The sequence below is a fragment of the Cibotium barometz genome, chromosome 55 (genome assembly GCF_041138505.1).
Source record: "Cibotium barometz isolate CiBa-2024 chromosome 55, ASM4113850v1, whole genome shotgun sequence".
Lineage (NCBI taxonomy): Eukaryota > Viridiplantae > Streptophyta > Polypodiopsida > Cyatheales > Cibotiaceae > Cibotium > Cibotium barometz.
The window spans coordinates 568,862-713,040 of record NC_141100.1 but is presented as its reverse complement, the minus strand read 5'-3'; the positions used below and the strand labels follow the sequence as shown (position 1 = coordinate 713,040).

General features: G+C 46.0%; 1 protein-coding gene and 1 pseudogene across 3 annotated transcripts; both read left to right on the top strand.

Moving 5' to 3' along the window:
* The first annotated feature begins 31,243 nt into the window (after positions 1-31,243).
* Positions 31,244-116,071, top strand: LOC147607230 (uncharacterized). 3 transcript variants are annotated; one of them, XM_086790887.1, is made up of 9 exons: positions 31,256-32,604; positions 32,832-32,910; positions 33,018-33,085; positions 49,868-50,018; positions 60,707-61,611; positions 61,750-62,427; positions 62,557-63,534; positions 113,010-114,980; positions 115,116-116,071. In XM_086790887.1, the coding sequence occupies exons 1-9, from the start codon at positions 31,320-31,322 to the stop codon at positions 115,649-115,651; spliced, it is 6,651 nt and encodes a 2,216-aa protein (XP_086647013.1). In that variant the 5' UTR covers positions 31,256-31,319; the 3' UTR covers positions 115,652-116,071. The 3 variants fall into 3 exon arrangements, with proteins under 3 accessions (XP_086647012.1, XP_086647014.1, XP_086647013.1); XM_086790886.1 differs by having other exon boundaries at positions 31,244-32,604; positions 61,750-63,534; XM_086790888.1 differs by having other exon boundaries at positions 31,253-32,604; positions 61,750-63,534; positions 113,010-115,023.
* On the top strand, positions 52,015-55,411 carry LOC147607231 (uncharacterized; annotated as a pseudogene).
* Positions 116,072-144,179: the final 28,108 nt, after the last annotated feature.

The window sequence follows — 144,179 nt, the reverse complement described above, 5'->3', positions numbered from 1 at the left end:
CACAAGACGGTCAAAATGCTTCCCCAACATTCTTGACATAAAACAGCCATTTACAAACAGTTTACAAATACAATTTTTGTATTAACTCTCATTTTTCCACATTAATCCTCATTAATCCACATTACTTATTCCACATTCCATTTATATGTATACTCATCCAATCACATCATTTTCCATCTATTCACTTCAGATTCCTTCACATCACATATCATAATTTCACATCCATATCCACATCCATACATCCACATCCACATCCACATTCACATCCATACATCCACATCTATATGCTTACCTCCATTTTCACATCCTCATTTATACATCCACATCCCAATCCACATTCATACATACACATCTATATGCTTACCTCCATTTTCACATCCTCATTTATACATCCACATCCCAATCCACATTCATACATACACATCCAGATCCACATCCATATCCACATCCATACATCCACATCCACATTCATACATCCACTATCACGTCCACATCCATACATCCACATCCACATTCATACATCCACTATCACGTCCTTATTCATACATCCACATCCACATACATACATACATCCGCATCCACATTCCCATTCACATCTATACATCCACATCTACATCCATATACATACATACATACATCCACATCCACATTCCACATTCACATCTATACATCCACATCTACATCCACATTCACATACATCCACATCCACATTCCCATTCACATCTATACATCCACATACATACATACATCCACATCACATCTATGCATATACATCCTCATGCATACATCCACATTCACATTCACATCTATACATCCACATTCTACATCCACATTCACATCTATGTATATACATCTTCATGCATACATCTACATCCACATTCACATCTATGCATATACATCTTCATGCATACATCCATTTTCACATTCATACATCCACACTCCCATCTCCACATCCACACATCCACATACATACATCCATTTCCACATTCATTTCCACACATCCACATATATACATACATCCATTTCCACATTTCCATTCATATAACCCCATATGCCTTCACATCTAATCTTTTACATCACATCCATTCTCGCCCTATCACAACCCATATACATCTTATCCTATCACATACACTTCTTACCTCATCCCATACACATCTTAATTCATCTTATCACCTCCTAACTTATTTCATAAGCATCTTATCACCTCTTATCACCTCTTATACACCTCTTATCACATCCTATCACATCTCATTTCTATTTATAGAATACAAGAGAATTCTTATATTTGATATAAGATTTCTTTACACATTTATTTATGCATAAATTCCATTTAAGGAGATTAATACTTTCGAAGTAAAAATCAATCTTTTATGCATCTTCCTATGCATAAATTCATTTTAATTGAAAATGACACTTTTGAATTAAAATTCAATCTTTTATGCATCTTCCTATGCATGAATTCAATTTAGATGAGAATGACACTTTTGAATCAACCTTTTATGCATCTCCCTATGCATAAATTCAATTTGGTAGGAATTACACTTTTAGAATAAAAGAATTCCTCTTATGCATCTAAGTTATGCATAAAATCCCTTTATGATGACAATCACACTTTTAGTATAAAAAGAATATCTTTTATGCATACTTCTATGCATGAAATCCAAATATGATAAAAGTAATACTTTTATAATAAAATAATCAACTCTTATGCATACTTCTATGCATGAAATTCAATTGTGATAAAAGTAACACTTTTGATATAAAAATTTATCCATTATGTATACTTCTATGCATGAAATAAAAATGATAAAAGTAACACTTTTGATATAAAAATTTATCCTTTATGCATACTTCTATGCATGAAAATAAAAATGATAAAAATAACACTTTTGATATAAAAATTTATCCTTTATGCATACTTCTATGCATGAAAATAAAAATTGATAAAAATAACATTTTTGATATGAAAATTTATCCTTTATGTATACTTCTATGCATGAAAATAAAAATTGATAAAAATAACACTTTTGATATAAAAATTTATCCATTATGCATACTTCTATGCATGAAAATAAAAATGGTAAAAGTAACACTTTTAATATAAAAATTTAACCATTATGCATACTTCTATGCATGAAATAAAAATGGTAAAAATAACACTTTTGATATAAAAACTTATCCTTTATGCATGATATTAAAATTCAATTTCTCCATGATTATAATGAAATTCTTTCAATTAATCTAGGATGATAATTCCTAGAATATGGTAGGAAGTCCTCTTTTTATGCTTTGAATGAAATTATTTTATGCATAATTTTTATAAAAATTTTGCCATAGCTCCACTGCTATGACTGATAAATCTCAAATTTTCTAAGGGATAAAGCTTATCATTAAGGAAATAATTAAAATGATCTCTAATTGGATCATTCATCCATAATGGATTGAATCATCAATATACATAAACTAAAAGCATAGAAAAAAGCCATTAATTTGGCCTCAAGCATAGCTTAATCTTGGGTTAAGGAAAAGCTTTATGAAAAGCTTGATTTGGATTGAGAATGGGTCATGAGTATGACCATTTCTTGATTGAGAGAGAGAAATTACATAAAAACTATTAGAATTTAAACATAAATGGAAATTAACTTCAATAGCATTTATTAAATTATGTAACTCTTCACTAACATTATCAATTCACTTCAATAGCATTCATAACAAACCATACCAATTAAGCTTCTCAAGCTTGAGAGGGGTTGAGAAGAGAGAAACATTGAGAAATTATAGAAAAGATCAATATTCACTAATTACCTTACAAATTGCTTGATTCTTTGTTCACGGTAGAGGCCCCCAACCAATCAATTGGTTAAGTATGTTGATGGAGCCACTAATTGGGATTGAAGAAAGAGGGAAGCTCCAAAAACTAATGAATTATTAAATGAATTCACAGTTCTTGGCTTAGGTGGAGTAGAGTAACGATGCATAAACACTATCTATTTTTCAACAAGGGGGAGGCTTCTATTTATAGGAAAAATTGAGCTCCTAACCAAACAAACTGATTCTAGAATTTTCGAAATCAGTTTGGTCAATATTTGACCATGTTTAGGTCGGTTAAGCTAACTTTTTGGAACTAGACTTGAATGAGGAGAGAGGAGAGTTGAAATATCTCAATTTTTATGAGTTTAAAACTCATTCAAGCATGTGAAATATGCACTTCCTTTAAAGAACTCCCCTTCCTTACATATGTGTCATAATGGAATCATTTTAATATTGCTCATAGTTTTTTACTAATAAACCTTGTACATTTTCAACTCTTCATCTTATGTGAAATATGCACCTCCTTTAAAGAACTCCCCTTCCTTACATATGTGTCATAATGGAATCATTTTAATATTGCTCATAGTTTTTTTACTAATAAACCTTGTACATTTTCAACTCTTCATCTTATGTGAAATATGCACCTCCTTTAAAGAACTCCCCTTCCTTACATATGTGTCATAATGGAATCATTTTAATATTGCTCATAGTTTTTTACTAATAAACCTGGTACATTTTCAACTCTTCATCTTATGTGAGCATTTACTCATTTTTGGATACCCAAAATATCTCATATTTTTAATATTGCTCATAGTTTTTTACTAATAAACCTTGTACATTTTCAACTCTTCATCTTATGTGAGCATTTACTCATTTTTGGGTATCTTCTTTTACAAATTGGATTTATCTCCTCCCCACACATGGATTGATGCTATTGGCTCATAGGAACCTTAATTGGACCATAATCCAAAAATTTCTGAAAATCTAGACCCTTAGACTAAGGTTCTTTATACCTATTTCCAATTAATTCCAATTGCACATTGGAAAATTCTTTTTGAATTTCTGTTTCAGGGGAACTCATCTGAATTATAAGAGATATTTTTCTATCCAAAAATATTCAAAATCTGAATATTCTCTCTCTAGAATAATTTTTCTCTCTCTAGGCTAAAATAGTTAGCAACAAGGTCTTTATATTTCTGAAGAGGGTTGATTACAGGGGAAGATACTAGACATCAAAAAGGGGGTTGGGGGAGGAATCTTACATTCTACCCCACTTAAAAAACGCGAGATGTCCTCATCTCGCAACTTGTGATAATTTCGCAAGATGCACGAATATGAGACTTAGAGAAAAATTTTAATCAAGATTAACCACCAAGATAAGTCTTAAAGAGAGCAAGATTCAAAATAAGAACAAGATTTAAACTTTATTCATTCTCGGAACTTATACTGTAAAGATAGAGGAACTCTTTACACTTCCATAAGCCCGTCCATCATATGGTCACAAAAGCAGTCCTCACAAGCTGCACAAGTATAAGGTAACTCATCTATGGGAATGATTCTATTGGTTATTGCTGCGCCTATCTCAGTGGTATGAGGTGTTCTAACAAAAGGACCTCTGAGAGGCAAGCCAAAAACGGGGTAAAGGCATATCTTCTCATGAGGAAGAAAACACGCCAGTAAGAAGACCCGCTCAGAAAACCCAAGATGTCTTGATCTCATGACGCAGTAGTATCGAGGACCCAAACCCAAGGCTTCGATAACCATGGCCAAGCGGACATTGTTACGAAAGTGTTGCTGACCCCAGGGTGTTACCCTAGTTATGTCTTGATAGGTCCGCCATTTGGTCTGCACTACAGAAGTTCCTAGGTGAGGAAAAAGTGAGCGCTGATACTGTTCTATAAAATCCTTCTTCACAGACTCACTTGCGTCTTGAAGGTGAGGAATCATTATGGATAAAACTAATTCTTGTTGCCAAGCCATGAAGGAGATTAAGAAAGAAAGGAGATCGATGGGAGTAAGATTACTGTGAACGACAAGTAAAAGTTACGACTTATATAAAGGAAGGAGCTAGCGTAACTTAGAAGCCAACGGTAACTTGCCACTGAAGTTTTACCGTCTTTCCATGATTTGGGTTTGGCATATTTTTCTATAGAAGGTATTTAGAACTTTGAGATGAGGAGATAAAAGAAGTTCGTAAGCTAAATCACCTACTTTCTTTGGTCCACAATATCTGGGAGATAACTTCTTATACTTCCCAAGAGATAAAGAACTTCTTTTGGGCCGTACTCGAATGAAGACCAAAACCTTGATATCCAAAACATCGATTCTCACTTCTGAACTCATTGTTCTGAATCTTAAAACAGGTGGGACTCTTGAGAAGTATTAAGGGAAAAGGTTCTTCCTTTTTTAAACAGAATCTTTCTTTTATTTTAGAGAGAATAATTATAAGATCAGAAAGGGGGATTCTTACTCCTGTATACCTCGAAGGCTGGGGAGGAATCTTACATTGAGAGGGGTTGAGAAGAGAGAAACATTGAGAAATTATAGAAAAGATCAATATTCACTAATTACCTTACAAATTGCTTGATTCTTTGTTCACGGTAGAGGCCCCCAACCAATCAATTGGTTAAGTATGTTGATGGAGCCACTAATTGGGATTGAAGAAAGAGGGAAGCTCCAAAAACTAATAAATTATTAAATGAATTCACAGTTCTTGGCTTAGGTGGAGTAGAGTAACGATGCATAAACACTATCTATTTTTCAACAAGGGGGAGGCTTCTATTTATAGAAAAAATTGAGCTCCTAACCAAACAAACTGATTCTAGAATTTTCTAAATTAGTTTGGTCAATATTTGACCATGTTTAGGTCGGTTAAGCTAACTTTTTGGAACTAGACTTGAATGAGGAGAGAGGAGAGTTGAAATATCTCAATTTTTATGAGTTTAAAACTCATTCAAGCATGTGAAATATGCACTTCCTTTAAAGAACTCCCCTTCCTTACATATGTGTCATAATGGAATCATTTTAATATTGCTCATAGTTTTTTACTAATAAACCTTGTACATTTTCAACTCTTCATCTTATGTGAAATATGCACCTCCTTTAAAGAACTCCCCTTCCTTACATATGTGTCATAATGGAATCATTTTAATATTGCTCATAGTTTTTTTACTAATAAACCTTGTACATTTTCAACTCTTCATCTTATGTGAAATATGCACCTCCTTTAAAGAACTCCCCTTCCTTACATATGTGTCATAATGGAATCATTTTAATATTGCTCATAGTTTTTTACTAATAAACCTTGTACATTTTCAACTCTTCATCTTATGTGAGCATTTACTCATTTTTGGATACCCAAAATATCTCATATTTTTAATATTGCTCATAGTTTTTTACTAATAAACCTTGTACATTTTCAACTCTTCATCTTATGTGAGCATTTACTCATTTTTGGGTATCTTCTTTTACAAATTGGATTTATCTCCTCCCCACACATGGATTGATGCTATTGGCTCATAGGAACCTTAATTGGACCATAATCCAAAAATTTCTGAAAATCTAGACCCTTAGACTAAGGTTCTTTATACCTATTTCCAATTAATTCCAATTGCACATTGGAAAATTCTTTTTGAATTTCTGTTTCAGGGGAACTCATCTGAATTATAAGAGATATTTTTCTATCCAAAAATATTCAAAATCTGAATATTCTCTCTCTAGAATAATTTTTCTCTCTCTAGGCTAAAATAGTTAGCAACAAGGTCTTTATATTTCTGAAGAGGGTTGATTACAGGGGAAGATACTAGACATCAAAAAGGGGGTTGGGGGAGGAATCTTACATTCTACCCCACTTAAAAAACGCGAGATGTCCTCATCTCGCAACTTGTGATAATTTCGCAAGATGCACGAATATGAGACTTAGAGAAAAATTTTAATCAAGATTAACCACCAAGATAAGTCTTAAAGAGAGCAAGATTCAAAATAAGAACAAGATTTAAACTTTATTCATTCTCGGAACTTATACTGTAAAGATAGAGGAACTCTTTACACTTCCATAAGCCCGTCCATCATATGGTCACAAAAGCAGTCCTCACAAGCTGCACAAGTATAAGGTAACTCATCTATGGGAATGATTCTATTGGTTATTGCTGCGCCTATCTCAGTGGTATGAGGTGTTCTAACAAAAGGACCTCTGAGAGGCAAGCCAAAAACGGGGTAAAGGCATATCTTCTCATGAGGAAGAAAACACGCCAGTAAGAAGACCCGCTCAGAAAACCCAAGATGTCTTGATCTCATGACGCAGTAGTATCGAGGACCCAAACCCAAGGCTTCGATAACCATGGCCAAGCGGACATTGTTACGAAAGTGTTGCTGACCCCAGGGTGTTACCCTAGTTATGTCTTGATAGGTCCGCCATTTGGTCTGCGCTACAGAAGTTCCTAGGTGAGGAAAAAGTGAGCGCTGATACTGTTCTATAAAATCCTTCTTCACAGACTCACTTGCGTCTTGAAGGTGAGGAATCATTATGGATAAAACTAATTCTTGTTGCCAAGCCATGAAGGAGATTAAGAAAGAAAGGAGATCGATGGGAGTAAGATTACTGTGAACGACAAGTAAAAGTTACGACTTATATAAAGGAAGGAGCTAGCGTAACTTAGAAGCCAACGGTAACTTGCCACTGAAGTTTTACCGTCTTTCCATGATTTGGGTTTGGCATATTTTTCTATAGAAGGCATTTAGAACTTTGAGATGAGGAGATAAAAGAAGTTCGTAAGCTAAATCACCTACTTTCTTTGGTCCACAATATCTGGGAGATAACTTCTTATACTTCCCAAGAGATAAAGAACTTCTTTTGGGCCGTACTCGAATGAAGACCAAAACCTTGATATCCAAAACATCGATTCTCACTTCTGAACTCATTGTTCTGAATCTTAAAACAGGTGGGACTCTTGAGAAGTATTAAGGGAAAAGGTTCTTCCTTTTTTAAACAGAATCTTTCTTTTATTTTAGAGAGAATAATTATAAGATCAGAAAGGGGGATTCTTACTCCTGTATACCTCGAAGGCTGGGGAGGAATCTTACATTGAGAGGGGTTGAGAAGAGAGAAACATTGAGAAATTATAGAAAAGATCAATATTCACTAATTACCTTACAAATTGCTTGATTCTTTGTTCACGGTAGAGGCCCCCAACCAATCAATTGGTTAAGTATGTTGATGGAGCCACTAATTGGGATTGAAGAAAGAGGGAAGCTCCAAAAACTAATGAATTATTAAATGAATTCACAGTTCTTGGCTTAGGTGGAGTAGAGTAACGATGCATAAACACTATCTATTTTTCAACAAGGGGGAGGCTTCTATTTATAGGAAAAATTGAGCTCCTAACCAAACAAACTGATTCTAGAATTTTCGAAATCAGTTTGGTCAATATTTGACCATGTTTAGGTCGGTTAAGCTAACTTTTTGGAACTAGACTTGAATGAGGAGAGAGGAGAGTTGAAATATCTCAATTTTTATGAGTTTAAAACTCATTCAAGCATGTGAAATATGCACTTCCTTTAAAGAACTCCCCTTCCTTACATATGTGTCATAATGGAATCATTTTAATATTGCTCATAGTTTTTTACTAATAAACCTTGTACATTTTCAACTCTTCATCTTATGTGAAATATGCACCTCCTTTAAAGAACTCCCCTTCCTTACATATGTGTCATAATGGAATCATTTTAATATTGCTCATAGTTTTTTTACTAATAAACCTTGTACATTTTCAACTCTTCATCTTATGTGAAATATGCACCTCCTTTAAAGAACTCCCCTTCCTTACATATGTGTCATAATGGAATCATTTTAATATTGCTCATAGTTTTTTACTAATAAACCTTGTACATTTTCAACTCTTCATCTTATGTGAGCATTTACTCATTTTTGGATACCCAAAATATCTCATATTTTTAATATTGCTCATAGTTTTTTACTAATAAACCTTGTACATTTTCAACTCTTCATCTTATGTGAGCATTTACTCATTTTTGGGTATCTTCTTTTACAAATTGGATTTATCTCCTCCCCACACATGGATTGATGCTATTGGCTCATAGGAACCTTAATTGGACCATAATCCAAAAATTTCTGAAAATCTAGACCCTTAGACTAAGGTTCTTTATACCTATTTCCAATTAATTCCAATTGCACATTGGAAAATTCTTTTTGAATTTCTGTTTCAGGGGAACTCATCTGAATTATAAGAGATATTTTTCTATCCAAAAATATTCAAAATCTGAATATTCTCTCTCTAGAATAATTTTTCTCTCTCTAGGCTAAAATAGTTAGCAACAAGGTCTTTATATTTCTGAAGAGGGTTGATTACAGGGGAAGATACTAGACATCAAAAAGGGGGTTGGGGGAGGAATCTTACATTCTACCCCACTTAAAAAATGCGAGATGTCCTCATCTCGCAACTTGTGATAATTTCGCAAGATGCACGAATATGAGACTTAGAGAAAAATTTTAATCAAGATTAACCACCAAGATAAGTCTTAAAGAGAGCAAGATTCAAAATAAGAACAAGATTTAAACTTTATTCATTCTCGGAACTTATACAGTAAAGATAGAGGAACTCTTTATACTTCCATAAGCCCGTCCATCATATGGTCACAAAAGCAGTCCTCACAAGCTGCACAAGTATAAGGTAACTCATCTATGGGAATGATTCTATTGGTTATTGCTGCGCCTATCTCAGTGGTATGAGGTGTTCTAACAAAAGGACCTCTGAGAGGCAAGCCAAAAACGGGGTAAAGGCATATCTTCTCATGAGGAAGAAAACACGCCAGTAAGAAGACCCGCTCAGAAAACCCAAGATGTCTTGATCTCATGACGCAGTAGTATCGAGGACCCAAACCCAAGGCTTCGATAACCATGGCCAAGCGGACATTGTTACGAAAGTGTTGCTGACCCCAGGGTGTTACCCTAGTTATGTCTTGATAGGTCCGCCATTTGGTCTGCGCTACAGAAGTTCCTAGGTGAGGAAAAAGTGAGCGCTGATACTGTTCTATAAAATCCTTCTTCACAGACTCACTTGCGTCTTGAAGGTGAGGAATCATTATGGATAAAACTAATTCTTGTTGCCAAGCCATGAAGGAGATTAAGAAAGAAAGGAGATCGATGGGAGTAAGATTACTGTGAACGACAAGTAAAAGTTACGACTTATATAAAGGAAGGAGCTAGCGTAACTTAGAAGCCAACGGTAACTTGCCACTGAAGTTTTACCGTCTTTCCATGATTTGGGTTTGGCATATTTTTCTATAGAAGGCATTTAGAACTTTGAGATGAGGAGATAAAAGAAGTTCGTAAGCTAAATCACCTACTTTCTTTGGTCCACAATATCTGGGAGATAACTTCTTATACTTCCCAAGAGATAAAGAACTTCTTTTGGGCCGTACTCGAATGAAGACCAAAACCTTGATATCCAAAACATCGATTCTCACTTCTGAACTCATTGTTCTGAATCTTAAAACAGGTGGGACTCTTGAGAAGTATTAAGGGAAAAGGTTCTTCCTTTTTTAAACAGAATCTTTCTTTTATTTTAGAGAGAATAATTATAAGATCAGAAAGGGGGATTCTTACTCCTGTATACCTCGAAGGCTGGGGAGGAATCTTACATTGGCTCATAGGAACCTTAATTGGACCATAATCCAAAAATTTCTGAAAATCTAGACCCTTAGACTAAGGTTCTTTATACCTATTTCCAATTAATTCCAATTGCACATTGGAAAATTCTTTTTGAATTTCTGTTTCAGGGGAACTCATCTGAATTATAAGAGATATTTTTCTATCCAAAAATATTCAAAATCTGAATATTCTCTCTCTAGAATAATTTTTCTCTCTCTAGGCTAAAATAGTTAGCAACAAGGTCTTTATATTTCTGAAGAGGGTTGATTACAGGGGAAGATACTAGACATCAAAGAGGGGGTTGGGGGAGGAATCTTACAGTATTAGGAGAAGCTTCACATATTTGTTGGATATGCCGCTCTTACTTTAGAAGATATGGCACGGGCTTAATGAAGCAAATTGTGGGAATTACACCCCAACGCCGTAATCTTCTTAATGTGAGAATACCAGAGAGAGGACCAAATCAACGTAGATTACCTGAGGAGGTTCAAGCACAACAATGGGGAGGGATACAAGTTTAAATGACTTGCAACCACCGATCTTGCAAGCCCTCCTTCCCCAAGCCTCAACATGTCAATATTGGATCAATATGAGTACCTATATTGCGTAGTTCCAAAATCGAAACTGTCTGCTTAACCTTCCCATAGAACCAATGCCATATTTTAGTGAGGAAGCACTCCTTCCTCTACCACCTTCTCCAGAGGCCGGTTTTTGTGAAGGGTTGTCCCTGCATCCTGAGGAAATTGATACCATCTTTCCAGCAGACGTGGACACGGATCCACCACCAGCGCAAGGGTAAGCACATCGATTCCACAATAAGATCGACAAGCCAGGGCACTTTTCTCCCACTGGGTTTTTCCCCTTGGCTATATTCGGTGATTGGCACCAATGGCAAATTTTATTCTTTTCTTTTCTTTTCTTGTTTGTTAATAAAAATTTTGCAGAGATCTCCACTAAAAAAGAGCATCAAACACGCCCCTATAGTCCACCTACCGTGCACACAAATTAGGAAGGGGGGAGACATGCTACGCCTACAAAGATCAAGGAGGAGCAATCTGCACAAAATCAGCAATTCATCAATGCAAACGAACAACATCAACAGGGCACTACAACAGGTGTATTCAAATCTTAATCTTTATTTCTTTATGTGCTTTTATCTTTTGGATATATGGTTTGCATGTTCACACAATGTTGGCTGGTTTAAGTTTTTGATTAGTTGTTAAAATATGGTGAGTAAATTCTAGATTCTTAGAGGACTTAGTAAAAGATATTTCTATTTAAAGATAGTGTAGGATATATACCAATGGAGTATGCTAAGTTCTTATGCTTTCAAAGTATATTAGTTATCCCTAGTGGTAGCTACCTCTTAGGTATGAGCTAGGTGCTAGGAGTAATAAAAAATTATAAAAATATACCCTAAAAAAATTAAAAAAATATACAGAGTGAATTGAGACATGACGTGTCTACAGCCATGAGGAATGCTTGGTAGGACCTGGGGTTGTCTTAGCACCTTGGGGCCGATGCCTTGGTTTCTATGGGGTGAACACTGACGTCTAAAAGCTTCAGAAAAAGACCTTCAAGGAATCTATCGCCTTGATAGATGTTGGTAGGACTCTGGGGTACATTATGGGCCCTCGAGACCGATGCCCTCATCTTCATGGGGTACTCCTTATGTCATAAAAGAAAGAAAAAGGGTCTGTCGCCCTTGAGATACTTAGCGGCTTTTAGATTCTCTTGGCGGAGGTCTCTTGGCCATTGCTTGGGTCTCATTGGGATGGAACCTTAATCTTTATCACCTTTTACACACACATTTAAAAAAAAAAAGAAAAAAAGAAAAAAAGAAAAAAAAAAGAGTTCCAATCACCTTTGCTCATATTTAGGAGTAGGTTTGCCACTTAGGAATAACTTACATACTTGTAGGACATTGAGACTGCGGTCATAACCGGCGGTGTACAAGCACACTTGCCTTTGCATAGCACTATCTACCACTTAAGTCTCACTTTGACTAGTCTTTACTCACCTATTTTAGTACTCTTTAAAACTTTAATCAGCCTTGCACTTGTATGCTCACGTGTGAAATTATCATTGCTGGTTTTTTTTTCTTTTCTTTTCTTTTTCTTTTTCTCAATAAAAGGCTTTACTTGTATCCATTGTTTTTTGCAGCTCGTGCTACTACCGCGCTCGAGGACGTGCGCAAAATAGGAAGGGGGGAGTGTTGCATGACGAATGAAGATTAATACAAGGATGCAACCAAAAAGACACTTAGGGTTCTTGTAAAGAATTCCAAGTTGTAGATGAAAGTGGGAGAGGGCTTGATAATAATCCCACATGGGAACTTTTGGGAGTTCTAGAGTTTTTGTATAAAAGGTGGCCCATTTGAGAGCTAAAGGACTCTTTGGTCATTTGGTTGAGAGGCTCATAGAGAGAGCTTGCTCCATAGCTCCATCTCATGTGCTCTCCCAAGGCTCTCCATCTCCATTCTTGCTTCAATCTTGTACTCTCTATTCTCTACATTTTCAATGATATGAGGTTATGGTCTACACACTTGCTAATCTAGAGGAGACACCCAAAATGTATGATCACACACTCATAAAGGATTTGAGCCATGGACATCATGTCGGCTTTCCTTGTGGCTTGAGCCTTCAACCCATTTTCTGCAATAGTTTGTGGCTGCAATGATATATCGGGCTTGGGTGTGTTGGCAGCCGAGTAATGGGACCCACAAAATTGATTCCCCATTTCTCAAATGGTTGTAAGGACATGACAGGGTAGAGGGGCATCCTATCCTTATCTTTCGGAATCACCATCCATTGACATTCATCACATCGTTTGACATATTTGGCTGCATCTCCAAACAAGGTTGGCCACCATAAGCTTGCCAATAGGATATTTTGAGTAGTGGTGTCTGCTGCTGTGAAGTATCCATCTGTGACCCCGGAGTGGGCTTGTTCCAAAATAGAGACGTATTCATCTTCACGGATGTCATGTCTCATTATTCTGTCTTTTTCTTGTTTGTAAAGTTGCCTTCTTGCAATCAATTGATAGGGGAAAGCTTTCTTGATGAGGTGTCTTACTCGATCTTTGTTGATTCAACACTTTGGTGGATAGGCCATTAGTTAGGAAATGTGGAGCTTCCTCTCCCTATTCATCAACAAGAATCAAGTAAAGTTGGAATAGGGGGGCATCTGGCAAGTCATCATTTAACTCCCACCGGTGGTTCTCTGTTAGGAATATGTGACATATGGTTAGCTAGTACATGATGGGAATCTCTGCCTACCATGATAATAAAATCAAATTCTAGCAAAATTAGGAGCCATCCTGGTGATTCTTCCTATGGTGCAAGTTTTATTCACTAGATAAAGAAGAGCTTGATGGTCTACAAAGAAAACAAATTTGGTCACCAAAAGGTAATGATGAAACATGAAAGATCCCTGTCCCCTCCGCGCAATGAATTCAGGGGTACTAACGGTGGAACTAGCACTTCTTGTACGGGGCAGGGTCCCTCACTCGGGGCCTCGTCCCCACGGATATCCGGACGAGAGACTAATCCATCGGTTCTTCCAAAACCCGAAAAAACTTCACTTGCCCAGAAAGCACGGGCAATTCCTCCAAGATAATTTTTCTCTAATGTAGTCAAAAGCCTTAACTAACTGAACTGATCTGACCGAGCTTGTAAATCTCATAGTCAGATCAGGGAAAAGATTGCACTTGGATCATCGAGACCAACGCTTTTTTCCTCATTGAGAGGCACAGCCGTTGATTCTTTTCCATAGAACAATTTTTGCTTCATCTATCGTCCCATAACAGAATTGAGTCTCAATTTAGGGATCCATCAGTCCAACCTAACCCCATCTAGTCCCATGGGTTAGCCAACCACCCAACCATTGTAGTGATGGGATCCAATTAGGAATTTGGTTAGGTTTTGTCTCGGGTACTAGGGAAAAGAGTTTCCAGGCCCCCTAGTGGGATATTCATGCAAACTTAAAACTAGTCACACCACTTACACACCCAATATGAAATTGCCTTTTTCACAGATTCAGCTATCTTTAAAACAATCATTTAATGAAATCATAGTGTTACTGATCATAATCCTCCAAAATCTCTGGTTGAATCCTTATTTCCAATCATTCCTTCTCATCGGTGTACCTATGGCATCATTGGTAACCAGAACGCTCACCACCTGTCCACTCAGGGACCTTTTTGATGGTTCCTAGCTCATAGTACTCGGCAATATATTCACATATCAAAATGGAATCTCCATTGAAGATCAGCAAGATCAACCAACAGATCCATATAAACGAACCATGGACTCATCCGTTTGAGGACCAGCAAGGTCAATCAACCAGATCCATGCCCAAATTTAGAAAACAACTCTTACTCCTTGTTCCAATATCTTCCACGACGCATGTGTGGGTATCTTTGGCAACCCAGAGCCCGAGCACCGTATGGTTAGCACCCTCTAGGATCCTTCACAAGTCACCTAGCGCTTCACTCATAGGCAGGCCGCTTCCTTGGTCCCTCATCCACCATACCGGAAGCTCACCATTTTAATCGAGGCTGATCAAGCCAAATTTAGAAAATAACTCTTACTCCTTGTTCCAATATCTTCCACGACGCACGTGTGGGTATCTTCGGCAACCCAGAGCCCGAGCACCGTATGGTCAGCACCCTCTAGGATCCTTCACAGGTCACCTAGCGCTTCACTCATAGGCCGCTTCCTTGGTCCCTCATCCACCATACCGGAAGCTCACCATTTTAATCGAGGCTGGTTAAGACCTCGGCTGATCTTGCTACGCGAGACGTCCTCCATTGACTCTCCGTCAGCTGTTGCAACTTAATAGATTAGGTCTCCAAGACCTCATTCACAAGACGGTCAAAATGCTTCCCCATCATTCTTGACATAAAATAGTCATTTTAAAAACAGGTCATAAATATAGTTTCTATAACGAACTCTCGTCTTTTTATATTGTTCCATCAATTCTCATTTATTTCATATGTATTCCATTTCTCATCATATCATTTTCCATTTCATCACATCTTTTCTCATTTAACCGCATCAGATCTCATCCACTCGCATCTACCCATATCCACATCTCATCACATCATATTCGTTCACATCACACATCACATCTATCTCCATTTACATCATATCACATTCATTCATAACACCATCACATTCATTCGTTCATATCTACCACATACATTCTCATAACCATCCCATCACATACATTCTCTCCACATTATATCACATCACTTCTATCCACATCATATCTCATTCATACACATCTCATCTCATTCATCCACATCCATCCAATCGTTCACAAGTACGACTTCTCACATGTATCCATACATTCATATCTATCACTTCACATCCACATATATTCATGACACATCACCTCTCTTTGCATCACATCACATTCTTTCACATACACATCTATATCCATTCTTTCATATACATCCACATCCATTCTTTCACATATTCATTCACATCCATTCTTCACATCACATTCTTTCACATACACATCCACATCCATTCTTTCACATACATATCCACATCCATTCTTTCACATACATCCACATCCATTCTTCACTTATACATTCACATCCATTCTTCACTTATACATGCACATCCATTTTCATCACATATCATCCACTCATATCCCATATCATTCATTTACATCATGATTCACATGACATCACATCCCATCCATTCATTCACATCTATCTGATTCACATCACATCTATTCACCTCACATCTCATCACCTCTATTCAAATCACATCCACCCATCCATTCATTCACACCTATCTCATTCTCATCACATCTATTCAGCTCACATCTCATTACCTCTATTCACATCACATCCATCCATCCATTCATCATCACATCTATTCAGCTCACATCCATTACCTCTATTCACATCACATCCATCCATCCATTCATCACATCTATTCAGCTCACATCTTATTACCTCTATTCACATCACATCCATCCATCCATTCATTCACATCATCTATCTGATTCTCATCACATCTCATCACATCTATTCACCTCACATCTCATTACCTCTATTCACATCACATCCATCCATCCATTCATTCACATCATCTATCTGATTCTCATCACAACTATTCACCTCACATCTCATTACCTCTACTCACATCACATCCATCCATCCATTCATTCACATCATCTATCTGATTCTCATCACATCTCATCACATCTTTTCACCTCACATCTCATTACCTCTATTCACATCACATCCATCCATCCATTCATTCACATTTATCTGATTCTCATTACATCTCACCACATATATTCACCTCACATCCATCCATCCATTCATTCACATCTATTTGATTCTCATCATATCTCACCACATATATTCACCTCACATCTCATCCATCCATCCATCCATCCATTCACATCTATCTAATTCTCATCACATCTCACCACATCCATCCATCCATCCATTCACATCTATTTGATTCTCATCACATCTCACCACATATATTCACCTTACATCTCATCACCTCTATTCACATCACATCCATCCATCCATTCATTCACATTTATCTGATTCTCATCACATCTCGTCACATCACATCCATCCATCCATTCATTCACATTTATCTGATTCTCATCACATCTCGTCACATCTACTCACCTCACATCTCATCACCTCTATTCACATCACATCCATCCATCCATTCATTCACATCTATCTGATTCACATCACATCTCATTCACATCACCATCTCATTCACATCTCATTCACATCACCATCTCATCAAATCACCACACGATGGACACATAGATTTAGTAGATGCAATCTATCAACATTGGTTAGAGTTCACTAAGGAACACCCGCCAATTGGGCTAAATATCTGCATAAGGAGCTACATGCAGTTTGTTCAAACCCCCAAGGCAAGCTCGCGGCTGCCACCCTCTCACAAAGGTCATCTACCACGCCGTTGGATGGGAGAAGCTTCCCAAGGTAATGTAGATCAACAGACCAGACGCAGTACCCATTTCTCTGCCTCCCCCCAAATCCTCTCCCCATTCATCCCCGCCAAAGCACCATCACCCAGACCCCAAAGGGAAAGAACCCGTCCCCCCCCAATTCAGCTAGGGCAAGAAGCTGAAGACGCCAAATGCAAAGCCGCTGAGGAGGAGGCACAAAGGCAAGCCTTTTTGGAACCATTTTTGAAACCCCACCCCCACATCTTCTCCTTACCCCCGTCATCATTTAGAAGCGGGCCCTTCTCTCCTCAATCCTCCCACTTCAAGATCATGGAAACTCTCCGTTGGGCACACACACTAGCAACTTCAAATCTAGCAAAGCTTATGCAGAGAGCGTCTGTACATCACATGGGGAAGTACAAAACTTTGCCCAAGGCTTCTCACACATGGCCCACGAGCTTATCATGCAGATGGCAGACTACATCTACCACCAACAAGAGATTGCTTCATTGGCGCATCAACAAATGTTGCGTTGCGACGGCTCAAGAGCAGCAAAATGCAAAGACCGTGTACACATCTACCCCCAACAACATCCATGTATAGCATGTCCTCGACGAAAAGGAGCAACATTTGGTCAATGCTCTTTCCTCTATTTCAAAACTCCAAGTAGTACAGGAGGCAACACATAGCGGGCTAACCACCACGACTATCTCTTGCCCAAGCTACAGTCAAAGACTTCCAGTAAAGAGCTACAATTGTGGAAGAGGCCCTCAACAAAACAAATCTCGACTTCCAGGGTGCTACCATAAAATAATAGAGGAGACGCTCCACCAAAAAGAGGCGGAGCTGGAAGCCGCAGAAGCAAGAACCGCACATCCACCATAAACACCCTCTAGCCCCTCCTCCAATGCCAATGAGAAGAAGGTTGATGCCTTGATGGACACTGTGAACGGAGCTCCCTATCCTCACCATCCCTCCCAGAAGCCCATACCAGCTCCTTGACCTCTACTACAGGACTGTCCACCTCAACTTGCTTCAACATGGCATATTCATCGACAAACCCATCCCCCATAACACATACGCATATATCCTCACCATCCCTCCCAAAATCCCATACCAGCTCCTTGACCTCTACTACAGGACTGTCCACCTCAACTTGCTTCAACATGGCATATTCATCGACAAACCCATCCCCCGTAACACATACGCATATATCCTCACCAAGCTCCCACTCCGCAACATCGCTCTCCTCACTCAATTCTTCTTCGAGGGCCTCATTTCCTTCACCCACCAACAAAACTTCTTTGACCTTCCTACCCACCCTCTCCAGACAAAAACCTCATGAGCTGGTCACACCTCCTCCACTTCGGGATGCCCCTGGACCCGAATGATGTAATCTACCTCTTTGTCCCAGACAGGCTATGTCCTTACCCATACCCATACATGCAGCTTACCGCTCCCTCCGTTGAGATGGGCTCTCCCCCTATTGCGCAATTGGCCTCTTGATTAGATGTCATATCCAAATGGAGGTCATGCAAGCCATGAGCATCATGTAATTCGATGACTCACATGTGGCATTCCCAATGGAGTTTACCCCCAAGGAAACTGCAGAGGCCAAGGTCTTCTTCCACGCACATGGCCTTGAATATTCAGACGAAGAAAATGATAACGACTACGACGACAATGACAACGACGAAGACGATGGAGCCTTAGGAGCCCAACCCCCTAAACCACCCCCACCCTCATCTCCACCTCCCCCCCATCAACCTCCACCCCCCAGCCCCTCTCCCCCAAGCATAAGCATACAACCACCCCACCCCCTCCTGGCACCACAACCCTCCCACTCTTCCCTCATAATTCTCTACCGCTCAGAGTTTCATCACACCGATTGGAGATTGAGACTGGCAGAGCAGCACGGATCCCCCGAGAGGAGAGGGTATGCAGATTGTGCAGAGAGGAGGTGGAGAGTGAGGAGCATTATGTATGCAGATGCAGAGCATATACAGCCATCAGAGAGAGATATCCCATTTTATTCAGAGAGCCACATTCCCTACGCCAGATCTTTGAGGCAGCAGACCAGCGCATACTGGGGAGATACATTCTAGACATACAGCGCCACAGAGAGACATTATTACAGGCTCAGACAGCTCCAGAGGGGGGGCGACAGTCGACAGGATTTATGGCAGCGATACTGTTAGATCACCGTAACACCACTACGGGCGCTACCACAGGAGGGGACGACCTCTGGCTCACCACCCAGCCACCCACCCACAGAGGAAGAATGAGGATTGCCCCTCATCCCCCAGGCTATATAGTGTGTGGCCTGTCGTCCACACTAGCCTGGCCGCCCATGACTCCGCATGGGCGTCCTCTCCCACTGAACCCCGGATGGCCACGTGCTTGGCGCTCCGGCCGAGGCGTTGGCGTTATAGCCTACGTGACATTACCCCCCCTTAAGAAGAGTTTTCGTCGTCCTCGAAAACAAACTGGGGAAACCTCTTGGAAATTGCATTACGGCGTTCCCAGGTAGCTGACTCCTCATCCCTATCTGTCCATTAAACAAGTACTTCCTGGTACACTTTATGTTGGGTTTGTTTGTCACGATACCCTAGAATCTTTTCAGGTTCATGTGGTATCTTTGGTGGCTCTATCAAGTCCACCAAAATCTCTGGAGAAACTGTGTTCTCTAACCCGTGATTTCTTCAGTTTACTGACATAGAAGACAGGATGGACTTGAGAACTCTCCGGTAACTCAATTTTATATGCTACATCCCCAATCTTCTTAAGGATTTTAAAAGGACCACAATATCTCAGAGAAAGTTTATCACACTTTCCCGTTTTCATGGTTTTTGACTGCGCAGGAACCTTGAGGAATACAAAGTCACCTTCTGCAAAGGTCACCTTTCTACGTCCTTTATCCGCATAAGTTTTAGCGCGATCCTGAGCGCTACGAATGCTCTCACGTGCGACTCTGAGCATATCATTCATATCTTCAAGGAAATCCTTGACAAATTGAATCTTCTCCTTTTCTAGGGCCTACAGCCATCGGAGATCTCGGCTGGAATCCATACATTAACATGAATGGTGTAAATCCAGTCGTCACTCTCGCTGAGTGTTTGGAGCTGTTATAGGCAAACTCCAATAAGGGCAAGTACTCTTCCTAATTAGATTGCTTCTTACTAACATAAGAACGCAACGTATCCTCTAGAATTTGGTTAACTCTTTCAATTTGACCATCAGACTCCGGATGATCTGCCGTACTCATACTGAGAGTAGTATCCAACTTTTTGAAGACTTCCCTCCACCAAAAATGACTGTTGAACTTTCTATCTCTATCCGACACTATATCTGCGGGCAGGCCATATAGCTTGTAGAGATGTTCAATAAAGAGTTTTGCCAACTCTGGCATTTTAACAGTTTGCCATTTTAGTTAACCTGTCCACTACCACCCACACCGAGTCATTCCCTTGACTCGTCTTGGATAAACCGGTAATGAAATCCATGGAAATGCTTTCCCATTTCCCCTGAGGAATCTCCAGCAGATGGAGTAGTCCTCCAACCTTAAGACGTTCGTGTTTATTGACCTGGCACTTATTGCATTTCAGCACATAAGTCTGGACATCCTTAAACAAACTAGGCCAATAAAACTGTCTTTTTACTAGTGCATAGGTCTTCTGAATCTCGGGATGACCCGCACTTGGACTATCATGACTTTCTTTAAGAATTTGGGCCCGAAAGTCACCAATAGTTGGTACACATACTCTACCCTTGTAGAGTAAGTACCCGTCGTCAATGGAGTAATTAGCATATTTCTCCCCCCGACGAAATTTATCACCCCCCCTTTGAAGCCATGGTAGTCAAAGGTGATGAAGGGCCTACGTCAGAGCTCTCTGGCTCCAAACTATACCCGAAAGACACGGCTAGTCTTTCCGGATTAACTCTCGCATCCCTTCCTGTTGCACCTTCGGCCAGTCTCTCCGGACTAGCAATCCGTGCCAACGAGGGAGGTGGTCGCGTCTGTGAAGAAGTGCGTACGCGTACAGCGCGCGAGACCTCTGTAAAAGATGGATCGTGCTCACATCAAACGTCATGACTCCAAGAAATCATTGTTGAAGATTGTGAAACTAAGTTCATTAATCTGTGGCATGCGACTAAGTGCATCTGCCACCACGTTATACTTACCTTTCTGGTAACGTATCTGAAGGTCAAACTCCTGTAGAATCTCCGCCCACCGAGCTTTTCTACCCTTCAGTTCACTTTGACTTGAAAGCCATTTTAGACTTTCATGGTCCGTCCGGACCTCAAAAGGAGCACCATATAAATAATGTCTCCACTTTTTCAGTGCATGAACTATCTCTAGTAACTCTCGCTCGTAAGCCGAGTAGTTATGCTGTGCACAATCTAACTTTTTGCTCTCAAATGCAATTGGGCGTCCCCTTTGCATAAGTACGGCCCTAATGGCCTCATCACTAGCGTCTGTTTCCAAGACAAATGGCTCATTTGGATCGACAATAGTCAAAACAGGTGCAGCTGCCAACGGTCACCTTGAGCTTATCAAAGCTCTTCTGTTGGGCTTCCCCCCAATTAATGTTTTTAGTTTTTGACCGTAACTGGTCAGTCACAACGGGATTGCGATCTTCGCGTAGTCCTTCACATAATGTCGGTAGAACCCCGACATGCCAAGAAAAATCTACAGTTCCTCGAGATTCTTCGGCGCGCTGGCCATTTAAGAATAGCCTCTACTTTTTCTGGCTCCATCCGCGTACCATCGGCGGATATAATATGGTCAAGGTAGTGAATTTCTGTTTCAAAAAATTCACATTTGCTCTTCTTTGCAAATAGTTTGTTCTCTCGCAACACTAGACGCAAATGCTCTATGTGTTCTTTTTGTGTCTTATTGTACACAAGAATATCATCTAGGAAAACTACTACGAATTTTTTGAGATATGGACGTAAAATGATGTCCATCAGCGTCATAAACGTCGCTGGAGCATTGGTTAGTCCAAATGGCATAACCAAAAACTCAAAATACCCGAACGGGTCCTAAATGATGTGTTCGCGACATCTTTTGCTTTAATTCTAACATGATGATACTTTGATCTCAGGTCTACTTTTGTAAAGTATCTCGATCCATAGAGTTGATCAAACAACTCATCCATGCGTGGCATCGGATACTTGTTCTTAATCGTTATCTGATTAAGAGCCCTATAGTCTATGCACATCCGCATAGATCCGTAGAGTCCTATAGTCTATGCACATCCGCATAGATCCGTAGAGTCCTATAGTCTATGCACATCCGCATAGATCCATAGAGTTGATCAAACAACTCATCCATGCGTGGCATCGGATACTTGTTCTTAATCGTTATCTGATTAAGAGCCCTATAGTCTATGCACATCCGCATAGATCCGTCTTTCTTCTTTACTAGAAGAATAGGCGATGCCCATGAACTTGAACTAGGCCGAATGAAGCCTTTGTTCAAATATTCTGTCAATTGTTTTTCCACCTCTTGTGTCTCTCGGAGAGGCTTAATCTATAAGCAGGTTTGCTTATAGGTTTTGAACCTGGCATAACTTCGATGCCATGGTCTACTTCTCTAGATGGTGGTAAGCCATCTGGCAAATCATTAAGAAAAACATTCTGAAATTCCTCTAATAAATTCATTAAAGTATCTATGTACTTTTTCTTTAATATCTCTTTCACCTTGGATTTTTTCTTGTTTGAATCGCATGCATGCCAAACAAGGTTTTCAAACAGTGGGTCTCATCCAAGGCTATTTTGTTTTCCTTGTTTGTCTACGCAAACATCATCTACAGTTTCATCTACGGAAACAGAATTTAAAAGAGGGTAACAAGCATATAACTCTGCTATCTGGCCTCTGCGGACCTCTGTGCGCAGCTCCATGGAGGAAATAAGTGGTGTGGCGGGGACTGCACGGTCGCCTTGCAGGGTAATGACTACCACAAGAGGTCGTCCCCTCCTGTGGTAGCACCCGTAGTGGTGTTACGGTGATCTAACATTGGTATCAGAGCGTCAGTTCCATTTGGTCAAGGTCCGTGCGTGACCGCCGGGGATCGGAGCCCACTCAATGGTTTTCAAGCATTCAATAAAAATCTTATCCTTATCTCCACAATTGAGTGTGTGGACGGAGGCGGCCATAGCTGGAAGGAAGGGTTCTCTCTCTCTCTCTCTCTTCGTTGCACACACCCAAGCTCTCCATTACAGGTAAGAAATTTTGTTTTTTTTTGCTTTGGATCTTGTCTGCGAAAGAAGAGTTTTTCATCTGGTGTAGAGAGAGAGAGGTCGGCTATGAAGAGAGAGAGGCAGCTGTGAAGAGAGAGAGGTGGCTGGAGCTTTTCGTTTGGTGTAGAGAGAGAGGTCGGCTGTGAAGAGAGAGAGGCGACTATCTGGTGCTGTCTGGTGTGTGGAGGGAACCGGCGCCTGCCCAGTGGGAGGCCTGCCTGCTAGTGCTGCCGAGACGACCAGGCCCACAGGCGGCCAGCCAGGCCAGCGCCGCCTGGTGCTGCCGGACGACCAGCCCACAGGCGGCGAGCCAAGCCAGCGCAGCCGGCGGCCAGCCCACAAGCGGCCAGCCAGCAGGCCAGTGCCGGTGGCGGCGGCCAGTCCACAGGCGGCCAGCCAGGCCAGCCAAGCCAGCGCAGCCGGCCAGCCCACAGGCGGCCAGCGTGGGCAGCTGGCCCACAAGCGGCCAGCCAGGCCAGCGCAGTCGACGGCCAGCACACAGGCGGCCAACCCACAGGCGGCGACGACGGCCAGTAGCCCATAGGCGGCCAGCCAGGCTAGCGCAACCGATGGCCAGCCCACAGGCGGCCATCCCATAGGCGGCCAGCCAGGCTAGTGCTGGCGGCAAGCCCACAAGCGGCCAGCGCAGCCGCCGCCGCCGCTGGCCCACAGGCGGTGGTCATCCAATTTTTATTTTTATTTTTTATTTTTTATTATTTAAAAAAATTCAAACAAACACCTCTCTCTCGACAGTGGAGGGATAATCTAGGGTGGTTTAGGCACAAGTTCCCGTGGGGAATAATTTTTTTTTGAGTTGCAGGCACCTTTCTCTCGGATTGGAGCATCCCGGAGTAGCGACGCTTGTAGAGGCTCACAGCGCAACACAAGTCGGCAGTCGTCGACGATAGTCTCGCAAGCAACCGTAAGGGGGTGACTATTCTCTTACCACCACTGCTCATTTTAGTAGCGTTTTTTTTGTAATTTCCGAGTTCTCGCATTTTTATTTGTGCAAGAATTAAAATATGTCTGCTAGGCGTAGTGTGTCCCCACTGCCTTCTACTTCTCTAGGGTTTTCAAGTCTCTTGTCCTCGGTCGCGGGTTTTGACCTCGACTCAATTGTCAAGCCATATACGCCCGACTGTTGTCCGGTCCGGAGTGCGCTCGTCGATCACGCGTGATCCGCCAGTGCCCTCCTCGTCTGTTGACCCCGCCTTAGGACCCAGCGAGCCCGCAGTGGCCGCAGTAGGCAGATGACCCCTTTAGCCGATGAGCCATATGACATGAACACCGACGTCACTGATGAGGGGACTGAGGAGGACCTCTTGGAATATGACGATGACGATTATGACCTATTGGACCCTACCGATGTCTTGACAGAGACGGAGCTCTCTAGTGGACTTTTTAAATATCTTAATGCAAAACTGAACAATATGGGTAAAGTCCAGGCTGACTTAGTCAATCACGATGCTACAGAGCATCTCCACACGGTTAGATGCACTGACAGCCGCCTCGGCTAGTACTCCGACTCCTCGTGGGTAGCCGAGCTCCTGCGGCACGGGTGAGCGTAGCCTTGCCAGTGGTTCAGGAGTAGGCCGATGCGCCTGCGAGGCTGTTCGTAGAGACAGCTTCATCATTATTGAAAGACTTAAAGCCGCCTAGTTTTGGTGGCGAGGAGAAGGAGAGAAACAAGGACTCGGTCAACATGTTTCTAGCGAAGTGGTCAGACTTGCACGCGCTGCGACAGTAGCCTAGTCGGATACAGCTCGTAGAGGCTAGCCTCTCATTAACCGGCAAAGCATACAAGTGGTGGATGAGTTTGACAACTCGTCCTGCCACTTGGACGGAGTTTGAAACGATGTTTCGAAAAGAGTTTTTGCCTGTTGGTGGAGAGAAGCTGGGAGTTATGGGACAAGTGCTCGATGGAGAACAAATCCCTGACTCATTACATCTCAGACTACTATAGGGAGATAGTACTCAAGATAAAGGGGATCGATGCATTCCAGACATTGCGAGGCTTTAAAAGAGGCCTCAAAGATGATTACCTTGAGTACGTAGAGCCCTTACAGCCTAAAGACTTAGCAAAGGCAATTAAGTATGCACAGATATTTGATGACATCAAGCGCTGTAGTGCACGTGGTGGTTCGAGCAGGGCCGAGGGTAGTGAAAAGAGGAGGTCAGGCCTTAAAAGAAAAGGGTTCCGCAGTGATAAGCAGGGGGATAGGATGGACCAGGGAGGACAGGGTGGTCATTGGTCTAAAAAACCGCGACCATCCAGGAAGAAAAGAGACAGCGAAGTCCAAAAAAAAGAGGAGTATATTCAAGCGCGAAAGGAAAATCGCTGCTTTAATTGCAACGATGTAGGGCACACGAAGGCTGAGTGTCCAAAGCTTAAAGCCAGCACGAGCGGCAACGAGCCCAAAAGAGATGGTAAATCCTCTAGGTAGTTGCATACAGTGCAGAGACTCCCTCTCAGTTCCGCAGAGTTTAGAGAGGTGACAGTGTGTCATTGTGATGAGCATCACGCTTGTTCGGTGACACCAGCGATGTGGCAGCCTACTGTAGGTCCGCATGACATGGTGCACATGTATGGCACCATAGGTGGGCGTAGAGTCACAGTTTTTATTGATGATGGAGCAAGCCACAACTTCTTGAACTACTCGTTAGTCAAGAAGTTGGGGTTGACTGAGACCCAAAGCGATCATGAGTATACTGTTGGCCTACTTGGCCTAGCCAATGGGTATGACAAAACGGTATGGAGAATACCGTAGTATTGGGGGTCCCATTATCTATGCAGGACTACGAGGCTCCGCTTGACTTTTAGGTCATGCACTTAGCTAGAGCATACGTATATCTAGGCAGGGAGTGGCTGTATGGCTTGGCTAGCTCGGAGTTAAGTGCATGACCTGAAAGTCAAGCGGAGCCTTGTAGTCCTACATAGATAATGGGACCCCCAATACTACGGTATTCCATACCGTTTTGTCATACCCGTTGGCTAGGCCAATAGTATACTCATGATCGTTTTGGGTCTCAGTCAACCCCAACTTCTTGACTAATGAGTAGTTCAAGAAGTTGTGGCTTGCTCCATCATCAATAAAAACTGTGACTCTACGGCCACCTATGGTGCCATACATGCGCACCATGTCATGCGCGGACCTACAATAGGCTGCCACATCGCTGGTGTCACCGAACAAGCGTGATGCTCATCACAATGACACACTGTCACCTCTCTGAACTTTGCGGAACTGAGGGAGTCTCTGCACTGTATGCAACTGCCTAGAGGATTTACCATCTCTTTTGGGCTTGTTGCCGCTTGTGCTGGCTTTAAGCTTTGGACACTCAGCCTTCGTGTGCTCTACATCGTTTGCAATTAAAGCTCTGATACCAAATGTTAGATCACCGTAACACCACTACGGGCGCTACCACAGGAGGGGACGGTGCCTCTGGCTCACCACCCAGCCACCACAGAGGAAGAATGAGGATTGCCCCTCATCCCCTAGGCTATAGTGTGTGGCCTGCCGTCCACACTAGCCTGGCCGCCCATGACTCCACATGGGCGTCCTCTCCCACTGAACCCCGGATGGCCACGTCCTTGGTGCTCCAGTCGAGGCGTTGACGCTAAAGCCCCGGTCTGCCGTCGATTTACAGGCGTTACAGCCTACGTGACAGATACACTCAAGAGACTTGGATTATACCTAGTCAGCCTCTACCGCCAAAGATGCTATACTACAGAGATCAGTTTATGCGTATCTCATCGGATTGATTCATACAGAGACCTGGATACATGGATGTGTACATGCCTCACAGTGCTCGAGTGGCGATTGGCCAGCTCAGAGTGTCATCACACCAGCTTGAGATTGAGGCAAGTAGGGCAACACGGATCCCCAGAGCAGAGAGGATATGCAGACTATGCCAGGAGGAGGTTGAGAGTGAGGAACATTATGTATGCAGATGCAGAGCATATAGTGTCATTAGAGAGAGATACACCACCATATTTAGTGGACATCCCTCACTCCGCCAGATCATGGAGTCCGCAGACCACTGCAGATTTGGCTAGTTCTTGTTAGAGACACAGTGCCATAGAGAGACACTGATACAGACTCATACCACAGGGAGAGGTGGGCGATAGCTCCAGCTCAATGATTTCTTCCAGAGATCTATCCCAGTGCCTCCCCTGACACAGGAGAGGGTTACACTTCAGTGCGCTGCGGACCTCCGAGCCAGACGGAGACCGAGAGCACTAGGCTTCTAGACTCCCAGACTACTACAGAGGGAGATCACAGAGATACAGGCTCGACATCAGCACCATATCCAGGAGCGGCTAGCTCACTTACACTCACACCCGGAGATCATGCTCCGAGGTATTTTTGCCTGGCCATCGCCTATGTATCACATATTACATCCCCATTATGGTACTGGTTGGAGCTAGACAGATCTGCATTGCATTCTTGTATACCCTACACATATAGGTTGCATACCGAGCCTCTAGAGCAGTAGTGCTCCATCCATCACACCCCCCACTAGCTCAGTACTTTCATACTTTATTTCATGTTCATTTTGTCCTTTTTTTTTCAGGACATCCAGAAGACATTGACAGTTGTACATTGATTTGTCTCATAGGTCGAGTTCGGCCTCTAGTAGACGTTAATACAGCTTCTTTCTTTCTCTCTCTCTCTCTCTCTCTCTCTCTCTCTCTCTCTCTCTCTCTCTCTCTCTCTCTCTCTCTCTCTCTCTCTCTCTCTCTCTCTCTCTCTCTCTCTCTCTCTCTCTCTCTCCCACACGGCTCCCGAGTAGATATTGGTCAGCTAGAGTCTCATCACATCGATTGGAGATCGAGACTGGCAGAGCAGCATGGATCCCCCGAGAAGAGAGGGTATGCAGATTGTGCTGAGGTGGAGAGTGGGGAGCATTATGTATGCAGATGCAGAGCATATACAACCATCAGAGAGAGATATCCCATTTTATTCAGAGAGCCACATTCCCTACGCCAGCTCTTTGAGGCAGCAGACCAGCGCATACTGGGGAGATTCATTCCAGATTGTGCTGAGGTGGAGAGTGGGGAGCATTATGTATGCAGATGCAGAGCATATACAACCATCAGAGAGAGATATCCCATTTTATTCAGAGAGCCACATTCCCTACGCCAGCTCTTTGAGGCAGCAGACCAGCGCATACTGGGGAGATTCATTCTAGACATACAACGTCACAGAGAGACATCATTACAGGCTCAGACAGCTCCAGAGGGGGGACGACAAGCATAGATTACTACATTTTTTCAGAGATCTACCCCACTCCCAGTCCCTACACAGCAGGGAATTACTCTCCAAAGAACAGAGACACTCAGAGCCCGTAGGAGACAGAGGACACCTGGCTTTCGGACACCACGCCTCTACCAGAGAGAGATGACAGAGATCAGAGCTTCGTTTCACAGAGGGTGCAGAGCGACTGGCTCGCTTCAGAGCAGATTCAGGCATGTTCTTCAGGGAGCTGTGGACACCCCCTTCATTGATGTATACCATTTTATACCCCCAGTATGGTACAGGATGGACTAGGTTGCATATCATGATTGTATACTCCACGCATATAGCTTTGCATTCTCCTAGTAGTAGAGCTCCATCCCCTCCCCCACTCATTGTACTTATTGCACACGCAGATTCAGCTTTTTAGTTCAGTACTTTTTCATTTTGTTGGGATGATAGAGGATACCCCACATAGGTACATTGATTTGTCTCATAGGCCGAGTTCGGTCTTTTGGAAGACGTTAATAAAATCTTTCTTTCTTTCTCTCTCTCTCTCTCTCTCTCTCTCTCTCTCTCTCTCTCTCTCTCTCTCTCGTGATTAGGCTAACCAACGCGATTCTTTTCCGCGGAGATCCCACACGATCTTCGTGAGAGAGCTTGCATCACCCATTGGATTAGAGCAATCGCCTCGGTGTGATGAGTGCGGGAGGACGGCGATGGACGAGCGGCTACAATGGAGCTCTTGAGCCACGCTTGAGCTCGGTAGATAGGCGGCTTCCCACACGACACGGTTAGGGTAAGTCTCAATTGAGTCTTGCTCTCTCTCTCTCTCTCTCTCTCTCTCTCTCTCTTGCTTGTGGATGTTTGCTTGTGTTGTAGATGCTTGCATGCTTGATTGTTGTTGTGTGTGCATGTTAGGGATGTTTGCTTGTATTGTAGATGCTTGCATGCTTGATTGTTGTTGTGTGTGCATGTTAGGGATGGTGATGATCTAGCTTCTCCTCTCCTCTCCCCTCTCTTGTCTCTCTACCTAGATCCCTCTTTCATGCATGTTGCATGGAGTGAAGGTTGAGCTTTCCATAGCTCTCTCCTTCTTTGCTCTTCACCTAGCTTGTGAATCTCCACTTGGGTGACACAAGTGGTGGTGGAGTGAACCCCTAGCAACCTCACAAAGAGGAGTTAACCCTCATTAGGGTTGGCTAAGTGCACATCTCCGACTTGACCCTTGCATGGTTGTTTCTCTTCTTCTTTCCCTCTCTTGTGTGCAAGGTTGTATTTTTAGCTTAACAAACTCCCTACCACCAATAGCCTGATTCAATTTGCTGCTATGGAGGTTACTCAACCATAAACTTCTTGGGATCGCCCAAGGAGTTGGACAATCTTTGCCTTCTTTTTGCAGAATTGCTCTTGAGAATGTTTTTCACTCATTATGGGTATGTTGGTGGGCTAGTTCAGTTTGGTATGGGATAAAAAATTGTCTTAACACAAGAAACATTAAAATGGAAGCAATCGCTATTAGGGAACACTAGGAAACTAAACCTCGGAGTTTTGATTGTTTGACAATTAATTAGAGCCATCATAATCAATATTATATGGGAACACTAGGAAACTAAACCTTGGGCTTTTGGTTGTTTGACAATTAATTAGAGTCATCATAATCAATATTATATGGGATAACCATAATAATTTGGTTTTTGCTAAAAAGTCTAGTGCTTCTTGTGAAAAAGCCATGTAAGCTACAACTATTCTAAGGGAGTTTGAGGAGAACTCCATCGAGAGGGCAAGATGTTATAGCTTTGACATTTAGAAACCTAATAGTTAGTGTCTTCCATGGTAGATAGGACATGGGCTAAATAGTCCCTAGTGTCTTCCATGGTGTGGCTGATAGGACATGGGCTAAATGCCTGATGTGATGAAAATACACTTTAATAAATCTCATAGTTCTCTCTTGTAGAAAAAAGTTTGAACTTTGCCATTTAATTGCTGTGTAATTAGGGAGGGATAATGATTATGAAGATTTATATTTGTCCTATTATTCAATAATCTTCCTTGTTTTTTTAATCTTATTTAAAGCTATGTTAGTTGTTGATTCAATATTCTCCCACACATGGTCTAGTCACCATAGTTTGTTTGATGATGATGGTGGCTGCACATAGGGTCTCCATATAGAGCACATTGTTTGATGTGATGTTGGATGCCCATTGGGTCTCCATATACAGAGCAGTGATTATGGTGTTTATTATTATGCTCAATTAGCGGTGCTGTAGAGCTATGATTTTGGTGTGCTTATTTGGAGAGAGTAGCGTGTGCGTAAGCTAAGCTCTTTTTTATTTTTATTTTTATTTTTTTGGGCGGAGGTGGAGTGATGCCTGCTAGCAACGCCGGTGCCTCGTGGACATGGCGGAAGCGGCCTGGCTCAAGTCGCTGCCCTTAGCACCCGAGTTCCGCCCCACGGAGGCCGAGTTCGCCGACCCCATCGCCTACATTTCTAAGATTGAGGCCGAAGCCCGCAGCTATGGCATCTGCAAAATTATCCCGCCCTTCCCCAGGGTATCCAAGAAGACCGTCATGGCCAACCTCAATCGCTCTCTCCTCCTGCAATCACCTTACGCCGCCTCTAACTCCGTCCCCGCAGCCGCCCACGGCACCGCGCCCACCATCGCCCTCACTCCGTCTGGAGCTTTGGAGCTCAATTCCGAATTGGGCCGCTCCATGGCCGCCCCTCTTGGACGCAGCGTGAGCGGCTGCCTTTCTCCTCAGACCAAGACCAGAAGCGCGCTTCCTTCCTCTTCCGACGATCCCGTAGCAGTTGCAGGTCAGCTCAAGGCCAAGTTCAACACAAGGCGCCAGCAGCTCGGTTGCAGCAGCAGCACGCGATCTAAAGGGCCGGTGCAGACCCTTGCGCAGAAGCTTGTATGGCAGAGCGGAGAGAGCTACACCGTGGAGCAATTCGAAGCCAAGGCGAGGCAATTCGCTCGAACTCGCCTGAAGACCTCCAAAGATCTCCCCCCTTTGGTAATTGAGACGCTGTTTTGGAAAGCCGCAGCAGATAGACCGATTACTGTGGAGTACGGAAACGACATCCCTGGTTCGGCTTTCGGAGAGCCATGCCAGCAAGCCAGGCGGAGGAAGAGAGAGAGAAGTTTTAAGGCGGATGGTGTGCCGCTTCCTTCCAAAGGACCCAAGCTCGAGCTGACTGAGGAGGATCCCGGGCCGCTGCACCAAGAGACAGATGACTCTTCTTCACAGCATCGATATACAAGGAACATGGAGATGGCTGCAAGCTCTGGAACTTCTTTGAGAGGATCGCATCATGCCAAACTGTCTTCTTCTACGAAGGAAGGGTTAAGGTCCAGGAACAAAACCTTGCCCAGATACACCGAGGGTGGACCAGGTTGGAAATTGGCTAACAGTTGTTGGAACATGCGCGTCATGGCTCGCTCACCTGGATCTCTCTTGAGATACATGCCTGATGAAGTACCTGGTGTGACTTCCCCCATGGTGTACATTGGCATGCTCTTCAGCTGGTTTGCCTGGCATGTTGAAGACCACGAATTGCACAGTCTCAATTATCTGCACACAGGAGCTCCAAAGACCTGGTACGCTGTTCCAGGAGATGCAGCTCCAGCATTGGAAGAGGTGGTCCGGGTGTATGGGTATGGAAACATCTCTGATCCTCGAGGTATTTTGGGCCTTTGTTTCTGAAGCTTTATGTGACTCATTGGTTTCACAAACTTCTCTTGTTTGCATGTTACATTTCTGGCTTTCATCTGGGTTTGAGCAGCTTATCTATTATTGCTCATCTTAATTATTTTCTGCCATGTCTGCCTCTACACGTTGATATATTTAGCAGGGTTTGGAATTTTCCCTTTTACTTAGCCCATCTGTCTTTTAATTACTGGGCTGCAGCTGCATTTGCTGTGCTAGGTGAGAAGACAACTGTGTTGTCTCCAGAAGTGCTAGTTGCAGCAGGTGTACCTTGTTGCAGGTAGATGCAAGTACATGTTATAACAATCGGGCTGATTGACAATGCTGACCTTCCTTATTCTTCAAAATGATTTTAATCTTGTTTCCTTGATTGTCTTGATCAACCAGGCTTGTGCAAAATGCAGGAGATTTCGTTGTTACATTTCCAAGGGCTTACCACCTCGGCTTTAGTCATGGTATCATCACTGGTCTTTTAAAACTTGGCAGCATGTCTTTTTAAACTTGTTGAACATGTTGCAAAGTAGGTTACTAAGACAAATACATCATTACTTTCAGTAACTCCTCAAAGTGTGCTGGCAAATAATCATGATGCGACACTGTTGTATATATGGTGTATGTGGAGAGCCCATGTACACAATGGTTATTAGAGTGACGCTTCCATATTTTGCCTGAATCCCACTGTTAAGCATATTTTCTTAGATCTATATAGACTCTCTCTTTCTCTCTCTCTCTCTCTCTCTCACACACACACACACACACACACATTCAACACACGGGCTCAACATCTTGCAATTTTTCAGCAGTCTAAAAAACTAAAGGGAATCAGCCTCTGGATCTTAGAGGAACTTACAAGACACAGCTTAGGCAAAAAGAAGCAGGGTTGGTGAGGGCAGTGCTTTGTGAGGGGTGAGCCCTCATAAGGGAATAAAAAAAGCTGAAGCCTTTGGGCCTGAATCTCAAGATGAATCACATGTATCAGGCTCCATGAGCCCACAGATACACATCATTCTCCTCGACAGATGGGTTTGCATAGTATGGGTTCCTTCAGCTTAGGTCCTTTTTTAATTTTGGGATTATTCATGGGACATACCTTTTGGTATCATAGATTGTCAAGCCTCCTTTTAGGTCTAATCCTTGTTGATCCTCTCAAGCACACATACATGAAGAAGATGAAGCGCTTACTAAAAAAAGCGAGAAACCCTAGCATGGCATGGATTTGTTTGACCACCCAACCATATATACACCAGTGACCTTGTGTTTAGCATGGCATGGATTTGTTTGACCACCCAACCATATATACACCAGTGACCTTGTGTTTAGCATGAACTTCACCAGACACACCATACTCACACGCCCCTTTGTGTCCCTCCGTACACATCATTGAGTCCTATGCATAGCGCTTGTCACTCAAGGAACCCCTTAGAATGAACGAGCTTTTAAGCGGTGATGTGTCCCATGTTGCCATGGATTTCACGCTTTCTAGTGGTTCGGCTGTTGGGGTCCTAACATTCTCACCACCTTTTACGAATCATTGTCCTCGATTGCAAACTCAAGATGATGCTTTTGAAACTGACACTCCGTTTTCCAAGTTGTATCTGACAAGGGATGTCCTTAACTTGTGAAAAGTACGTTTTCTTTGTTTCAGGATTTGCTTTGTCCATATCATCTTATAAGGTGAATTTGGGCATGCTCTTGGATTCATCTAGGTATATCATCTTGATCATGCTCTTTCAAAGAAAAGAATCCATCCACTAAGTTATCATTGTCATGAAGATACCGCTTCAAATGGTTACCATGAAACATTGTGTGGACACGATAGTCTTGTGATAAGACCAACTTATAAGCTATGTCTCCGACACTATAAAAAATTGCAATATCTAGGTGACAACTTGACAGAGTTCCGAGTGCGGAGAGTCTTTAATTTTGAAGGGATGAGTAGAAACACTTTCTTCTCCTCTATAAAAGAAGGTTTGGTTCTTTTAGCATTAGCAAAGTGAACAAGTTGATGCGATCTCTATCAATTTTGATTGCATCCAAGACAAAATTTGGTTGCGGTTGGCGTTTTCTAGAGTGATTGTATTATGTGTCGTATGCATATTGGAAAAGTTTGTAGAATTATACGCAGACAAATTCAAACATTAGTCACCTTCATCTCCGACATAAGCTTTCAACATATCTCCAAGACTTGGTTGACTCTCTCGTTCTAACGATAAGTATGCGGACATTGCAAGTTCACTAAAAACATGCTGTTAGAAATTACCTGTAAATCGTAGGTCTTTATGCGACACAATAGATTATAACAAGCCATGTATTCTTAAGACAATGTAAATAAATAATTCCGCCACTTGAGGTGCTTTCACTTTTTTCATAGTAGGAGCAAAGTGTGCCATTTTAGTTAGATGATTGACTATCACCAAGTTAGCATTTTGGCCTTTTTGGGTTCTCAACAATCCCATGATACAATCTATGGAAATGTTTTGCCATTTCCTTTTTGGAATAGGCAATGGATTCAATAATCCGGGCGATGTGACACACTCGAATTTTGAAATTTGACATTGAAAACAATGTGTCACGGAGTGATGTACATGTTTCTTTAAGTATGGCCACTAGTAGAAACGTTTAATAAGCTCAATGGTCTTCAAGTGTATATGTTTCTTTAAGTGTGGCCACTAGTAGAAATGTTTAATGAGCTCAATGGTCTTCAAGTGTATATGTTTCTTTAAGTGTGGCCACTAGTAGAAATGTTTAATGAGCTCAATGGTCTTTTGATCCCAGGGTGTTCATCACATGAACAGTCATGACAATCATGTATCATGGTTACTCTTAGATCATTTGAGTTGTGAATGCAAAGCTTGCCATTCCATTTGAGGCATTCATCCTCGATGGGGGTAAATTTACGACTATGGGTTGATGAATTAGACGGAGATTAATCACTCGCATATTCTATGTCGATTGGGTTTGGGATCCATCTTCTACTGATCCTCACTTATTTTGTGGAATGTATCATTATTGATTATATTGAAGTTCATTTGCTACATTGCTTGGGATAATGCATCTGTGATGCTTTACCCCAACTTTTGGGTCTTCCGAGGTCATGCCTTAAGGAAGTAGTGAAACCGTCCTCACGATCGAGACGACAAAGCTAATGACAAAAGCGTTTCTCTGCTCGAGTCTTAGAGATGAGCATGCTCATCTCTGACCCCGGCTTGAAAAACAAAAACTGTGATGCTTTACCACGTCTATACAAGATTTCCATGTGATATTCTTGCATTCATTCGATCAATTGTACCTGGTAGCCTCCCAAATTTGGTTGGTTACAAAAATACTTCAATGTATCATGGTTCATGTACACATGAAACTCAGCTTCATACAAGTAATGCCTCCAAACCTTGAGTGCATGGATTATTGGATACAACTTAATCTCATGGTCAGGCCATTTCTGTTGTGAATTACTTCAAAAGTCATGAGTAAGCCTTCGTGGCTCAACAAAGTGTCTATTGCAATGCTACTCGCATTGATTTCGACCACAAAAGGTATTTGTAGATCCACAATCTTCGACATTGGAGCAATTACCACCACATGCTTCATTTTTTCAAAGTTTTCCTTTTGCCTGTTGGTCCAATCATAGACACCTGTTGTTACATGCACTGAGGTTGACCGTGGTAACAGGCAAACAAAGCCTTCTTTAAACCTTTACTTTGGTGAGACCTTTAGCATCCATTCATTGAGTAGAGAGAGAGAGAGGAGAATGTAGATGACATAGTATTGGGTCCCAAATACCTACTGAAGGGCCCCCCTTGCAACAAGCAGGAGTATTTGCGTATATTACTTCTTTGGAGAACTTCTGTACAATGCTTCAGAACAAGAGCTACGATTGCCCAACGCAAGGATGAGGAAGACCGTGTGTTGGCTGCGAATCCACCAATCCAAGGTTATTGTAGAAGGCTCTTCTGGGCCACTGATGCAAGTCCAAGAGATGCTGGCTGAATGTTAAAGAGGGGCTTCAATGTTACCTGGAGGGGATGAAGACTGATTATTGAATTGAATTCTGGTTTGATTGATTGATGATTTTGCTTGAGGTTTTAGGCTGAGATGTCACATGGAGCATCTAGGCCTTCAGTAACAGGTCAGCCAGCACCTAATAGACGGCTAGGTCTCAGGGGCAATAAATGTAACTTCCGGGGTGCCCTAGGTTTCACAAAACGCTTGACCGTTAATGCAATTAAACACTGAAATTGGCCATAGCCTTAACACATATCCATCATCACTTTGCATAAAACATAAAAGCTGGACAAAACATCCACAAATGCTGAAAGTGGAGCTTGCACATGTGACACCGTATAGAGGCCGGAATGGGCCGACCCCCCCTTGGAGTATTTTATTACCCAAGGAGAATAATATCATGTACAAGCTTTGAGGGCCTTACTCTCTGCACGGGATGTTAGGACAAGGGTAGGACTAGGGGGAGTCAGGCGGTTCGGGGGAGTCAAGCGGTTCGGGGGAGTCCGGACTAGTGTGGACAGCCAGGGCTATAGTTAGCCGGCTAGGGTCCCTATATCTGGCGGTTGGGTGGAGAGTTGCCTTGTTCTCTTCTAGTAGGTTTCACGGAGGTCTCATGGTGGTCTCTCACGGGAGATGCCAGATTATCCATATACAAATGCCATAGCACAACAGCCCAACACGAGGCAACCATAATATTCAGTCGGCACATATCTGTAGAAATGCCGAGCCAACAATATAAACCATATATCTCCGTGTGGGTACTACACGGGCTAGTACAACAGGTACATGTTAGTAGTCATCTCCTGTCTGTACATTATCTCACAGAGGGCCTTTGTTGTGGGGGTGCCCGCCCTATACATTTTCTCATTTTTTCCCATCTCCCCGTATTTTTTCCCTATTTCTGGTCGTGGGGGTTTTGTTAGTTCTGGCCGCCTGGGTGTGTCTTGGCTGACTTGGTTTGCTAGCTGATTGGAAGATTTTGCCCAGTGGTGGACACGAGGCTGCTGCTGTCGGCTGGTTTATAGCTGGCCGACCAGCATAGGGGGGTGGTATAAATACCACCCCTGCCCCCACTCCATTGTGTATTGGGTATGTGTACCGGATCTTGTATATAGAGAAAAGTTCATACAATTTCTCTCTCTCTTTTGCGTTTGCTCTTCTCCACATAGTTCAACGTTTTCTAGGCTAGTGGTTCTCTCTTGCGTTTGCTTATCTTCATTGTTGGTGTCTTGCTATGTTGTGCTCTCAGCAGTTTGTCTCGTATCCGCTGCGTATTCCGACATGAGTCTTGAAGGTTGGAGACTTTGGAAAGCTTGCGGGATTGCTGGTTTTTTGGTGCTGATTGGAGATCTCTTGGGCTGTTCGGGACTTGGAGATTGGGAGAAGGCGGCCATCACCGTTGGACAGCCACCTTGCATATTAGTTGCAGTGGCATGAGCATGACATGCAGCCTCTTCTTCATTTTTTTTCCCACCCACTCTCCCTTCACAAGACCAAAGTAACCCCCATCACATGGGAGGAGCTTGTGCCTATGGTCTTCGACCAAGAAGAGCATTTTACGAACCCTCCACAGGGCGGAGGTTTTGAGGCCTTGACTAGCCAGCGGTCAAAAGGCCGTAACAACAACAACAATAAGGGCAAAGGGAAGTCTTCATTGGAGAAGTCTTTTGAGAAGAAGCCCGATTCAGACCGTGCAAAACTGAAGGGCGAGTGGACCTGTAACGATTGTGGCGAGAAGGGCCACTATTGGAGAACATGTTCGAAGCGGAATACCGGGAAGAGTGCTGATTCTTTAGCTTGAGCTGCAAAGACTCCCGCCTTTCTGCACTTGGAGATTATGGACACTGGCGTTTCATCTTCTTTGAGTAGGGAGGTGGTTGGACTCACCGCTAGGGACACTTGGAACTGGATTCTAGACAGTGGTGCTTCCAAGCACATGACTCCTTCCGAAGAGATATTACAGGATCTTCGGAGGCACGCAGGTCACAGCTTGATTGGTGATGAGTTCACTATCCCTATTCACACTGAGGGCAGGCTAGAGGTTGTTTCTGATGGCAGAGGGGGGAATGTTGGAAATAAGTGCTCACTAGGAGTACTTTTAGTCTTGGTCATCTCAGTATGCCACGTGGCACTCAAGGATTTATCCCATATGCACTCATTCTCTATCTTGTACTTCTCACCTATATATTGTAGGTGTCACATCAATGAATAAATCAATCTTGTGTCTTGTCTACACTCATCTCAAGGTATGTCTAAGCTTTGTGTTTCATTTCTAGTTTTGCTCTCATTTTCATATTTCCTACATGGTATCAGAGCCATGGTTTTAGGGTTTCCCTGTTTTTTCTCTCCAAGCCGTCCCACTCAATTCAGCGCAGCCCGTTGGTGTTTGCTTGGTTCAATTCTCTCTCCTGTTTTTGATCTGTTCGATGCAAAGCTTCCATCGCCATGGACCTCAGGACACGCTCTAACACATGGGCCTCTCTCTCTCTATCAAGCAATGGCGAATCAAGAAATCTCTACTACTGTCGGGACAGTGGTAGGAGGAGCTCCGACATCAGCGTTAGCATCCTCACGGGCAGCTGCTGGTCGCCATTATTCTGCCCGCCACAGAATTCTGACCGCCGCCCCTGCTGTTGGCCGCCGCTTAGCTGGCCCTGCTCTTTGTATTCGACCTGCTGCTGTTGCAGCCCGTCATATCAGTCAGCTGCGCCATCTCCTCATGTCTCTGCTCGGCCAGCGTGCAACTCCAGATCTGCCCGTCTTCTCCATCTTGCTGCTGCGGGGGTTCATCATCGTGCTGCCCCTACCCTCATCGCTGCCCTGTTTGCCTCTGCTCCGCCTATTGTTTCTGCTCCTACATCTGCGCCAACAACTGCCGTCTCTCTACTTGAGCTTCTACGCCTCTGCCTCTTCATCTCCAGCAAGACCTGCGCTGCATCTGCTCCGACATCTGCATCTGCTGGAACTGCCCGCTTGTCTCCTCAGCCTCTGGCCGCTCCTATCTGCCACGTCATTCTCTCGTTGCTGTGTGTTCGTGGAGCTGCTGTCTATACCAGGCCGGGTGCTGCTGTTCAGTCAGTTTGTGCCTCATCATCTTTTCCTCCGGCCTCCACTCCAACTTCCATGTCTCCATCTTCTACTCCAGCAACCTCTACAGCAGCAGCTCAAGGCGCTCTCCATCTAAGAAGTATTTTCAGTCTACTCTCTATTTCTTATAAAAAATAAATAAATTAAAAAAAAAAAAGGGGGTTCTGAATTTCATTTATATCTCTATCTTGTACGGGATTAGACACTGCCAAATATGGTAAGACCTTCCCATCTCTCTCATTTGTCTATGCTTTCATGCTATCTACCACCATTGATCACCAATGATGTAGATCATGGGGTAATGTCATGTTTATTTGTCTACATGGACTTATCTTTGTCCCTATCCAAGAGGCACCCCTGCATTACCCACTCTAGCAGGAGGATTGCCCTTGAGGAGGGATTATCAATCAAGGTCCATCTCTCTGTCTATCTACAATCAGTCAGTCTCTCTGTCTATGTGTCTATCTTGTGTGATCTTACAGTCATATGTCTCTGACACTCTGTCTATCAGTCTATATGCCTATCTTTTGTGGATTAGCTACCCACATTCTCTTTGGCATTTTGTCTATGTCCCAATTTATCTTCTATTTTGTCAGTCTCTCTCATGTCTATCTGAAAGTCTCTCTCTCTGTGGGACCACTCTACTGGCTGATTGTCTCTCTCTCTCTCTCTGTCTATGATCCACTCTTGTCCCTACCCTTGTGGACCCATATGAGGATATCACTTGAGGAGGGGTGTCTCAGGATCTTTTGTCTCTCAGTCTATCAGTCTTTATATCTGTCTTCTAGTATTGTCCATCTTGTCTTCTAGCTTGTCTCTCAATCCTTGTCTAGTCTCTCTGTCTTGGTCTTATCTTTTGTCATGTTATAGTCTTGTCTTTTGTCTTCCTCCTAGTGTCCACTTAAGGAGGGTGTTGGAAATAAGTGCTCACTAGGAGTACTTTTAGTCTTGGTCATCTCAGTATGCCACGTGGCACTCAGGGATTTATCCCATATGCACTCATTCTCTATCTTGTACTTCTCACCTATATATTGTAGGTGTCACATCAATGAATAAATCAATCTTGTGTCTTGTCTACACTCATCTCAAGGTATGTCTAAGCTTTGTGTTTCATTTCTAGTTTTGCTCTCATTTTCATATTTCCTACAGGGAAGAATTCCTCCGAGGTTCTTGTTGTCCCATCTCTTGGTTTTCATCTGTTGTGAGTGCATGAGGTTTGTAACACAGGTGTACGTGTGGAGTTTGAGGAGCATTTTGTTGCTCTCCGGGACAAAGCGACAGGTGAGGTTGTATGGGAAGGTGGAGTGGAGAATGGGATTTACAAACTCTCAGCACTCTGTCTTATAGGTTCTCAGTTAGGTGATGTGTGGCAGTTTCGTCATGACCACTTGAATGTGGATACGCTGCAGCAGGCTTTCCAGGACCAGATGGTGGATGGCTTGCCAGATGTTGGCATCAGTAGGCAAGAATATTCCAGTTCTTGCGTTCGACAGTCAGAGGAGCCTTTATAGGTAAACTATGCTTTGATGTCTCGTTTCATTTGGGACGAAGAGCCTCTTGTAGTTGAGGAAGCTCTTTCCTAGGGGACTTGTAGGAAAGCCAAGCAAGTGGCAAATGGTGACTTGCAGGTGGATGTGGATGTTGAGTAGCCTCCAGGCTTTGAGGTTCCGGGTTTAGAGGGGGTGGTTTAGAGGTTCTGGAAGGCCTTGAATGGTCCTCATTAGGTTCCCAGGACTTGGCATACCAAAGTTACAGTTGATGATCCTTGTGAGTAGGTTGATGTCTCTTTGTTTCGGAAGCGGTTTGGTTCATTGATTTGGTTGTTGAACACTAGATTGGACTTGAGCTTCCCGGTGGGGCTGTTGAGCTCATTTCTACATACGCCTTTGAAGACTCGTTGGGACACAGGATTGCGGATCTTGCGGTTTCTGCAACATACGAAGGATCTTGAACTCTTCTATGACACTAGAGGGGGAACATGGATGGAGTCGGACTCCACAGTTGGAGTGACTCAGATTGGGGAGGAGATCCAAACATGAGGAGATTTACATCAGGCTATTGTTTTACCCTCGGCTCAGGAGCTGTTTCATGGAGTAGCAAGAGGCAGCCAGCTATTGCCTTTTCATCTACAAAGGCAGAGTACCGGGCTGCTTGTGGTGTTGCTTGCGAGGTGGTGCGGTTGTTGCAGAGGTTACTTGGTGAGATTGGGTTTCCACTGGTGGAGCCCACGGTCATCCAGAGTCACTTTGTTCGTGAGAAGTTTTTTGCTGATGACATCTTGCTCGACGGAGGACAATGCGGCGGACCTCTTCACGAAGTCTCTACATCAGGCTATGCTTCAGCAGCACTCCAGCTCATTAGGGTTGGTTCCACTTGAGATATCGAGCTCAACTAGTGTTACGGTGGACATTGATGGCCCACCTGGGTGATAGCTTCCACATCTACACCACTGGCATGGTCGGTGAGGTGAGATTATGAGTGATATGCGGCCAGTGGGATGACAGGATGTGTGAGCCATTTTGGATTACTAGAGACTGGCATAATTATAGCGCCAGCTCATTTAGTCAGGTTCACATTATGGACCGACCCTTGTATGTTGTAGTAGTTGAGTACTAACCCATATAGTGTGTACTCTTATCTTTATGTTATGTTGGTTGAGTAGAGAAGAAGAAAAAAGAAGAAAATTCAGTCATCCATCTCTCTTGTGTCTTGCTCTCTCTCTTGTGTGTGTGTGTGTGTGTGTTTGCTTGCTAGGGTTTGAAGCTCTCCCTCTCCCCCACATTCTCTTTATGGTATCAGAGCCTAGTTCATGTGAGAGCTAAGGAGGCAAGCAAGAGACAAGAATAAGCAAGGAAGGAAGTGGTACTACACGGGTAAGAGCACCATCATCTCTTTCCCCTTCTTGGTTTAGGTACAACACCCTCTCAGTAGCTCTGGGAGCTACACATCTCCGATTGAGGAGCTGTCTTCGCGAGAGCAGAGTTACAGGGCAGGTATATTGTCCTATTGGATTGAGTTTTTTCGGCCAGATTTGCGTTTCGGGCGCTTTACGGGTCCTGTTTCGTCACTGCAAGGTATTTTTGGTAGTTTTCTTGAAGTTCTGGTAGAGAATTGTTTCTGCTCGAAATCTGGTTATTGCAGTGCAGCAGTGCATTTTGGAAGTGCAGACAGGGTTTGCACATATATTGTTGATACTAGGTATATGTACATGTACTTTGGTCACATTTGGTGACACATAGGTTGTGCTGAAGTACCGCTGCTGCAGCAGTCAGGAGATACTGCTGTATTACAGGTTGCATACAGAAGTTGTCTGTTTGCAGGTTATTTGATTGCTGCAGGAAAACATGTCTGACGGAATTAATCAGATTGTTAGTGAGAAGCTGGATAAGAATAATTTCCATGCTTGGAAGTTCAGAATGATGAACTTCCTAATGGGTAAAGGATTTTGGGATTATGTAGGAGGAGACAATGAGGAGCCTCCAGAGTTATCTGAGGGAGAATGCCACTCTTGCAGATATAAAGGCATTCAAGGATTGGAATCAGAGTGCAAGAAAAGTCATGTATTGGCTTTCAATTAGTGTCACAGACACTATGATAGGACACATTCAGGATGCAAACACTTCAGCAGTTGCATGGCAGAATTTGGTTCAGATGTTCCAGACTAACATAAAGGCAAGGAAGTTGGAGTTAAAGCAAGAGTTGCATACTGTGGAAAAGAAAAGCATGTCCATCAATGAATATGCCTTAAAGATCAAGGGCATTGTTGAATCCCTTAGGTCTATCAATGTATCAGTGGAGGATGATGATTTAGTGAGTGTCTGTTTGAATGGGCTTTGCAAAGAGTACAAGCCATTCAAGACCTTCATTGCAGTTAGGGAGAATATTCCCAACTTTCAGGACTTGATATCTATGCTGATCATAGAAGAAAAGGCTTTAGGTGAGGATTCTTCTTCACAAAGCAGGAACACATCGGAACATGCCTTCTACTCTAATTCAAGTAGAGGCAGAGGTAGAGGCTGTGGTCGAGGCCAAGGTGGTGGCCGACAAGGAAATCAGAATTCTGGACAACAGCAGTCCAATGATTCACAACAACAATCATACATAGGTGGAAGAGGCCAGTCTAGAGGCAGGGGGAGCCAAAGAGGCCGAGGTGGTTGGCAAAGAAATGAAAATGTAAATAGCATAGAGTGCTATTACTGAGGCAAACCAGGACACATGGCAAAGGACTGCTACAAAAAGCAAAATGACATTAAAAGTGGGAAGTTGCAGCAGGCAACTATGCATTATCTAGCAAACATGGAGGTGATGAGAGAAGTGAGCAGCTGTTTGTGATGCAGCACATGCTTAGTTTCGGCGCTGGGGTCTCCTCCTGGAGGGGAGCAAAGCTGTTCCTCACGGGAACCCAGTGATGCTGAGACTGTGGGCTGCTGTTGCATCGGTCTCTGGGCGTGCTGCTGTGGCTGTCTCCCTCGACGGCGCCCCTGTCCAGGTTGCCACTCTGAGGTCTCTGTGGGCTGAGCAGGTGTCCCGGAGGTTGCCTGCCGAGCCGCATCTGTGGGCCGGCCATCAGGGGCCTGCTACTGCCGGTGAAGCTCGGGGTCTCCTACGAGGGCATGCCTTGGCCAGGTGGCCAACCTGCCTGCAGATAAAGCACTGGTTTGGGAGCCCCGAGAACTCCACTCTCCCTATCCTAGGTAGCTGAATGACCTTCGAAAGGGAGGAGATGTCAGGAACCAAAACCCTGAAAGAAGGTAGGCCAGCTGCTCTAGCCACCACTGAAGCTGCTGTGGGGCCAGTCTCAAGCATCGAGCCCACCAATGCTCCTAGCCTCGAAAGGAGCGGAAGGTACTCGCGGCGGAGTCCAGGGAAGCAAACTGTAACATGGAAAAGGCGCTCTCCCTGCTCGGCTGCTGCTAGGTCAAAGCCATGCTGCCAGGGTCTGAAGAATGCCTGAGTGCCCCTGATGTCAAGGGGACTCATGGCTAGGACCTGGGCCATGCTCTGGGATGTCTCGAACTCGATATGGTAGTGACCACGGCCCAGTAGTTGAACGTCCAGGATCTTGCCCACATCTGCAAGAAGGCGGGCCTGGAGAAGATCCCGGATCTTCCCTCTGCTGGGGCGAGTGCCGACTATACGGCAGATGGTGGAATGTGCCTGGAGGCGTTCCACCTCTGCGGCGAGGCTCGCTTCCTCTTCGGGCGAAAGAGAAAGCCTGATGGGGGTGTCCTCAGGGGCGGGCGAGGGGGCTGCGGAAGAGTCCCTCTGAGGTGGGGCGGGAGGAGCCTCCATCAGAGTCTGAAGCTATGTCGAAGGTGGAGCGAATGCGGAGAGACCTGCAAGAACCGAGCTGCACACAAAGGGCGGAGGGGGAAGGCAGAAGGTTAAAAAAAAAAAAACCCCACGGGGGCGGAAAAAAAACCAGAAAGAAGGGGGGGGGGGGGTACGGCGGCGAAGAAAGAACCCTAGGGGGGGCGGAAGCAGCGCGAAAGGGGGGGTGGGGGGAAAGAGAGGGCTGGCAGAGGGGGGGCCGGGGCGCTGAAGAGGGGAGGGGGGCGCGAAGGCAATGAGCAGGGGGCGGCGGGCGCTTTAGCGCAAGAAAACCAGGCGGAGGGGGGGCGCAAACGCGAGGGCAGGCGGGGGGGGGGGGGGGGGGGGGAGGGCGCGTGGGCGGGAAGGGGGTGCAGGCAGTAGCGCGAGCAGGGGGGGAGAGCGGGAGCTTCAGCGAGCCACTCAGGTTCAGTACATGGCAGTTTTAAGAACATTTTGGGCCATAGCCAAATTGCTGACTTATGCTCTGTGCCCTGCCCTCTTCAATAAGTGCCCGAAGTGTCAGTATGTGATCCAAGGTAGTAAATCCTCTCTTGAAGCCAGCCTGTCCATGTGCTCGATGACCATGCCTCTCTGCCCATCGGCTCAGCTCCGACTCCAATATAGAGCCATATAATTTGGCCAAGTAATGACCAATCATGATCATCCTGTTGTTGCCTGGTACCATGGGGTCCCCACTCTTAAAGAGTGGTACAATGATATGCTCTGTCTAGCTTGGCGGGAAACCCTCACAAATGGCACGATTAAACACATGTACGATGAGCGGAGCCAAAGTGTCTCGTGCATATGAGAAGTGCTCTCCAACTAGCCCATCATGATCCTGTGCCTTTCCATTCTGTAACCTGTCTATTGCATCTAGCACCATCCGCGTAGTAAAAAAGGTGCTGCTAGGCGGTCTAGCTCCCAGTGGAGGGGGGGTGGGGGGCTGTCCTGGTTCATCATAAAGCTCTCTAGCATAAGTATGCCATGCCTCAGGTGCATTAATCGGAGTACTAGGCTGTCTCTCCTGAAACATCTTCCATGTCCTCTTGCTGTCCTTCCCCAGGAAGAGTTGGTCACCGCCACTGTGCATCACCATGTCTGCTGACTGTGCAGCGCCGTGTTTGCTTCTGTGCGCTCACGTCTACAAGAATATCCACCAACCTGGACCGCACATATGGTGAAACAGCAGCGAGGCAGAGGGCGAACACCTAGCTCTTGTTGCCCATCGCTGAGCGCGCCCCTTGTTGCCCCTTGTGCCTGCCCATTGCACTGCTGTTGGTGTCGCACGTACCCAGCTACGCTACGCTACGCCAGCAGCGCGAAAGCGCGAGCAGGGCAAGGTGCACAGGTGCAAGAGAGAGAGAGAAAGCTCTATTGCTGCTTTATGGATTTCCGCAAGGCATTTGACACAGTACCACGAGAGAGGCTCTTTCAGCGCCTGCAGTCTCTTGGCATACCAGCAGATATGGCATGGGGCATCTATGCATTATATGAGCAGGATTTTGGGCGAGTCAGATGCCCAGGAGGTATGTCCGAGACTATTGCTAGCACCATTGGTGTGAAGCAAGAATGCCCACTTTCCCCCACGCTATTTGGGTTATACATTGATGAGGTGGCTGACTTAATTACACGGGGAGGCGGAGATGGAGTTGATCTAGCAGGTACCTTAGTACATATTATGCTTTATGCTGATGATATTGTATTAGTGTCTGAGTCTCCAGGAGGTCTATAGCAGCATCTACATGCACTCGATGAATTCTGCACACAGAGGGGTCTTATTGTGAATCTTGGGAAAACCAAGGTTATGGTCTTTCATACATCGAGACAGGGCAAGAGTCAGCTGACATTCACTCTCACAGGACGCCAAGTGGAGGTGGTGACATCATACGTGTACCTAGGGGTTACCTTCTCTATAGCAGCCACGTGCTTCACCATTGGTTCAGTAGCCAGAGCTAGATTGACACGAGGATATGCAGCATTGGCTATGCTAGAGAGACAATGCCACCAGGCGCATTTTCAGGAGCCTCGGATGAAGGGGTGGCTATTTGACACATTAGTCACACCGGCACTGATGTATGGAGCAGTGGGATGGGCTCCAGGCCTTTCTACCCATTGGTGGACACAGATAGAGAGACCACAGGCCCTCATGATGGCACGCATGATACGCAGCAAACCGTCAGTACCTCATGACATTATCCGAGTAGAGTTTGCTGTGCCTCCTATGATGGTAGAGGCCATATTCCAGACTATATGCCTGCTAGACAGATTCAGAGAGATGCCATAGGACAGATTGTCATACAGAGCTTTTCAGGCATCTAGACAGCTGGCTGAGGCAGGAGAGAGGATCATGGTATGCACAGGTCACACATTGGTTCTCATAGCATGGCCTAGACATGGATCATCTACCACCATTCCAGTATGACAGGGATGCACCACATATCCGTCTCTCTCATAGTGAGAGGAACAGAGTATTGAGATAGGACCTATGGCAGCTCTATACACGAGAGACATGGATATCGCCTACACAGCCTCTTCCACTGAAGATGCTATACTATAGAGATTACTTCATAAGTATCACTGATGATGGATTTATAGAGAGGCCTAGATACATGGAGGGCTTTTTACCACACGGCTCCCGAGTAGCTATTGGTCAGCTTAGAGTCTCATCACATCGATTGGAGCTCGAGATTGGCAGAGCAGCACGGATACCCCGAGAGGAGAGGGTATGCAGATTGTGCAGAGAGGAGGTGGAGAGTGAGGAGCATTATGCATGCAGATGCAGAGCATATACAGCCATTAGAGAGAGGTATCCCACTTTATTGAGAGAGCCACATTCCCTACGCCAGCTCTTTGAGGCAGCAAACCAGCGCATACTGGGGAGATTCATTCTAGACATACAGCGTCATAGAGAGACATCATTACAGGCTCAGACAGCTCCAGAGGGGGGACGACAGACACAGATTACTACATTTTTTCAGAGATCCAACCCACTCCCAGCCCCAACACAGCAGGGAATTACTCTCCAGAGAGCAGAGACACTCAGAGCCCGTAGGAGACAGAGGACACCTGGCTTTCAGACACCACGCCTATACCAGAGAGAGATGACAGAGATCAGAGCTCAGTTTCACAGAGAGGGTGCGGAGCGATGGCTCGCTTCAGAGCAGACCCAGGCATGTTCTTCAGGGAGCTGTGGACACCCCCTTCATTGATGTATACCATTTTATACCCCCAGTATGGTACATGATGGAGCTTGCTAGGTTGCATATCATGATTGTATACTCCATGCATATAGCTTTGCATTCTCCTAGTAGTAGAGCTCCATCCCCTCCCCCACTCATTGTACTTATTGCACACCCAGATTCAGCTTTTTAGTTTAGTACTTTTTCATTTTGTTGGGATGACAGAGGATACCCCACACAGGTACACTGATTTGTCTTATAGGTCGAGTTCGGTCTTTTGGAAGACGTTATAAAATCTTTCTTTCTTTCTTTCTCTCTCTCTCTCTCTCTACTCTTCTCTCTTAAAGCAAAGTGGATTGCATAAACTGGAGGTTTAAAGAAGGCTTTATTGTGCGTTATGACAGTCAACCTATTGCATGCTACATGGTCCATAGGAGCTGTGGTTGGATGGTGAGTCGCTAGCAGCCAGATCATGTGTTTTGGTCTTGTAAGTGTTTGTGTGCAGGGAAGCTCGGGAAATCTAGTGGCAGTTTCAACCCCTTGGCGATACATTGGCGACTCATCTGTTAACAAGGGCTGAGACAATGTTTGGTGTCCGGCCTTAGGGCCTTGCGCTTGAGTTGGTGTAGTATATTCACGGCATCCAAGTGCGGATGCACATGATAGCACGGTTGAGGAACTTCATTTCAGCGGAGCCAAGGTTTTTCTCCAAGGGTGGCTATTACAGAAGGAGGATCCATGAAGAGCAATCATAGCTAGTTGACGGTCTGAGATGAATGGGTGTACTTGAAGGATCTCCTCGAGTATAGGGAGCTGACTATGAGTGTTGTATGCAACTATTATTCTTTTTTTGTTTTTTGTTTTTTTTGGGGGGGGGGGGGTATGGGAGGGGTTGGTAGGCCACGAGGAATCATTGACGGTGCTCTGTATGTTTTCTCAAGTTAAGGCTCTTTGTAGTCTACATTGACCAAAGACAAGTTCTCAACACCTGAACGCCATGACATGAATCCATTTTGGCTTAGAGGGTCATAGAATGACATGAATCCATTTTGGCTTAGAGGGTCATAGAATGTTAGGCACTTGTGATGGTATGAGGGTATTGCCAGTGATGTGCCTAAGCTATATTTGTTGAACTAGAAGCTAGGACAATAAGGAGTTAGAGAATAGATCATGGAATAAGAGAGTTTTGGACAACGGACAAGTATGAACACCCATAACTTATGCTGTATACAAGGCGAAATAATCTAGTTGAATCGTGATATTTGACCTTATTCTTAGCATCTTTTGTGATATGTGCCCATCTCGGATGCCCATTCATGAATTAGATGCACCCTGTGTGCTTAATCCTTTGCCAAAGCTATGTATCTTACACATCTTGTAGTTGGTCCTTGTATCCAAGGTTGGCATCCGCTTCCCTTCTTGATCTTTGACTCTTATTAAATTATATATAATATGATACTTAATATTACTATAATCATGCTTATTATTATGAATACTAATAATAATTATTCTATACTATATATAATGTTTTGATTGATTTTCTGAATTACATGTACAATGGAATTTTTATGGAAACCATTGTCGCATTGATAAATTTAGGTCTTTGCATGTGTATTTTGAAAATCTATTTACACTTCTAATATCTTGTGGAGACAGGTTTCAATTGTGGAGAAGCTGCAAATTTTGCAAGTCCGGCTTGGCTTGAAGTGGCAAAAGAGGCTGCAACAAGGAGGGCAGCCATGAATTATTTGCCCATGCTTTCTCATCAGCAGTTACTGTACCTGCTGGCATTATCCTTTCCCCCAAGGTTGATTTTATTCTCATGAGCTCTCATTGATTAAGTTGTTGTCTAAATACTGGCTCCCAACTACAGTGCATGACAAAAGCAAGACTTTGCCAGCCCGTTGGGTCTAGTTAAGATGGTTGTTTTGCTCATACAAACAGTGCCCCATTGAGCTATTTGAAACAGCAATTAAGGTGTGCTATAGAGGTTGGCATGAACAGGTCAAAAAATTAGTAAGTGCTAATGCTTGGCATATAGAAAGAGAAAAAAGTTATATAAACGTCTACAAAAGACCCAAGGGTCTATGAGACCAAAATGTAATACAATGAATCTACGAGAATTCTAAGTCATGGGAAAAACTGAAAAAAGAAACTGGCTACCTATGTCATGAACATGTGAGAATGAAAAAGTAATACAGGATAGGCTTGTGGCTGAAGCCTGTTGTGCATGGTAGCAGTATACAATGAAGAGATGGGGCCCCTATGTGGGGGCTGTATTAATGGCCGCGAGGTGCCTTTCCAGATCCACAGCTCGTGGTGGGGGGTGTTTGTATTTCTGGAGGATCTTTTGGATCTGAAGTTGGCATGCAGATGGTCGCCTCCTGTTGGGCGGAGGACATCTACTGTGCTGTAGCTGGAGTGCTTTGTCGTATGTGACCCCTGGGCACTGTGGGAGCTCCAGAGTCGGCAGGGTGTGCTGCCTAGTCAGTTGAGTGGTCAGAGAAATATAGCAGGGGCTTGCCAGAGCTGTGCCAGTTTAGGCTTTGTTTCTGAGAGGTTTTAACTTTTAACTCTCGACCTCAGTGACTTTCTTCCACCTCATCTTCTTGCAATGTTAGCTTTTTCTGAGTTGACAAGGCTGCCTGTTAGTAATCCAACTTACACTACCATACCATCTTTCAAAGATACGCAATAAAGCCCCTTTACTTAAGAGAGAAGAGTTGAGAGAGAACATAAGAGTTGAAACCAGCTTGGGTCCCAATTACCCCCTGAAGGGCCCCCCTTGCAAGCAGGAGTATTTGCTTGTATTAGAGTGGTGATACTAGAGAGACGCACCACCTGACGGTGCGAGACCTATGGGACCAGTCTGAGAGTTGCAGTATGGAACTACAACGGAGCATTGAGACTGGATGTGGGGGCCTTTGAGGACAGCTTCAGAGATAGGGACATCATCTTCTATTCAGAGACACATCAGGCCCCAGGCAGCACATTACTGAGAGTGGCAGGATACAGATGGGAGACGACTTGTAGACAGGAGGCCCGTTCGAAGCATGGTGGTCACGGATCCGGAGGAGTTGCAGTTCTTTTTAGAGAGGAGCTTCAGCCACGCATCCATGTTATGCGCCGTGATGAGAGCGCGAGGTACATGTGGGTCAGAGCGAGGGCAGATGAGGGTAGACCCCTATACATTGCTATATGTGACTTTCCACCCAGCACATCTCATTATGCAGCGCCCAAGGGGCAATCTTCATATATGATTCTAGATGAGGACATATGGGAGTTCTCCAGGGAGGGAGATGTTATCATACTTGGGGACTTTAATGCTCGAACGGCTCAGTACCAGACCTCCTTCTTTGACACTTCAGAGGAGATGTTGAGAGAGATAGATGTGGAGGAGATGTGTTTGACCCGGAGATCACAGGATGAGGTGGAGTGTACTGAGTATGGGAGATACCTCTTGGAGATGGGGACTGCACATGGGCTGGCCATTTTAAATGGCCTAGAGAGGTATCCACTTGCCAGTGGCTTTACTTGCTTTCCACACAGACATGGGGCCAGCACAGTGGATTATGTTTTAGCCTCGTCAACCTTCATCCCGAGTATCCAGGATTTTGCGATTGGCCCCAGGCCCATCGGAGTTACGGTGGATCATGCACTTCTCTCCTTTACGGTGGATGTCCACTACAGTACCTGCCAGGTTGGGCAGTCCTCCTATCACCCGAGATATACCTTCTGTAGAGAGACTGATGGAGTATACACTGCAGAGATCTACAGCTTCTTCCGATCCCTCATTCGGCGGAAGAAGAGAGCATTCTTAGCTCGGCTGGAGAGAGACATCTATCAGTTGTTTTTGAGTCAGGATTTTGGGGAGGCCTGGAGATTGCTTAGAGTGCACCCCCCGCCTCCGGCCATTACCTCTCTAGATACATGGGGCGAGTATGCAGCCTCCCTCTACACAGTACCAGAGCAGCCACCACTACCGAACCCTCCAGAGCCTTGTCCACCCACTTCTACCTTCTTCACAGCAGAGATGGTGAGGAGGACCATCAACAGATTGCATACAGGGAGGGCACAGGATTATGAGGGCATTGTAGCCGAGCATTTCATACATGCTAGAGATATGATTGCAGACTCGCTAGCTCTCATGTTTAATAGAGCCATGTGTGAGGGGTTTCTTGGGACTTGGAGTACTTCCACGATTGTGCCGGTACTCAAGTCTAGAGATCCGAGCCTGCCAACTAACTACCGCACCATTATGATTGGTCACTTGCTGGCCAAGCTATATGCCTCTACTCTTGAGCATGAGTTGAGCAGATGGGCAGAGAGACAAGGGGTCCGAGCTCAGGGACAGGCCGGTTTCAGGAGGAGATTCTCTACTTCGGATCATATCTTTACCCTCAGGGCTATCATTGAGGAGGGCAGAGCACATGGGAGGAGGATCTACTGTGGCTTTGTGGATTTCCGCAAGGCCTTAGACACAGTGCCCAGAGCTAGACTGATGCGCAGGCTGCAAGACTTGGGGGTTCCATGTGAGCTCATTTGGGGTATTATGGCAGTTTATGAGATAGTAGTTGGGCAGGTGCGGACTCCAGAGGGTCTCTCCCAGCCAGTACACTCCACTATAGGGGTGAAACAGGGCTGCCCGCTCTCTCCGACTCTATTTGGACTATACATTGATGAGATCTCTGATTGTATTGGGACACGAGGGGACAGAGGAGCCTAGTTGGCTGGCACTTGGATACCTCTGCTCTTATATGCTCATGATATTGTGCTTATAGAAGCAGACTCACCAGAGGGTATGCAGAGGCACTTGGATACTGGGCTCTCAGTTAACCTCGGTAAGACCAAGGTTATGGTGTTTAACACTACAGCTCAGTGGGTCTGGAGATCAGCGCCTATTTTCACATATGGGCAGAAGATAGTGGAGTATGTTGACTCATACACATATCTTGGAGTGGTGTTCACTGGGCCCACATTTTCCATGAGGGGGGCAGCAGAGGCCAGATTGACTAGAGGATATGCAGCACTAGGAGGTCCAGAGAGGATGTGCTCACAGGTACAGTTTCAGGAGCCACGCACTAAGCTGTGGCTTTTTGACACGCTGGTCACATCGGCTATGCTATATGGAGTACAGATCTGGGGGCCTAGCCTAGATCGTCACAGTCGATCAGGACGCACATACGATGGATGGAGATCGATGGAGAGACCACTAGTGTCCATGATCTCCAGGATGATTCGGGCTAAGGCCTCGGTACCCCATGAGATTATCCGAGCCGAGATGGGAGCACCACCGATCGTAGTCGAGGCTCTTGCCGGATCAGTGCCCTTCATTCATAGCACTTGGGAGCTTCCCCGACACCGGTATGCATGACTTGCTTTAGAGTCCTCTCATCATCTAGCCATGGAGGGAGACACTTCATGTTGGTATGCGCAGATAGCATCCTGGTTTGAGCTCCACGGGTTCAGCTTAGACAGACTTCCACCCTTCCAGTACTCTCTAGAGGCACCCTCTCTCACCTTGACACATTTTGAGATTAGTAGAGTCATTAGACAAGACCTCATTCAGTTTGACACTAGGAGGACATGGCTAGAGCCCTCACAGGAGTTAGGGACGAAGATGGCTTTCTATCGAGACCATCTTCTCCGCACCACCGAGGATGGCTTTATACTTAGAACAAGCTACATGGATACCCAGTTGTCTCATGGATTGAGGTGCGCCATTGGGCAGATCCGCACCTCTTCACATCAGTTAGAGATAGAGATAGGCAGATTTAGAGGCATACCTCCAGGGGACAGGATATGCCAGATTTGTTGCATAGAGCCAGAGATGGAGGAGCACTATATCTGTCGCTGCACAGCATATTATGAGATTCGAGGGCGCTACCATTGCCTTTTCAGAGAGGGATTTGGACCACTGGCTAGAGTCATGGACTATTGTGATCAGCGATGCTTGGGTTTTTATCTCCTGGAGATACGTAGGCTCAGAGAGTCCATTATGAGGAGCAGACGCCCGACTGGCAGGGAGTCCACACAGAGACAGATTACTGCCTTCTTTAGAGGGACTACCGGGGAGGACACACAGCCGACAGCCCAGCAGCGGGCACCCCGTGGGACTCTAGTTGAGAGAGCTATCCAGTTGGGCAGATCTAGACGCCCGAGGGTTCGCGGATCCTCACATCGGAGACGGTGCCTACACCGGAGGATTCAGAGCATCGTTGCGAGGCATGGGGCTCGTCCGACTAGGCATCTCACTATGGCAGATATCCAGGCCATCCGGCAGAGACCCATGCTAGAGCTCCTATGATGATTACGACTCCAGCCATATACTGTTGTACTCACTGTCACTTTTGTCCTCCCCCATATTCATGTATTGATGTATCCATGTACTCATGCACCCCATTTTGACTAGTAGCATTAGCTTCCCACTCTCCCTAGTTGTTGCTTCCGGATGCTCCCTACTACTGATGTATTGTAGGGCTAGATACTTACTTACCTTCAGTCCTTTCTTTTCTTTTCCAGATAGTGTATCAGATGTCACATGGTTGTAACTTTGGTCTCATAGTTCACTTCGGCCTTTTGAAGACGTTAATATAACATTTCATTTCATTTTGTTGCCCCCGAAGTGGAATGTAATCACATGGATGTATCTGATTAGTCCTATAGGTCAGATGTGCCCTCTAAAGGACGTTAATATAGTTTTCTTTCCTTCCTTCTTTCTTTCTCTCTCTCTCTCTTCGTTGTTCACCCTTGCTCGCCGCCCCCCCGCTCCCCCTCTCCATGCATATAGCTTTGCATTCTCCTAGTAGTAGAGCTCCATCCCCTTCACCACTCATTGTACTTATTGCACACCCAGATTCAGCTTTTTTAGTTCAGTACTTTTTCATTTTGTTGGGATGACAGAGGATACCCCATACAGGTACACCGACTCATAGGCCGAGTTCGGTCTTTTGGAAGAAGTTAATAAAATCTTTCTTTCTTTCTTTCTTTCTCTCCCGCCTCTCTCCCTCTGTTCGGGCTATAGAGCTGGGGCGATCCAGGCGCCCCAAGATGAGAGGCCCATCCCGACACCGGCGGAGACTACAACAGAGGATCAGGACCATACTAGCACGGCATGGGAGACGTCGAGTCAGAGTACTCACCATGGAGGACATTGAGGATATCCGGCATCGACGATTGATGAGAGACATCTTTGGATAGTGATGTATTTCATGCTTACCTTTGTTGCTGGCGTTTTCCTTCCCAGATGTTATCCATTAGGAGCTCCTAGTATCTTACTTTTTCTCATAGTTGTTTGGGCCCCCAAGGCAGCAACATAACTCTCTCTCTGCCGAATCTCTTCTCTTTTCTCTACATGGCTTGAACCCCCCCCCCCCCCCCCCCAGCTGCTGCTGCTGTTTCGCGCTGCGCGCAGGTGTCATGGATTAATTTCCAGTCCATTGGCTGTGGGAAGTACTGCAGAGAGTCATGGCCAAGACCGGAGTTAAAGAGGAGCTCGTGAAGGTGGAGGACAAGCTCAGCACAATTATCAAAGAAAACAAGAAGATGGTCGACTCTTCCGTTACCGCAATCATAAACCGCCTCTCCAAACTCGAGAAGGGATTTGAAAAAATCCAAGAGCTCGAAGAGAGAACATCGAGGCAAGAGATTTCAGCCTTGAAGGAGAAACTAGTGGAGGCCAAATTGCATGCTAAAAGTCAAGCGGCTGAAATCTCAGCCCTCAAAAAGGAGTTGGAAGCCACTTCACAAGGCAAGCTTGAGGATGGAAAATTTCAGCCCTCCTTTATTGAAGAGCTGAATACCATCAAGGAACAAATGAGGATCATTCAAGAGGAGGAGGAGCAACATAAAGAGAAGACATCTTCATGGGTGGAGGTGATCACAGAGACACAAAAGAAGATGGACGAGGCGGAGAAATGGATCGAGGTCGCCAAGAAAGGGAAAGGTAAAGAATCGCCACTCATCCCCACTCCCACCATCATCAACATGACCCTTGAAGAGGAGCAAAGGAGGAAGACCCGGGCCTTACATGTACGAGTGTCCGGTCTAAAAGACCGTGATGATGCGGAAGGGGAAACCAAGGAGCTCTTCTCTATGATGGGCATTGAAGCCACGCACACAAAGGCATGGAGAGTGGGAAAGAAGAGAGAAGGTAGTGGCAAATCTTCTAAGGAGAGAGCACTTATCATTCGTTTCCCCTCCATGGAAGCGAAGAAGGACTTCTTGAAGAGACGTCCTACACTCAAGAAGATGGGAATATTTCTTTTGGAGATGACCTCACACTCTCGCAACTTGCCCACATGAAAGAAGTTATGCTCGAGAGAAAGGGAAAGTGGCCTTCTATAGAGATGGTAGAGTGGTGATTATGGAGAGGCGCTCTTCATGACGGCGCGAGATCTATGGGACTACACTCAAAGTTGCTACTTGGAATTGTAATGGATCTCTATGCCTTGATGTAGGGGCTTTTGAGGATAGTTTCACTGGGAGGGACATCATCTTCTACTGTGAGACGCATCAGGCTCTTGGACAGTCCATGCCACATGTTAGTGGATACCGATGGGAGACAGCTTGTAGACAGGAGACTCGTTCAAAGCATAGAGGACGGGGCTCAGGAGGAGTGGCAGTATTGTTTAGAGAGGAGCTGCAGCCACTGATACATATAGTCCGCGCAGAGATGAGTAGGCTAGGTACATGTGGGTTAGACTGAGGGCAGAGACGGGCAGATATCTCTACATTGCTATATGCTATTTTGCTCCTAGTACATCAGTGTATGCATCACCTAGTGGGCAGTCTCCCTTTTCTATTTTGGATGATGACATTTGGGAGTTCTCCAGGGATGGTGACATCATTCTCCTGGGGGACTTCAATGCCAGGACCGCCCATAACCAGACAGTATTCTATGATACCTCAGAGGAGATGTTGAGGGAGCTTGATATTAGGGATATGGGCCTATCTAGACTCTCACAAGATGAGGAACATACAGTGTATGGGCGGTATTTGATAGACATGGGGACTGCACATGGATTGGCCATCCTAAATGGCCTACAGAGATTCCCTACAGCGGGCGGTTTCACTAGCTTTCACATCGGCATGGTGCTAGTACAGTGGACTATGTTATGGCTGAGCCCAATCTCATTCCCTCTTTTCAGGATTTTATGGTAGGCACTAGGCCGGTTGGAGTAGCAGCGGATCATGCTATCTTGTCCTTCACTCTCACATTTCAGTTCAGCACCGCTCCATTGGGACAGGTCTCCACACACACTCGTTATACCTTTACGAGGGAGATTGATAGCGTGTGCACAGATGAGATATACAGACGCTTATGTGCCGAGGAGCCGGGACGGCCATTAGATGAGCTCACTCAGATATTGATAGAGATGCTTCATGCTGCAGCATCAGAGGCATATCCCCATAGTCAGCCTACACGGAGACGATCTGGGAACATGCCCCAGAACAGTTGGTATGATGAGGAGTGCAGAGAGATGAGGATCAGATTACAGAGAGGTGCTCATGGGTGTTACCACTCATAGACAGTCATAGACAGTCACGGATTACCTTCCGGCGCCTAGTGCGACAACGGAAGAAGAGGGCTTATCTTCCGCGGTTAGAGAGGGATTTGTGTCAGTTATTTATGAGTCAGGACTCAGGCAAGGCATGGAGACTATTCCATGAGCATTCACCATCACCAGCCATTACCTCCACAGAGATTTGGGGTGAGTATGCAACATCCCTGTACACAGCACCAGGACAGCCGCCCCTGCCAGACCCATCGGAGCCATGCCCAGAGACATGTGCTTTCTTTAGTGCTGAGATGGTAAGGAAAGCTATTGACAGGATGAGGACTGGGAGAGCATATGATCATGATGGTTTGGTAGCAGAGCACTTTATTCATGCCAGAGATATGCTTGTAGAGCTTATTGCTATGATGTTTAACCGAGCCATGTGTGAGGGTTTTCCTGAGACTTGGAATATGTCCACGATTGTGCCTATCTTCAAGTCAGGGGATCCCATACTTCCTGGGAATTATCGTACCGTCATGTTTTTTTTTTTTTGGAGAAAAGATCCTTTCATTAGTTATATAAAAACGCCGGTAGGGCTACAAAAGATCTCTCCTGCTCATAAGAGAAAAAGAGCAATGAATACAGCAAGGCAGCCCGGGAGACTCTCCCTAGGTGCTGCAAAATACAAGCATCAGTACAAAGGACTGAGGAGCTAAATCATACGATAGGGGGGGAGGAAAAGCCAAACAGGTGGCCTGTAATGCCAACGGGGGGATCCCGTGTGTAAGGTATAGAAGGGGCCGCTGCGCCAGGTGGTGTGAAAGGCTTGACGCCGCAAGATCGCCTCATCCAAGTCGCCCCGGATGCAGTCATACTGTCCTCGCAGGGTGTGGATCAACTCTTGCCAAATCCCCCGTACAGTCTCTGTTGGTGGCTCCATTCTCCCCTCAAAGGCCGTGAAACACCGGGCCCTCCAGGTGAACCAGATGGTGAGGCTACTGAGGAGCTCCCATCGTAAATCCCTCTCCTGTGTCGAGCTGGCGGGGCGGACGAGAAATCCGGTGCCGGAACCAGGCGAGGCTGGCCCCTAATGAATCTGATGGCCTGACTGTCCTGCTCCATCTCATAGCCCATAGCTGGCCCTGACGAAGTCGACCAAGCAGCGGCACCCCACGATAACATACCCTCTGGAGAGAGGGGGGCCAGAATACGCAGCATCCGCAGCCAAATCTGTTGCGCCTGAGGGCAATCCCAAAGGCAATGTCTCTGTGTCTCCATAGGGTGGCTGCATCGGACGCAAGCCGCCGGAAGACCGCTGTAAACAAGCCAGGTGCCAACTGCTGAGCCCCTGTGGGCGACCAGCCACTGGAAAGTCGAGATCCTGCGGGCCTGTCGACTAGCCCAGAGCCGAGCCCAAAAATCCTCCAGGAACTCCTGTGAGAGTCCCTGTAGCCGCCAATGCCCCGCTGCAGCTGGAGAGACCATCCTCCTCGCCGTCAAAATATGCCACTACTCGTATCCTCTGAAAGGTGCACTCTGCAACCAAAGGCGACTCCACCTCCACTCTCTGAAGTCTGCCCTCATCCTGAATCTCATAGTAGAGGCATCTGCCATCCTTAGTGCAAGCTCTGACAGCAATCAGGATCTCCAACTGTGTAAAGGCTCCCATCCACCGTGGGGCCACTAGCTCGAAAGGCGTGAACCACTCCTCTGTGAGTGCCTCTGGAATATCATCCCTCATAATCAACCCCCCTCTGAAGTGACTCAGCCTCTCCACCTGGATCTCCTCTGGGAGACTGCAGAAGGCCTGCCAGTCTCCAAAACTACGTGCTGGGCCTGCCGCTAAAGGTCCCCAGGCTAGACGAGGCCGAGAACCTAGCATATGACCCTGCTCTGTGCGAACCGTTGGGCTCCAGATGAGCGGTTGTCTGGCCCGCTCCTCAACACAAGAAGGAGGTCGCTGAGAGAGCCCCGGTCTCAGCAGCTCCCAAGCTCTCAGGATGCTCAAAGCAAATCTGTCCTCCCATCCTCTACTGAGGCCTGTCCTCCTCATCTCTATGAAGATCCAGCGAACCTCTGGTGCCCAAGTGCCCCCTGCTGGGGGAGCCCAAGCCTGGAGCCGCTGCAAGAGAAGCTCTTTCCAAGGCTCAGCGCCTGGAAGCAGCCCCCGAACAATAAGCTTCCCCAATAAGGCTCTACTCTGATAGGCTGCTTGAAAGCTTTCAGTGATCCACCAATGGGTAGCTTAGAAACTTGCTCATAGGGCAAATTTTCGACTTCTCGGAGAACTCATCACTAAAGGCAATATCATTTGGGCTATGAAGGCCATTGCTTTACTCGCATCATAATCACCATGATAAGTTTCAAACTTTGCAGATTTATCACGTGCCCTGAATTCTTTAAGCTCTTAGCATGGTGACCCACCTCATCTATCTTTATCCAATGGGGCAGTAGTAGGTGCATGTACATGACCATGGCGAGAAACATGCAGCATGGAGGAATGTACCCTATGCAACGGTCATTGTTGACATACCATTTCATCCCCATATGGAAAGTAGAAAATTATGCATAATATGAGGACAGCCAAAGCTAATCATATATCACCTGCTACTCATGCCATTGGGTATGCCTGCAAGGATCCTTTTGTGTATGCAAGTGCCAGGAGGCTAGTTGTGCTTCTCATTGTGAGAGGTGTTTTCCTTGACGGTCTGAAATTGGTATTTAAGTAGTGAAATGCATTTGGATATCTTGCTTATTAACTGTGCTGTGTCGTCAAGCCAAATTTTAAGTCTCCTATAGCTGGCAAACAATTCATTGCATTTTCCAAGTTTTGAACGCAAGTGGATGGATTCAAAAGCTATATTTGCATCACAAGGAATCCTCTGCTCTTAAACGCTGTGGTGTCTTGATGATCATCCATTTTGGCTTTTATATTGTTTCTGTATTTTCACCCTTCACACTTCGCACTGTAATCTGTATGTGCTATGCTTTTCAGAATTCCATTGGCTTTGCCGTTTGAACCCCGGAGCTCACGGTTGAAGGATAAAATGCGATCTTCAGGGGAGCAGACGGTGAAGACTATTTTTATGAATGATGTTGCTCATAACAATCGGCTGCTTGGACTTCTACTGGACACTGGAGTTTCAAGCTGCATATTGCTCAGAGATGATGCAGATATATCTCCTGCACCTTCGGAACAAATCAAACTTTGGTGTTTTTCAGCAGTAGATAATGATTCAAAGGCTTCAAGCTTCATAACCAACACGATTGCAGAGGAAGTAGCTTGTGAAACACCGGTCCCAGAAACTGCATCTCAAGAGCATGGAATCGCAATAAAGAAACAGGATTTTTTCTTCCAAGGGACTGAGAACCCCACTAAAGCACAGGATGTGTCCTCGATCAGCAATTTTCCTTTACATTGGGGCACTCTTCCATGTGCTGCATGTGGCCTTTTGTGCTTCCCAAGCATGGCTCTAGTTCAACCTGCCTCCATTATTGTTATGGGCTCATATCCCATGGAACACATGAACAACGGTAGTGATGCTTACCTGCCATCTACTTTTGCAAGGAATGATGCAGCCGATTCTGAATCCAATCCTCTGTCAAAAGCTGCTTGCCTTCCATTTCCCTTTCTTTCACCTAGGAAGCTAGATCAAAAGAATGTTTCATGTCAGGATGGAGAGGTAAATGAGATGCAAGTATCTGAGAAGTCCCATGTTTGTGAGACTTCCAGGGACACACTGGAAGTACTAGGAGCTGAGCAAAGATTAGAAAACTCCAAGCAAAGCCAGGAGAACTCTTCCTTTTGTGAGAATGTGATTGCCAATTTATTGTGTGATAAAACAGGAAATGCAAGTGGTATGGAGCATTTTGTTGATGGTTCCAAAGAATGTGCTTCAGGTGCGTTTATAGCTCTACTTTGTTCCATGTTTTCTGTAAGAATCCCTATGCTTGATATCATGTAGTACACGACTTTCTGTTACTTGTAAGCATTACTGAGTCTGTTTTTGTATTCCTTTTTCTGATTTATTCCTGCAGCACTTCAAAAGGATACTGCAGAGGCTCTGGAGTTTTCAGACAGCTTAACTGATTGTAAAAAGGAAGAACCAGGTGAATATGCAATTTTTAGAAATGCAAGTAAAGATGAAATGTGGAATCCTGAATCAATGTTGCTACCAAAGTCAGCAGATAAAATTCTGCTGTGTGAATCTGTCAGAAGTGTTGGCTCAACACACTCCCATATAATTGGAAATATCTCTGAAGACCACCCTGTGCCGGCTCAGTTAGTGAATGCACCTGCTCAATCACTAGGTTCCATGCTTCAGGGCTGTGAATATGCTGCAGATAACTCTCCCATCATAGACCAAATTGGGACGACAACACGTGTCACTGTTGTGAAAGGTTCAATGTCTGTTTTAGAGCTTTTGGCAGCCACATATCAAGATGGCTCTGACTCAGAGGATGAATATGAAGAGAGAACAACTGAAGAGACTGAACTGAGAGGTATTCGTTTCCATCCCCATTCTTCTTTGGTGTCTGATGATGAGGTTGGCTGTACTGTGGATGCCCCCTGGCACTGTGCAATAAACGATGTTGAATGTGGCTCATTTCTTGATAGCAATCCCAAGCTTGATAGGGATGATTCAAGTGTCACAATGCCATTGAATGAACTGGAGAAATTCGTATGCAAAGAGGTGTTGCTACAACTAGAGGATGGTACGTATGTGACCAGAGAGTACATACCTGAAGTTGAGGCTTGTCTTTCTGCTCATCATATGCCACAGAATAGATTGCGAGAGTCAAGAATGGAAGGCAGCAACCTTATTTTCACTGATTTGGATCCAGGTAATGATTTGCCAAGATGCAAGGAAGAGGAACAAACAGTGCCTTCACAAATTGGATGCCAGCTTTGCCACCGTTTGTCATCTTTTTCAACAGCAGATATACCGTTGTCTGTGGTGTCAGAAACAAGTGTACAACTGGGAACCGATGTTCTTCAGAAGCCCACCACTCGTGAAGAGAGCTGTGATGGTCAATGCAGTGAGGTTCTTCCCTCAAATCCTGTTAGTGAACAATCAGGCCGAAGTTTGATATTATGTGTTGATATGCCGCATGATGGCAAGCTACATATACTTACAGGTACTGATGGTGAGTCAGATGGCAGTAATTTTCTTGAAGAAAGCAAACAGCTAGAAAATCAAGGAATCAAGTATCAATCTATTGCTTGCACAATGAATGCAGAGGCTGTTAATTGTGATTATCAGGCTTGCACAGCTGGGACAGGCAATGCATCAAGCACACGTTATCTCAGTATAACTGAGAGTCAGATTGAAGGCGACGGAATAGATTTTAAAACTCCCTGCAAGGCATCTATTGCAGAAGAGAAGTCTACTCTTCCAGCAAACATACAACATGCCAATGATGATCAGCAGGCTTGCACTGTGGAGACAAGCAATGTATCAAACACAGCTAATCTTAGTATAACTGTGAGCCAGATTGAAGATGAGGGAAGAGATTCCTGCAAGGCATCTATGTTAGAAGAGAAGTCTTCTCTGGACATAGAAAAAGGCAAGCTGATTCTGGAGCAAGACGATAGACTGAAAGGTGAAGCTGGTGATTTGAGAGCGCCAAATGCAGATACCTTGGAGACACCTGCAAGCAGTGGAGCAAATCTACCAAATGAAAAGCCTCAAAACCTCTGCGAGTCTTTGTCTTCAGAAACTGTACAGAGGCCCCGTTTTCTATGCCTTGAACATGCATTAGAGGCTCGCCATCGACTTAAACTGCTGGGGGGCTCGTACATGTTGATTGTCTGCCATGCTGGTAAGTGGTTTTTGTTTTAGATACATATGAAACTGCTTTTCAGCAGAAAATTATCTCAATCACATTCTATAATATCTTGAGATGGGTTTTTTAGCAAATGCTGTTAACGTTCTGAGTAAGAAACGAATTGGTTCCCATAGTGAAACAGACCCTTAATCCAAGCCAACTTCTGCACACAAACAGACCATCATAATTGGGGCTGGCATGCTCACCAACCGACCATGGGTATTATGTGGATCATGCTCTTATGATGAAGAAGAGCCAGTCTCTTTTGATGAAGCACAAGAGGATCAGAATTGGATGCACGCCATGCAGCAAGAATATGATTCCATTTTGAAGAATGGCACATGGGATTTAGCTGACTTGCCTTTCAGCAAGAAAGCTATTGGTACGAAGTGGGTCTATAAGATCAAGAGAAATTCTGATCGTAGCATTGATCGCTACAAAGCTAGACTTGTACCAAAGGGCTATGCACAACAGAAAGGCATATATTACAATGAAACCTTTGCACCCACGTCTCGTATGACCACCAACAAGTGCATCATTGCTATGGCAGCATATCGCATCAATTGGATATTAAACAGCCTTCTTGAAGGGTGATTTGCACGAGGAAGTATATGTTTCTCAGCCTCCTGGTTTTGTTCTGAAGGGTCAGGAACACAAAGCGTGCAGCTTATGTAAAGGCTTTCTATGGACTTAAGCAGGCTGCCCGTGCATCGTACGCGAAGATGCATGCAAACTTGATCTCTCATGGGTTTTCTAACAGTCCAACAGAGAGCACCCTCTACGTCAGGAATACAAAAGAGGATTCGTTGGTCATTGTTTTATATGTTGATGACATGCTACTCATAGGCCCCGATGTTGAGAAGATGTCAGTCTTTAAGACTGAATTACAAGCTTCTTTTGAGATGTGAGATTTGGGCCCGTTGCATTTTCATTTGGGCATTGAGTTCTTAGAGCGTGATGATGGGATAGTCATGATGCAGTCAAAGTATATATAGAGATTGCTTAAAAGGTTTAATCTTGAGGATTGTGAGCCCATGTCTACACCTGTTGAAATAGGTGCTAGGCATGGGGAGGTCGAATGACACTCACTTCAAGGAAATTCAATTGAGGTGTGTGTCATCTCTTCCTCACGACTGCTTCACTTTGTATGTGTGTGTTTGTGTGTGCTGTGTACTGCTGGTCCCTAACACAAATCCAACATAGGCATCAACGTTTTTCAACCCTCTGTGAGAGGAATACACAGGTCATCATCAAGTCAAGGAAAATGCAAGCACCTGGAGGTTCTGCATGCATAAATGTTTTTCAACCCTCCGTGTGAGAGGAGAGAAAACGTAGGTCATCATCAAGTAAAGGAAGAAGGGTGATTCTCTGTGGGAAGTGCTAATTTCAGATCAGTCTATACGGTTAGGGAAGATTTAGCCCATTCATTGTACTTGATATTGGGCACCATATGAACACATTTTATGACAGTTTTGATGACTTTTTATTGGTCAAAATGGGCTTGCTGACTTGAATAAAACTTGCTATCAAAATCCCTATATAAAGGCATGTCAAAACTCATTCATGAGCATTCAGAAACCTGGATGCAGAGCCATGTCACGTGCACACCCTTCAGGTGTACAGTGACATGGCATCATTTCTAGCATCAGAATCATCATCAAATATTTATCAGATATTTATGTATGATTTATCAGGCATTTTACAGGCATTAAAAGCATTTATTTCAGCTTGTACATCATTGTATGGGGCTGGAATGGCACCTACAACAGTGTACACATCATCTGCATCACATGGTTTATTTTATGCAATTTTTAGGCACATTTCTGGGGCAGTCGACATGCAGATAAAGGCATTTATGCCAGTCGTGGGCATTTGCATCTGGCCGACAGCAGGTAGGCTGGCCGACCAGCAGCCCTCACTCATATATAAACAAGTGCCTCTCCATTCAGCACTTTAAGTCCATTTTCAGCAAAGTGTTCTCCATCATTTCTCCTCCAGGAAGCCTTGGGAGCAGCAGTTCAGCCACGCATCCATCATCTTCAGCATTCATCCTCAGATTTCAGCATAAAGACATCTCTCATACTCCTACAGAGAGGGACAACCAGCAGCATAAGGGTTTACCTCAGCATTGGAGCAGGGATCAATCTTCATTCCTCATTCTTCAGCATGTTTCCCTCTCTTCCAGGGGTAGACATCATCCAGGACAGCATAGATCCATTTGGATCTCATTGTAACCGCATTCATCATCTAATATAGCTGCATAGCATTGCATGGACACTCATCTCTCTTGTGTCGATCTTAGTTAATCATTTCTTAAGTAAAGTGTAGCACTAATCCAAGGTTGCTTAACATCGATCAGTCGCCACATGTCACAAGCCAAGACCAAGGGCAAGAGAGCTGAGGCCAAGTGCAGCTGCGACTTTTGGATCAGCAAAGTACACCTCCATATGTTAGTATTTTCCATTAACGGACAGAGGAGAAAAGTAAGCATTAGTTTATGCATAGCATCAGTTCATGCACATCATTCAGGGCTCAAATCAAATTTGGATCTTTTGCCAATCATTGTAATTACTCATTCATTCAGTATGATATAGTAGAAGTAGATTAGGTAAAGATTCTCTCCATTCTCCTTCTACTTGTGTGTGTCATCATTGTGCATGTGATTAGCATTAATCTTCATCAATTAGCTCACACATAAGTTAGCATGTTACATTGGTATTGGAGCCAAGGGTAGTCCTAGGTATAGTTGTGCATGCTGAATTAGGGTTTACATACAAAAATTAGGGTTTCCTAGTTTTGCATTAGTTCAGCCCTTGCATCAATTTTTTGAGCCCTAGCTTTAGCTTGCATAGCAGATTAGGGGTTTGTAGGAAGTGTATGGAACAAAGTAGGGTTTGCATGTTTGCATTTGCAACCAAATCAGGGTTTGTTTTTTTGCATATTAGTTTTGTGCATGTGTGTGAGCCTTCTTTGCATAGATCTTGCATATAGCAATAGTTTGCATGTAATTAGAGTCTAGGTCTGGTAGGCAAGTGTCGTCCATGGCAAACTTTATCATTGAATGGTTCAAGTGAGATCGGAAGGAACATTGCCGTCAAGCTCGAGAAGCACGGAAAGAATACTGTCGAGCATGAGAGGAAGAGCGTCAAGCACGAGAGGTTGTTTGGTAGGCACAACTTCAAGAGTGTTTTGCGAGTTCAAGAGTGCGAAGCCCGAATTAGGTGAGAAGTAGACCTAAAGCGGGATGTCTCGAGATGTTGGAGAAGCAAGGCAAATGCTCGAAGGCATTGGAGAATATGTTGGAAGCTTATATGAGGCCAAGTATAATTGTCACGATTGTGACTAACTCTCTTAATCTCTCCCTAATTACTCCTTAATCCCTCATTAACTATAAAGACACCTGTGAAGGGTCACACCCTTGCACATGGGTCACTATCAAAGGACATGTCTATTCATTAAAAGGCACACCCCTAAGTCCTAAGGACATAACCATTGATTCAAGAGCCACACCTCTTCACAGGGATGTGTCTCTTAAGTTGTACCTTTTCGGCCTCTATTTAAGAAAGGCCCCCGTCTCAATGCAATCACTCAATCTTTTCTTGCAGTATTTGTCTTATGTTCATTAGTTAAGTTTTAATCATGTTAATAAAGCTATAAAAGCTTTAGAGTGGTATCAGAGCAAACTTTTTCCGCCCTGTGACATCCCCAAACCCTAACCCTAACCCTAAAATCAGTCCTAACCCTAACCCTAAAATCAGTCACTCCAAATTCTAAAATTGGGTGTAGCAAGTGTTGAATGGAAGAGCAGGAGAGAATGCCCCATCAAATTCAGCCCCCAACTCCCAATTTGTGCTGATTAATTTCGGGCCAGCCATATGCAGAAAACTCTTGAACAGAGGCAAGACAACACGTAACCCCTCAATACGGGGGCTTACCTGTCAGCCGGCACCCTTTCATGGATAGACACGCCTTCATTGAATGGGTGCATCCCTTCTTCGTGGATTTTCCTCCAGTCGGCTGCCCGTTGATAAGCGCACGTCGACTTGCTGATTTTTTTATTAAAAATAACAAACACACATAATAACCCACTCCAAAAGGTTATGCCTAAGGTTCTAGTTGCCACATCTACAAACACACACAAAAAAAAGAAACAACCTTACTTAAGAATGGCGCTAACTGCTTGGGCAGTTTTCAGCCTGCGCTCGCCGCCACCCTGCACATGGTTCAACGTGCGCCAGCAAACAGCCGTCTCTCTTCTCCACGAATTCAGCCCGCCTCAGCCCTCTTCATCGTTTGCATCTTGCTGTCCACTACCTTTGCTTAGACCAGCCGCTTGCAATTGCAGATTTTTGTTGGATTGCCGGAATTAAAATCTCACATAATGTGGAGCATTAGAATATCGGAAACCCATCACTTTATATTCTTTTGTGGGCTCTCCACCCATCAGGGGCCAATATCACTTTTTACGGGTTTAAGAGAACCTCTCAAATCACCTGGACACACATTACCTTCTTCTCCGACGGCTTATGGCAAAGGAAACCTATGAATTCAGTTATTTACAAGATACACCCTCATAGTCCATATTGCTCTCTCCTACCTGTGTTTCCCCACCGGTCTCTACTCTTGTTCCAGTGAGTGTGTCCGCCTCTGTGTGCACCTCTGTGGGCTGCCTCGCTACCTTGTGCGAAGGTCGCGCTCCCTTTTTCCCACCCACCCTTGCTCAGGCCCCCAAGGCAGCAACTAGTAGGGAAAAACATGTCTCAACCCCTGGAGGGGGAACAGGATGGTGAGACAACCTCTCACACCCCCAGGAAGGCACCAAATGCCTACTGCAGAAGACTGAGGGAATGAATCATGTCCCCTGGCTCACGAAGGATTACGAAGATGGCCCGACGAGATGAGGCCCTTTATGAGGAGATACAGCTTCACATAAGGACAGAGATGAACACCATGCGACAGGAGCGTGAAAAGGAATGGACCGAGCAGATGCATGCCCAAAGGAAAGTGATATATGAAACGCTGAAGGAAGAGATATATGTCCAATTGAAGGGAGAAATGCAAGCCCAAGTACGGGTTGAGATGGAATTAGCCCAAGCCTTGATGCACACGGAAATGAAAAAAGAGATGCAGAAATGGAAGGATGACATGCTCCGAGAGATTGGCACAACAGTTGCATCGTACGAAGGCACTTTGAAGACATGTAAGACATCACAGAAATGCAAAACACTTTGGAATCATGTAAGGCAAAAGTGGCTGCAGGTGAGAAGGAAATGCATTCATGGGCTGAAATTGCCAGTGCCACAAAGAAACAAACTGAGGAAGTCAACCCATGGATTGAAGTAGTAAAAAAACAGAAGGATACACCAGTCAATAAAGTAGAGGTGATGAATGCTACATTGGAAGAGGAAGCCAAGAGACGGGCACGTGCCTTACATGTACGTGTAGTTGGGTGGGAAGATAAGGGAAATCCCCAAGAGGATGCAAAAGCTCTTGCAACAAAAATTGGAGCCACTGATGTACCCATTACCGGAGCATGGCGAGTAGGCAGAGATGAAACCAGGGCGAAGATATTGATCATCAGGTTTGGTGACTTGGAGAAGAAGAAGGCCTTCCTCTCCAAAAGGATGGCCCTTTAAGGGGGAAAAGATTTATTTGGATGAGGACCTTACACCGGCACAGATAGCACACTGGAAGGAACACATGCCGCGTGTGCTTGAGGCAAGGAAAGAGGGGAAATGGGCGGTATACAAAGATGGCCGAGTCATCATTACGGAGAGGAGGCCCGCTTGACGGTGCACGGCCTATGAGACCTTGCGATTCACGGTGTGGAATTGCAACGGAGCCCTTAGAAGAGATGCAGGATACTCTGAGGATACTTTCAGACACAGTGATATTGCTATGTACGGAGACCCATCAATGCACAAACAAGAGGCTTCCTGACGTACGGGGTTATAGATGGGAATCAGTTTTTCGCCCTTAGCCACGCACAGTGGGAGGTACCAGAGGATCTGGAGGAGTGGCAATACTTTACAGGGAGGAGCTTCGTGACAAAATACATGTAGTACATAGAGATGCAGATGTGAGATACATGTGGGTCCCAATATGCAGAGAGGGGCTCCGCAAGCTGTATGTGGCGGTATGCTACTTTCCCCCAGCCCACCATCAGGAGAGTCGCCCTATATACCACTATATGATGATATCATGAGGTTTGCCAGCATGGGAGACATATTACTATTGGGAGACTTTAATGCACATACAGGCACAGAGCAGACAAAGCTGTATGATACTCAAGAGGCTATGTACCGGGAGATCACGGCAGAGGATGTAGGGTTGCAGAGATCAGCACAGGATGAGGGGGAGATTATAGATTATGGCAGGCATATTCTCACACTCGGGAGTGCACATGGGTTGCTCATATACAATGGCTTATCGAGATGGCAAGGATCAGATGCTCTCACGCATTGGAACTCTAAAGGGGGAGCGAGCATAGTGGACTACTTGATGGGATCTCCTTCATTGATACCTGATGTGCGGGGCTTCACGATTTCCAGTAGGCCCATTGGCATAGCAGCAGATCATGCATACCTGAGTTTCACACTAGTAGGTAGATCCCCGAGAGATGGGCCAGCCACTCATCTACCTAGGTACCCCAGATATCAGTTTACACGTGAGAGAGGTGGGGTTTACCGAGATGTAGTATCTGATGGCTTGTTCGCTTTAGACCCGCATAGCCCTCTGGACGAGATCACGAGAGCATTGGCAGGTGTACTACATGCATCCGCCTCATATGCGTTTCCCTGCCTTATGATCCCTTCCACCCACCCCCGCAGCACTGCCCCACAGAACAGTTGGTATGATGATGAGTGTCGTGAGACACGAGCACAGCTACAGCGTGAGATTGCCATTGGGTCTCACACGCATAGACAGGCCAGGATGATCTTTCGGTGCCTTGTGTGGAGGAAGAAATGAGCCTATCTGGCTAAGCTAGAGGAGGAGATCTACCAACTCTTCCTGGGGAAGGATAGCAAGAGGGCATGGAAGATGTTTTAGGAGAGACAGCTTGGTACTCCGATTACTGCACATGAGGCATGGCATACTTATGCTAGAGAGCTATATGATGCACCAGGACAGCCCCCCACCCCCCTTCCATTGGGAGCTAGACTGGCTAGTAGCACCTTTTTTACTATGCGGATGGTGCTAGATGCGATAGACAACTTACAGAATGGAAAGGCATAGGATCATGATGGGCTAGTTGGAGAGCACCTCTCATATGCATGAGACACTTTGGATCCGCTCATCATACATGTGTTTAATCGTGCCATTTGTGAGGGTTTTCTGACAAGCTAGACATCTTATCATTGTACCACTCTTTTAGAGTGGGGACCCCATGGTACCAGGCAACTACAGGACGATCATGATTGGTCATTACTTGGCCAATCTATATGGCTCTATATTGTAGTCGGAGCTAAGCTAATGGGCAGAGAGGCATGGTCATCGAGCACATGGACATGCTGGCTTCAGGAGAGGATTTACTACCTTGGATCACATACTGACACTTTAGGCACTTATTGAAGAGGGCAGGGCACAGAAGAGAAGGATATACCGCTGCTTTGTGGACTCCGCAAAGCCTTCGATACCGTACCATGTGCCAGGCTTATGCACAGATTGCATGACATTGAGGTACCCGAGGATATGGTGGGGGATAGATGCTTTGTATGAGTCTGTGACACGCAGAGTCTGAGCTCCAGGCAAACTATCTCATAGGGTGACCAGCACGATAGGGGTGAAGCAGGGATGCCCGCTATCGCCCACCCTCTTTGGACTATACATTGATGCGGTCTTTGATTATGTAGAGAGATTGGGAGGCCCAAGGGCATGCCTGGCAGGGGTGTTGATACCCATCTTGTTATATGCTGATGATATTGTTCTAATCTCAGACTCTCCGGAGGGATTACCGAGACACCTAGATGCATTACAGGCTTTCTGTGCGGATAGAGATCTGACAGTGAACCTTGGGAAAACCAAGGTTATGGTGTTTAACACCACACAGGCATGGGTGACGAGATCAGAGCCTCAGTTCACTTTCTGAGGGGAGCCGATAGAGTACGTCAGGTCATATGTCTACTTGGGAGTTACTTTCACAGGACCGCGTTTCTCCCTGAAGGAGGTAGCAGCATCTAGATTAGCTTGAGGGCATGCAGCCTTGGGGGCACTTGAGAGGCAGTGTGCACACATACAGTTTCAGGAGCCACACACCAAATTGTGGCTATTTGATACTCTTGTTACACCAACCCTCCTGTACGGAGCTCCAATTTGGGGGCCCAGTATACATCACAGATCTCAGAGAGGGACAGATGAGGGATGGAGGCAAATGGAGAGACCACTGATTATGATGATTGCCCGCATGATTCGGAGCAAATCATCAGTACCACATGAGATTGTTCGGGCTGAGCTGGGTGCCCCACCATTAGTAAATGAGGCCCTATTCCAGGCAGTTACCTTTTTACAGCGGCTATGGGAGCTCCCTCTTTTTTAATACTCCCGATTGGCATTGGCCTCATCCATACAGTTGGCAAAGGATGGAGATACTCATTGCTGGTACGCTCAGATGAGATCATGGTTTGACCTACATGGTTTGCGGATAGAGGCACTACCACCCTTTCAGTACAGTCTGGATTGTCCATTTTTGGATCTCACCCGCTGAGAGCAAAACTGCGTGATCAGGATGGATATCATCAGAGTGGACACAGAGAGGACATGGACTAGCCCCCTTGAGCCCTTAGGCACGAAAATGGCTCATTACAAGAGCCATTTTCTACACCTCTCACCAGATGATTTTATCACCCGCTCGGCGTACATGGATGTACACCTATCACATGGGATACGTTGTGCCATTGGACAGATCCGGACCTCATCACACCATCTGCGGATTGAGACAGGGTGATATGTGCATGAGATCTTGGATGACTGCATTTGTCAGCTATGCTACGAGGAGGTAGAGACAGAGGAACACTACATTTGCCGATGTACAGTCTATTATGAGATCCGAGGGAGATATCACTGCCTCTTCCGAGAGGGTTTTGGGCTGTTACGTAGGGTCATGGAGTTTGAGGATCAGAGATGCTTGGGATTGTTTCTACTTGAGCTCAGGAGACACAGAGAGACCGAGGAGGCCGAGCCATGATGTACCTAGATAGAGGACCTTGACAGATTTCTTCGGCACACCAGCACCAACACGAGCAACCCAGCCCACACACCTCCTGATACCTCCTCCATTGGGCCATTAGGGCACCGACCACGGTCCCAGGGAGTGACCACTGATAGAGCTGTTATCTTATGTCGTGCTCGTCGGCCACACCCACCAGGATCCCGACCACGGCATCCTTTTCCAGTATTTTCTACTCAGTATTATCTTGGAGTTTTACATTTTTCTTCTTATAACTGTAGGACAGTCAGTTTATTGTAATTTTTAGTCTCATTTAGTTATTCTCTTTGATGAGACACCAACTTCAGATGTACTCTTAGTTTTGGTCTCATAGGCCATTATGGCCTCTTAGAGACGTTAATATATCATTTCATTTTCATTTCATTTACAGCCCACTCATTACCGTGTTCAGATAGCCACATTGACTTCTCACCTCCGAGAGTTCGATGTGTGGGTGATCCGTGTTCATACTTCCGCATAGGATCTGGATCATTACTGTTTTATACTCAAGCGTCATCCTTATCTGGGTGCTATTCTTTCCGAGTGCAGCATCATTTGTCATGAATATTGCACCTATTGTGAGAACATTTATCCATCTTCGTTCACGGTGCGCCCTTCTACACCAGATTATACACCTTTGACACTAGCAGCTGCCCCTACCCCTATACCTTCTTCTCCAGTAGCAGACTCGTGCGAGCCCAGTCCTAGAGGATCGCCCTCATTATACTGGATGGTCCATAGCCGCTTCACCAGCATGTAGCCTCTCCTCACTGGATTTACAGATGCCGCATCCTCTAGCCGATGGTTCTTACTAGAGTCCAACGGTGTTATGAGCAGCAAAAACCCCCAAAGCCTCGTCACCCTGTAGCCTCTACATCAGCATCTTCTCTCGTGGCTAAACCTGTTGACACACTGGCTCCTCCAGAATGGCAGCAAGCTTTGCAACAACTTTAGCAGCAGTTCCAATAGCAACTCCAGGAGTACATGGCATCCTTTGTTTCACAGATCCAGCAGCTCCACATGGATCGCCACTCCTACACGAGTTCAGTACTAGCAGCAGATGTTTGAGCAACAATACCAGCAGACGAAGACGTCATTCCTTCCGAGTTAGGAGGTAACGACCTTAAAACTTTGTATCGTTTTTTACAAGCCAGTAGAACAAAGAAATTGGAAATTAAACCCCTTGAATTTTATGGTGGTCAGCGCAATAAGCGCATCTTAGACCAATGGCTCTACAAACTGCAGTTATACTTTGAAACCATGACCCTTTCTGATTCCAAAAAGGTGATTTTTGTGGTATCCCTCCTCAAAGACATTGCTTTATTGTGGTGGCAAGCTCTGCTTATCATCCACAGACAGATGGACAAACGGAACGAGTTAATCAGATTCTGGAAGAAATGCTGCGTCATTATGTTCAGTCTCGATTAGCTTCATGGGAAGAATATTTACCTTTGGTGGAATTTGCTTATATATGACACTATGTACTTGATTTTCCTAAGATCAATATACGTTATTTGAGGGAGGGGTCGGCCGTTCCGGCTCATTGTATTCTCTTGTCAATTCAGCAATTTACTTCTTGTATTTGAGCAAGTGTCCATCAAATGTTAGTGTATTTAAGTGTATTGATTAGCATTGTGTTCAACCAAGTTACAAGAGCAATATCAGCGCACAGCTAATAAGCATCGCCATCACATTGAATTTCAAGAAGGAGACTTGGTATTATTATATATTGCTCCTCATCGATACAAGACAGTGAAATCAATCTTTCCAAAGCTTAGCCCAAGATATTATGGACCCTTTCGTATTATTAAGAACTCATCTCTCAGTTATAAGTTGGAATTACCATCTTCTTGGGGTAGAATTCATCCAACTTTCCATATTTCTTGGCTCAAGAAGTTCGTGGACGGTGATTTTCGAGTTTTAGATGTTTTGAATTATGTTCTAGAAATCGAAGATGAACACATACTCTTGATTCTAGAGACAATTCTTGATTTCAGACAGAAAGAAACACGACATAAGCTCACTACAGAATTTTTGGTTAAATGGAGAGATCTTAATGATTCTGACTCTACTTGGCAAAGTGATGAAGACTTACAGGAATATCTAGAACTTCTTCAGGAATTCTTTCAAAGACAACCATCTCTTCTTAGTCGGAGTCTTATTTTAAGTGGGAGGGAATGTCACGATTGTGAACAACTCTCTTAATCTCTTCCTAATTACTTCTTAATCTCTCATTAACTGTAAAGACACATGTGAAGGGTCACATCCTTGCACATAGGTCACTATCAAAGGACATGTCTATTCATTAAAAGACACATCCCTAAGTCCTAAGGACATAACCATTGATTCAAGAGCCACACCCGTGCACAGGGATGTCTCTTCAGTTGTACCTTTTCGGCCTCTATTTAAGAAAGGCCCCCGTCTCAATGCAATCACTCAGTCTTTTCCTGCACTATTTGTCTTATGTTCATTAATTAAGTCTTAATCATGTTTATAGAACTATAAAAGCTTTACTATAATCAAGCAAGCAGTGTTGGCAGTTAAAGTTGATAAGAGTGTTACAGTTGAAGACCAAGGACAGGGATATACCATAGACACACACCAAGGATAGTGTTTGCAGATTCATAGGTTAAGGTTGTCCAAGAGGTGCGATCATCTGTCTGCAAGGCCCACAATAGTTCCAGAACCAGTGGGTCGAGATGCAACAATCCTCTGAAGTGGTGGCAACATTAGCAGTTCAGGTATGTCTCAGAGAATCCATTACTTAGGAGGATGAGACAAGCGTTGTAGAAGTTTCCATGGTGATAGAGGAGTTTCTTATGTTCTGAGTTTTCGGAAGAGCATCCATTGGCAAAGGAGCCATTTGTTCTAGCATTGACAACTAGTAGAGTTACCAAAAACTTGGGAGATGAGCCTATGGAAGGACCAGGTCAGGAAAGGAGTGAAGATGCATGGTTTTCTTGAGTTCTCCAAGTTTAGTAGGAGGGGATGTCATGTGCACACCTTAATTTGGTGCTACGTAGGTACGATTATTCCTTGCAACTGCCTCAAGGGAAAAGTTAGAGGATGTATTATGGGAAGTTTGGAGCAGTTTTGTGACATAGCAGAAGTCTTCATACCTTAATCACAGCTCTTGAGCACCCTGATGCAAAAACGCATTAGAGAGAGAAAAGAGATATAAGCTGTAATTTCAGTATATGTATTATGTACATGAAAAAGGATATATGCCTTGCAAAAGAGGACTAATGACTACTTATGACCAATCTCCAAAAGGGAGAGAGATAATTTGATGTACAATGATGCTTAGCCTTATATAGGCCCTACATATGCAAGTCGGCCAATATATATGATGTCAGCCAGTTCTTCTTGTCAACGACTGAGATAAATCAGCATTAAATGCTGCGTTTTCACACGTGTTGGTCTGTGGACTGCTGATGTGGCATGTCCACATGGTGCCGACTGTTATATGATCTATAAATGCTCTAATATTGCTGCCAAATGTGGGATTAGATGTGAGGTTTAGCCATGTCCACGTGCGTGCACGTGACAAATTTTGACAGCCCTATAGGTGCCTGGAAGTGCCGAGCGAGGACACGCACCAATGGTTAGGACAAATATGGGCACAATACGAACCCATTTTATGACATTTTTTAACGACTTTTTAGGGGATGAAAAGGTCTGGCCAACCTGAATATGACTTGCTATCAAAATTTCTATATAAAGGCAAGTCAAGGGTCATTCATGAGCATTTACAGATAAGGGATGAATAGCCAAGACCAAGGGTGTGCAACCATGACATTTCGATTAGCAAAGTACACCTCCATATCAGCGTTGTCCATAACGCACAGAGGAGGAAAGTAAGCATTAGTTTATGCATAGTATCACATCATTTAGGCTCTGGTATGGTTTGGATCTTTGCCAACCATTGTAATTACTCATTCACTGTTGCATGCGCGGAAGAGAAGAAGAGAGAGATTGGTGTCAGGTTTTCTCTTGTATTTATATGGTACAAAAAGGTGGGTTAAATGCTTGTACATGCGTGAGCCTTGGTCAGCCCCATAGGGGTGACCTTTGGCTCCTTTTACATGATATCTATCTACTTAGATGCTAGATGAATGAATGAACTTGATGCCTGTTGCTGAATTATGACGAATGCTTATATATATGCTGAGAGGTAGAGGTCAGCCTGCTGCCCTGTTGTCGGCCTATAGACTGGACACATATTCATGACTTCATCTAATGCTGCGCTTACTGTCCCACTGCTATTGGCCATTGCTTAGGCATTAGCTGCCTGCTGCCTAGGTTCCTAGATGGCTGCCGATTGCATTTTGTATGCTCCTTATGGCTCGGGTGTGCACATGAAATTCCCTCCTACTAAGCTTGACGACATTGTGAACACTCTATCATCCTTTCTCCCTGGACTGCTATTGAGTTTGACCTTCTACTTTAATTGACTTTGACTTCAACTGATATTTTTGTCTGAACTTTTCGTGTGAGAAGGCAGTCGGGCAGGGGCTGATCAGTGTGTGGGTCTCTCCCTCCTCCTGGTGAAAAGCTGCGCAGGTCTGCAGGGAACAACCGGCGGGCTGGACTGCAGGTTGTGCTGGACGGTGAGCAGGTTTCTCATGCTTCTCTCTCTCTCTCATGGAAGCAAGCGATGGGCTGCAGGCAGGTGTAGGAAGCGCACAACTGCAGAGGTGCAGGATTGAACAGGGCATGAGAGGCTCTCTTGGAAAGAGGGGACTGCAGGAGAAATAGGGGCGTACACGTGGGGACAGCCAGCACTGCTCTCTCTCTCTCTCTCTCTCTCTCTCTCTGCTGAAGTGGACAGGCCTGCAGGAAGGGCTGGTCGGTCAGATGCAGCACAGATACGTGCTTTACTGGCTTGGAAAAGAGGCTGGTGGGCTGGCTGCAGGAAGCGCCCAGCCAATAGATTCTCATGCCCTCTCTCTCTTAAAAGGAGGCCGGCTCTAGGAAGTGCAAGACTGTTCTATCTCTCTCTCTCCCCCATGGAAGGCGGCGCAGGACTGCTGGCCATAGCAGGAGGGGAGGCGCAGGGCTGAACAGGTCTTTCTCTCTATCTCTCTGTCTTTTGGAAGGAGGCGGGCAGAAGGAGGCGCACAGCTGGGAATGTTTTGAGACTGTTTATGAGCTGTTATACTTTGCTGCAAATTCAGCTATGTACTTGGGTTTCTGGCTGCAAGTACAGGTCACTTGAATGTGTTTCTTGGCATGGGAGTGATGCAAGCTCGCATGGCTGCATGCTCATGGAGCAGATTGTTTTCTTCCTGCTAGAAAGGAACAGAGGGACCTACAGTTATGGGCATCTCTATGTTTCCAAATGATTCATGAGGGAACAGGTAACTAGATGTATGCCGTTGTTGGTACTGTTGTTGAATGGTGCCATGAATGGTTCTGTATGGAAATAGGACAGAAGTTTCAAAGGGAAACAGGCCTAAGGGTTTCATGTGGAAAATATCTGCTAAAAACTATAGAATCGCTGCAGCGCGTGTAGCCCGCTGCCCCCTGCGCCTCCCCCTTCGCAGTCGTCGCCGCCTCCTCCCCCTCCTCCTTCACCCGCCTGTCCCCGCAGCCCTTCCTCCCCTCCGCCTTCACCCGCCTGTCCCCGCAGCCCTTCCTCCCCTCCGCCTTCATCCCGCCTGCCCCCCTCTGCCCCCCGCCTAAGCCAGACCCTTCCGCCCCCGGCCTCCCTCTTCCGCGCCGCCCTCCACTTCCCCCCCCTTTCTCGCCTTCTCTGCGCAGCCCCCCCCTCGCCATCTTTCTTCCTCCGCCTCTCTCCCTCCCCCCCGCCCCCCTTTTTCCACCCTCTTTTTCCCCCCCTCCTTGCGTCGTCGGCTTCTCCGCCCCCCGTCCCTGCCTCTCCCTATCTCCCTGCCTCAGCCCCCCCATCCCCCCCCCCTTTTTGTTTTTTTCGGCGTCTTCAGCGGAGTGGCGTGGTCTTTCTTGGGTTCGTCTCGTCGATTCAGCCAGTACCTGGTCTTTTTCCCCTAGGAGGACTCCATGGCAGCCTCTCCGTCAGCCCCGACCGATACAGGTCTTCGACTAGACTTCTCAGATGCAGAGCAGCAGCTTCTCGCGTCCTCCGTTTCTTCTTTGGAGGCCTCTTCCTTGGTTTGCAAGGTGGTGGGTAGCCGCCCAATGCGGAGAGAGTTACGCGACCTACTTCAGGGTAGCCTCATCGACGAGACTGCCAGAATCGTCAGCGTGGATTTTTTAGGCCGCGGCTACTACCAGGTGGAGTTCGAGTCCCCACCAGCAGCTCAGAGGGTGCTGGCTCAGAGCCCCATTGCCCTACGCTCCTCTCGGGCGTTCTTGGCGCGATGGACACACGGTTTCGACCCATCGTCTGATCCACTGGCAGGCGCGACTGGATTCCCCATCACCGTCTGCTTTCCAGGTCTCCGAAGGGAGTACTTGCCCCTCCTGCCGGCCATAGGCAAGGCTTTCGGGCAGGTGGTGGAGGTGCCACAGACCGCGGCTTCAGTGGTTGCTCGGGCAGCAGGACTCCCGGCCATTCGTGTTGTTGTTTCGTCACCGGAGTCCCTCCCGAAGACGATCCTCCTCCCTTGTCTTTCTGGAGGACATCTGATTCAGCGCGTGGAGTATTCGGGCCTCCCCGGTCAGTGCTTCATATGTCGGGAGATGGGCCATCTCGCACGCTCCTGTCCCCGCAAGGGGGCTAATCCTTCACGCTTTGCTGCCTCTGGACCCCCTGCGGGAGACCCGAGAGGTGGCCATCCACCTCCGAGACCGGACATCTCTGGCTCGTCACAGCAGGCGCCACCATCGGACGAGCAGGCTCCGGCGGAGGATGCCGCACAGACTCAGGAGGCTGGAGGCTGGCAGGAGGTTCGCCGGCGGAAACGCCCGGCTCGCAGGGACCGTCGCAGACGCCAGCAGGCAGCGCAGGCTGGCGGACAGGATGGTGGACGGGCGACTTCGGCTGGCCCACAGGCACCTACCCGCATTTATGCTCCAGTCAGGGATAGGCGGCCGGTAGGTCCCACCCCGATGGACGAGGATTCAGTCTCAGTGCCCGTTGCTGAGGCCGATGGAGGAGTCTCCCACGTGGAGACCCCACTCCCGCCTCCCCCCGCGGGGGGCCCCGCCCCCTCCTTGGAGCAGTTCCCTGAGGATCCCCGGCCGCACTCTGCGACCCCCGGCTCCCCTCCCCCCTACCCGGAGAGCACTCTTCCCTCCTCCCCCCCTCCCCCCCCCGCCCCCCCCCTCCCTCCTCCCCCGGCGGCCCCCCCTGACTCCTATCCTCTGGCAGATGCCTCTCCATCCTCCCCTCGCTCTCCCCCCTCCTCGCCGCGCGCCCCCATCCCTCCCTCAGCCTCTCCAGGATACTTCGCCAGACCACCCACTGCCCCGGGGCAGCGCAGCTGGGTAGGCCAGAGTTCAGTCCAGCGGTTGTTTCACCGCCACTCCGGGCCGGTGGAGATGGCGATCCTCGCTTCACCCGCCACAGAGTTCGCCCCAGCCTCCCCTGGGGGGCCCCCGCGAGTGATGGGGCTACCAGTGGATTACAGTTTTTTCAGGTGCCTCCAGCTGGATGCTGGCCCATTCGAGACTCTGGTCGCGCCCCTGCGAGTTTGCGTGGTGTGCCATCCCTCGCGTTCTCCTTCAGTGGTGAGCAGCATGGTGGCCTTCTCCTTTCCTCTCAGCGTTGCCCCAGACACAGCCTGGGATTGCAGCTCTGTAGAGGAAGTTCTGCGTGACCAGATACTGGAGTTTTCTCACCACTTCAGCGACCTGGGGCTCACGGATCTACTGCAGACCAGACTTCACTCAGCCCGCATGAGCCTATTTGGTATAGGAGATTGGCGGGTGGATCCGGTCCACACATCAGTTGAGGCGGTGCTACTGATTCTCCTCCATGCCGCCCCGAGGGTGCAGCCTTCCTTTAGGTACTTATATGCAGAGGATTGGTCTCACGCCTATGCTCTGGATAGGGCGAAGGCGGAGTGGGGCTGGACTTAGACACAGGTCACCCTCTTTCTGGAGAGACTCCGCACCCGGACAGACAGTGATTATTCTCCCTCCAAGCCGGCGCCCAAGACTCCTAGAGTGGAGGGCAGATCATCCGGGCCGGCTGAGAGGGGTGAGCCAGTGGCGGCTTCTTCACTTGCCTCAGCTCATCCATGAGGATCCTCTCATGGAACATCCAGGGTCTCGGTGGACATCGCTGCCACATTGGTCGGGGCAGACTTCGTCAGGAGATCCAGAGGGCTCTCGTTGGAGGACCCATAGATATTCTTTTCATCCAGGAGCACCACCTTTCTGCCGGGCGTACCCGCATCTGCGGGAAGATCTTGCCAGGCAGGAGTCACACTTTTTGGTCCCCGGCATATGGCCCCCAGGGGAACCAGGGCGGAGTATGCATCTCAGTCAGCGAGCAGCTTCTTTCTGAGGTTGTGGACTCTGGCACTCTGGTTCAGGGTCGAGCGCAGTGGGTCATCCTTCGGGTTGGGGAAGACCGCATTGGCTTCCTCAACTTCTACGCCCCTAACGGGGCGTCCGGGAGAGCCGAGTTCTGGAGCACCATCAGGCAGTCCCTCCCCTTGGCAGACCACTGGTGCCTAGGAGGGGATTGCAACATGCTGGAGGACGCAGAGGATAGGATGGGGGGCAGCCAGGAGACCATTCATGGGCCAGAGCTAGCTGCCTGGGAGGAGCTAGTGCTACAGGTGAGAGGCCAGGATCCGTGGACTCTCCCGGAGTTTGGCAGGTTGCAGGGGAGTCTATCTTTCTCGCGCTCGGATAGACGAGCCACAGGCGTTAACCTTTCCCGCATCGACAGATTCTACATTGATGAGTGGGCCTGTGATAGAGGCGGCACTGTGGGCATACTTGCTGGCTCCTCCTTTTCAGACCACTTCCCAGTGCTTCTCCAGATTGAGGACCCTACGAGAGGAGAGCGGGGCCAGAGCGTCCGGATTCCTGATTGTCTCATAGAGGAGCCTGAGATCGCGCTCAGAGTTGAGCAGGTCTGGCAGGAGCTACAGTTCAGGAGAGGCTCGGCAGCCAGTGATCTTGCCAGTGGCTTGCAGGAGATTAGTCGGATGCTCAGACTGGCTGCCTTGGACCGTCTGGAGGCCTTCAGGGAGCAGGAGAGGAGCCTACGGAGGAGTTTAGCGTCTCTCCAGAGACTCGAGGAGAGAGATCCTCTGAGCCCTTGGATCTCTGAGCAGATGGAGACAGCTCGCACTGAGATCAGATCCATCGAGGAGAGGCGGGTGGAGTTCCGATTCCATGCTCGGTCTTCTTTTTGGACTCAGGCTGGAGATAGAGTGACTCGGGATTTCTTTGAGGCGACTGGGCCTCGCTTCAGACGAGAGGGTCTCAGGCGGCTTCGTCAGGCTGATGGCCAGGTTGTGGTGGATCCTCCCAGGGTGCGGGCGATAGCCACAGATTTTTACAGGGTTCTTCTCTCTGCTGAGCCGGCAGACGACAGGGTGAGAGAGGCTAGGGAGGCAGTCTGGAGCTTCACGAGACCGGTTGTGCCGGCCCATCTGCAGCACTCCCTTCTCTCCCCCTTCTCGGATACGGAACTGGAGGAGGCTCTTCAGGCATTACCGCGGGGCAAATGCCCAGGAGAGGACGGTCTTTCAGTGGCTTTCTTCCAGAGGTACTGGGGCCTCCTTCATAGGGGCTTCAGATTGGCATTCCAGGAGATTATGGAGACGGGAGTCATGCCGGACAGCATTGCAGAGGGGTTGATTCACTTGATCCCCAAAGAGGGCGGAGACAGACTGGAGATTAGACAGTGGAGACCGATCACCTTGCTAGGCACGGCCTACAAGGTCCTAGCTAAGGCGATCAGCAGGCGGCTTCAGCCTCACCTTCCGGACATCATCCACTCCACGCAGACAGGCTTCATCCAGGATCGGAGCATTCTGGATAACATTTTCTCTTTCTGGGAGGCTACGGCCTTGGCTAGATTGCGGCAGGAGGATTTGGCGGTGCTCCTTCTCGACTTCGAGAAGGCATATGATCGGGTGGACTGGGCCTTCTTGGAAGGCACTATGGAGAGGATGGGCTTCCCCCCTCAGTGGATCCGTGGGGTATCTGCACTCTACACTTCGGCTCATAGCCAGGTGCTGATACAGGGTGTGTGCGGAGAGAGGTTCCAGCTTTCGCGCTCGGTGCGGCAGGGGTGCCCCTTGGCGCCCTTTCTTTTTCTTTTTGTGGCGGAGGCCATGAGCACCTTCTTGACGGCACAGGATACAGGTTTGAGGGGCCTCCAGCTTCCCATCCGCACCTCGGAGGAGCTCCTAGACTCGGAGTTTGCGGATGACACTGCTGTCTATCTTCAGGGAGGTGAGGAGAACCTCCGCCGCTTCGCCTCAGCCATGGACAGGTTTTGCAGAGCCTCGGGCGCTTTGATCAACTGGCACAAGTCGTGTGGGCTGTGGGTCAGTTCTATGCCCCCCCCGACTTGGAGGCCAGTTGATGGTTTTCAGTGGCTGCCCCCCGGCACTACAGTGCGTTATTTGGGCTGCTATGTGGGCATTGATATATCTCCGGAGCAGCAGATAGCCCCCCTTCTTTTGAGCATTCGGAAGAAGCTTCTGTATTGGAGTACTGCTCGTTTATCTCTGGCTGGCCGCGTAGTGGTGGCCAACCAGGTTCTGCTCGCTACCATGTGGTACATCACTTCCTGCTGGGCCTTCTCTCGGGCGTGCATCGGCCAGGTGCAGAGGCTCATCAGGAACTTTCTTTGGTCCGGAGGCGATGGGCGACCCGCTAGGGCAAAGGTGGCATGGGCTGTGATCACTCAGCCGAGGGAGAGAGGCGGCTTGGGCATTGTAGATCCTATTTGCCAAAGCCGAGCCTTGCTTGGCAAGCTGGTAGTTCGTGGTCTCCTGCCAGGTGTTGAGCCGTGGAAGGAGCTTCTTGTTTCCAGGATGCTCAGCCGCACTCCGTCTCTTAGCGGCCCCTGGAACCCCAGCATCAGGTGGATCTTTACGGAGCAGCGCTCCAGAGGAGTGGGCCTTGGCTTCGAGGAGCGTTTTGCAGCCAGCCTTCTGAGGGCCTGGGCGCATCTGAGGCCGGCACTCTTCCAGACTCCCCCGGGCACCGATGAGGAGCGCCTGAGGCAGCCATTGATCTGGAACCCCTTGATTCGTCTCCCCAGTGGCCATATGGTTGGCTCGCGGTCTCACGTGTCGTGGGGCCCGTTGAGCTCCGGCCCAGCCCAGTCCCTAGACGACTGGATATGTTTTCAGCAGCTGCCTCCAGAGGCTCAGGAGAGGAGACTCAGTGGGATGAGGGGCAGAGAGTTGATGAGACAGGATATTGAGGCGGCCATCCCCCGGGAGTGGCGGACCCCAGTACAGGACCCTTCACCTCCACAGTGGATGGGTGTCTTTACTCGGCATGAGATCCTCCTAGCGGTCTGCGGCACAGCGGAGAGAGTCGCCCCACTCACTTTCGAGGTGGGAGAGGGTGGCCAGCTTCAGAGGTCACGACTAGATTTGGATGGGTTCCAGGGTTGTATCCTTCAGAGGATTCGGGTGGTCGGCTTTCATCAGAGACAGTGGTATGTAGACCCCTCACCGGCCTCGATAGGGGAGGATTGTTCTTGGAGACTCTGGGCTTGGGACAGCAAGCCTCTTATTCGCCTTCAGTGGGACCCAGGGGAGTGGTTTTGGCGAGATCCCTACTCGGCCCCTACCAGCCCTGCCATTCCCTTTTTTCAGTACACAGCGAGGCTGGGGCGGCGGATTCAGAGACACAGGATAGAGAGCACCCCGGCAGCGGCCGAGCATTGGCGGCGACAGGGGCTCTCCCCTGCCTTTCTTAGGGACTTCTGGCAGCGCCTTTGGGCCAGCTTCCGTCCCCGGAAGGTGACGCTTTTTCTCTGGCTCACAGCGCATAGAGGATTGGCTGTGGGGGCTTGGCTTGCTTTTGGTAGACACCCAGCGTCCTGCCCTCGGTGCGATCATGCACAGGAGTCACAGCGGCACTGCTTATGGGATTGCCCACAGGCACAGCAGGTCTGGCAGCGCGCTCTCAGGATGGTTTTTGCAGGTTCTCCAGGGGAGATGTTGGTGACATGGGGTGCGGTAGCTTGGGCCACGGATAGCGGCCCTGCACTTGGATATGAGGACGCTCCTGGCAGTGTGACCATCCAGGTCTCTGACAGGGCGATGGCGGTGGTTCCGACACCAGACTTCTCCTCGGCAGCCTCTCAGGAGGGGGTCGGGCAGAGATGGGAGTTGATCAGCAGCATGACGGCCTGGCACATATGGAGAGCCCGATGCAGGGAGGCCATTGACCACCAGACGACTCCACCGGCGGAGGTCATACAGGCCCTCTGGGTGGACATCATCCACACCTTGAGAGGACACTGGGGGAAACTCCAGGGAGACTCGGATCGCATGAGAGGGCGCCGCAAGGCTTTCCTCCGCACTTGGCAGCCTGGCCCTTTCCTCACCGCGAGGGACGAGGATGTCATTTGGCACTATCGGCCGCCAGTTTGGCTTTTCTCACCTCCTTCATGTATTACTAGGTAGCCCCCCCCAGAGAGCGGCCAGCCACGGGGGGGAGCTCAGGTGTTCATTGTGTTTTATCCCTCCTTGCGAGGTGAGCTTTGTAGCCATATGGCGTTTTCTCATTAACTAATAGAAGGATCTTTTTTCCGGAAAAAAAAAAAAAGGGTTTCATGTGGAAACAGGTCATAGGTTTCTCGAGGAAACATGTTTTTGGGTTTCTCCAGGAGATAGGTCACATGCAGGCAGAAGGTACAGGAATGGACACATGTTTGGTACAGCCTTGCTACTGATTGGGCAGGGAACAGGGAATCCATGACAGAGATGGATAGTATCCTTGGAAGGTAGAGAAGGTTGGTACAGGTGTGTCGACTATATGGTATGCTGTGCTGTGATATGAGTGCTCTTTTGAGAGACAGTTTGGGAGTTTGTGTTGTGATGCAGAAGCACTGGATGTGTGATGCTGTTCATAGTGTGAGAGGCTATGGATGGTTGTGGCAGTCCTAATCATGGGAGAAGACTTCTGTATGCAGGACTCAATGTGTGAAAGTCTTTTGATGTGAACAATGGCTGGACTTGTTTGTGGATGCCGAGTGGATATGAAGCCATGATGCAGGGTATGTGCAGGCTTCAGGAGTTCTACTATGACGGCTGAGTTCCCAGCCTTATTGTAATCAAAGCTCTTATAATCAATTAAAGAAATACCGCAAGGGGCGCCACTGCGTTTTGGGGCCAATCGGTGTCCATGTACTGTTTGCAGGAGCACTCTAGCTCCCCGTGTTTGTTTTCCTTTTCTAGGTCCTCAATGGCGTTGAAGTGTTTTATGTGCGAGTGTTTGTTTCACCGCCCGTCACGCCGGTTTCAATGCTTACTGGGCTGAGCCTAAATGCTGGGTGGAAGTCTTGCTTAAGTGATCCATAGCCCTAAGCCTGATTAAGAACAAGATGTTGATTAATTATGATTAAGATAGAGGAGAGAGAAGAAGAGAGAGATTGGTGTCAGGTTTTCTCTTGTATTTATACGAAAAGGTGGTTTAAATCCCATAGGGGTGACCTTTGGCTCCTTTTACATGATATCTACTGACTTAGATACTAGATGAATGAATGAAGTTGATGCCTTTTGCTGAATTATGAGGAATGCTTATATGTATGCTGAGAGGTACAGGTCGGCCTGCTGTCGGCCTGTAGACTGGACAAATATTCATGGCTTTACTTCATTTAAGCTGCGCTTATTGTCCCACTGCTGTTGGCCACTGCTTAGGCCTTAGCTGCCTGCTGCCTAGGTTCCCAGATGGCTGCGGACCGCAACTTGTATGCTCCTTATGGCTGCTGATAGGGTCCCTAGACCTCCATATTGCTGTTGATGATGATGATGATGATGCTAAGGATGATACTGATGCTGATGGTTCTACTGATGATGATGATGGTAATGCTAACTTAACTGAGTGTTAATTAGGGATTAAGACTGTTCATGCAGAGGTTTAGCCATGGCACAAGTATGCACTTGACATTCACTATAGGAGGACTAGGTTAGGTAAAGAGTCTCTCTTCTCCTTCTCTCTGCTTCTCTATGTCATCACTCCGTATGTGATTAGCGTTAATATTTATAGCTTAGCATGTTACCATCACCAAGTTTCCAAGTACAATGAGCAAATGAAAACGATGGAGAACAAAATTCAAACCAATGATGGTTGTCGATTAAGAGGATTGGAGACTTCTCAAATCTTTCCTAAAGTATTAGCCAAACAACTAGTCTTTTACCTTTACCGAGTCTTGGTAGAGATTATGCGCAGCTTTGTTCTCTATTCTTCATGAAGACTTCTCAAATCTTTCTTCAAGTGTCTTGGAATGATGGTTGTCAATAAAAATGATTGAAGACTGATTGAAGACTTCTCAAATCTTTCCTCAAGTGTCTTGGAATGTAACCAAATAACCCACCGGACAACCAATCAACCAAACAACTATTACCAAGTCTTGGTAGAGATTATGCGCAGCTTTGTTCTCTATTCTTGTGCTCGGACATGGATGAAAACAGCCCCCAAATCCTCCCACAACACTACCTTGCACCGAGATGAATAGCTTCCGATTGCAGTAGAAGATCCTTGGGTAGTAAGAGAGCAAGTTGACCAGTCAAGAAGAGTTCTCCAGGCAGTAATGAACTGGCCATACAACTCCCGGGTAGCTTTCATATAGTTGGGGAAAGTAGTGTACAGACTCCGACAGAAGTAGGAGGTTGCAAAGATGGCAATATAGCAAGGTAGAGGAGTGTGGGTGCCCTCAATGGCTTTGCTGCATTGAGCCGCAATGCTGCTACAAATCTCCCATCTATGGCATGAGCCCAGAGTCCAATGATCAGTAGATGGGGTTGGGACTGGTACTGCTGCGAAATGCGAAGGTGAGAGACCTGTAGGGCTAGCCCCCCCCACCTTCCTCCTCATAAGCCATAACAACCTCAACATCTGCGGCCCAAGTGACAGTGCCCCATGAAATGATACGGGTCGAGGTCCTATTCATCGTGAAAATGTGGAGAATCCGTTACCAAATTTGCTGAGCCTTCGGGCAATCCCAAAGACAGTGTCGCTGAGACTGCTGAGGGTGGCCGCACCTCGAACAAGTTGCTGGTTGACCGCCAATGGCCAACCACGTGCCAACCGCCAAACACTTCTGTGCCAACAGCCAAAGAAAGCAGGTGATCTTTCGAGGCTGAAAATTGTTCTAGAGCCTCTTCAAAAATCTGAGAGAAACTGTTGTGAGAGGCCCTGTGACTGCTAGTGTACTACAGCTGCCGGGGTGGCCTCAACCTTGGGCATCTGAATCGCGTGGCCTAGCCATGCAGTCTATGTGAAGAACGAGGTTTCCAGTGTCTCCTCCCCACGCCAAGTCCACTCCCCTGGGGGTGCGTGAGGGGCCGGCTCTCCCAAATCCATAACTGCCAGAGTCTCTCCCTAACCACCTTGGCCAGCACGGGGTCAATGTGCCACGCATGTGCCTGAAATCCGATCACCCTCACCCTTTGTAAGGTTCAGCCATTGAAATCATCCAAAGGGGGCTCTGATCTCTCTAATTTGCCATGGGGTCCAATAGAAAAATTGAGCAAAGCACAGCTCTCATCTGCGCCATGGATTGCCAAGAGAATATCATGCCTAGTAAACACGCCCAACCACTACGGGGGGGTGGGGGGGGGAGGTGGGGGGTTGGTTGGATTTGGGATAGGGGTCAACCACTCCTGTGGAATAGAAGAGTCGATGTCGAGGCTGTGTCTGTCTCTACCCCGGATCCCAGCCAAGCCTCTCTCCTCAGCCTCTGGGGGAAGTTGTCTGAATGCAAGCTAGTCTCCAAGGGACCTGGTAGGTCCTATGCTCAACGCTCCCAATAATACATGAGGTCGAGTCCCCAACATGTGGCCACTGGGTAAACGGATCAGGGTTCCAGATCAGGGGCTGCAAAAGACGCTCCGCGGAGGCTATTGGAGCTAATTGCTGAAGGGTCGGCCAGAGGTGATTCCAAGCTCAGAGTAGGATGGCTACAAATCTGTCCTCGAAAGCTGGGCTAAAGCCGCGGGCCCACATCTCTGTGAAGATCCATCTAGTGCTTTGCGGACAGGGCCCCCCAGGCTCAGAGCACGGGCTAAAATCCGGGCCAAGAGGAAGTCCTTCCAAGGTTCACCACCTGGAAGGAGTCCTCTAACAATCAACTTGCCTAGTAGGATGCAACTTTGAATGGTGGAGTCAATGATGCCTAGTGCCTCTGTGCGTCACGGTTGAATGATCACTCTCCAGGCCACCTTGGCCCGCAAGAAGTTCTGGATCAACCGTTGTACTTGACCAATGCATGCTCGGGAGAAGGCCCAACAAGAACTAATATAGCACATGGTGGCAAGGACTTGATTCGCCACCAACACTCGGCTGGCTAAGGAGAGCCTCGCAGAACTCCAGTACAAAAGCTTCTTTTGAATGCTCAGAAGAAGAGGGATGAGCTGTTGCTCCGGGGAGATATCGATACCCACCTGGCATCCAAGATAGCAGACTGGAGTGCCTCTTAGGATCCAGTGGACGCTAAGTCGGGGCGGGTGTCGAGCCTACCCAAAAACCACACGACTTGTGCCAGTTGATCTGCGCTCATGATGCGCGACAAAAGATCTCAATCGCCTCTGTGAATCTCTGGAGATTCCCCACATCTCCGGAAAGGTATGCTATCGTGTCATTTGCAAACTCTGAGTCTAGCAGCTTCTCTTGAGTACGGATGGGGAGACGCAATCCCTAGAGCCCTGTCTCCTGAGCTGAGAGAAAACTGCTCATGGCCTCTGTGACAAATAGGAAGAGGTAAGGTGCTAGTGGACAGCCCTGCCAGACTCAGCGAGAAAGGGGAAATCTATCACCTTGGGATCCCTAACTGAGAACCTGATTGTGAGAGGCTAAGTAGAGGCCTGAAACACCACAGATCCACTCCACTAGGAACCCCATCCAGTACATTGTGCCCTCTAGAAAGCTCTAGTCAACTCTATCAGAAGCTTTCTGAAAGTGTAGGAGAAGCACAATGGGGTCCTGCTGCCACCGCATCTTGGCCAAAGCTGTCGCCTCCTAGAAAGTGAAGATGTTGTCTAGAATGCTCCAATCCTCAGCAAAACTTGTATGAGTGTCATGGATCAAGTCAGGGAGGAAAGGCTGAAATCTCCGGTTGATGGCCTTGGCCAAAATCTTGTAGGCGGTCCCAAGGAGGGTGATGAGTCTCCATTGCTAGATCTCCACTACTAGATCTCCAATTTGTCACTACCCTCCTTAGGACTCAAGTGAATCAAACCCTTTGAAAGCCTCTTTGGCATGGCACCTATAGTCATACATAATCTCATTGATAGTTGCTTGAAGGCCGCCTTCCATGAGATCTCAGTGGCGAAGAAAGAAGGAAACTGGAAGCCCGTCTGCCCCCAAGCATTTTCCCCTAGGGAGAGCCATCAATGCCTCTGCCAGCTCCTCGTTTGTGAAGGGAGTCAATAAGAAGGTCCGAAGAGCGGGGGGAACCATCTCTCTCGTGTGCCTCCAGGCCCTCTCTTGCACATCCACCACTTGTGGGAATAATGGGGCACTCGTGAGAAGGATGTGTAAAAATCCGTGGCAATGGCTCTCACATGGGTGGGGGGGGGAGGGGGGGGGTCAGAAACAATAGCTTTATCCTGGCCACGTAACCTGCGAATACTATCTCTTCACCTACGAGGGCCTGCAATCTCAAAGAAGTCTCCTGTGACTCTCTATGGCCTAGGTCTGGAAGGAGGCTCTGGCATGGTATCCGTACTCCACCCTCCTCTCCTTGATGGGTTTGATCTTTGAACAGGCGGCAGCAAAATGACTTTTAATCCATGGGCCGGGGGAACTATGGAGAGAAGCAAGACCCCTCTGAAGGCTCCTCTCTTGCTCACAAAATCCCTCCAATCCGCTCTGTGCTTCCTTCAGCAAAAAGTTGCTGATCTTCCTGAGGCCCGCATCCAAGGTGCACGCGGCAGAACCTGAGATAAAATCTAGTCCCGCCCATATCTGCTCTATCTTGCTGCAGATCTCAGGGTCGTGTATGAGGCTGTCCGGAATCCTAGTACTCACATGCTTGTCTTGCCTCTAGGGGTCCTCCAAGGACATGGTCAGAAAGTTGTGCCCGCCAAGATGCCAGTCATGCCCCCGCGAGGACCGCAAGCCCACTCATCCACAGAATCTATCCAAGTCGAGAGAGGTTGGGGCCTACGCTCCTATCGGACCGCGAGAAGCACAGGCTCCTGGGGCTGTGCCCAAACTCTGGCATATGCCAAGGGTCCTGTCCCTTGAGTGCCAGGATCGACTCCTCCCAGGTAGAGTACTTTGTGTGTGAGATTGTAGGCGTGCCTCCTCTGAGTCTGTCCTTTGCTGACTTGATTATATTAAAGTTGGAGGACACAAACTATTGGAGGCTGCCTCGATCATGTTAAAGTCGATCATGTTCCATGCTTTCCGCCGGCGCACTACCACTCCCCCCTCCCCCCGCATCCCCACCCCCCCCCCCCCCAAACTTCTCGCCTGCGCCCCCTTTTTTCCTCCGCCTGCACCCCCACCCCCTACCCCCCTCTCGCCCCCTCTGACCGGCTGCACCCCAACCACCCACACGCCCCCCCCCCCCCCCCCCCCCCCCCCCCCCCTCCTCGCCCGCCCCCTTTTTCTTTCTCTTTTGCTGCCCCCTGCCTGCTCCCCTCCCTTGCCTCCCTCCCCCACAGCCTCTCCAATCCCCCCCTCCATTTCCCCTTCAGCTCCATCTCTTCTCGCCTGCGCCCCCTTTTCTCCTCTGCACCCCCACCCCCTGCCTGCCACCACTGGCCCCCCATCTTGTCCCCTCTGAGACCGGCTGCACCCCAACGCCCCCCCCCTCCCTTTTTTTTTTCTCTTTTGCTACCCGCCTGCTCCCCTCCCTTGCCTCCCTCCCGCACAGCCTCTCCAATCGCCCCCTCCATTTCCCCTTTGGCTCCATCTCTCACAGGCAAGGATGTCATTTTTTATATCGAGACTCATCAAAGCCCTGAGAGGGGCTTACCATACATAGCCGGGTATGAGTGGGAGTCAGCTTTCCGAGGCGAGACCCACACATCAGGAGGAGTGCGTGGCTCTAGAGGGATAGCTGTCCTTTTTAGATCCCATCTTGGATAGATTCTCAACATCGTCCGGAAGGATGAGGATGCACAGTATCTTTGGGTGCGGCTACAGCTTAGCAGTGACAGAGTCATCCACATTGCTGTGTGTAAATTTGCACCACACCACTCCCCTTACACCGCACAGCATGGCCAGTCACCGTACTTACCATTATATGGGGATATTATGGAGTTATCACAGCTGGGGGAAGTCCTGCTGCTCGGGGATTTCAACGCCAGGACGGGAAGTCAGCAGGTCCCACTACTCGATCTGGATGACCCTATCAGACTACAGGAGTTGGACATCATTGACACAGGGCTACAGAGATCATCACAAGACCGTGAGGAGGTCACGGTGTATGGGAGATATTTCTTAGAGCTGGGAGCTGCACATGGTCTCGTTATCTATAACAGGATGTCTCAATGGCCCTCCTACGACGCCCTCACCTCCTTCCCTCACTCAGGAGGTACTAGCACAGTGGACTACCTTATAGGATCTCCGGCTTTGGCACACCTTCTCCCCGACTTCTCCATCCCGCCACCCCCCTTAAAGGCTGCCTACCTCTCTTTCACTCTTACTTGCACACCACCCGCCCCTCCGCCACACCACCCCCCATCTCACATTACACTCGGGTCCTTTTTGATCATGAGCTTGACCTTGTTTACTCCAACCACATCTACCGCCAACTCCAGGATGTCGAACCTACTGTCCCCCTATCCACCCTCACATCACGCTCACCACCATACTCCACACATCCGCTACCACTTCTTTCATTTGCACACGGCGTTCTACTGCCAAGCCACCTTGCGGTTCCATGTCCCAGTGTTACGACCTTGTGTTTTTCCCTCTGGACAACGAGTAGACGGGCACGGGCACGGGCACGGGCACGGGCACAGGACGCACAGTGTGGACAAGCATCAAGTTTGAATGTGAAAAGGAAACCTATAAGTGTGGCCAGCCCAAGTGTGAAAGGGGACAAAAAGGATTTTTAAAGTCATAAGCTTTTTAAACCTTTGAAGGATAAAAATAATATTTGAAGGCATGCGTTTTGGCTATTGCTTTTGACGTTTTTGAGAAAACGCATCTTTTCTCTATATAAGGGAAGGTGGCGGAGGTTCGAAGAGGCAGGGGTGGTGGTGAAGTTGTGGGTGATGGCTGTGTGGGAAGGTGGCCGCCAGGTACAACCGCGCCGCCGGATACAGTGCCGCTGCCGCCGGGTATAGATGCGCCGCCGCCGTCAGTTAGGTGTACCACCGCCGGGCTGGGAGCCGTCACAACCGCCGTTGGGTACTGCCACCGCTGCAGTCGGATACAGCCGTGCCGCCGCCGCCGTTGCCGCCGGGTATAGCCGTGCCGCGCCGCCGCCGGGTACAAGGGTGCCGCCGCCGGGTACAGGGGTGCCACCGCCACCGCCGCTGGGATTGTTGCTGCCGCGCCGATGCTTGTTGCTGTCGCTAGCTATTATCGCCAGATGAGCCGCTGTTGCTGCTAGGTGTGATGCTACTGCCGGTTGTGGACTACAGACGGGCAGTATAGGGCAGCCAAGCAGGCAACCAGAGGGGCAACCAGTGATGGGTAGCCAGGCAGGCGTCAGGCAAGAGTTTCTCTGTAGACAATATGGCAGTCAGACGAGGGTCAGATAGGAGGCTCTCTACGCCAGGAGGTTGCATGTGCGGAAGCAGTCAGCGTGGGTCTCTCTCTCTCTAACTCTCTTGAAAGAAGGTGAGCTGAAGGAGGCACCGAGGGGCTAACAGCCAAGGGCTCTTCCATGAGCATTCACCATCACCAGCCATTACCTCCACAGAGATTTGGGGTGAGTATGCAGCATCCCTGTACACAGCAGCAGGATAGCCGCCCCTGCCAGACCCATCGGAGCCATGCCCAGAGACATGTGCTTTCTTTACTGCTGAGATGGTAAGGAAAGCTATTGATTGGATGAGGACTGGGAGAGCATATGATCATGATGGTTTGGTAGCAGAGCACTTTATTCATGCCAGAGATATGCTTGCAGAGCTTATTGCTATGATGTTTAACCGAGCCATGTGTGAGGGTTTTCCTGAGACTTGGAATATGTCCACGATTGTGCCTATCTTCAAGTCAGGGGATCCCATGCTTCCTGGGTGATTGGTCACACATTGGCTAGATTATATGCATCTATTCTTGAGCAGGAGTTGAGTAGATGGGCAGAGAGAAAGGGCATACGTGCATCAGGGCAGGCAGGGTTCAGGAGAGGTTTCTCCACTCTTGACCATATCTTGACACTCAGAGCTATTATTGAGGAGGGCAGATTATATGGTAGGAAGATTTATTGTTGCTTTGTGGATTTCCGCAAAGCTTTTGACACAGTACCGAGAGCCAGACTGATGCGCAGACTATAGGAGATGGGAGTGCCCACAGAGCTGATTTGGGGAATCATGGCTTTATACAGGACAGTTGTGGGGCAGGTACGTACTACTCAGGGTATATCCGAGATGGTTCACTCCACTATTGGGGTGAAACAAGGCTGCCCCCTTTCTCCCACCTTATTTGGGATGTACGTGGATGAGGTTTCAGACTATGTAGAGCGGGAGGGTGACATATGTAGAGCGGGAGGGTGACAGAGGAGCACAGCTAGCACTAGCAGGGACATGGATTCCGCTGTTATTGTACGCTGATGATATTGTGCTGATCTCAGATTCTCCAAAGGGGATGCAGCGTCATTTGGATGCATTGCACACATTTGCAGAGGACAGTCGATTGTCTGTTAACCTTGGTTTTAGGTAAAACCAAGGTGATGGTGTTTAACACCACAGCACAGTGGGTTAGGAGGTCAATACCCACCTTTACATATGGTCAGGAGACAGTGGAGTATACAGATGCATATACTTACCTTGGTGTGGTTTTCAGTGGCCCACTATTTTCCTTGAGGAGAGCAGCGGAGACCACATTGACCAGAGCTTATGCAGCATTGGGGAGACTAGAGAGGATGTGTTCGCAGGTTCAGTTTCAGGAACCTCGAACAAAGCTCTGGCTCTTTGACACTTTGGTCACTTCAGCCATGTTGTATGGAGTGGAGATATGGGGACCCTCAGTGGATCACCACAGCCGAGCTGGTAGCACTGATGGATGGAGACATATGGAGAGGCCCTTGGTTCTATGATTTCCCGGATGATTAGGGCCAAGGCCTCCGTACCACATGATATTATCCGTGCAGAGATGGCTGCCCCCCCATTGGTAGTAGAGGCACTCACTCGATCAGTCTCGTTTATACATAGCACTTGGGCTCTCCCTAGAGACAGATATGCTCGCTTAGCCCTGGAGTCTTCACGACAGTTGGCATCACAGGGAGACGGATCATGTTGGTATGCACAGATGACAGCGTGGTTCCAGTTGCATGGCTTTAGTATGGAAAGGCTACCTCCATTTCAGTACTCCCTGGATGCACCCTCCCTCTCTCTCACACGGGCAGAGATTACCAGACTTATCAGGCAGGACTTGATTCAGCTGGACACTAGGAGGACATGGATACAACCGACACAGGAGCTTGGTACGAAGATGGCTTTCTATAGAGATCATCTTCTCCAGCTCACGCAGGATGGGTTTGTGATTAGACCCATCTACATGGATACTCATCTTTCTCATGGGGTACGGTGTGCTATTGGTCAGATGCGCACATCCTCACACCAGCTAGAGATTGAGACTGGCAGATTCAGAGGAGTACCAGCTGAGGCCAGGATTTGTTAGCTGTGCCAGATGGAGCCAGAGACAGAGTTACATTACATATGTCACTGTCCAGTATATTATGAGATACGAGGCCGTTTTCACTGCTTGTTTAGAGAGGGTTTCGGACCACTTTCTAGAGTCATGAGATACCAGGATCAGAGATGCCTCGGATTATACTTGCTGGAGCTTCGTAGACATAGAGAGGGTCTCTTGAGAGGGAGGGGATCAGAGAGGGAGAGACACCTACAGAGGCAGATTACAGACTTCTTTCGACCAGAGATTGAGCAGTCAGGCCAGCAGGCATTGCAGCTAGCCCCAGAGTATAGCCGCACTAGAGGTACACTGATTGATCGGGCTATAGAGCTGGGGTGGTCCAGGCGCCCCAAGATGAGAGGCCCATCTCGACACCGGCGGAGACTACAACAGAGGATCAGGACCATACTAGCACGGCATGGGAGACGTCCAATCAGAGTACTCACCATGGAGGACATTGAGGATATCCACCATCGACCGATGAGAGACATCTTTGGATAGTGATGTGTATGATTCTTACCTTTGTTGCTGGAGTTTTCCTCCCAGATGTTATCCATTAGGAGCTCCTAGTACCATACTTTTCCTCGTAGTTATTTCAGTTTCAGTTAGTTGTTTTTAGCTTTTCTTACACAGACATTGTATCAGATCCACCAATTGTTGTAACCTTTTTGGTCTCATAGGTCATTTTGGCCTTCTGAAGACGTTAATATATCACTTCGTTTCATTTCATTTCTCTCTCTCTTCGCTTCTGGTCGTCTCTCTCTCTCCCTCTCTTCGCTTCTAGACGTCTCTCTCTCTCCCTCTCTTCGCTTCTGGTCGTCTCTCTCTCTCCCTCTCTTCGCTTCTGGTCGTGCCTCCCGTTTCCCACCCGCCCTTGCTCAGGCCCCCAAGGCAGCAACATAACTCTCTCTCTCTCTCTCTCTCTCTCTCTCTCTCTCTCCCCCTCTCTCTCTCTCTCTTTCCCGTTGCCCATCTCTCCTGCTACTCACATACGCACCTGTGCACCTATTGCCCACCTGCGCACCTTAGTTGTAGGGTAGGGTTGTAACCCACCTCCAAGTAGGTAAGGGCTTGCACCTCATGGGGGTGGGGTTCGTGAAGAGCAACCTCTCAAACAGTCCAGCAGTTTGACATGGCCAACAAGAAAACCTTCTGCGAAACCCTTATCTCCCCTCCTACCAAACCCAATGAAAAACCATCACCATGGGAGCGGTACCTCTTGAGCATGATTCAACATCTTCAGCAAACAAATTCAGCCTTGCAAAATGAACTACATCAGACAAAACAACATCTTTCAACCCTGGAGAAACAAATTAAGGAACAACAACACGAAAAAGAAAACAGGGAGGAAATCACACAGGTAAATTTACTTGATCCACAACCTAAAGAAATTCTCATTAAAGAAGTAATATCACAGATTAATGAAGAGAACGAGGAGCAATGGATTGCAAAAGAAATTAGGGTGGGTGGTTTGTCAGAGGGTTGGGAACAGGTGGAGGTATTGGAGGACGAGGAGATTGCGAATGATACTTATGTCCCGGAATGCGAGATTCTACAAAGAAAGCTGTGCAAAGCTATCCCTTTCATCGACATTGGAGATCCCTCAGTGGCAATCAAAGGAAAACATGTGGTTTCGAGGTACGTAGATATGAAAGACAAAATTAAAGTCATGAAGCAAACAAGGTCACTTAAGGGAACGAAGGTGTGGATGGCGGATGAACTCAGAGCCACACAACTAAAAAACAGGAAACAAGAACTCAATAAAGTATACGAAGCAAGGAAACAAGGAAAATGGGCAGTCTACCGTAGAGGTAGAGCTGTTATTGCAGATTTCAGGACAACCAAACATGGTAGTAATGAAGAGTAGCTGCTAGAGAAATCCTTCATGTTATCTAGGATTCTCCTACGGTCATGTAGGAAATTTGAACTATTTTTAGTTTTATCTCTATTTTCATTTTGTTGCCCCCGAAGTGGAATGTAATCACATGGATGTATCTGATTAGTCCTATAGGTCAGATGTGGCCTCTAAAGGACGTTAATATACATTTCTTTCTTTCTTTCTTCTTTCTCTCTCTCTCTCTCTCTCTCTCTCTCTCTTTCTTCGCAACAAGCAGGTTTTGTTTACGAGATTTGGATACAGAGCATCAAGTTAAGATGCACAGGATGATGTTCTTGGAAGAGATGTGTGTTGCTCTTCGTCTGGGACTTCTGTGTATTCAGGGATGGCTTGACACATCCTCTATCTTTCTCTCTCTAGGTTTTTGGCATCGTCATTGGATGGTGCATATATGAGGATTTATCTGTCATGGAAACAGGACATTGGTCTTTCGAGAAGAAACAAGACTTTGGTATCGAGGATACAGGACTATGGTTTATGGATACAGGTCTTTGGTTTCATGAGGAAAGCATGTCCTTGGATTCATGTGAACAGGTTTTTAGTTTTCTCAAGGTTACATGCACGCTGTGACTATAGGAAGGACATATGGTTTGGTACAGCCCTACTACTGTTTGGGAAAGGGTTGTGAGATCCATGGTTGAGATGGAGAAGACCTTTTCGAGCAGGGAGGTGTTGTACAGGTGTGCCTTCTCTATGGAATGCTTTGTTGTAGTAACGAGAGATCTTATTTGGAAAGTCTTGGGTGGTGAAAAGCTAAAAGGGATCCTATTGGTAAAGGATTCGACAAGTTGTACTTTGTACTCCTATTTGATCAAGTAAAGAAATACCGCAAGGGGTGCCACTGTGTTTTGGGGCCAATCAGTGTCCTTGTACTATTTGTAGGAGCATTCTAGCTCCCCTGTTTGTTTTCCTTTTTCAGGTTCCCATGGGTGATGAAGTGTTTTGTGTGCGAGTGTTTGTTCCACTGCCCATCAGATTTCTGAAGGCCGGTTTCATGGTTCCATTGCCGGGATATCGTCGACTTTCTCAAGGAGGCGAGCCCATGGTTGTCACAGCTTCTACATGAGGAAAGTGAAAAGGAAGTACAGGGGAGAGTGTAGGATTGTGTGTCTTTGCCTGTATGAGGTGAAGAGCAAAAGCTAAGGATGAAGCTCAGGAGAAAAGACACCAAGGACAGGAAGTAGTCAGCCAGGAACAAGAAGCAGTTGAAGTGTTATGGTGCAAGAGATGGGTTGAAGGCTATGGCTTTTGACACTTTGTCACTAGTGGTATCTTCACAGAGGCTTCATGGGTTCGGAAGGCAGCTTCTTTCTTTTCTTTTTTTTTTCCGAGAAAAGATCCTTTCATTAGTTATAAAAAAAAATGCCCACTGGGCTACAAAACCCCTCTCCTGCTCGTAAGAAGGCAAAGCAGAGAGCCAATCAAGGCAGCTAGAGAGACTCTCCCTAGGTGCAAAAAAGTACACATAACAATACAAATAACTGAGAGGCTATATCATACAATAGGAGGGGGGGAAATCCAAACAGGTGGCCTGTAGTGCCAGCGGGGGGTACCCGCGTGTAGAGTATAGAAGGGGTTGCTGCGCCAAGTGGTGTGGAAGGCCTGGCGCCGCAAGATCGCTCGATCCGAGTCGCCCCGGATGCGGTCGTACTGTCCTCGCAGGGTGTGAATCAACTCCTGCCAGATCCCCCGAACAGTCTGTGTTGGTGGCTCCAGTCTCCCCTCAAAGGCCCTGAAACAACGGGTTCTCCAGGTGAACCATATGGTGAGGCTGCTGAGGAGCTCCCATCGTAGATCCCTCTCCTATGTCCAGCCGGTTAGAATACATTGGGTAATACTCTGGATGTGTTAGGGTGAGATGCATGTATGTTGGAATGATACATCAGGTACTTTACCATGTTCATGGTGTATCACTGAGTGTGGCTCCTACGGGATGGCCATAAGTAGAGTGTGTAAAGCATCAAGAGGGACATATGTGGGAAGTACTTAGTGGATGTATTGTTTGCATGCATTGAGTGCTTTCATATGCTCATGTTGTACCATCAGTCGTGGGTCTTGCAGGATACCCATGGGTGTAAGGCTTGCGAGCAACCCTGAGACTGTTATTGTGGAGTGGGTAGAGCATCTTGAGGAGCATATTGTTTGCGAATGCATATGTGTGTCATATGTAGAATGATGCATGGATTTATTTTTGGCTAACACAGGTTACGTGTTTCCACTTGATTTTAGACTTTTTGCTGCAGGTTCTGAAGAAACAAGCAAGAGTTGTTTGTCACTTCGACGTGACAGTGTGACCTTATTAATCAGGATGATTATTTCATCACCCAGTTGCATTGGAGGGGCATTGCTTTGGTCATATGGGGAATCTTTCTTCATTGGATGCTTAGTGTGTTATTGAGTGCAATCGAGGAGGCTTGCTATTTTTCAAAAGGGTGATATGTTACGACCCTGTGTTTTTCCCTCTGGACAACGAGCAGGTGGGCACGGGCACAGGACGCACAGTGTGGACAAGCATCAAGTTTGAATGTGAAAAGGAAACCTATAAGTGTGGCCAGCCCAAGTGTGAAAGGGGACAAAAAGGATTTTTAAAGTCATAAGGTTTTTAAACCTTTGAAGGATAAAAATAATATTTGAAGGCATGCGTTTTTGCTATTGCTTTTGGCGTTTTTGAGAAAAACGCATCTTTTCTCTATATAAGGGAAGGTGGCGGAGATTCGAAGGGGCAGGTGGTGAAGGCGTGGGTGATGGCCGTGTGGGAAGGTGGCCGCCAGGTACAGCCGCACCGTCGGATACAGTGCCGCTGCCGCTAGGTACAGACCCGCCGCCGCCGTCAGGTACCACCAGCCGCCGTTGCAGCCGCCGTTGGGTACAGCCGTTGCAGCCGCCGTTAGGTACAGCCGTTGCAGCCGCCGTTGGGTACTGCCGCCGCTGCAGTCGGATACAGCCGTGCCGCCGCCGCCAGGTACAGCCGAGCTGCGCTGCCGAGACGGGTACTGTCACGCTGCCGCCGGGTATAGGGGTGCTGCCCTGCTGCCGCCGGGTATAGGGGTTGCTGCTGCCCTGATGCTTGTTGCTACCGCCAGTTGTTACCACCAGATGAGCCGCTGCCGCCGCCAGGTGTGATGCTACCGCCGGTTGTGGACTACAGACGGGCAGTATAGGGCAGCCAAGCAGGCAACCAGAGGGGCAGCCAGTGATGGGTAGCCAGGCAAGTGTCAGGCAAGAGTTTCTCTGCAGACAATATGGCAGTCAGACGAGGATCAGATGGGAGGCTCTCTACGCGAGGAGGCTGCATGTGTGGAAGCAGTCAGCGTGGGTCTCTCTCTCTCTCTAACTCTCTTGAAAGAAGGTGAGCTGAAGGAGGCACCGAGGGGCTAACAACCAATGGGTCTCTCTCTCTCTGATTGATCGTGCGATTGAGCTTGGGTGGTCCAGACGCCCACGACTACGGAGGAGGGCATCCCAGCATAGAGGAGATCCGCCAGCGTCCGATGCGGCACATATTATGAGATGGAGGCACCTCCATAGTGTACCCCCCCGTCCCACATGATATTGTATCCCCTCACTATACTCCACTCACCTCCATAGCGTAGCCCCCCATCACTATATTCACACCCTATAAGGGTTTCTGTTTACCTTCCAGTTCCAGTTTCATTTTCTAGGTGCCAGTAGTATCATCTCTATTTTTCTTTTCCTTTTTTTGGTTTTTTATCCAGACATTGTATTAGATCCACCATGATATAACTTTTTGGTCTCATAGGTCATTATGGCCTTTTGAAGACGTTAATATAACACTGGATCTTGGTATGCACAGATGCTACAGTGGTTCTCACATCATGGGATAGACATTGAGCAGTTGCCACCTTTTCAGTATGATCTAGGAGAGCTGCACGGGTTCCCGGAGCTGAGCGGATATGCAGATTGTGCCGCGAGGAGGTGGAGACTGAGGATCACTTTGTATGTAGATGTAGAGCCCACCAGGGGGTCAGAGATAGATATGCAGGATTGTTTGAGGAGCACTCTTCACTACATCAATTGATGGAGGCCTCGGACAGCTTGGCAGACTACTACTAGAGCTTCATAGTTCTCGAGAGAGACTCCTCCAGACACCCGCTCCCACTATGGGTGGGAGACAGTCCCAGCTCAGATTTCCTCCAGAGAGCTATGCCAATGCCAGCTGATGTACCACGTGGGGTGACCGCACAGAGAGCAGAGGAATTGAGAGCCAGGAGGAGACCTAGACAGACTGGACATAGAGCACCCCGACTCCGTCGCCGAGAGATAGCAGCTATCCGAATGAGACACCAGATGGAGACACAGGAGAGGCTAGCTCGCTTTCATTCAGACTCAGGGTACATGTTCATGCCATTCACAGCCTCAGCATCGGCGATGTATGATATCTTATATCCCTCTTGTGGCACTGTGGATGGAGGTAGACATAGATCTGCATAGCATGCTTGTACTACCCCTTCAGCATATAGAGATGCATCTTGCCTTAGCACTCCATCCACATCCCCACCCCCCTTATATTGTTTGTATATGGGCTCCACCGATCTTTCTTTCTCTCTTTCTTCGCAAGCACGTTTTGTTTACGAGATTTGGATACAGAGGATCAAGTTAAGATGCACAGGATGATGTTCTTGAAAGAGATGTGCGTTGCTCTTCGTTTGGGACTTATGTGTATTCAGGGATGGCTTGACACATCCTCTATCTTTCTCTCTCTAGTTTTTTGGCATCGTGATTGGATGGTGCATATATGAGGATTTATCTATCATGGAAACAAGACATTGGTCTTTGGAGAAGAAACAAGACTTTGGTATCGAGGATACAGGACTATGGTTTATGGATACAGGTCTTTGGTTTCATGAGGAAAGCATGCCTTTGGATTCATGTGAACAGGTTTTTAGTTTTTTCAAGGTTACATGCAAGCTGTGACTATAGGAAGGACATATGGTTTGGTACAGCCCTACTACTGTTTGGGAAAGGGTTGTGAGATCCATGGTTGAGATGGAGAAGACCTTTTCGAACAGGGAGGTGTTGTACAGGTGTGCCTTCTCTATGGAATGCTTTGTTGTAGTAACGAGAGATCTTATTTGGAAAGTCTTGGGTGAAAAGCTAAAAGGGATCCTATTGGTAAAGGATTCGACAAGTTGTACTTTGTACTCTTATTTGATCAAGTAAAGAAATACCGCAAGGGGCGCCACTGCGTTTTGGGGCCAATCGATGTCCTTGTACTATTTGCAGGAGCATTCTAGCTCCCCTGTTTGTTTTCCTTTTTCAGGTTCCCATGGGTGATGAAGTGTTTTATTTTGTTCATCATACACCATGTTCTTTAGTGTATGTGCTTGTTTAGACACAAGTAATGGTCCGAGTGTTTGTTCCACCGCGCGTCACATTTCTGAAGGCCGGTTTCACCCGGAACTATCGGTAGATGACGAATGTCGAGCCACACGCTCCCGTCTTAAGCATGAGGTACGGATTGGGCGTGAGTTTCCATGGACAGTTTTGTATCACCGAAGTGAGATAGCTATGTTTATGTTTTCTTTCTGTTTTATTTTCTATTCCATGATGAGATATGCCATGGTTATTATTGTATCACTTTGGTCTCATAGGCCCACTGGGTCTTTAGTAGCCGTTGAATATATCTTTCTTTCTTTCTACATTTCTTCAAGCATTTTCTCTTGTTCTTGGGTAGTCTTCATTTGGCAAGCCTCGGCCCCTTCTGGTCTTCACCCTTCAAGAGGACTCCATGGCAGCCGCTCTGTCATCCCCGACCAAGGCCTTCATCCTCAACCGACGCTGCCGTCCCTTGCCTATCCTTCTCAGAAGTGGACCTCCAGCTCCTCGCTACGACAGTTGCATCTCTAGAGGCCTCCACTCTAGTGTGCAAGATTGTTCGTAGCCACCTGGCACATGGGCAACTCAAAGATCTTCTATAGGCTAGCCTCCTTAGAGCGCATGCAAAGATCACAGACATCCATCATTTGGGGCACGGCTATACCAAGTTGAGTTTGACTCACCAGCAGCGTCAGGTAGAGTCATGCAGTTGAGCCCCATCGCATTGCATACGGCCCAGGCCTTCTTTGTGAGGTGGCAACTAGACCCCGCATTCGACCCACTGGCTGGCATTTTAGGCTTTCCCGTGAGAGTCTGCTTCCCAAGCCTCAACGCATCTGTATTGCCTCGTGAGAGAGAGTACCTCACGTCATATCCCTTCCTTGCCACACCGGGGAGACCCCATCCTGCAGAGAGTGGAGTACTCATGCCTCCCTAGCCAATGCTTCATTTGCAGGCAAATGGGACACCTCGCCAAAGCTTGCCCTTGGCGCCAGTCTAGAAGACCGCCTTCAGTGTTTCCCCGCCCCCCCCCCCCCCCCCCCCCCCCCCCCCCCCCCGCGGGATCCCAACTCAAATCGTCATTAGGAGGTAGGGAGAGAGCCACGCCCTCAGGCAACCGAACACTAGGACCCGACCACGGACGACTCTACTGCTAGAGAGTGGCAGACCGTTGGCCCACGCCACGGCCGCCAACCAACTTCCAGAGCTGAGCGGCGTTGCCGTGCGCACTAGGCTGGCAGAGTACACGAGGATTTGGTTGTGTCAGAGAACCATTTTGAGCATTTATCACATCACCCACCCGTCGCCAGTCAACGATCCCCCCCCAAGTCACTACAAGGGTCCCACCTCTGCCCCCTCCAGTCTTGCGACCGTTACCCCGCCGAGACGACTCCTCAAGTTCTCAAATTCCAGTGAGGCCAATTGGCCCCACTAAGCCCCTAGCGAGCCCCTCCCTCTCTGGTGGATCTCTCATAGCCGCTTCCATCTCCTCTTCCCCCAGCAGTCCCCCCTACCACGTCCTCTTCACTCCCCCCTCCTCCGCCTCTCCTGAGCATTCCCGCTACCCTCTGGCAATGCCTGATCCAAAGTGGAGGCAGCCGCCAGCGAGCTCAGTCCGCCGTTTGATTCATCGATTCTCGGAGCCGGTAGAGATGACCATCGCCGCCTCCCCAATGAGGGCTCTCCTGCCAAAGTCCCCAGGTGGCCTCCCCAAGATCCTGGGGCTGCCAATAGATTACAATTTCTTCCGATGTCTTTCGGTAGAAGGAACTGATATTTTTGAGGAGATAGTGGCTCCCATTCGGATCTGTGTGGTGTTTCATCATTCTAGGCCTTCCACGCCAGAGAGTGGCACGATGATCTTCTCCTTTTCCTTGAGTGCAACCCTGGGAATGAAGTGGGATTTGGCGTCAGTGGCTACCACCATCCAAGGGCAGGCAGTAGAGCTCTTGCACCATCTTCATGATCTACACATCACTGACGTGCTCACCCATCTCTGGCCCCTAGCTTGGATGGAGCTAGGAGGCTCAGGCCATAGAGATCAGGACAGGGAGGTGGTGTCCTCCAGCCTCGAGGTGCTGCTCTTTGTGTTCCTTCATATCTTAGTTGTAGTACCCCTCCCCCCCTCTTACTGTTGGAATTAGGGTTGCAGGAAAGCACATAAAGCTTAGAGAAGAAGAAGCAAGAATGCACACAACACAAAGTGTATTAGATTGTGTCAATGTACAAAAGATAAGTTAGCCCTAGAAGGATGGTCGTATATACAAGCCGGGGGAAAAAACCTCCTAAAGAGGGAAAAAGTGTCCCGGCGGTCCTAAGTGTGTTCACACACATCACTGCCTATATATATATGGCAACAAATCCCCCCTGGGAGTGATGGTGTGAACGAGAGCTAGCACTCATGTATAGGGGAGTGCCATGCCCGAAGTAGATCAGTCCACAAAGGGGAGCAAGCCCAAAGCTTTGCGGAAAGCTTCGAACTTCTCACGAGGAAGCGCCTTTGTGAAAAGATCGGCGAGGTTGTCTTGTGTTGGCACATAGGCCAAGCTGATCTCTCCTGCCGAGAGTCTCTCCCTGACATAGTGATAATGCACCTCAATGTGCTTTGTGCGAGCATGAAAAACTGGGTTTCTCGCAACTGCCAATGCGCTCTGACTGTCAGTGAAGATAGAGGTGGCAGACTCCTGTCCAACACCCAAGTCAGCCATAAGCCGTCTGAGCCACACACACTCAACCGTAGCTGTGAAAGCTGCCCTGTACTCAGCTTCACAACTAGAAGTGGCCACAGTAGGTTGCTTCTTGCTCAACCAAGATATGCATGAGCTACCGAGCATCAAACAAAAACCACTTGTGGGCACTCTTGTGTCATAGCAACCAGCCCAATCTGAGTGGAAAGCACATAAAGCTTGGAGAAGAAGAAGCAAGAATGCACACAACACAAAGTGTATTAGATTGTGTCAATGTACAAAAGATAAGTTAGCCCTAGAAGGATGGGCGTATATACAAGCCGGGAGAAAAAACCTCCTAAAGAGGGAAAAAGTGCCCTAGCGGTCCTAAGTGTGTTCACACACATCATTGCCTATATATATATATGGCAACAAATCGCCCCTGGGAGTGATGGTGTGAACGAGAGCTGGCACTCATGTATAGGGGAGTGCCATGTCCGAAGTAGATCAGTCCACAAAGGGGAGCAAGCCCAAAGCTTTGCGGAAAGCTTCGAACTTCTCACGAGGAAGCGCCTTTGTGAAAAGATTGGCGAGGTTGTCTTGTGTTGGCACACAGGCCAAGCTGATCTCTCCTGCCGAGAGTCTCTCCCTGACATAGTGATAATGCACCTCAATGTGCTTTGTGCGAGCATGAAAAACTGGGTTTCTCGCAACTGCCAATGCGCTCTGACTGTCAGTGAAGATAGAGGTGGCAGACTCCTGTCCAACACCCAAGTCAGCCATAAGCCGTCTGAGCCACACACACTCAACCGTAGCTGTGAAAGCTGCCCTGTACTCAGCTTCACAACTAGAAGTGGCCACAGTAGGTTGCTTCTTGCTCAACCAAGATATGCATGAGCTACCGAGCATGAAACGAAAACCACTTGTGGACACTCTTGTGTCATAGCAACCAGCCCAATCTGAGTCCGAAAAAGCATGTAAATCTGGCGGCAACGATCCCCCCTTGGGATAAAACAACCCAAGATGTATGGTGCCACTCAAGTAGCGAAAGATGCGTTTAACTGCCTTCCAATGCTGAGACCCTGGGCTATGCATAAACCTGCTCACCTGTGAGACTGCAAACTGAATGTCCGGCCTCGTAATGCATACATAAATGAGGCAACCAACAGGTGTCTGATAGAGTGTGACATCAAAGTGATCTCCAGCATGATGAAGACTCAACTTCAAACCTGTCTACCTCCATCACACTGCTTAAACTGTATTCCCAAATAATGATACAAATGTCCCAAATCTGACATCTCAAAAGAGGCATTCAAATCAGCCTTAAAATCAGCAATATGACTTTCATTTGGTCTTGTGAGCAGCATGTCATCGACATAGAGAGCAATGATTAGATGTACACCATCCACACGTTTAACATACAAAGTGCTTTCTGTTGGACTATTCTGAAACCCATGTGCAGTCAAATATGCATGTATCTTTTCATACCACGCTCTTGGAGCTTGCTTTAAACCATATAAAGCCTTTTTCAACCTGCACACTTTGTTTTCCTCCTCTCTTTGAACAAAACCACGAGGCTGCGATACATACACCTCCTTATGCAAATCTCCATTCAAGAACGCAGTCTTTATGTCCAGCTGATGTACATTCCAACCATTATGAGCTGCCAATGCACAAATGCTACGAATGGTAGTCATACGACAAGTGGGAGCAAAGGTCTCATCAAAATCAATGCCCTTTTCTTGAGCATAACCCTTTGCAACAAGTCTAGCCTTATAGCGATCAACACTGCCATCTGGCTTTCGTTTCAACTTAAAAACCCACTTACATCCAATGGCCTTTTTACCAATAGGCAAATCACACAAAGACCATGTACCATTTTTTATTATAGCATCATATTCACTTTGCATTGCAGCTAACCAATTTTTTGATTTTTGTGCCTCATCAAATGAAAGAGGTTCTTCCTCTTCACACATACTAGACACAGCCAAAGCATAACAATCTGATGTATAAGAGGCATGCTGAAAACTTGAACGAGTACGACTAGCCATAGGTGCATCAATCTTACTATCACGCAAGGTTTGCACTAGCCATTTAGGCATACCTCTAGCCTGCTCATTTTCAGCCCTATCCTCATGAATTACATCCTGTAAATCTGCATCAGAAATAGGCTGATCTATGATGTCGTTTGAAATCTGCATAGGCTAAATATTTGCCTCATTAGGACTTACATTTGAATTCCCACCTGTAAACAGAGGCAACAATCTATCAAATACATCCCGTGAGCTCACACTTGTCTCTTTGGTACATGATAACAAAGGCTGCACAGCATCTTCCACAAAAACAACATCTCGACTAATCAAGATACGCTTTGACTGCGGATGATACAATCTGTAACCTTTGCTCTCAGCACTATAACCAACAAAAATGCATTTGACAGCCTTATCATCCAATTTTCTGTGTTGTTGCACAGCTACTAAAGCATAGGCCAAGCAACCAAAGACACGCAAGTGACCAATAGAAGGCTTCCTGCCATGCCAAGCTTCGTATGGAGTAATAGACTGCAAGGCCTTAGTGGGACACCTGTTGAGTACATATATAGCACACATGACAGCCTCAAGCCAAAACGCATGTGGCAAAGCTTGGCTCTTGACCATACATCGTGCCATCTCCATAAGTGACCTGTTTTTTCTCTCAGCAACACCATTTTGCTGAGGGGTATACGGCACTGTACATTGGTGTTCTATCCCACGACTAGCCAGAAATGCATCAAACTGTTTAGACATGTACTCCCCCCCTCGATCAGAATGGAGGGTGCCCACAGTACAATTGGATACATTTTCAACCATAAGAAAAAACTGTTTAAAGCACAAAAACACTTCGGACTTTGCCTTCAGTGGATATACCCATGCATGCCTTGAGTAATCATCAATGAAAGTCACGAAGTACAAGTGTTTACCAAATGACGGAGTTTGCATAGGCCCACATACATCACTATGTACAAGTTGCAATTTGCGAGTGGCCCGCACAGAACCATCCTTTGGAAACGCAGAACGTTGCATTTTGCCCAAAATACAGCCTTCACAAACATGTTTCAATGGTGCCTCAAGAGGGTGCAATGAAGCAACCATATCAAATTTCTGCAAACGCAGCAAACTAGCAAAGTTCAGATGACCAAAACGAGCATGCCATAGTTTTGCATCTGAAACTGCCTTTTCATCAGAAACTGCATTTGATGAATCTTCCACACACTTGTCATAAGAATTGAGCCTATACAGCCCACGAAACAAGGTGCCAGATACAATAATCGTATCACCAAAAGTCAAATCATGAACAGTACATCTGTCATCCACAAATTTGACTACAAGTCCAAGTCTAGCAAGCGCAGAGACAAACAATAGATTCTTCTTTATCCCTGGTACATACAAAGCATCTGAAAGTGTGAAAGCGCTGCCATTTGCAGCAGTAAGCATAATTTTACCAATGCTCTTCACTGGGTAAGAAGCATTATTGGCACATGTGATAGTATTCCCATTAGGGACAGCCTCAAGAGAAGTGAACATATCACGATGCGAGGTAATGTGCTTTGTAGCACCACTGTCAAAATACCATACATGAGAGTCAACAGAAACTGCCAAACATGCATCATGTACAGATGGGTCATACTGGCAATACACGCTAAACGCCCATTCTGTATCCTGCACAACATTTGCAGAATCTGCATTTGTAGAAGCATCCGCTATTGTGGCTGCATTTGACTCTTTCTTCTTTGCCTCTTTAGCCTTTAGCTTAGGGCAATTCTTAATGACATGATCATTTGCCTTACAATAGTTGCACTTGGTCTTTTTCTTGCCTTTATCCAAGAGCCTTCTCAGACTTATTATTGCTACCTATGGTGGAAGGAGAAGAAGTTGCAGACCTACTAATAGGAGAAGAAACAGTGGAAGGGGCTGCCTTACCACTTCTTCTCTGCTGCTGGGCAGTAATAAATGCTTGATCAACTGCACGCTGCCTGGCCCTGTTTTGCCTAGACTGCGCTTCTTGCAAGAGCTTGTTGACTAAAGTATCATACTTGACAGCATCAAGTCTGTCCTCATTAAGAAGTCTCCACGTGGAAGCAAAAGTCTGATATGTCTCAAGTAAAGCATCAAGAACAGTCTGCACAAGAGAATCATCAGGAATAATCTCACCTGCAGAAATCAACTGTTCTTTGAGATCTTTAATCTCAGCAAGAAAAACATTCATGTCATCATCTTCTTGCATAATCTTCAATTCTAGCTCTTTACGCAGGTAAGCGATTTTTGCCTCGTTACGACCTGCATACAAACCAGCTAGAATATCCCAAGCCTGTTTTGCTGTTTTAGCTGAACAAATATGTGGGGTGATGTTACGTTTGACAGAAAGTGCAATCAAGGCATGAGCCTGCGCATCTTTACCATCCCAACGAGCTTGTTCAGCAGTGGGTAAAAGAGCAGCAACAGTAGAGCTGCTAGAACCTGCAACATCCTCAACAGATCCTACATCCACAGAACCTGGACGTACATCCGTACCCTTCACAATGTTCCACACTCCTTTTGCAACCAAAACATGCTGCATCATGTATGCCCAAAGTGGGTAGTTGCTGTCTCCATCCAGTTTGTCATCAGCAGATAACATGCGAAATACATCATTGCTGTTATCAGCCATGGCCAATGACTGAAACTGATGCAAAAGCTACCTGTAATGAAGCAAAGACTGAACAAAAGACAACTTGTGCTATGTAGCACAGTCCACAATAGAACACGTATGCCTGTTTTGCAGAAAACTGCATTGTCGAAATTTCTGCAGAAAATGACGAAAACACTTATGCAGAACTTGAAATGCAAAAAACGGAGCCCGAAACGACCTCAGGTGCAAATTCTGAGAACGCAAAGCCTTGCGGGTTGATTTGCAGAGTATAGGGACCTGCAAGCGCTCGTGAAAACTCACCTCAATCGGAGAACGTGAGTCGGAGGGTGCTGGCGGCGTAGCCCTGGGAGCCGATGCCTGCTCTGATACCAATTGTTGGAATTAGGGTTGCAGGAAAGCACATAAAGCTTGGAGAAGAAGAAGCAAGAATGCACACAACACAAAGTGTATTAGATTGTGTCAATGTACAAAAGATAAGTTAGCCCTAGAAGGATGGGTGTATATACAAGCCCGGGAAAAAACCTCCTAAAGAGGGAAAAAGTGCCCCGGCGGTCCGAAGTGTGTTCACACACATCACTGCCTATATATATATGGCAACACTTACAAATACCTTCATTGTGATTGATAGAGTTTAGAGTATGCCTACTCTCACGCTCAGACACAATGGCAACACATGGAGGATAGGATCTGCACCCACTTTGCCACAGGATCAATTCTGATTACTCCTCGTCGAAACCCACACCCAAGACTCTTCGAGCGGGGGGCAGCTCCAATAGTTTCGCCTCCCACAGAGATTGACATGCAGATAGCCTCATGGTACATGATCGACTTAAACATGATTGGGATTGACATGCGGATAGCCTGGTAGGGAGAGTGCACAGGTCGAAGGGGGAAGGGGGAGTGCACAGGCGGATGGGGCAGGGGGGGCTCACAGCTCTCGCTGGTCTACAATTCGGCTCTATCAACACAGTGAGGTAATATGTTTGTGAGAGAACCACCTCTTAAAGGGTTTATAATAATAGTGTGGTGTGACATAAGCAGTGATGTCAGGAGGAGAACTTTTGTAACCTATAAATGTACATGTACTTCATTGAAGAAATCAATAGATAGTCACAACATTGAGTTGTGTACTTCTCTCTCTTGTGAGGAGCTTTGTTCTCTCTCTAACACTCTCTCCTTCATTGTTTGATGTTTAAACTCCATAGCCATGTATCTCTTTGACCCTCCATAGCTGCAGCTTCTGTCAAGCTCCACCATGGAATTCAACATGGTATCAAAGCAGGTGCCTACTACCTCAGTATGCCCTGATTAGCGCTTCTTCCCCTGGCCGACTTCAACCACTTGTACGCCAGACTGCTCCTGCACACAGGTTTTGCTATCTTTTATTCTCCGTGAGCTACTGCTTGGTGCCTCACAACCCAGTGCCAACCTGCAGCTGCCTTCAACGTACATCGCCTGTACTCATTGCACCCGCTGCTGGCTACCTGTAACAGTCAGCATGGCATTCGTAGCCAGCCACTAGCAGGCCCTCAGTAAGAAGCTCGTATTAGTGCACTCACTGACAGTCAGTAGCTTGAGTTACTACAATAGTCCCTTGAGCAGCACTAGTCATAAATCTGCAACAGAGGCAATCTCAACATTACCTTCAGCTCAGCGACTTGCATCAGTATCACAAAGAAAAGATCTGATCACTGAGTGTCTACAAGGAGGACTTCAAGTAGCTATAGCAGCTTCTGCCAGTAGATGCATCCTTTCTCTCGTAGCACAGAACACTACATAGTTTAGCACCCCATTCATTGAGTTGTGTAGACACCAACATTCTCAACCCAAATCAAGTAACGCTAGCAACGAAAAGTCAATAACCATTTGACGAGAATTGATGTGTCAGCATCAAGAAGGCAGGTGGCATAAGGAAGTTGCTAGACTGAACCAGAGTGAAATGGAGTCATGAGAGAGGACCTTTGGCAGCCGCACATCCACATCCATAAAGCATGGGTCCAATACAAAATCCTCCAATCCTTAGTGATTATGTACAGAGACCTCTCTTGACCTAACAGAGGAGTTTATCAAGATGCTTGGGTACATGGGGTTTCACTGATCACATGCATTGAGAATTATATGAGGATGTTTTATCACATAAGTGGCATGTAGAGGGAGTCTGAGAAGTGGATCTCTTAAGGGAGGTATGGAACACACAGGAGGTGGAGGCAGAGAAACTTAACCAAAAAAGACAGAGATGAAGAGGCCAAAGTAGACATTCAACCACATTATCAATCTTGCTGTCATTTTTGAAACGTCTTCATCGTGCTGATTCAATCTTGGCTTTAAAGCACAGTTTTCAGTGCATTTCCATAAAGAAATTCAGAGATCAGATGCCCATGTTCATGGTACTGTGTAGGTGTGCTTTTCTAGTAAGTTTTTTTTCCTTGCCTTAGAACTTCTGCAGGTGAAGTGTTGTTTGTGTTACATCTTTCATGCCATCATGCATGGTTGGACACAGATTTCTCACAGCTAAACTTACGTGCATGGTTGATAGCAGGAGTTTTTTTTTAAAATGAAATTGTTTTCACAAGTGCTTATAATTACTTTTTTTTTAATCTTTTGGTTTTTTCCAATTGAAAGAGTACTTTTTTTTCCTCTATAAAGAAAAGGGATTAGTGTTATCTTAGATCTACCTTGCAATACAAAACGATTTAAGCTCTAAAATCACCAGACAAAACCCTTGGATTAATGCTAGACTGTTATGTTTTTTTTTTTCACCTGCATCAGCTCTCATAAAGCTATGTTTTGTGTTGCTTTGCAGACATTACTAAAATAGAACAGCATGCCAAACATTTTGCGGAGGAACTGAGCCTTACACATGCTTGGAGATGCATCCCCTTCAGAAAAGCAAATCAGGAGGAACAACATCTCATAAATATGGCCCTGAATGTTGAAGAGGAGGGAGGAAATGGTAGCAAGGACTGGGTGGTTCAACTTGGTATGAGTGTCGGTCACAGCAGAGAAAAGGTCTGGTCATATCATTCTCATGGCTTGTACAGGGAGCTGGTTGGCTCACCTTTGAGCAAAGAAACAAACCTGAAATGTGAATTGAAAGTGGGGCCTTTTTACAGGAAAAGTAAATTGAAACGTGGTAGAGAAAGCCATGTTAGAGGAAAAGTATCAAAGCATAAGAAAATTTCTGTTGCTGGGCGGTGGTGTGGCAAGGTTTGGATGAACAACCAAGTCCACCCATTTTTGGGAGGCTGCTACACTTCGCAAGCACCACTTCAAGCTCTTCATCATTCTATGGAAGAAAGCACCGATAACTGGGGGCCCCTGTCTTCAGAAGGATTGAGTATAGAATCTCTGAAGGGTGCAGAAGTGGTTGCTGTAGAGACCACCAAACTCACAATGAGTGATGCGGGCATACAGCCTGACACCCAAGCTAACTTGGTTACTGAAATCAGCAACAAAAGGAAGTCTATTGAAAACACAAGTAAGAAAACAGAGCGTGACTTTTCATCAGAGTTCCTGCTAGAGGTGTCGAATGGAAGGAAAAGGAGAGAACTTGAAGCTGATGCAGTTGATGGCACCGCACTAAATGATTCATGTCTAGCTTCTGATTTCCAGGGAATGTCTTCTTGTTCTTGTCATGGGAACCGTACCTCTGTTTACCAAGGCCTTGAAGATAGTGGAAAAGATTTTTTCTGTACGGATGCCCTTGATGGGACCTTCGGTCCTTCCACCAAGATTCCAAATATTGAATCTGGAAAGAATGAGTCTGATAATGCTCTGATTAACTGTGATGGATCAGATGCAGACATTTGGCAGGATCTTGATGTTGGATGCTACTCTCAGGAAGTTATGTCATTAAATGCCATTGCAGAAGCGGCTGATGCTTCTCTTATGGTAGAACCTTGCCCTGAAATGGATGCTGAAGCCCAGGAAAATTTGCTCATTCCCAGGATCTTGAGGAGAAGAACTTGCTCAGTGTTTGATGGTGAAACACAGTATCAAGCCCTTGGCCAAGGAGATTGTACAGTGTCTGACTTTGCAGAATGTACCATAGGAGAGGCTTTGCATGATGCTCTGGAACGAGCCATTCCAGAAGGTTTAGAGTATGCAATGGGGTTGAAGAGGAAGCAGGATGATCCATCTGACATACTGAAGAAGAAGGCTAAAGAAGAGGACTACAATACTCTTGACATTTCCAACTTGGCTACTGATGATTTTGCTGCAAATGCTTTGGAAAATGGTCAAGGTACACCCTTCTTTGAACAATCTGGAAACTTTCATGTTACTGTAGTAGACGAAGTGCACATTGGAAATGGATGTGTTTGCCCGGGCTCCTTCCCAATTGGCAAGGCTAGTCTGCCCCTCCGTAACATTGAGCAAGCAAATTTGTACTATCCTGGAGACTCGGGACCAAAGCCGCTCATAGCATCCAAGAACAGGGAGTTTCCATTAGTTCCTTCTTTGGAGATTCTCACAGAGAATTTGGGAAGCATGAACAGTGATTCTTCTAACAGATCAACACAATGGAGGTTGATGAATGCTGCGAAGAGTTCACCATCTTTGATTAAGTGTAATAATAGAAAGCTGGCTGGGAAAACTAGTAGTAAACTTAGGAAACAGGCGAAATGGGAAAAGGGCTATAAAGTTGTTCCAGATCCCTCTTCAGGGGCGACTGAAAGCAGCAACGAGGACATGATACACAAGGGGACTGTATCCAAGGGTCTTGAACGTGGGGCAAAGAAAATGGTCTTAGATGAACCACTCTTTGGTTGTGCAGGTATCTCACACTGATGCATTTATAACATATTGTTTGCTTGCATGTATGCCTGCCTTCATTTGGCACTGTATTTGTGATGATTGTGCAGAAAGGTTGAATGAAGTGCTTTATAAACTTGACATGATGGTCTTGCAGGGTTCTTTAGCGAAGGTCCCAGCACAAGGTTGCGAACTAGAAGTGCTGCAAAGCTTATCAAAGTGAATGATGAAGAGGTGGCCACTGGTGGAGATGATAATACAACATTGAGCAGTGCCAAGAAAGCACAGAAGCAGCCAAGGAAGAGGGTCAAAAGACCCATTGTAAAAGACATAGAAGATGATTCTGGGGCCTACTCTTGTGATGTAGATGGCTGTACTATGAGTTTCTCATCGAAGCAAGAGCTGAACATGCACAAGCAGAACACATGCACTTTCACTGGCTGTGGAAAACACTTTGGATCACACAAGTACTTGTTGCAACATCGTCGTGTACACCTGGATGACAGACCCCTCAAATGCCCATGGAATGGATGTAAAATGACATTCAAGTGGAAGTGGGCCTGCACCGAACATTACCGTGTTCACACTGGTGAAAGGCCCTATGTATGCCCAATACCAGAATGTGGCCGAACTTTCCGTTTCGTCTCTGACTTCAGCCGACACAAGCGAAAAACAGGACACACAAAACAATAGTGATGTTATCCCACAGCCTTTGAATTGGCTCAAACAATTGGGGGCTCCTGCCCCTTGTGTTACAGTTTTCCTCCCCTCAGGCTTGAGTAGTGCCATTGGCCTGAGGAATTCTGATGCAGAAGTGTTCCTCAAGTAATCAGGTGTCACATTTATTCTGGGAAGAAGAGCTCATGTTTCCCGAAGGGATGGGAAGCAATTTTTGAAAAATGTCAGTGTGGATCTTAAAAAGGAACGCCTTCCTGGTTAAAATCAATCATCCGTTTATCATAATAAGGGGCGAAGGCATTGTGTATATGAACTGGCTGATGTTCAATTTGAATAGAAGCCTTGCTCTTGATATCTTGTAAGAAGAGTCACAAATTCTTCTAACTTTTGGTGAATGCATCGCAGAAACTCGAGGGAAGTGATATATTTTCATGCACACCACACAAGGAGCTCTTCCAAACTTAAGCCTCATTTAGCTTTTTACTCTCAAAATCTATTGGATGACCATCGTAAAAAATAAGGCAACTCCCTATAACTGCTAGCATCCACTTCCAACACCAAAGGCTTTTAAGATCCACAATTTGCAACATAGATGATGTGGCCACAAAATGGTTTGAATCCCTAAACCATTTGTCCAACATTTTAGTCCAAATGAGGCTCCTTTCTCTCCTCCCTTTAAAAGATTTGGGAGGGGAGATGCAATCCGTGAAAAGTCATGGACCAAAATCTGGAAAAATGGTTTAAAGCATAAACAAGACTTCATTTTGTGACAATTTTCAGCACTAACCATTCATTGATCAACTGATTTTTTTCCTCATGGATTTAGAAACCATCAATACTACAAGAGTTCTCATTTCAAGAACTCATCTTTGCATAGAGCACTTCTTGAAACTTGTCAACACAATCCTCGAGTGTTGAAGAGGCTAGCAAGAGTGGCTTCTTCTACGATCATTAATAGTAATGATATGGCCAAGGTATAACAATCTGCACTTTAAGAACTCGTATTTGCTAGGTACTTTCTTGAAATTTGTGAACACAATTCTGAAGTGCTCGAGATGCTTAGCAAGATTCACATTGGAAACAAGGATATATGTTGAAGGCGTAAATCTACCATGGAGGATGGGGGATTGCAAGAGGGTGAAGAAGGTGCCATGCTATATCACATGCATGAAAGGCATCTCTACAATTTTCGCTACCCTCAAGCTGACCGAATTTTAGCAATGCCAACCCCTCTTGCTAGCCCATGCAAGTGTGTGCAGCATCTCCTTGGTGATAGCATCCCTAACCAGTGGGACACGTAGAGGGCACGTGTGAGTTGACTGTAGTGGCCCTATGGTGGTTGATCCGATTGGCAACTCTGTCTCCAAGATGGTATTGGAGCCTTGATTCATGATTGTGGTGGGACGCTTTTCTCCATGCTAGATTGATGGTGCATATTGGAGGTGTAAATCTTGCATGAATGATGGGAGATTGCAAGAGGTGGAGGTGCCATGCTATCCCACATGCATGAAAGTGAAAGATGAAATGCCACAAATAGTCCAAAAGGCATCTCTACTGTCTTCACTCCTCCCAAACTTGGTCTTTTGTGGACGGGTGGGTTTTTAGGTAGAGGGGAGACTGTTCCTTACTTTCTACCATGTGTGGGTGTCATGTCTCTTTGGTGATAATGACTCTACCCAAGACACATTGGGCCAACCCCTGTGGTTCTCTAGTGGTTGACACCATGAGGGTGCTGGCAACTCTTGCTTTCCAAGAACGTTATCTAAGAAACTCTTCACTCTAAATGGATGATATAAAAGGTTATTATTGCATTTTCAAGTCGAAGGAAACATTAGAAACTCATAATGCTCATAAATTGTGCATATTTCTATCATAGGGGCAGTCTCTTCACTAACAATGATTTGATGGAAACCTTTAAGATTGAACTTGGTGACACCATGTAATCACCCATTATGAAAATAGGAGGCTTACTCTTCAGAGTTACTTTGATAATTTTCCTATAGTCCAAATGGTGTCTCCACCATAAAATAGAGATATAAAGGAAGCCCTTATCCTCCGTCCCCACTAATGCCCACATGGCCTTATCCTTCTATCATTCCCTAATGGGACTTGCTTGCCTGAATATGTTCCATTCGGACTTATGATTTTCTTCTCTAGTACTCGATTGATAAGGATTCTAAAAACGAGTTGATGAGCACCAAGTATTAGTTTTATAGTAAGGTCTACACTCAGATGGAAATACATATGTTAACTCAATTAATAGTTCCTATATTAATACATATGTTAACTCAGATGGAAATACATATGTTAACTCAATTAATAGTTCCTATAGAAGCCTCTCCTTAAGAGCTGGGGGCACTTAGCTCCTCCACTTGCCAACAACTTGGTTGAATTAAAGTCTAATAACTAGTACTCGATTGATATAGCAAATCCTTTGCTATGAAGGGATTTTAAGCTTTCAACCTGGCTACTCTAGAAGTCCATATTACTATTATTGGTATCTATTGAAACTTCAGATCGGATTGCTTCATTCATAGTTAGACATTTTAGTCTAGAAGGATTCCCAAATTGCAAGTTACAAAAAAATATACACATGCATACATGTGTAACACACTCTAGATCTTGAAGAAAAACATTTCAAAGGAATTGCACATAAAAGTTGACCTATCCAAGTTGAATATGAAAAGCCGTAATAATTTCTTGTCACATGACCAATATAATGCAACATATTTGGCCTCAGATATGCATGAGATCTTATACCAACAAGCAAAGTCTGGCAATAATCTCTTCTGAAATACCTACTCTCTGTCAATGATGTGATCCATAGGTAGTAAATGAATCTTAGGTTCTCTTTGCATCGATCCATAGGTGGTAGAATGAATCTTAGGTTCTCTCCTAGGATTCTCCCTTGTAAAAGTTCACCCCGTAGGAGTGGCTATTGTTGCATACTAGCACCCCAATCCTACAACAGCAGTGATGCACCCACAAAATTGCGAGTACTTGCAGGATGAAATAGAACATTACCTCCTTTGCTATGATGGACTGAGTTATAAGAATCAAATGATGAGGCTCAGACTACCACAATTTTCACAAAATCAATCTACTGAAAATAGCTCAATGTTTGGAATGTTTGATTTCATGATCACACTGTCCGAAAGGGATCCGTGCATTTCCATGCCACTTAATTTTTCAGTATTCCAAATGGAGAAGCCCCTCTAGAAGTGGAAGATGACCTTCTTGACACTCCATTATTTCAAATTGACCACGTACTGAAATGGAGTGAAGACATTGCCGACTTCTTGGCCACCAATGGATTTTCAATTGGTTGTTCCATTAAGAAAGATTTTCAATTGGTTGTTCCAATTCTTGGCTAGTGGATTTTCAATTGGTTGTTCTATCAAGAAGGATAGAGCCAAAATTGCCTCATTAAAGAAGGCACCGGCGTCCCCTACCAATTACCCACTTCTTGGTTGATGGATTTCTAATTGGTTGTCCCATCCAAAAGGATAGAGCCAGAAGTGCCTCATTAGGAAGGCGCCCCTATCAATTGATATTGGGAACGCTTTACAAAAAGCCCAGTCAAGATGACATCATGAGGGAATGCATTCATGAAGATGTCTATATTATCATTCTCAAGTCCATTCTACCTTAGGCGAAGGATACTTTGTTGGGGACATGACTACTCGTAAGGCTCTAGGGATGGACTATGGTGGACTACACTCTTTGCAGACATAATTGAGTTTGTCAAATGCTACAATGAATATGCCATGGTCCAAGAGAAGGATTGTAAATGGGGATTAGACTCCATGGGTCCTATTAGCCCAGCTTTGCTAAGGGAACCCATGGGCACTAATAGTTCACAAAGTGCACTCAAGCCAATGCTACACAGAATATAGACACAAGATCTACCAACAAGATCCTTTATGAGAATGTGATTACTCATTTCACTAGAAATAGTGAGTGATCATGGTATACATTTTTTAAACAAAGTGGTGGAGTTCTTCCAAAATCACAAACAACACATTGTACATCATCCTCACTAATACGATAAAGGCATCGAGGAGAAACAATTGGGAGCACAAGTTTGACTCTGCTTTATGGACCTACCGCATCGCATATAATAGCATAACTTTTCAGCTTTCGGGCTTGACACAGTCATGCCAATGAAACACTTGTTTTTCCAAGTCTTCAAATTGCAGCGATGCATAACCTCAAGGGAAACCCTCTCATATAGAAATCACTTTCCTTTGAGAAACTATGCAAGCAAAGATTGCAACCTGCATATGGATTGGTGGTTTAAAACTATGGCGCAAGTAGTGGTTTGATGACAAGTGTACAAAGATAGGAGACATGATACTTACGTATGTTGAGAACACTAAATGAAAACTCAAATACAGAGGCCAAGGTTCCTACTAGGTCACAATAATTGCTTCTAAAGGAGCAGTAAAGATAGAGACCTTGGATAGGGTTGAGATGAAGGATATTGCAATGGTAGCAAGCTGAAAAACATTATTATAGAGACCTTGCTCTATCAAATTTACAAGAAAAAGAACGAGAAACAAGAGGCTAATAACAAAAATGGGAGGGCACACCTTGAGGCAAATGCTCGATAGAAAAGGAACCAAATAAGCCGTAGGCCTTTACGCATACATATATTCATACATGCAGCGGATCTTCATAATGCAGCTAAGACAGAAACAATGGTGGGACCTGCTTGCCTTGAGCTAGAGCTCCTATAGAAGGACCACTTAGCTGCATGGCTATCCTTAGTTGACACTGAGGCTAGTCACAATGTCTTGTCTTGGGCGATGTGGGCCTCCACCCACCCCTTACACCATCCTTTGTTGTGACCATCACCGAAGTAAATCCACGATCGTCGATGTTTTGAAGAAAAGTTTTTCATTGGATCTAAACCTACGTTTTACAAGTTTTAAGTGACCCTTCCCGCAGGTACACATTGAAAGAATGCATCATCCTCGGAAGGGGAGAATCGCGGTCACATTGATTGCGTAGTTAGTTGTGGCAAAGAAGAACCATGACACTCAAGCTCAATGGCTACCATACCCTTAGTGAACAAGCATAGGCTGATCCCTTTAGCACCTTGAGCCTCATGCATCTAAGTACACACCAACATTTTAGGTAACCCCTAACACACAACACTCCTCTTGCCCTCGACATGTCGGCCACCCCCTTCAACTATAGAACCTTGTCAAAACAACAGAGATGAAGACCAAACCCAAAATGTTGTCCTCAACAGACCTTTAAGGAGATCCCTAAGAAGGAGTGGGTACCCAAGAGTACCCTAGCTAGCACGGAAGATTTAATGCCAAAGAAAAGACTTGACAGCCCACCAAAGCCTACATATATGCATAAAGCTACCAAGCAAAATCCTCAAGCTAAGGTGTTGTACTCTCAACCCAAGCCCCATAGAATCCCAATCAAGGAGCTCAAGGCTTAAAACCCCTTTGTTTGGGTTTTCAAAAACCTCATCAGCACATCACAACCCCCTAAGCCAAAGAGAACCAAGCGACGATATTGATACCCAATGCCACCCCAATAGACAAGGCTTCTATGAAGGGAGCCCCTACATTTAGGTTCCAAGATCAAGGAAAACTGTGACCCGAGTCTCTACAAACGCACCCTCATACATCATATCCAAGTGGGTGTAGAGACTTAAAGCCATGCCTCCCTGATGTCACTTAAAGTTTATGCAAGAGTGGAGAGTAATGGTTGGGCCCTTGACACCCCACCAGCTAAGCAGTCATAAAAAATATGTTGACGTTCACCAAGTCGACATATGTAGTGGCTGCACCCCCATCAACCCAAATCAAGGAGGAGCCACCCTTGGCGCCAAGCCCGCGAGTGGAGAATAATGGTTGGGCCCTTGACTCACGTGCCAACCCCACTAGCTAAGCAATAAAAAAAAATGTGTGGCGTTTCACCAAGTTGGTATGCGGTGGTCATACCCCCATTAATCCAAATTAAGGAGGAGCCACCCTTGGTGCCAAGCCCCCAAGAGAGCCACTCTACACTTCCTTGGCACCCACCAGCTATCCCCTAGGCTCAAAGGGATCACCATATCCCTACAACACCCTATGTGCCATGCCACAATATCAACTCACCAATCGAAAGGCCAAGTTTAGACAAGTGTACTAGCGAAGCTGGTGCGCGAAGCTGGTGCGTGAAGCTGGTGGTGGTATCCAAGGTTTTGAGATGGCAAGTGATTCTCCACCTTTGCTCATTGAGGCCACACAGTAAACCATAAACCTTAAACCCCTCTTGTACATATATAATGTAACACCATCATGATGAAAAGCCTAAAAACCTAAAAGTAGACTAAAAACAATAAAAGACTAAAACATGCACATGTGCACCCCTTACACACACGTGCATGTAACTCACTTACACACACACACACACATGCACGTGCGCACGCACACACATGATAATAAAAGCATCCACAAGTGCACCCACACTAGCACTCACACATGGATAAAACATAATCCCTCGCATGTACACCCACACTAGTACTTACACATGCATAAAACATAATCCCTCACACGTGCACCCACACTTGCATGTATGTGCACACACTTTTACTTATGCATATGTGCACATAACACATATTTACATGTAGACAAAACATAATCACCCACATGTGCACCCACACTTGTACACACAATGCACGTAAACATGCACATGCATGTAGACAGACCCCCTCCACATGCAGTGCGCCCACACTTGCATGCAGATGCACATGCATAAAACACAAAAAATGCACGTGCACAATCTGAAAACAAAAAATCCATTCATACACACCCCCTCACAATTGCACATACACATCCACACACTTGTAGCACCCTAAACTTTTAAAAATCACCCTAGTTGTTGAGAGAATACACATGGAAAACACAGAAGTTCACTCTCACTCGCTCACTCAGCCATACACAATGAATAATGTTCATACACTTTGTATTATCATGCTCTTCAAACTTGTACAATACTACTCCGTTCAAAACTATCTCTACCTCAAATGTTCTCTCTATCCCCCTCTATATCTCTATCTTGGTACTCCTAAATACTTCCTACTCTACTATCTTGGAAGTGCCCTCTTCTTATCACATCTCGTTGTTTCCCTTTTTGTTACGAGAACATTCTATTACCAGACTATTACAATAGTATACATATGATTGCAATGAGCATGCATGTGTGCTACCGTCTATGCACTATCGTTTATTGTCAACCTATGTTTGTCGGCCAATTCTTCAAGTCCCACTAGTCCACAAGTTCTATCGAATGGTCAACACCTGGCATGCTTGGTGGCTCTATGCCAAAAGATTTCGCACAGGTTGATCGGAATGCTTGATGGATGGGTGGGGGTGGCCTAGTGTTGTTTAACTGAAGCCACCCTTTATTCTTATGTCAGTGCCTGTCTGCTACTTGGGGATCGCATCCTAAGCTCCCCCTATTATAATGGGACTGAATTGTATCAAAAACTCTATCTGCATTAGCATGTACATCTTTATAAGTTAAAGAATGAAAGAATGATTTGGTAGATATATGTATCTACTTGTTGGATTCCATCTGTTCTGCTGCTATAGGGCATCTCTGTCTTCATCATGGATATCTGGTTCAACTTCAAACTCATCTTGCCCAGTAGCATCTGTGCACCATCATTTGGGTTTCACTGATGAAGATCCACATGTTTGGGATGTGGATTTTTCCTCTGGTTTCTGAGAAATTCATTTAGCTTTTAGGGGTTTATAGGTAGGTCCCATCCCTCTTCATCATACTGTTGTTTGAACTTAGAAAGTGAGTAGGCAATATACTCTAGATTTTGTGCTTTGGCCTTCAACTGCTTTGTTGCCTATGTGTGTTATCTCTATTTAGCCTCTTGTAGATTCACCAGTTTGCTGAAAGAGAATGTTTACTTGATTGGTTGTAGCAGCTCGTGGAGTTGATGATTTCATTTGCTACTTGACTATCAAAGCAGCTTCCGTTGTTTACTTTTCTCCTGCATATTAGCCATGTTTGTACACATTGTACCTCCAGTTCTTCAAGACTAACTATCAGCTCTTATGGTTTTTCTTGTTACTTACGCCTAGCTTCTTCCTTGATGGCTTCCAACTTCTATTGGGTTTTTTGCAACTGGGAAGTTAGTTTGGAGTTTTCTTCTTTTAAACTGCGCAACTTACTACAACTTCTTTACGTTGATCTGATTTTGTGTCTAACTTTCATGGGGACCTTATTTTTTGGGAGGTTTTCTCTGTGGCTTGCTCTTCTAGCTGAATCAGCGTGGCTTTTTACTTGTCTAGCTTTGCATAAGCCTACGTGAGTGTCTTGTCTATGTTTTGAATGCTTCCTTGATCTCTAGCAATGCGGTCTGTATGGTTGTGTTGTCATCTTGTTGCACAAATATTTGTTTCTCTAAGATAATGATTTTCTCTTTCAACTGGTCTGGTGACATTTGATCTATGCCATGCGTAGTTTCAACTATTATTTTCTTTATGGGCTCGAGCTGCTGTACTGGTTCATTCCCCTTGGCTAGTGCCAACTTTGTTTTTGCTGTTCATTTTCCAATTGCCTTTTGAGTGTTGCTATCTGCTTTTCTTGGTCCAACAACAGTCGCGCAGTGGCTGATCCCCTAAGCTTTCTCCTGTAGTAGCACCTTTAGTTGACATCTATTTTTGTAGTAGTTTGAGCCTTCTCCTGTAGCACCTTTACTGATAGCTATTTTTGTAGTGTCTTTAGCTGACATCTGTTTTTGTAGTAGTTTGAGCCTTCTCCTATAGTGCCTTTAGAAGTTGACATCTGTTTTTGTAGTATAGTTAGAGCCTTCTCCTCGGTAGTGCCTTTAGCTGACAGTTGTTTTTGTATTAGTTCGAGCTTGATCTCCAGTTTCTTTTTCTTATTGAGATACTCTGTTAGCTTTTGTACTTTAGCTTGTCCATGACACAATTTTCTATGTTCTCTAATGTTGTGAGAATATTTTCAGTGACTGGGTTAGTTCTCTACATCATTTTGTTCAGCTTGTCACTCACTGTTGTGATGATGGTGTGGTGATTGTTGGATTTCCTCTTATGTCGTCACTTCTATTGGTTTTTATCTACCAAGGGACAATCCTCTTATCAATAGATTTTTGCCTATGTCTTCAAGTTGCTGCTTCTATTATGCCTGATGATGTTCCTTGCTTACTTGGGCCTCCTTTTGCTTCTTTGCTTTGAGAGTGGTGCTATGGTAAGACCAATCAAACTTTCTTTTGTGAGGATCTGTTTTACAGGAGGCAGCTTCATGAGTTTTCTTTTCAACTCCACCCAAGGCCGCTTTTGCATTACCCTTGTTTGCTTCTTCATGTTTGGCAGATTCAGCTTCAAGCCATTTTTTCTCTGCTTCCTCTGTTAGCTTTTGCCTCTTGGACTCCTCCTCTTGTCTCTTCCTGGTAGCTTCCTCTTCCTATTACTTCTTTAATCTCTCATGTGTTGTAGCTATGTCATCCTTTATCTAACTCACCCAATTGTGCCAAAGCTCATAAAAGTGACCAGCCATCTTTGTGTGACCTCCTGATAGCCTTAGCTTTATGTTCTTGGTCACCACTACTGCCCAATTCACCTTCTGTCCGTCCTCTTTGATGTCCACATCATAAGACTAGGTGTTGGTGATGCCTTCAATAGGAAGGTTAAATGCTTTGTCTATGTTTTCTGGTGTGACCGGCGTTGCCTTGCACCCTTCCATATTCACTGTGTTGCTCTTCATAACTCTTCTAGTTGCACCTTTACTTCTAGGTTTTCCTACAGACTCCTCTAGTTCTTTTCTACAAAGCCATACAGTCCAACCTTCTGCAGCCACTCATGCTGAAACATAGGGTCTAACATGGCATTGTAGGGGTCAAACTCCACTTGCTTGCTATTGCTAGCCATGGCTGATTCTGATTCCTGAGGTTTGCAAGAAGGGGGAAAGACAGACGATAGTAAGAGAGCAAGTTGCGAATAGTTCCAGGAGAGAGGGTAGTTGGGGTGGGGTTTGGCTGTTCTTGATTAGGGTTGCAATTTTGGGGCTTTTGCTTCTTCCCATAATTATTTTCCCAAAATCAAGGTAACCATCCAAAAATGTCATGATTCCCATGTGTATTTGCATTATTTTTTGTGTCTCATTTACACCTCTTTGCTCCATGTTTACACCCCTTTGCTTTTCATCATGCATTTGCTCTCCATTTGATGTTACCCATTGGAGTGCTGCACATGTGTCTTCATCTCGTTCCACTGTGTAGATGGGGATTTTTATCACCATGCACTATTCCATTGTTCCTACCTCTGTTTCCTCCTGACCTGTTGGTTGTTGCACTTTATCATTTCTGTCTTTGTAGGGCCTGAGTCAGAATCTGTTTACAGGCTTGGGGAGTATTTCACCACTTAGTGTCTATAGCTTGAATGTGCCTAAGCTTAATTTTTTTGCTATTCGATTGAGACCCATCCAACATACCTGGGTGTGGTCTGAGCTTTGAATTGAACAACAATACTTTGTCATCCTCTTGAAAGATCTTATGCTTGTTGTTCCTGTCCACCCATTTCTTTCTTCTTTTTTGATTGATGTTTGCCACCCTTGCACTATGTAGTCTGCTTTCTTCCAACAGCATGAGATGCTGCATCCGTTGGTTGATTGATACCTATGGGAGCTGAGCCTTTCAATTAGGGCTATTCTGAGGCTGGGACAACATATTCCATTGGAACTACTGCCTAACTTCATATAAGGATGTGTTTACATAGAGTTACATAGACATGAAAGGAATCGATCCAAGCTTCTACCACTAGGCAAGGTAAACATGATGAACCCAAACTATACAAGATAGGTCAAGGAGGAAATAAACAAGTTACTAATTCATCTATCCCATGGACAAAGAAGAATGGCTATATCACCATAATCATTGTCCAAAAGAAGAATGGCAATATCACCATAATCATTGTCCCAAAAGAAGAATGGAAAGTTGAGAGTCTACATAGATTATAGGAAGCTTAAGTAGCCACAATTATAGAACCATTACCTATTCCTTTTATAGATTCCTTTACTGGGCAGGACATGAAATATACACATTTCTTGATGGGTTTAGTGGGTATAATTAGGTCTGATAGTAGCTATGACTAATAGTTAATGTCCTAAAGAAGAATGGAAAGTTGAGAGTTTACATAGATTATAGGAAGCTCAAGCAACCACAATTGCTCACACATCCCTATCCTTTCACATAGATTCCTTTGTTGGGCAACACATGACATATATTTATTTCTAGATGGACTTAATGGGTATAATGAGGTCATGATGGCCATAGAAGACAAAGAAAAAGCAACCTTTGTGATAGAATGGGGAACATTTACTTCCAATATGATGAGATTAGCAACTTTCTATAGGATGGTTTAGGCTAAAAAATGCATTGGCAACTTTCCACAAGATGGTTCAAGAGATCTTTTAGATTATTGGATCACCTTCATGAGTTTAGCATGTATGGGAAAAAGGTAGGTCACCTACATCACCTTACACTATGACTTGAAAAATAGATAAGGCTTAGCCTAAATCGAGCAAAATGTGCTTTTACAATTACCAGTGGGTCCCTGCTTTTAGGACGATACAGTGTCATCAGATGGATTGGCAATGGATCTTGCTAAGATTGAAGTCATTGTAAAACATGCAAGAACCAAGAAATGTAATTTAGAAATTCATGAGATTTTGAGGTCAGATCAAATGGCACAATAGGTTCATGAGAATTCTAGCTGGGATATGACTACTCCTCTATATTTCTTGAGAAGAAAGGATGTAGAGTATGTTTGGACTAGGGAATGTCAGAAGGCATTTAGGAATTTTTAAAAAATTGGCTTCCACCCCCATAGTTCAATAACCCAATTGTGACTTCAACTATGACCTCACCTTCTCTTTGTGGATGCCTCAAATATATGGCCATAGGAAGTACCCTAATGCAAGAAGCACAAAGCAAGATGGTTTTGACCATTATACTATGCTAGCAAAAGGCTATCCAAAGCAAAGAGGAACTATTCCACGATAGAAAATGAATCATTAGGGTCATTGTAAAAGTGGCATGCACTAATAAATGTAAAGAAATTAATGAGATTCTTAGATCAGATTAAATGACATAGCAATTTCATGAGGTTTCTAAGTGATATGGCTACACTTCTATATTGCTTAATAGGAAAAGATGCAAGGTACCAGAGGATGTCAAGAGGCATTCAAGAATCTAGAGATAATGATGGCTTCCCCACCCATACTTCAACATCCCAACTATGACCTCACCTTCTAGGTCTTTATGGATACCTCAAAGGAACTTGGTGTTGGCATGTCTACACTCTTGAGTCGAGACATTCAACAGAGGATTGCATTAGGTACAACTATTGTGACAATCCATGCCACCTAACAAAAGTCTTCCAGAGCCGAATCTAGAATGAAGATGAACTAAACTCCTAAAAAGGAGTCATGGAGCCCCAAAAAGCCAAAAGAAATGGTGATTAGGGTAGCACAAACAACATAGTGGTCACAAGAAATGAAGAAGCAGAAATGGAAAGAAATAAGGTGATCAAGCTAGGGAAGAAAAAGGTGGGAAAGCAACAACCGAAATAGAGTGGCCTTAAAGATAACAAAAGGGAGTCAGACAACTAACTCAAAGGAATTGAGAAGCAAGACATGCAAAAGCCAAATGAACAAAATAATAGTAAAGGAAAGAGGGAGGAACCAAAGGAGTACCGAGAGGAAAGTACAAGGAAGGGAAATGGGAAGGTCAAAAAATCACATCCAAAGAAACAAAGAAAAAAAATTCAAGAAGCTAACACTAGCTCTTAAATTACCAAAACAGAAATCTAGAGGCAGAGGGTCACAAGGAGAGAGCAACACTTAAACCAAGCACCTTGAATCCAAGGACACTTAAACCAAGCACCTTGAATCCAAGGACACGAGCTAAGGAATGGGGAATAGCACCCAAAGCTCAAAGCAATTAAAACAATCAAAATAAGAAACAATAAAATCTCATTAGAAAAAGCAAGGTCTTCACACATGAGGATAAAAGGAGAAGCGATGGACAATCAGAATAAGAAACGATGAAAACTCATCAGAAAAAGCAAGTTCTTCACACATGAGGAAAAAGGAGAAGCGATGGACACAAGGGGTGCAGAGACATAACAAATGGAGGTGGAACACCAACATAAAAATAGGAGAGAGGAGGGCCAACCAAAATTGATGAAGTATGGAAGTAATTCAAAAAGATCAAGCTCACCATCACTCTTAGGGAACTAATCAAAATGGCTCCAAGTTGCCTAGACTAAATCCACAAGAACAAGGGGCTCTCAAGGGCAAAGAAACCAAACCATTAAAGGGAACCAATAAATCCTGAAAGGAAGAGATAGCATCAATAATGTAAGAATGGGAGCCGCCAAGTGATCTCAAACTTTTTTCAACGGGGCAACACTACACACTAATACAAGATGATGCAACCACCATAATTAAAGTGAGATGCAACCACCATAATTAAAGTGAGATGCAATGGAAAAGAGGTGGCATGCATCATAATAGATGGAGAAGGTTCAAACATCTGAAAAGACTCACAAGCTACTAAAATTAAAGAAAATCAAGAGAGCACAATTCAAAATCAAAATGGCTAATTTTAGAATAATAGAACCATTGGTATGCTAGAAGCAGTACAAGTAAGCATAAAAGGCACGAAGTTCAACATAACCATATTGTTAGATGTGGGTACCTCTTACTTGATGTTATTGCACATAGTGCACCACACCTCCCTTCTACAAGGTGGAATTGTTCTCTTGTGCATCAACTCATTAAGTTGTTTGGTGATTTCTTCCAACCTTTCTTTAGTTTAGCCTCTTAACTTTTCTTCTTCTTACTGATCTTAGTGTTTGTTGTTTCACTTTTTGAGGTAGTATACTTCTTTCATTTCTTTTTCTTCTTAGTTTTCTTCTCTTATTTTGAGCTACTTTTTAGTTCTTATGTTCCATAACTCTTATGCTTACGTCCTCTTGCATTTGCTTTCTACTTTTAGTGCCCTTTCCAAGAGTTCTTCTAGTCCCCTAGTCGGGTGAAAACATCTTGGCTCCATTAGTTTCTCGCTCTATAACCCATTCAAGAACTAGGTTCTAGTTGGTGTAGGAGGATCAGTTAATTGTGTGGATAGCTCTTTGACCTTTTCCATGAACTTCCTAATAACTGATAGAACTCCTTGTCTGATCTTCCCCAACTTACAGAGCAAGTATTCATCACTATGATTCTCTCTATACCTTATTAAGAAAGCTCTCTCTCTAAGTCATATGATGGAATCCTTTTAGGGGATACTATTAATTCCATTTTTGAGCCTTTTTCAACAATGGTTGAGGAAAATAATCCTTCCGCTCATCCTTATCTATTCGTAGCATTGCCTAGCATTTAAAGACTAGTATATGGATGCTAGGGTCCTTCTTCTTGTCCCCCTTATACACTAGAAGCTTCACTTTTACCTTTGTGGATTGATTTAGACTTGGCTTATTCTTTTCCCTCTCGATAAGATTTTTGGAGCTTTGTCTACTAGATATCTTCCGATCTTCCTCCATTGATTGCTTTATCTCTTTGTTTGTTTACACTAGTATCATAGCCTTGTTCTTCCTCCACATCTCGTTGTTGAGCTCTTCTTTGTGCTCTTTCTTTTCTCTGTTTGTCTTGCTCCGTTTTCTCAATTCTATTGAAACCTTTGGGTTTCACCTAAAGATATGTAAGTATAGCACGTGAGTTCAAATGAAGGGGTTTTTTAATTCAGAATTTTAGGATACATTTTGAAAAGGGGTTTTTTTAATCGATTTTGAAAAAAAAACCATAAGTCTATTAAGAAAACATGGTCATTTTATTAACGAGAAATTCTCAGGTTAGAGGTTTTTTAAATACCCCTTAAATGCAGGTGATACATAGGGTTTCTTAGTAGTGGACCCCTCAAAATGGAAACCTTGTTACACAAGCACTGATTCTTATCTCTTCTTCTAAGGAGTTAGCACCATTCCCGTATCTAAGTATATTCCCCCTAATACTCACATTCCTCGTTCCTATGGATGCATTCTTAACTATATTTCCCTTAGTAGTCCTATTCCTTGTTCCTACGGGTTCATTCTTAATCTTTAATGCAATTTTTAAAGCTACATGCCTTCTATTCTCCCCAATTATCTGTACTAAAAAAATCCTTAACCTCTACTAATTATGGCATGAGTTTGATGTAATAATGAATGATTTCTAATAGCATTTTAACATGGTGAATGGATAAGTGCAAACCTTCCCCTTCCATTTTGGAGAGTTTTCTTGCCTTTCTTGATGAAAAACAGGTAGAGGGAGAGGGAACACACACACAGGAGAAAACCCTAATGTATTACTCAAACCCTAGCCATAGAGGGAAGCCATGTCCCATCTCACACAATGCATAAAGCCATAATCTCCCAAAAGCTACAACACACTACTTGTGTTGTGTCCACACATTGCTAACCCTACCTACTGTCCACACATCTATGACTAGCTAGACGCGGTCATTTATGTCTCACACCACATGCTACTACCTAGAACACGCCATCACATAATTCAGTTGGCACAAGCTGTCATTGAGCTTGAATCTCAACAGCCCCTCTCAAGCTCATGATGTACTGCCATAGATGAAGATGTAGATGAGCTTGGGTTATCAAAGCTCTCAACACTCCCCCTGAAGCTCATCCCATGTACTCCCAACAAAATAGTACGGAAGTACTCAAACTTCTCCCTGCTAAGTGTCTTTGTAAAGATGTCGGCCACCTGCTCTTCAGTTCTTCACATACTGCAAATCCACTATACCATCCAACACTTTCTCTCTGACAAAATGACAGTGGACCTCTATATGTTTGGTCCGTGCATGAAAGACCGGATTCCTGGCCAACTGTCATGTTGTCACAATGAATGATAACACTGCCATCAATAGGCTCACCCAAATCATCTAAGAGACTCTTTAACCATACTCCTTCACGTGCAGCTATGGCTGCACCCCTGTATTCAGCCTCTGTATTGGATAAAGTAACAGTAGGTTGCTTCTTACTGCTCCAACTCACCACTACACTTCCAAATGTAAAGGCATAACCACTAGTGGACCTCATGTCATACGAGCTACCTGCCCAATCTATGTCTGTGTAGCCATGTACATCCAAGCCTTTACCATGCTCATAAAGAAGACCATAATGTGCAGTGATCTTTACATAGCGCATAATGCATCTCACTGTATCCAAATGAGGTTTTCTAGGGCTTTGCATAAATTGGCTTACTAGCCCCACAGGATAACTTAGATCCGGTCATGTGATAGTCATGTAAATAAGACTGCCAACCATCTTTATATACATAGATGGATCATCTAACTCTTCACCAAAATCATCCTGTAGCTTCACATTCTGCTCCAAAGGTGTACTCATTGGCTTATACCTTGTCATCCCATATCTTGCCAATATATCCAATGCATATTGGCGTTGCACTAACCATGTTTCTGCATGGTCTTTGATCACTTCAATCCCAAGAAAATATCTCAATTCACCCAAGTCTTTCATAACAAACTGCCCACTCAATGCCTTCTTGACACACATAACATCTATAGCATGATCTCCTATGACAATCAAGTCATCCACATAGATGAAAAGCAAGATAATCCCATGATCTGTTCTCTTCACATAGAGTGAAGAATCTGTTGAAGAAACCTGAAATCCAATGGAGATAAGATATCTTATCACTCCAAGCACGAGGTGCAAACCATATAATGCTTTCTTTAACCTGCATACATGAGTGGGGTACCTCGGGTGTACATATCCTTTTGGCTGTGCCATATAAAATTCCTCTTGTAAATCACCATTTTAAAATGCATTTTTCACATCCATATTTGATGCATTTCCCAACCATTTACTGCAGCCATAGCAATGACTGCTCTCACTATTCCCATCTTTGCAACTGGACTAAATGTTTCGTCATAATCCAAGCCTTGGGTTTGTGTATAACCCTTAGCTACAGCCGTGCTTTATGGCGCTCAATGGAATCGAAGATATTTGTATACCCATTCTACCAAACTCAAAATGGAGTTCCCATGGATCAACATTCGTGGTGGTATTACCACTCTGCCTTCATTGTTTGGATGGCCTATAGAGCCATCTCCAATTTGTAAAATCCATTTGACAAATTCTTGTTCTGTATAATCATAAGCACTTTGTCTACCCGCATGTTTTGGGTGAGATTTAAAACATTCACATGTCTCCAAATATGTGACTGGCATAAAGTTGCATCAATAATATCCTCACGTGATCCCTTTGGCATAACCGATAAGATTTTCCTGAAGTCACCACCAAAGAGCATAACTTTTCCACCAAACATTGTATCACTTTGCATAATGTCTTTCAATGTCATGTCCAGTGCTTAATATGCGTACCGATGCATCATTGGAGCCTCATCCCAAATGATTAACCTTGCAAGCTTCAACACCTCAGCCAATGGGCTGTTAGCTTTGATACCACATGTGCTAGAAGCATTGAGCACCAATGGGATTTTAAAATGTGAGTGCGCTATATGACCATTTGAAAGTAACAATGCAGCTATTCTAGACGATGCACATGCCAATGCAACTTGACTCTCTCCACATAACTGAGATAGCAAGGCATTATAAAGATAGGTTTTGCCTGATCCACCTGGTCCATCAAGGAAAAAAATACCACCTTGGTTCAAAGAAACAACCTTAGGATAGTATCAAATGCTCTTGATTGACAACTGTTTAGACTCCTTTCCATGCAAACGGACAAATTAGTCTGTTGAACAGAATCAAACATCATCTCTTCCATTGTTGACACTGGCAACACTTGATCTATTAGGAACATGCAACCCTTCAAAATCATTAGCAAACCATTGTTGACACTAGCAACACTTGATCTATTAGGAACATGCAACCCTTCAAAATCATGCAGCCGCTTTCCATACTGTTGTAAGAGGTCTTGTATTTGCAACACAGAGCTTGATTCTTTGCTATAGAATGAAAAACATCAACATCTGCACACTCTCTCTATTGCAAGTGTGAGACCCCTATCTCCTCCGCGCGGCCTCCTCCGGGGTGCTGGTATAGCAGAAGCAGTAGCCTCTCGCGCAGGGTAGGGCTTCCCACTCGGGGCCTCACCCATGAATGTCTAGACAAGAGACTAATCCGGCGGTTCCTCCGAAATCGAGATCGAAAAAACTTCTCGGGCGATTCCGCTAGGAAAATCATCTAAGGGAAGATTTATATAATGGGTCAAGGCCTTAACTATCCTTTCTAATTCTACCGAACCCGTAGGTCACATGGCCAGATCAAGGAAAAGAGACTTGCACTTGGTTCATAGAAATCATCGCTTTTTTCCCCTTAAGCGAAGCACAACCCACCACTGATTCTTTCCCACAGAACAAGAATTTTCCTGGGACTTATTCTAACCAAAGCAGCTTGAATATATCTAATTCTATCGTAGGAATCCACCAATCCAGGCCAACCGCCCAACCACTGTATTGGTGGGTGGGATCCCTTTATATAAATATTTGGTTGAGTTTTGTCCTTGAGTACCAGGGAAATGAGTTCCCAGGCACCCTAGCCAACGCTCATGCAAAATACAATTTAGACACACCACTTACGCACCCAATATAAAATTGCCTTTTATAGATTCAGCCATCTTTAAAAGCTTGAAATGAAACCATAGTATTTCGATTCATAATCCTTCAAAATATCCAGTCCATTGTTTTACAATCAAAATATCATCCGGACTCTCTGCTAGTCAACCAACGAGATCCAATTTCAAGTTCTAATTCACATAGATAATTCCTTGTCAGTCCATCCATATCTTCCTCGACATATGCATAGGTGTCCTAACAACCGCGAGCCCGTGCATTGCTTGGTCAGAACCCTCTAGGATCCTCCTTAGGTGTCCTAGCACTTCACTCATCAGGGACCGCTTCGTCGGTCCTCGCCGCCCATCGTACCGAAAGCGCATCATTTTAACCATACCAAGGCTGGTCAAGACCTTGGCAAGCTTTGTCTTGTTCGTGAGTGACATCCTTTGATGACTCCCCGCCGCCAGCTGTTGCAACGAAACTCTAGTTTAAACCATAGGCTAAATGCTTCCTCTAGCATTCTGGCGTAAGACAATCCTTTTCAAAAAAACAGAGTTACTATGCAAGTAAGAATTTCCTGTTTGAGTTTGATTCCACAAAACCCTTTTTCTAAAAAATCAAACTTTCTTAATGAAAATCACGAATCTTGTATCAGGGTAATCCACCCATCAATTTCAATGAATTTCTAACTTATTTCTCGATGATTTCGGGTCTAAGGAATACTTCTCTAAATCAGCCCGGGTAATCCAACTGAAGAAATGGAAATGGTCACAAGGTTTTGCTTAATTTCTGATTCAAGAGATGGGCAAGCATCTTACTGGCCCACCATTCTCATGTGGTCGTGGTCTAACCATAAATTACTCGGATTTGATTCCTACGGATTTTTCTTCTATTTATCTGACAAATTAACGGGTGATTTCCAATCGAAAATTATGAAAATTTATTCTTTCCTGGTTACAATAGAATTATAAATAGTTCTATTCGAGAATAATGGAATTGTAGAAAGATAACTCTCCTTCCACTAATCCATTTGTGAATATGCATACATCATTTTATTGATTTATTTGCATAAAAAATATCTTAAAATATTCTTTTCTTCATTTTGATCCTCAATATTAATATACCATAATTTTCTACATGAAATTATGGTGAAAACTTCTCTTTTAATACCAAATTTAATTTATGCATTTTTCTACTTAAAGTAGGATGAAAATTCCTCTTTTAAATAAATAAAAATATCCATATTTTAAAATATGCCAAATTTTTTTCTTTTAATCTTTAAAATATTTGTATCGAATTCCTCTTTTTGCATCTAAATTTATGCATGAAAAAATAAATATAACAAAAATTCCTCTTTTCTCTATTAAATAATTATGCATGAATATCATAAAATTATTTTTCATAAATATGACAAAAATTATTCTTTTTACATAAAAATATCTATGCCTAGAATATGATGGGAATTTCTTTTTTTGTATTATTAATTTTATGCATAAAAATAAGAATTTTCTTTTTTTTGAAAAATTTTACCATAGCTTTGCTACTGCAATTACTGAGAATGTTCGATTTTCCAACTTAAATGAATACACATAATTGATATCCTTAGCACCAAAAAAAATCCAAAGATAACATCCTTGCCATTGGCCACTATGCAAGAAAAGACACAAATCAAAAGTGACAAAGGCAAGATTATGAGCACCAAGCTCTCAACTGCAAATCTCAACCATTGTATGTAGAAGCCTCAAGGCTTTTCAAAGCATAAACCCAACAACTAATACAATATCACTTCCATAGTGCAGAGCTAGCCACTGAAAGAAGGTACCTAAAAATCCAAATCTAGAGGCACAAGGGCCTTAGCAACTGTGCAATGGAAAGGACAAATGCTTACCAGGTGTACATGAAGAAGGGGAACATCAAATGGATACCAAGAGTGACAAATAATTAGCCCAAAAGCCAAGAAAATGAAGAGACAAGCATGCAACTTGTATGTAGTAGTCAAATGGCATTGAAAATTAGCAAATCGGTGGGCTGAAAATTAGTCTAGAAGCACCCAAAATGAGGTTGTCTGAGAGAGGATGTGGGTGCAATATTTGGCTATTTTGGGCATAGAATCAAGTGAAAATCAAAGATTTCATCAATTTCGAAACAAGTTGCAACTGTATTTCTTAGTTCAACCGCGCTGAATTTCAGCTCCAAGACGTCAAATGTGAATCCAAGAGGTAAGAAGTATGCAATTGTAAGTGAAAAATAGCATGCATTCTCCAGGGCACACTGAGAAATGGCTCTAGGAGGCTGATTCAAGCAACAAAATAGCAAGTGCAACTTGCAAATGAGGTTTCCCAACCTTGCAAGGCCTTGCAAAAGTGTCGACTAGCCTGAGAATGCCCAGATGTTACGCAAGTAACATCCTCCATTTTGGCAAATCATTGTATTATGATTCATTATGCAAACCATTGTATTCTAATTCATTATAAGCCGTGGGCCACTTAAGGGCTAGAAAGCTACGCAAGTTTTTAGGGTCTAACCTCCCTTCAAAAGGTCTATGTATAAAAGCCAAGAATGTTGTTTTGGTTTTCATTCTCTCCTATTGCTTGAGTATGGAATAGAGAGCAAGATTCATTCATCCTTTTGTTTTTGTCCATTTGCTTCCTTCTTTTACTCGTCATTGTTGCTACGACTACGATTGATTCCCCCTTCATCACGCTCACAATTCTCTTCTCTTCTTCTCACTCCCCTCCCCCTTACAATCGTCTAGCTACTCGGATTGAATCCAAGGACGGTGTCCATGACAACATCGCACAATCGCATACGAATCACCTCCCACAAGGAAGTTGCTTGGAGGATGAGCTCTCCAAAGCGGCTCGGTTGAAGATCCCCATGACACATTAGTCTTCATCGAAGGCTTAACAAATTTAGCGCCGTTATTGCTGGCAGGGAGGTTAGCAACCTTGCTTGATTCTATGCTGTTGTTTTCCTTGTTATTACCCTTCAAAAAACCGTTGGTTGCAAAGGAGAATAGGAAAGAAAAAGTGGCAAGAGGGCTGGAAATTAATGAAAACATGTTATTTAGTTGTTGTTTTTGTTATGGAAAGCTTAGATTGTTGTTAAGTAGTTCCTTCTCATCAAAAACAACCTATCACAGTTAGCTTTTGGGCTAAATTTGACCCAGGAAGTGACTTGTGTGGTCAAAATCCAAAAACTTTCAGTTGGATTTCAAAAATTTGTTGTTTTGTTGTTTTTATGCATCACATAGTCAATAGAGCACTCACACAACACTGTACATAAATCACAGATTTGAAAAACTCCAAAAAATTGAGTGGAAAGCTCAAAACAAGAGTCGGGGTTCTTGCATGCTACATTAGCAGTTCTAGGCCGCTGCAATAGCTCCAACAGTCAAAGTGTCGCCAACTCCTATCAAGAAAATTTAATTCTACAACTATCTATGATTATTGCAGCGCGCTGCATTAATCATGTGGCCTGAAACTTAGCAAAAACATCTCATCCAAAGATAGCCAATCAGTTGACCCTTGAGCAAGTTTCAAAATTTGAATATTGCACCGACTGCTATTGCAGTGCGTTGCATTAAATTATTGCATCAGGGCTCATTAAAATTTGCACATATTGCTCGGACAACACTGCACAAAGCGAGAAGTGAGTAACTAGTCCAAGTCCAATAGCCCAAGGCGCTGCATTAGGTTAATGCAACACGCTGTATTAAATTATTGCATCAAGGATTGCACTCTTCATCAGGAGATTGTTTGCTCGTGCAACCATAGTAACCTCAGTACCTCCTGTCATTACAGAACACATGGCGAGGGTGATGACACCACCCTCTGAAACCGATCTATGTTCTCAAAACCTACATGCTGAAGACGGACCCGTCTTTCGATTTGATGTGGAAGCGGGACCATCTGAACCACGAGGGGATTATAGATCGTACCCATACATGCAACAACTGGGGGTAGTTGCTCAAAGAATGCCACAACCACCGAGGCCTCGATCCCAATTCCAGGGTAGACCTCAAATCCCACGACCCCCAGCCACGACATTGGCTTATCAAAGGCCGACACCTAGGTTCAAGCCGGTATCAATAGGACCAACTTTCACTTTGACTCATCCAACGGTGAATCCACAACATGAGGCACCAAGTACATCATATTATGTGGATCCCAACATGAGACAATATCCAAGACCGGTCCCATCACAACAACCTTATGGCCCCCAACAACCGCCATATCCATATCCAGGCCAACCACCGATGCCATATCCATAGCCACCTCCTATTCATCAGAGAATGTTTTCTCATGAAGCGCTTAGGGCATTAGTGCAAGCTATAGGAAGGGGGATGCCAGCGCCAGTTGCATTCCCTGCAGCTAGAGATAACCATGGGTCTAGAAATAGGTCCATAGCCATTGCCAAGTTGATCACAAAATTCCAAGGAGAGGGTGATCCAATCACCTATGTGGAACGCTTTGAGCAAGTTTGTGCCGCCTTCGGAGATGTCTCTAATGGTGATAAAATTGGAGCCTTTGGAATTCAACTGGATGGCAAGGCAGGCGCGTGGTACCGGGCACTTAAACTGAAGAGAGGGATACGTGGAATACCTTAAGAGGGTCGTTCATCTTGGAGTATTCTCCAAAAGGTCCGAAGTGGAGCCCCGTGAACCAACTAAACCAAGTCAAACAGGGCAAGGACTCCTTGCGAAACTGCATTGCTAGAATCAAACATTTAAACGCAAGGTGTGAGCCTCACAAAAAGCTCAGCGTGATGAGCAACTCTTACCTCGATTCTTATTGGGGTTAAGAAGTCCAAAGCTGCATGATCAACTCACTGTGTTGAATATAACATCTTTTGAGGCATGCAGTAAGGAAGCGATCACGTTAGGAGACAACTGTTGGATATGATAATTCAACTATGAAGATTGATCAAAACATACTCAAGGTGGATCAAAGCTTGTACAAAACATCATGAATATGAGGGACAAAAACTGGTATATGCAAAAAATTGCTTTGAGATTAACACAACAAGACTCTAATTATGATTAGGCATGAACCAAACTTACATAATCACTTGATCACGACTTGTACTTTATTTAGAGACTCCTCTACCCTATTTTTAGTTGCATGAGTTGCATGAACCATATGCACCAACCATTTGTAGGCTTTACACACCAACAACCACTGACCACTAGCCTAACAACCACACATTAAATTGGACTAAGGAGTTGGGATTACATTTATCCAACAATCCCCCCTTAAGACCAACTTCTTACAAGACCATGAACAAGTCTAACATACCTCCTTGACACAATGAGGTAAGAGTCCCCCCTTAACAACAACATAGGGTGGTGTACTCTCCTCTACAACTCGTCAAGTTGGAACAACATAAGTCTTGACTCAACCACATACATGACATAATTTAAAAAGCATAATCCTCATCTGCATCTTTTATACTAAGACTAGAACAAAGATTTGTTTCTTCCTGTTGGTTGACTTCTTCAACCACATGTGCCTTTGCTAGCTTTTGATCTTTTCGGTAGCACTTTGAGGATGGATGATTCGTCTTTCCACAATACTCACAAGAATGTTTGGAGAAACAATCCTTAGTAAGATGATTTGTATGACCACAAATAGTACACTTCTAACTGGCGATCTGCTCCTGCGAGCTCCGCCTCTCCCCCTCCCGCTGCTTCTCGCCGTCGCGCCCCCCTCTCTTCCCCCCGCCTGTCCTCCGCCTTCTCCTTCGTCCTCTCCCTCGGCCGCCTCCTTCCTCGCACCATTCCTCGCCATCTCTCCCCCGCCTTCTACCTCGCATCCTCCCCCGCCATCGCTCCCCCGTCTTCTTCCTCGCATCCTCCCCCGCCTTCTCTCCCCCCCCCGCCTTCTCCTCCTCCGCCTCCTTTCGCGTTTCCTCCCCCGCCATTCCCCCCCCCGCCTTCTTCGCTTCCTTCCCCCGCCATCTCTTCCCCCGCCGTCTCTACCCCCCACGCCTTATCCTCCACCTCGCTTCTCTCCCCCGCCTTCTCCTCCGCCGCTGCGCGGCTCTTCCCCCCCGCCTTCTCCCTCTCCTCCCCTTCCATCTCGCCCCTCCCCCCTCCGCTAGCTCCCCCGCCTCAGCTCCCCCCTCCCCCCCCGCCCCGCCCCCGCTATCCTCTAACCTTCTGCCTCTCCATTTCCTCGTAGGGCTGTGTCCCTCCCGTTGGTGACCCCGGTTTCTGGCCTTTTCCCTCTGGAGGACTCCATGGAAGCCGCTCCGACTACCCTTGCCGATTCCGATCTCCGTCTGGAGTTCACAGCGCTGCAGATCATCAGTTGTTTGTTTCCACAGTATCCACTCTTGAGGCCTCCTCCTTGGTCTGCAAGATAGTGGGTAGCCGTCCGATGCGGAGAGAGCTTCGCGACCTTCTGCAAGGCAGCCTCGTTGGCATGCGTGCCAAGATCGTCAGCGTCGATTTTTTGGGACGTGGCTACTACCAGGTGGATTTCGAGTCCCCCCAGGCAGCTCAGATGGTGCTGGCTCGGAGCCCCATTGCCCTCCGCTCATCCCGGGCGTTCTTGGCGCTATGGACTCATGGTTTCGACCCCGCTTCTGACCCGCTAACAGGTGCGACAGGTTTTCCCATCACTATCTGCTTTCCTGGACTCCGTAGGGAGTACTTGCCCCTCTTGTCATTCATTGGCAAGGCGTTCGGGCAGGTGGTGGAGACGCCTCAGACAGCGGCTTCTCAGTGATAGCTCGGGCAGCAGGACTCCTAGCCATTCGTGTTGTGGTTCCGTCACCGGAGTCCCTCCCGAAGACGATCCTCCTCCCTTGTCTTTCTGGAGGACATCTGATACAGCGCGTGGAGTATTCGGGCCTCCCCGGCCAGTGCTACACCTGTCGGGAGATGGGCCATCTCGCACGCGCCTGTCCCCGCAAGGGGGTCCATCCTTCACGCTCTGCCGCCTCTGGACCCCCTGCAGGAGACGCGAGGGGTGGCCATCCACCTCAGAGACCGGACATCCCTGGCTCGTCTCAGCAGGCGCCATCATCTGACGAGCAGGCCCCGGCGGATGATGCCGCGCAGACCCAGGAGGCTGGCGGATGGCAGGAGGTTCGCCGGCGGAAACGCCCGGCCCGCAGGGACCGTCGCGCAGATGCTAGCAGGCAGCACAAGCTGGCGGACAGGCGACTCCGGCTGGCGTCCAGGCACCTACCCGCACTTATGCTCCAGTCAGGGATAGGCGGCCAGCAGGTCCCACCCCGATGGACGAGGATTCAGACTCAGTGCCCGTTTGAGGCCGCCGGTGGAGTCCCCCACGTGGAGACCCCACTCCCGCCTCCCCCCGCGGGGGGGGCCCGCCCCCTCCATGGAGCAGATTCCTGAGGATCCCGGGCCGCACTCTGCGACCCCCGGCTCCTCTTCCCCTCACCCGGAGAGCACTCCTTCCACCCCGCCTCTCCCCCCCATAGCCCCCCCCTCCTGCCTCCCCTGGTGGCCCCCCCTGACACCTATCCTCTGGCAGATGCCTCTCCATCCTCTCCTCGCTCTCCCCCCTCCTCTCGGCGAGCCCCCATCCCTCCCTCGGCCTCTCCAGGATACTTCGCCAGACCACCCGCTGCCCCGGGGCAGCGCAGCTGGGTAGGCCAGAGTTCAGTCCGCGGCTGTTCCACCGCCACTCCGGGCCGGTGGAGATGGCGATCCTAGCTTCGCCCGCCAACAGAGTTCCCTCCCCTGGGGGGCCCCCACGAGTGATGGGGCTCCTAGTGGATTACGGTTTTTTCAGGTGCCTCCAGCTGGATGCTGGCCCGTTCGAGACACTGGTCGCGCCCTTGCGAGTTTGCGTGGTGTGCCATCCCTCTCGTTCTCCTTTAGTGGTGAGCAGCATGGTGGCCTTCTCCTTTTCTCTCAGTGTTGCCCCAGACACAGCATGGGATTGCAACTCTGTAGAGGAAGTTTTGCGTGATCAGATACTGGAGTTTTCTCACCACTTCAGTGACTTGGGGCTCACGGACCTATTGCAGACCCGATTACACTCAGCCCGCATGAGCTTGTTTGGTATAGGAGATTGGCGGGCGGATCCGGTCCACACCTCAGTTGAGGCGGTGCTACTGATTCTCCTCCATGCTGCCCCGAGGGTGCAGCCTACCTTTAGGTACATATATGCAGAGGGTTGGTCTCACGCCTATGCCCTAGACAGGGCGAAGGCGGAGTGGGGCTGGACACAGAGACAGGTCACCCTTCTTTTGGAGAGACTCCACACCCGGACAGACAGTGACTATTCTCCCTCCAAGCCGGCGCCCAAGACTCACAGAGTGGAGGGCAGATCATCCGGGCCGGCTGAGAGGGGTGAGCCAGTGGCGGCTGCTTCACTTGCCATAGCTCATCCATGAGGATCCTCTCATGGAACATCCAGGGTCTCGGTGGACATCGCTGCTACATTGGTCGGGGCAGACTTCGCTAGGAGATCCAGAGGGCTCTCGTTGGAGGACCCATAGATATCCTTTTCATCCAGGAACACCACCTTTCTGCCGAGCGTACCCGCACCTGCGGGAAGATCTTGCCAGGCAGGAGTCACACTTTTTGGTCACCGGCATATGGCTCCCAGGGGAACCAAGGTGGAGTATGCATCTCAGTCAGCGAGCAGCTTCTATCTGAGGTTGTGGATTCTGGCACTCTGGTCCAGGGTCGAGCGCAGTGGATCATCCTTCGGGTTGGGGAAGACCGCATTGGCTTCCTCAACTTCTACGCCCCTAATGGGGCGACCGGGAGAGCCGAGTTCTGGAGCACCATTAGGCAGTCCCTCCCCATGGCAGACCATTGGTGCCTAGGGGGGGATTGTAACATGCTGGAGGATGCAGAGGACAGGATGGGGGGCAGCCAGGAGACCATTCATGGGCCGGAGCTGGCTGCCTGGGAGGAACTAGTGCTGCAGGTGAGAGGCGAGGATCCATGGACTCTCTCGGAGTTTGGCAGGTTGCAGGGGAGTTTATCTTTCTCGCGCTCGGATAGATGGGCCACAGGAGTTAACCTTTCCCGCATCGACAGGTTTTACATTGATGAGTGGGCTTGTGATAGAGGTGGCACTGTGGGCATACTTGCAGGCTCCTCGTTTTCAGACCACTTTCAGTGCTTCTCCAGATCGAGGACCCTACGAGAGGAGAGCGAGGCCAGAGCGTCCGGATTCCAGATTGTCTCATAGAGGAGCCCGAGATTGCGACCAGAGTTGAGCAGGTCTGGCAGGAGTTGCAGTTCAGGAGAGGATCGGCAGCCAGCGATCTTGCCAGGGGCTTGCATGAGATCAGTAGGATGCTCAGACAGGTTGCCCTGGACCGTCTGGAGGCCTTCAGAGAGCAGGAGAGGAGCCTGCGGAGGAGTCTAGCGTCCCTTCAAAGACTCCAGGAGAGGGATCCTACGAGCCCTTGGATCTCAGAGCAGATGGAGTCAGCTCGCACAAAGATCAGATCCATCTCGAGGAGAGGAGGGTGGAGTTCCGATTCCATGCTCGGGCTTCTTTTTGGACACAGGCTGGAGACAGAGTGACTCGAGATTTCTTTGAGGCGACAGGGCCTCGCTTCAGGCGAGAGGGTCTCAGGCGTCTTCGGCAGGCTAATGGCCAGGTTGTGGTGGATCCCCCCAGGGTTCGGGCGATAGCCACAGATTTTTACAGGGATCTGCTCTCTGCTGAGCCAGTAGACGACAGGGTGAGAGAGGCTCGGGAGGCAGTCTGGAGCTTCACGAGACCGGTTGTGCCGGCCCATTTGCAGCACTCCCTTCTCTCCCCCTTCTCGGATACGGAACTGGAGGAGGCTCTTCAGGCACTTCCTCGGGGCAAATGCCCAGGAGAGGACGGTCTCTCAGTGGCTTTCTTCCAGAGGTACTGGGGTCTCTTACATAGGGGCTTCAGATTGGCATTCCAGG

Bases quoted from the DNA above. Each gene is read 5' to 3' on its own strand.
- LOC147607230 (XM_086790886.1), top strand. From the start codon at position 31,320: ATGGCGGAAGCGGCCTGGCTCAAGTCGCTGCCCTTAGCACCCGAGTTC. The intron at 32,605-32,831 runs GTATTTTGGGCC...ACTGGGCTGCAG, and splicing joins AAACATCTCTGATCCTCGAG to CTGCATTTGCTGTGCTAGGT. The intron at 33,086-49,867 runs GTATCATCACTG...TTGTGGAGACAG, and splicing joins CCACCTCGGCTTTAGTCATG to GTTTCAATTGTGGAGAAGCT.